At 41.4% G+C, this 102,940-nt stretch overlaps 3 protein-coding genes and 1 pseudogene across 4 annotated transcripts; all 4 read left to right on the top strand.

Moving 5' to 3' along the window:
- The first annotated feature begins 17,534 nt into the window (after positions 1-17,534).
- id3 (inhibitor of DNA binding 3) lies at positions 17,535-19,529 on the top strand. The gene is made up of 3 exons (XM_075448097.1): positions 17,535-17,966; positions 18,279-18,352; positions 18,772-19,529. Exons 1-2 carry the CDS (start codon positions 17,667-17,669, stop codon positions 18,330-18,332), a joined length of 354 nt encoding a protein of 117 aa, XP_075304212.1. The 5' UTR covers positions 17,535-17,666; the 3' UTR covers positions 18,333-18,352; positions 18,772-19,529.
- A 4,943-nt stretch (positions 19,530-24,472) lies between these two features.
- Positions 24,473-38,491, top strand: e2f2 (E2F transcription factor 2). Its single transcript, XM_075447692.1, has 8 exons — positions 24,473-24,652; positions 24,951-25,239; positions 30,688-30,787; positions 31,510-31,729; positions 33,433-33,594; positions 33,716-33,830; positions 33,946-34,144; positions 36,563-38,491. Exons 2-8 carry the CDS (start codon positions 24,964-24,966, stop codon positions 36,823-36,825), a joined length of 1,335 nt encoding a protein of 444 aa, XP_075303807.1. The 5' UTR covers positions 24,473-24,652; positions 24,951-24,963; the 3' UTR covers positions 36,826-38,491.
- A 4,742-nt stretch (positions 38,492-43,233) lies between these two features.
- asap3 (ArfGAP with SH3 domain, ankyrin repeat and PH domain 3) lies at positions 43,234-65,666 on the top strand. Of its 2 annotated transcripts, none has more exons than XM_075488036.1 (26): positions 43,234-43,581; positions 47,451-47,523; positions 49,597-49,742; positions 51,026-51,100; positions 52,170-52,219; positions 52,688-52,811; positions 53,762-53,847; positions 54,186-54,261; positions 55,162-55,248; positions 55,516-55,625; positions 56,398-56,467; positions 56,605-56,692; positions 56,991-57,039; positions 58,806-58,963; positions 59,138-59,271; positions 59,438-59,529; positions 59,624-59,804; positions 60,767-60,852; positions 60,965-61,080; positions 61,172-61,239; positions 61,988-62,095; positions 62,305-62,518; positions 62,667-62,958; positions 63,102-63,306; positions 63,473-63,597; positions 64,017-65,666. In XM_075488036.1, exons 1-26 carry the CDS (start codon positions 43,456-43,458, stop codon positions 64,027-64,029), a joined length of 2,952 nt encoding a protein of 983 aa, XP_075344151.1. In that variant the 5' UTR covers positions 43,234-43,455; the 3' UTR covers positions 64,030-65,666. The 2 variants fall into 2 exon arrangements, with proteins under 2 accessions (XP_075344151.1, XP_075344150.1); XM_075488035.1 differs by having other exon boundaries at positions 63,473-63,601.
- Positions 65,667-66,267: 601 nt separating this feature from the next.
- On the top strand, positions 66,268-100,306 carry LOC142366011 (cilia- and flagella-associated protein 70-like; annotated as a pseudogene).
- Positions 100,307-102,940: the final 2,634 nt, after the last annotated feature.

Below are 102,940 nucleotides of genomic sequence, written 5' to 3'. Positions count from 1 at the left end.
ATGTGCTGCTGCTGACGGCAAAAGTGGTAGAGTAGAAGGGTTAAAGGAAAGTACGAGACATGAGTACTAGCCAGAGTGATAGTGGCAGATTGCATTTGGCAGTAAGAATAGAAAACTGGAAAGGAAAGTGAAACACCAAGAAACTAAGGCTCACGCACCTGTGCAGGGAGACTTCACTAACCCCGAGTCAAACAGAGCGTTTGCCATCATGCTCTGTATCCTGTTTATCATGTCGTTTTTATTATCAAGACACTTCAAAGATGATCTCACATGTTGACATTTAACAGCGGAGGTGCTGATCTAACTGTAAAATTTCCAAAACACCTCTCCCATGTTCATTTCTTATTTTTATCAACTCCGTCCATCTGCTTATTGAGTCATCTCAGTCTCACCTCACACAGCTGTGCAAGTGGTGTAAAGTGTTCTAACATTGCCAACAAGCCCTCGATTGGAGCTCAATGCAGAAAAATGTTGTGCAACATTTGGGCTTTCAAGTAGTGATGTGCCGATGTCTCGCCATTATGAGAAAAGAGGACAAAAACAGGACACGCACACACTGTGTTTGCATTGCAACATGCACAAACTGCTTTCTCTGTATGCGTGCCACAGCCGGCTAATTTCTGCCAACACTGCAAACTGACAGCGCATTTAGCTCTGATAAGAACCAACATGAGATTGTGTTGTGATATAGTCTATTTCTGACTGTGTCAAAGAGAGAAAAGGACATTTTTAATGGAAGAGAATAATTAAATGTTTAGGAAATGAGTAGATAGAGAGAGAGAGAGAGAGCAAAAGAAAAGGGAGGAGAGATGGTGCTTGCTGCACCAGGAGGAAGCTGGGTCTGATGCCTCTCCATGCAGCTGCTCCCAAACACCCACACTCTTCCTGTTGGAGTGTGTCAGTGTGTGTCTGTGAGAGAGATCATTTACTTTTTGTGTGTAGATTTGGTGTTTTACCTCCACATAGGGAAAGACTCAGACGAATGTTCTCCAGATCTGATGACCTAATTCTAATGATCATATGGTGAGTGTCAAACATAAACTTGCCAACTCTATTATGCCAGAAAAAAATCTTGAACCAGAGACCAGTTAATCATATGACACCTTTGAACAATCAACTTGTTACAAGCAGCTTGAAAGAAGAACCTCAGGTATCCTACAGAAGACGCCGCTTTCCCCTGCCCGGCTGAGGCCTTCAGTTTCTTTTCAAACAAATGCTGACCTCAAAAAACATCCGCTGTTTGAAACACTGGCCTGTCAGTCAGTGAATGGAAAAGTTTGAGGTGAGAATGTGCCCACAGTGAGGTGTCAGCAGGGTGTGTGATTGTGTGTGTGATGAATATGTGTGTGTGGCGGTCTTTCTAAGTTTCCAGAACAATGAAATGCAGAAAGCTTCTTTCACCAACCACAAAGCTGCTCTAACCAACTTCTAACTGACGGGCTTGTTGCGCTATTGTTGACGCTGACCTCTGACAAATGTACGCCAAGACAGACCCTGAGATTTTTTTCAGCACTTTTCAGTTTAACACTATGCACCCTGTTGAAGATTTCTGATTGATTTCTGTGGCTTGATATGACTGTGTATTGAATATTCTTTGGTGCAAACCAAAAGGTGTTCTAATGAAAAATACATCAACAATGTGACGAAATCTTAAGCATAGGCATAATAGACTACATTGTAGATTCTTTGTGACATGTCATTCTATCCATGTAATTCAATAATATCGACCAATATGAAATTAAAGCTAAATTGAATGATTTAAAAGTGCCGTTATTTCAAAGTCATAAGACCAGCTGCGGCCTCCCCTGAAAGAGCAGGCTTTGTTTTAGATCGACATAACTCAACTAAACACATGTTAAATTGTCATAAAGACAACATTGTCAGCGCAGCTGCTAACTGTGTATCCAAACATGTGAACCGTAGCCTGCAGGTCATCTGATTAAGTGTTATCCAGTAACTGAGGCGGTGAATTGGACTTTGATAGTGTGATGACTGGGGCCACATCTTTTGCATTTCCATTCATGTGCTGCTGGTACGGGGAACTGAGCATGATAAAGTGCATCTGCTTCACACTACATCATGATGGGGGAACAGCATGTGTGATGGACTGCTACTTTACAGTCATACCACTTGAACTGAATTTCTATTATTAAAGGAAAGAAAGTTTCAGCTTTGATTTTTTTTTTGTTTTGTTTTGTTTTATGTAAAATCACACATTTAATTCATTCCTGAAACTAAAGTAAGCAAGATCTGAAGAAAGGATGCAAAACATATTTTCTATTCATTCATAAAGGGTAGAGGGAAATATTTTTGATTGTTTTCGTGTCGTTGCTGCTTGATGCTGTCAGGGTTGTAAGTTGGATCATGTCAACATAAAGCTGAAAAATAGGTTCTTTCTTTATTTGCCATTAAACTTGTCGTTTTCATAGATAATCATTGTAATTATATATTAATTGTTCCGTTGTGAGAATCTGCTGTTCCATTTGTTGACAGTAAAATTGACATTTTAGGGCATTTTGCTCTTCCTCAGCAGAAGAGGTGGTGTCTATTACATATAATATAATGGCTATCTTTCCCCAAATTTTAGTTGAAATAGAAATATTTCATTTTGTTAGAGGTGTGCCTCAGTACACATACAAATGCAGGTGATGAAAGATGAATGGGGCGATCTGTAACAGCTACCAATCCATTCTAACATATCGGGTATTTTCTGAAATTTCACACACTGCAAAAACGTTTGATGACAAACCCATCTTCCTCCTCCCCGCCCTCTTCTTCATCTCTTCTGCATTTTCTGATCTGCCCTTTGTCTTGCTTATTGGCCTCTCTCTGTCGCACGCTTTCCCCCTTCTTCTCTCGGGGGCTGTGTGAGATGAGTACAAGGCAGAGGATAGTGTGAGCTGTGGTGAGCCACAGACCAAAATAACTGGTACTTTTTTTTTTATAAAAACACATGTGCACCCACCCACACATAAAGTCACACATGCGTGCACTGCCTCACATAGACACAGAGGTCCCTTTTTCATATGGATCCCAGGACAGATGGGGGGGGGGCTGGATATATTCTGGCCTTTCCAGTAGAGATGAGTGCTCTGGAAATGGACCTCAATGAGTGGACACTGTTTAGGAGTCAGGAGTCAAAGTTCTGCCAGCTGTTTGGATGTAAAACTATTTAAATCTGTTGTGGCATTCTTTCAACTGACTGCCGTGTTTTCTGCAAGTTACTACTCTCCATCTGTCTCACTTTCTCTCTCGGTCTCTGTCGCCTTCTCTTGTGACAGATCCTGCAGCCTCCCCGTCAAGCTGGCATAGTGGCATCATTCTAAAACTGGTATTAGGCATTTCCTGCTGCGTCCGTTGGCGGGTGTAAGAGTGTGTGCGTGTCTGTGTGTGTCGGGGTGGAACGCACCTGGTCCGCGCAGCTGTGGGGTTCCTAGCAGGGGGGAGACAGAGAAAGAGAGAGATAGAGGAAGGAGAGAAAAAAAAGAGAGGGATGAGGGGAGACAAAAAGGGGGCCCTGTGTGCTGTACTGGGGACCCAACAAGTTCAAAAGGAAAGAAAGATGTGGGGAGAAATAGAGATTTTAAATCTGTAACAGTGGCTTTTCAAACTTTCATGAACACACTCTAAAATGCGATGCTATATTTATGAGAGCCAGTCTGTTAAAAGGACATTTGTGTGAGAAAGTTTCTGCATCGGCCACACGACTGTGTTGGAAATCAGCGTGCTCTGTTTCTTCTCTCCTGTAAAGGTTTGACAATCGTCTTAAACACTCCACTTAGTCCAATAAGTTATTCCTGTGCATACGTTATACTCTTATAAATATGATTCTCTGAAATATCATTATTTATCTCTCATAAGAACAAAAAAAGAATAACACGTCTGTCTGTCCTGCAGAGCTCTTCACTTTCTGGTTAACTTCTAAATAGTGGCCGTGTAAAACTTATTTGATCATAGCATGCTTGAAATGACACAGATTTTGTTGATCTCCTCACTCTCCCTGGTCTCAAATGTATCATACAGTTCTGCATAGTAAAAGAATGTAGTTCCTCTGGTCCTCTGTAGAGGGGGCAAGGAATCTGGAGGGAAAAGTATGGAAGAGTAGTGATAGTAATAGATTTTACTTTGCAGATTTAGAGCGGGCACAAAAAGGCTGATAATACAGGAGGAAACCACCCACACTATGAGGAAACAAACAACTGTGTTACTTGAGCTTTTTCATTCAAAGTGTGGAGAGCTTCTTCAGGATGTAACAGGAGCACAGATGTGCTCACACTCACAGAGTCCGTTTCACAGCTGGGTGACCAAGGAGCGGTCAGCACTGGAAAGGCCAAATGGCAAAGTCAAAGGTCAAACCACAGAAAGCTGCACGTAAGGAGACTGGAGCAGAAGAGCATCAAGCGCATCGTACGCAGACGTGCACACACACACAGGCGCACACTCTATTCAAGTCATCTCCAACATTTTTGCAACTCCTGACCCTTTGCTCCAGATAAACAAAAGAGGGAGAGAACACACACACACACACACACACACACACACATCCCCTCCATCAGCATGTTGGTTAGAGTTTGATGAGAGGCCAATTAGGACAACATGGGTGAAGATCAAAGCAGCAGCAGACTGCAACAGTCAGCCTTATCTTTCACATCATTCTTTGGAGGTAAGATTGTTAAACGTCAACTTTTGTCATAAAACTTTGGACACGTGGAAAAGAAATTCAACAACACATTCAGAACCACATAAATGTAATATACAGGAATATCCCAAATTGGGCTGGAATAAAACATTGGCTAAATTTAAGTTAATTACAGTTAAGTGATCTCTAATCCTGCAAACCGCAGATTTTTTTTTTAACATGAAAACACAACTTTTAAAATGTAATATTCTGACTTGTGAAATGAATTAAAAAGACACCCTTCTTCATGTCTACAATCTAATGGCTTATTCAGTGTTCAGGAGCTGCATGCTTAACATCCCAAAGTCAGTTTGCTGACTGTGCGACTGCTTCATTTGTACAAATGTCATAATAGCTTAATGTTGTGCTCTTTATATTATGTCGGTATTGTCACTTGTGACCAAGGTGGTCGCTGTTAAAAAATCATTTAACCCCAGGTTACGTAGTGAGGTTTTTTTTCTTTCTTTTTTTCAAAATTCTCATGAAGCAAAAAAATAACAGCCTCTTGATGATATTTGGGGGATGAAGGGTTGCAGGTGTTGAAATAAAATATCTTAATTACATAGAGGTGAGTGGAATAATCCATTCCGAATTGGTGTTGTAGTTAGTGCTCTAATTACAGCAAAGTGGATTTAGCAGCTATTTCCAAACATCCAATCACAACCTAATGTGACCTTTGAATAGTTGGACATTTGTATGTATGTGTTAGTTTAGCTTCTGGTGTTTCTTCATGTGGCTCAAAAGATAATGGGCTGTCTATTCTGAGAAGTAAAACAAATTGAATTACAGAAAAAAGTTGTTGTCTCCTGTATGCGTACAACGTCCAAGACATTAGGCTGGAAAGCAGACAGAGCCATGTTGAGGTCAGTGTGAAATGTTTCATTTGGGTTTTGTTTCCTTCTCAGGAATAAAGAGAAAAATCACTCGCTTGGTCGCTGTTTTGATTCGCTGTGGATATACATGCAGGGTTTGTTTAATGATAAGCTGCATCCAATTTCAAACCCTGTTGCTTATACCAACACCAACGATGGTTAATTGTTGACCTAAATCAAATCAACATGTTTCAGTGATTTTTATTGCAGCAAACTGTGAAAAATGCCTTTGAATGGCTGTTAACGTCTTTTTCCTGTAATCTAAAGCAATCACGCTTGTTGTTGTAGAGCTACCTTCTTTCTCAGTTTGTTATTTTACCTCAAATTACCTGCAACACACACACACACACACACACACACAGAAGTGATCTTATCAGCACATTGAGATATGCTTACTCAGATGCATGGTCAGTGGTGCATGTTGGTGACCCCGAGTGAGTCTCGGCTTGCAGCCTAATTTCACGGCGCGATCCTTGCTGCGACACAGAAAAATCAGCACAATTCTCCTAAACTGTGTGTGTTTACAAGTGATCAGTGTTTTGTTTTTTTAAAGGAAACGGTACAGTACCTAAGTGGAAAACAACAAGTTAAGGAAGAGGATGAGGAGACATGTAGTACGGGACGAGAGGTGAGAAAGGTGACGCTGTATCCACTCTGATGGATGGATGTTCACATACAGAGATGGTATCTTTAGGGGCTAAATGACCTCTGACCCAACCAATAAGGCCCCACGTGAAGAAAACGACTTCAATGGCTGTTTTCAAACTAAGGAAATGGGGTCATGTGACAGAAATATTTGTGCGCGTGTGTGATGGAGGATAGTCTCAACAACAGTAAAATAGATATACAGTCAGTCAGCCCACTGACCTTCCGTGAGTTCCAGCCTTCACTCTTCTTTCTTTTATTACCTTTTTTCTCTTTACGTACGGTGGCTTACAAAGTTCTGTGCTCCTCTGATCAAAGTTTCTGTTTCTCTGAATAGCTGAATGGAAATAATATAATAATATTGTAAAATAATAACAGAATATTTCTATGTTAAGCAAAGTTTGGGGCACCCAGCATGCCCAGTAACAGCTCCTTTAGCAAGTTTTTCATCTTGTTGACAGTCCCTGAGTCTCTCAGTCCTAATTTGGGGGATTTTCATCCCTTCTTCCAGCAAAATGCTTCTAGTTCTGGGAGATTATTGGGCCATCCCACATGTGCTGCTCTTTAGAAATATCACAATAACTTTTCTTATATTACATAATCGATATAGCAGGATTCAAGATGAAATGTGTCAACATTTGCGACTATTGTGACATTAAGACATTCTTATTAAGATGCAAGGAGAGCTGGAGCTGAACGGTTTGAGGCCACTGGAGCCAAAAACCAACAATAAACATAGCAAATAATATTTATAAGCATAAGGAAAGGTTGAAGCATGGGAGCACCCTCTGCCCTCTCTGTCTCCAGCTAGTCTACTTCAACATCTGGAGCTCGCATCAGCTCTCCTCAGAGACTGGCACTGCTGGAGAAGGGAATAAGAGGAGAGAGAGGAAGCAGCTACAATAGCAACTTAATGTAAACAAGAAATAAGAAGGACAGAAAAAAACAAGGACTTTCATTGTGTATGATCAGATTTTGGTTTATTTTATTTTTTTCAAAAGCCACTCAACATTATATATTGGTACTTTCCAAATATAGCTTAAATGCTAAATAGAGTTGAAGAGTAACTGTTGTTTGTGTTCATTCAACAGTGTTTGTGGCAGGTGTGTGTATGCGTGCGTGTGTTGTGGTGCTGATGATTTTTCCAGTGATCATCTTCACTGCAGAGCAAAGAGCACATGAAGGCTGGTTAGCTTCTGTGGCGAAACACTCAGTGTGGCAGGAAACAGAACAACCTGTGATCTCTGCAAAAACACTAATGGAAAACCTCTCTCAGATAGAAGCCGGTGTCGATACATAAAAGCACAATTGTGAGTTAGAATGTGTACGTTTTTCACATGTGTGGAGGATGAGCTTTTTCTAAATAATTGATATTCTCAAAGCCTAGACAGCCCAACCGATGCTCCCAAAACAAGAGTAAATGCGACGTACAGCTGCTTTTGCAGCGAGTAACTTGAGAACCACAGTCTTTCCTTTTCAGATAACAAGTGAGACTTCCCTTAGAAATGTGCAAACAATGCATACTCGATCGCAAGCCTTAAGCTTTGAATAACATGTCATAGCAGCTTTTTTGACTTAACTTTACAACTATATTGATATTTGGTTTGATCCTTGATTTTATGTAAAAAAACTAAACAAGAAAACAACTATTGAAAGCTTCTCTTTAATTAAAATCGAGATCATACTGTGATCTTACTCATCATACAACACTTAAATGATGTTAGGACAATCACAGGAAGTACTCATATCAACAGTAGAACAGGTATTCTGAAAAGGGCTGTTAAAAAAAACAACATTTATTATTATTCACTGTTCTGTCTGAAATGATGAAAGAAAAATGTATTGAAAATGCACTCTGACTCTTGAGTCTAAATCGGGTGCAGCAGAGGTAGAACCCATCGGTTATCTAAATGTAGACACACTCATCTGCTAATACAGATGTTCTTTAGGAACTAAATTAGGTTTAGGAAGTAGAGATGACAGCTCTCTGTGACAATTCTGTCATGCTTTTGAACTGTGATGGCCTTAAATCTCTTCTCTGACAATCAATTCCACTGAGAATTGAGACTAAATGCTCCACTTTCATGTCCTGACTTTGTAATGAGCCTTAACTGACTCAACCTACAGTGGTAATTAAGAAGATTTAACTGGGTCAGCAGTCAAAAAATCATGTCAAACCCAAGTTTATAGATCTACCAATGAGAGAGGGGGGTCGTGTGTGAATTTCTGTGTGTGTGTTTGTGTTTGTGTGTGTGCAGGGGTGGGAGGTCACAGGGATGTTCTTGACTGTGTCATCTCCAGCAGCTGTTTCCCTCAAACCCTGCCTCGCCCGCTCCTCCCCCTCCCCACCCCATCGCTTCACAATGAAACTAATACAAAGGGACAGGAAGTGCCTCCCGTTAACTGGGGCCCAATCAAAGCCATCATTATTCCCGTGTCAGAATTTTTACAGGAAATAGCTTCTCAGAAAATATGCCAGCTGTGCAGGGAGTGCAGGATTATTGTCTTATCAGTCTTGTCTGGTTTTTTTCTTTTTCTTTTTTTTTTTTCATCTATCAGTTACTGCTAACAAAAGGACACATAGACCCGTCACGACCACGTGCGCAACACACTGTCACTGCTGTGTGTTCACTAAGCAAACCAGGCACTGTGTTCTCTGGGGCTGGGTGGTTATTGTGCACTCAGTGAAAAGGGCTTTCCTGCTGTGCCTGCTCCGGCTTCTTTGGTTCCCACCCTTAACTGAACCGAGCAATTGTCTTTTAAAAGTCTACGAACGGGGCTGAGCCCAGAAAGCACACAGATGCAAAAGCACACACACACACTCACAAACACACACACACACTGCAAGCTTTTCCAACCGAAGCAGCATCTGTAAGAGCGCTGCTCAGATTACAGCATAAACGGTGGGTTCAGGTGAAGCCTAACGTTTGCCAGATGCTGCGGTTGAGTCACCGGGAGGTTAGCCTAACACTGAAGTGTTGTTGTTGGTCAGGGAGGGTGGAATCATCTGCCTCCCTAACAAGAAGGGCACACATCTGGCGTGAACAGAAAAGCAGTTTATACGTATTTTCTTAAACGAGTGTGGATGACAGCACTGATGCTTTTGCTTATCAGCGATTATTCAAACAGCAGAATGCTGCTGTAATCATGGGACTGATTTGTGTTGGGGGCCAAAAGAAAGGTAGCTTCTCTGTTTATCTAATCCTCAGTTTGTTTTCTGTAATCCCTCTGTCTCTCTGAGGCCTTGCAGACGTCTGGAGGCCAATAATTAACTCAGTCACTCAACACGTTGACACAGGTGAGCACTACTCCAGTTGTTAAACAGTCATTATAAGGCTGTTGTGATGTGAAGGCACACACACACACACACACACATGCGCGCGCACACGCACACACTGACCTCTAACTTTGCCATAGCTAGTCTTTCACATTAGGCTGAAGCCTATTCAGTAACAAAAAGCTACTATTGACTGTTTTTAACACAGATTAGATAACGGAGATGTCCCATCTGTTGGAAACTTCCACACTTTCATCCTCTGCTATTTAACATAAAGCCACATCGAAGAGAAGATAGCACCCTTTTCCTTTTGGAATTACAATGGAGTATAATGGGTGTACGCGCACCTCTTTTAAACTGGGCTTTGTCAGGACTATCTCTTGTTTTGACCCAAGGAGCTACTCTATGTCCTTCACAGGGAATCTTATCCGTGGTGTTTGAAGTGCTCATCCTTATCTGAAAGCACTGTGTTGAGGTCATGTGCCTGACCCAATAGTTTTAAATGCCTTCACTGAGCATCTGCCCCTTTTTGCATTTAAAATGTGGCTTCATCCAAACTGCACTGTTTTTTAGGAAACACAACACTGAGTTACTTTCCTAATTCGCAGATTATTCACAATGTTTCTGCCTTCATTGTGGCAGAATGACACAGTGTATATAAGGAGACAGTGAATATAGTGCTATGGTAAAGGCATACGACAAAGTTTCCTGTGTCTTTGAATTTGTAATGGCGTAGGTGTTCCCAAACCTAACTAGGAACATTGTAGGTGTTATGTGGTTGTTAAAACTGAAAATAGCACTGCAACTTCAAAAAATGCAGGTAGCTGCTAAAGTGTCGGTGTGTTGCAACAGGCACCCATATGAAACAGGAGCCAGGACAGACCGTTTAAGTAATACCTCCATAAAGTGAGGGCCTACAAGATGTTGAACACTGCACAGCAAGGTCAGAAATAATAAGGAAAAAAAAGGGCAGGATGTTTTGAAGTTAATTTGATCCTCTAATGTGATAATCCAACACAAAAAACATAGTTAGAACTACACATATCAAGAGTGTACTCTTACAGTTGAATGTCCAACACAGTGCATTGAGATAATCCTGGTATGGCAACACATAATTTGGAATTAATTATTTACTGATGCCCTTTATGCAACAGTCAGGTCACCCCAGACTCTTCTCAACCTAATTCAGATTTAGTAAAGGGAAATTTGCTTTGTCCCGCTCACATGTTAATTGAATTTAGAATTAAAAATCAGCCCTATCCACAGCCACTGGTGTGTGTTTATATCACAATCCCTAAGGGTATTTTTTTTTTTTTAAAGTATCAATTAGCCATAGTTGAAACTGTTCCTAAAAAAGAGATTTGTGGTTGCCCTGAGCAGCACAAATGGAATTTCATAAACTACGGTGATTCACTAGGAGGATCCAAGCCTTTAATGAATCTTTTTCTATTTTGTCCAGCTCATAGTTGGTCCAAAAAGCCACAGACAGGAAATCTGTTCAATTATTTCATTGCTGTCTCTGAAATCCAGGGAGTAAGTCAGGAACAATGGTTTTATTTTGCATACCAATCTCAATTTTTGAAAAATGCCAGAACAGCTTTCTACCACCGATAAAAAATTTAGAAATTTTACAAAAAATATCCTCAGAAATGGGTTCGTAGAGTCGTCTCCTGCAGGTTAGACTCTTCTTATGCTCCATATGCAGGATTATCCAAGCGGAGTTCTTACATGCACACAGTATTTTGAACATATTACTCCTTCACAGAAGTCCCTTCATTGGCTCAGAACACAGCATAGAATTGTTATTTTCACGAGCTTCTCTATGTGTAATGAAAAGTGATGTGTAAATAAAATTCCCATTGCCATTTTTTTAAACTGTGTGTGTTAGTATAATTTCCATTGTGTTGCTGTATCAGTGACATACTTGTTCTTTTTTAAGCCTAAGTGCTTCAAGTTTGTGAGAGCTTGCCTCCAAAGGCAGTTTTCCTCTTTTGGCCATTCTGGGGAATTGGAGGAAGCAACATTTTTAGAATCTGGAGTGGCTTTGAGCATCCACTTTGGCCAGACTCCTAACTTACTGGTGCTAGGATATTCTCAGTAATTACAGAGTAACCAGGGAATGTTAGCAGGAAATGTCCATAATACAATACACACAGGCCAGACATAGCTAAACAGATATAGGAATTTCCTGGTAGTGTTACTCTCTTTGGGAGTGACTCATGCTTGTGCTACTTACATTTTTATTCTCAGGAGTAGTAGTTTGTATCGACTTTCAGGGATTTTTTTGGTTTGTAAGCAATTAGACCAGCAGTGACTGGGGTGCAAAGGGTCCCAGAGCGGGAGGATGGTGTCTTAAAGTCTGGGTCGGGGTATAACAGGGTTAGGGTAGAACAGCGAGAAGTTAAAAAATCTCCCACATACTGAACCACTGTCAACTTGGCGACCATGTTTTTGATGGTTTCACACTCAAATGGAGAGCTTACCAAATGGCAGTGGCCATCCTATTATAATGTTCACATCACAGCACCACGATTAAAGTGAGTCTGAAGGAAATTGGCATGGTAATAATTAGGAGGGGTGTGAATATACAGAAAACTCACAATCACCTTCAAGAGAGTATAAGTCATTCTAACTGGAGAAATGCAGGTGCAGACATAGAATGCTAGGATGGTCAACAGTCCAGTAGCTATGCCGGGGTGTGTTTTGTGTTTGACTGGTTATAGAGCTTAGTAGTGTCTCGAAGAGTTTTTAATCAGGTCACTGAGAGCCCAGACCTTTTTGCTCCCACTCTGCCCCCTCTGTCTGGAGGGCTCTGCCAGGGTTGACCAAGAGGGATACCACTGACCCAGATTAGGAGAGGGTTGTATGACTGTGTGTGGAGGAGTGGGGGGGGGTATCAGCTGTGTATCATGTCTCAGTCCGCATCGCTTCAATTCATTAGTAGCACGAGGAGCAGACACGAGAAATGAGGAGGGGTGGCAACCATGTGTGTTGGGGGTGGAGGACAGAGGAAAGAAGAATACAGCATCAGTGACAGACGGAGAAAGTCACTAGATTTCTAGACTTACTTGACCTAGAAACACATGACACACACAGGTGCAAAGATACTCACCAGGGACCACGTTGGCCCTTATGAAGCCTGACCAGCTGAACCTCAGCAGCAGCCACCACTGTGTCAGTCCCGTCTACATCTTTGTTTCCCTCAGTCTAACTCTTTCTTCAACAATCTGAGCATTTCTTTCCACTATCTGTCTCTTCCCCTCAAGTCTGTCACTTAGTCATTTACCACTGAAATTTTCTCTGCTTCTGTTCTCTTCATTGGACAACTCAAAATCAAGAGTAATTTAAAGTAATTTCCTGATTGTATCTTACTCCCACAGTCTCTGTCTCCTTCTCACAGATGCACAGACATGAACTCATGTGAGATACTTTTAGAAAAAAAAGTTGGCCTTGATCACCTCAGCCAGCGTACGCTGGCCAGTCCAAATTCTCAAAAAAATTCTTCATCTAACTTAACAAAGATGTTGGGACTGGATTATTTATGTTTTAGTTGTCTCCTTCCACAGCAACTTGCAAGCTTCTTCTCTGTCTAGGATGTCTTATAAATTCCCAGTTTAGAGGCCAAGGTTTGGAGTATGCTGAACCGGATTTGAATCCCCCTTTGAAAGAGTCTTTATTTACAGGCCACACTGTGTGGGATCTTATGAGACATGGACCCAGACAGGCCTTATCCCTAAATGCAAGGTCATAATTCTAGTTCAAGTGAATTTAAAGTGTTTTTACCACACATGCAACTAAAACAGCAAGAGGAGCAGCAATTACACAAGAGCATTTGTAGAAATAATTGCACGGTCTTCATCTGGTAGTAATCTACAAACTAGTGCATGCATCTTGATTTTGGTTAGAGTCAAGAATGTAGCTCCACAACAGACTGCAGATTCTTCTCTTCCAGTGTGGAGACAGCGAGCCACTTTGTCTCCTTGCTTCTGCAGACACTCGTTTTTTTAGTTTTAGGAAAAGTGGACTTGCTCTGGAGGACAGATTTCTACATGACCCAGTTTGTTGATCCGAAATGACCACACTAAATTTTAATTCAAAACCTGTTCCAAGCCGCCTGGGAGGAATGATGGAAGGTGTTGTGACTAATCAGATCACACTCGCCTACACCAACCGGCCACAGCAACAATCCCCAAGAGTGGCCTTGCTTATGCACAGCCAGATGTTTATCCTCACTGGATGGCTACAGCATAAACCAACTGTTCCAGTCAGGTGATGAAAACGACAAAACAATAGTGTGACCAGCACCTGGCAGCGTCTCTTGGCCTACACTCACTGAACAGTATACTCAGCTTGTTTTGCCCCTATGTGGCGGCCATGGACTTTATGGCCTTCTGTGGGTTGAGTACCACCTGCTATACAGTTTCACAGCTTTAGTCCTGCATGGGGAGAGCAGTAAAATCTTCACATTCAAGGACACGGACAGGGCCACCTGACAACATGATAATATCAACAGCACAGTTCCCACAATGAGCTGGCTGAGGAAGAAATCGTTACCTCGTGACCAACTCCTGCCAGGTGTTACAGCTGCACATTTCTAAAGTGTAAAATGATGCTGCTGTTTCTTGTTTAATGGGTTAGTTATTGGAAATCATGACATTTGGCATTCACTATAACAGACAGTTGTAAGTGGTTCTTATACAGTGGCAAATCAAAGATCTTAAGGCCCTTTTAATGCATTCTGCCCATATTCAGAAAACTAGAATAAAAATATTAGTGTATCCAAAATTAGTGTATTTTTTGTACTCAGACTTTATATTTCAGTATAGCAAGTCTCAGTGTCCCTAACCTAAACAGCAGAGATGAAAATATATCGATTCTCGTTTAGAAAAATTGCCTCTTCGTTGCCACGGAGAGCACATAGCGGGTGAATAAATCAAATATTCACATGCATGTCATTTAATATCCTGACGCATTAGGTGCACTCTCATCTGCAGATCTTGACAGATATTTATGCACAAGCTTCAACGAGAGATTGTTTGATGAATAACAATTGGCCGATACAAAACAACAGGGTGCGTAAAATGTCATGTCACTGCCTAGGTCACGAGGAACAAAAGCTTGGGCTTTCGAGCTCTGTAGGCTGTCAAAGCTGACGAAGAAGACTGAAGCCCCTTTGATGAAGGACAGGGTGAAAACACTGAGCGGAGGAGGAGGAGGAATCCTGCGCATACATACACACACCAAGCATTACAAAGAATTAAGTTTCACTGCTTTTCTTGCAACTCAATTATCCCCTCATGATGGACCTGCACTTGTGGATGAAAAAGATACTCCTCTATGTACAACACTGGCTCTCCACATGACAGTTTGGCTCTCCTCCTGCTCCCTCCCTCTGTCTCCTCTCACAAGATGGCCCTCATTACTCCACACTCTGCCCCGTTGTTACCAGAAATAAAAGGAGACAGTTTGTTTGTCCTGAGAAAAGGTGTTTGAGACATAAAGTTTAGTGGAAGAGTGAAGGCCCCTTCAGCGGCAAGGGAAGCACCTATTTATTAATGAGCTGGGCTGGTGTTCAGGATTACTGTCATAAAATTATATTTTCCTCGTCGGGGGTGGCCATAAATAAAATATCATGGAATCAAATTTAATTGGGAAAAAGAGGGGGAAAGAGGAGGGGGTGCTGCTAATTATGCGTGACGATTGTTGATGGCTTGATTGTCTGCGTCCAGCTGCACGGAGGAGCAGGGAGAGGGAGAGGGAGGGCGGGGTGAGAGGCAGACTCACTGACGCCGGCCTCGGAATTCTCCCATCCATTGAAAGAGAGACCCAATTGTGTCCGGGCCCTTTCCGACAAGCACCTGATCCCTGCCCAGACACACTGGTGCGAGTGTGTGTTCCGCACAGATTACCCACTGAGAAGCCTGGAATCTGCAGGCCCTGTTTTGGCTAGAGGCTGGTGTTTTTTCCCTAGAAATGCTTCCATAATTCCTGAAAAGTACAGAGGATCTGTACACAGAGGTTCTGTGGATCATGAAACGAAATTGGGGATTTCTACATCTTAACGTGGAGGCCTGCGATACCAAATCTGTGCTGACCCCCTGTCCCAGTCAAAGTTTCATCTGTAAAGTCAGCAAATGCAACTCTTTTCCCAACAGATCTGGGAAATCTGAAGCAATATTTGTCCTCCTCTTGACATATTTAAGAAAGCTATTTAAGGTCAAAGTCTTGTTTGGATACCCGGCGCCACTCACATAATATATCTTTAAAGCAGCACTGGATCGAAGTCCTGTCTCACGGTTCAATATTATGGTTTGCTCTAAAGTGAGGTTGTTGAGTGACTTGTCACGCAGGGTCAATGGTTGTGAGGAGGTGAGAGGGGTGACATTGGGAAGGCAGTTGTGGTTCGAACATCTGTTAAACCTCTGTATAACTGGGGTAGCTCCAGCCGTTCGCATTTACACACACTTGTGACCAAACTGAAGATGGTGTTGCTTTAACTTTGTGTCATAGTTAATCCAGTGTTGCTGCATGTGAGGCAATGCACTACTCAACCAGTTGCCAGTTTTGTCATAATTACAATAACATTACACAACAACGGGAATAGTTCACACCCTCTGAGTGGGTGAGACTTTCATTGCGGTTGCAACATCAGGTCTACTATTGTGGCATGATGTGTGCTACTGTATAAAACTTTTCCTTTACTGGACAGTGTAATTTAGCCCGCTATTCATTTGTCTGGCTTTGATAACAGTAGTTTGTTTATTGTGTTAAAGTGTCACATTTCATTAAAAAACTGGAGTGTATTCATCATTTACAAAAAGATCTGAAGTATTCGCAAACTTTTACCAGTTCATTTCACTGAGTGCAACTACATGCTCAAGGAGAGAAGCGTGGAGTAAAGGGGGTGGATAGAGTCCTAAATTCATGAGTGACAGAACCGGTCAGCCAATTGGATCTCCGAGCGCCTGTGTTTCTCTCCCCTCATATGGTTCACGGGGGAGGGCGGGCCGTCTGCCAAAGAGGGGAGTGCGCGTCGGGGTGAATGGATGACGTCGGGAGGCTGGCGCCAGCATGTCTGGGACTGGCGCGTTAGATCAACACAGCTGGGCCGGGATAGGACACACAGCTGGCTCAGGCCTGCATTCCTCCACAAAACAGGATTGTGAGAAAAGGGGAAAATAAGACCCAAATAGGAGCAGAACGGGACGTGCTTTGATGTAAACTAAAAGGGAGCAGCGTTTGGAATTGTTCAAAAGTAACTTTTATGACATTTTCATACAGAGGTGGTTAGATTTTGGCAGTAAGTGATTTGACGGTTTAAGCGCACATTCTCTTAATATTATGGGAGTAAGAGACATATTTAATTACTCCCAACAAAGAGTACAAAGAGGCTGAATAGGTCTGTATACTCCCGTTACATTCATAGTCAGCCTATAGGCTCCCCGATGACTGCTATTGAATTGGTTATTATAGAAATAACCTGGCTTTCAGTTGACCTTTTACCCATATTACACAAGTTTTTGATATGTTCTTTATGTTCTAATATTTTTAAAGCTCAGGGTGTTCTAAACTGTGGAAACCCGTGAAATTTAATGAATGTTTTGCAACAAAGAGATTCATTATGATGGAGTACAGTACTACTTTGATAGACTTAACACAGTCAAACATGCAGCAAGACCACAAAAAGAATAGTTGTTGTACTGATGAGTCAAAGTGGAAAAGAAACAAGTCAAATCAATAAATGAGCAGATGTTCTTCGTGCTGTTACTCTCAGTTAAAAACTATTTAAATTAAAAGTAAGCTTATGTTTCTGAGGGGGGGGGGGGGCCCTTCTACACTTCCAAACTTTATCTGGTTTATATAATTACCACTACCTCAAAAATAGCTGACTTATTGACTGACAATCTCCTTCGGGCATCCCATATTAATTTCCTCATTCTTCCCAGCCTTTCCACAAGGTGACATCAGCCAATGAGATGGCGTTTGTTTTTTTACATTGACCAATCAAAACACGATCCGAGAAAGGGGGCGTCTTCAGGCGCGCAGTGTATAAAAACCAAAACTGTACTCTTCTGTCACAACACTGTAGCTTGTTCAGGACAGTGACTGGCAGACCCGAGAGATAGACAGAGAGAGGGGAACCGAGGTACAGCTTACATCCAAATAGTCCGCGACTTTTGCCATCATTTCCACCATGAAAGCCATCAGTCCCGTCCGCTCGGCGAGGAGCTGCTACAAGGCCGTGTGCTGCATTTCGGAGCAGAGTCTCGCCATCAGCCGGAATAAACACTCGTGTGTGGACGAGCCGGTGAGCGCGCTGTGCGACATGAACGACTGCTATTCCAAGCTAAAGGAGCTGGTTCCGAGCATCCCGCAGAACAAGTCGGTCAGCCAGGTGGAGATCCTGCAGCATGTTATCGACTACATCTTCGACCTGCAGATCGCGCTGGAGGCAGAGGACGCGGCCGCGCCGGAGATGGTTTTGTCAATAAAGGTGAGGGGAGATGTGGGCTGCTGGCTGGACTCGTGCTTGTCCTTTCAACATCCTCAGACACTGACCTTTACTGATTGTTGTTTTCGTGTGATCGTGAGTGTAATCGGATCAGAACTGAAGTCCATTTTCCGTGAATTCGGTAAAGTTCAGTGCGCTTCCCCTCGCAGCATGCATCTCTGCTTACATACTGATATTCTACCTACAACGTTTGCGGTGCAGAAGCAGATAATGATCTCAGATCTAGGCTGTTGTTAAATGAGTTCGAATCGTGCCAGCAGCTAAAACTCTTTGTCTTTCTTGCTCTTCATTCAGACGGCGGACATTACTCGCAATTTCTCCAAAGAAGAAGGGCGGTTGTGCCATTAGGATAAAGATGACACATTGTGGTACGTATTTCTCCTTCAGTCTATTTTAAGATCTTCCTTATCTCATACAGTCTTAAGGCAAATGTCTTCAAACATACTAAGGTCATCTGTCTTGGCAATGCACTCATAGAAACACAGATCATTCAATCAGTCGTTTATAATTTGCTAAATCAGTGTGATTTTAACTAGCCGAGTGAAAATAATTAAAGTAAAACCTCGTGTAAGCATTGATGTGTTTAAGAGGAAAAAAAAAGCTTTTCCTTTGCGCCACATTCACCATGCTTCCAATTAGACAGGCCAGTGATTGTGAGGCGGATCCATTGCTATCTGCCTGGGGTTAATGAAAGTTCCATGCTAGGCGCCAGTCTGTCTGCTCTCCTCTGCAGGGAGGGAGGGAGGGAGAGATCTGACTTCACTTTTCTTCCTTTCTCTCCATGCAGGTGCAGGGAAACACATGTCTCCACTTCACTCCGGGCAAGAGGACAAGAGGGGCAGAGAGGGTGGGATAGGTATTCCGGAGAGAAGGAGAAGACAGAGGAGGAGGGTTTAAAGGAAAAAAAAAGAAAAACGCGGACTGTTTCCTAGATGAGTGGGGATCAACAGCAGTGCATGAGCACAAAAAAAAAAAAGAAAGAAGAAGAAGAAAAAAACAGAGACTCATTCTTTGGCTCCTGGACAGACAAATCAACACACCAAAGCAGAACCCAGGATTGGAAACTGAAAGCAACCAACTCTGTATGTCTTCCTCACAAAGCTGGGATTCCATATAGATAGAAGTAAATATTGGTACACTGCCCTTTTATTTCCATTTATTTTTGTAACGCATTCCAAACAGACTTTTTGTGAGTTGATCTCCTCTCCCATCCTAAACCAATCTACAAGCCTTGTGTCACTTCACATAATTATCACCCCCAAAACAGCGTTTCCTCGTGATCTGGATTCTGTTCATATTTAGGCATGTGTACGTATCTGCTGTGGGTATGTAAGGTGCGAGTCATTTTGGATGTCTGTATTTTTATCATGGGAGTTTTCGTTGCTTTCTTCCAAACTCTATACTAGAGTTAATTATACATGTTTGTAGGGATTGTGTTATTTCTACAGACAAGGTGTTATGGGTTTCATAAACTCTATATAATAAAGTAAGTTTGCTTTGTATGTATGTTATGTAATGAAATAAAAAATAATGATGTGAAGCAGCTTGGCTGGTGTGGAGTATTTAAGGGGAAACGATGAATGAGTTTGAACTGGCGGCTGAAGATTCGGGTGACGCTGACGTGACATTTTGGCTTTGGATGACAACAAAGTGCTGATACAACAGGATGTATTCAGATGAATCTTGAGGTTGAGTGGTTGGAAATCAAACAAAGGGAGTTTCCTGTGACTGTTTCTATTTTTCCAATGAAAGAGTAACAACCAGTTTAAGTAAATCAAAACTTCCTACATGGTGAAGAAGTTGATTAACCTGACATGGCTGTTGATAAGAAAAGTTAGTCGTTATTAACAACTATGACACGGAACGGCACGTGAACTATGTCATCTTAGCTTAGGAATGTTCCAATAATACATGTGCACTCGTTTCAGGAGCTGAACAACTCAATTTACCTTTTGGATTAATCTGGAAATCTGCACTTGTATGTTACATCATCAGTGCATCATCTGGATCACTAGTCACACTGAAGTTTTCTGATTTTACAGCTCATCTTTTGATTTGAACTTTTATCAAACAACAACAGAAAAAAAATCTAATATATAAAACAAAAAACTGAAATTGTGTTCTCCACTTTGTTGAAGACTGAAGACTTGAACATGATGACCCAGATCTAACCCTCACACTGCTCCGAACAGTGAAATAGCAGCTCCATCTAGTGGCTAAAACGAGTAACAGACCAGATCCATTTTCAAGGCAGCGGGAGACCTCAGACATACACTCAGCACACTTTTGGCAGAAAAAGGTCATTTATAATTAAGTAAAAAATAATTTCAAGAACGTGAGAGCTGATTTGCTTTATTTCAAGTTTATTCAAATCTATTCAACCTTTATTTAACCAGGAAATAGACTCCTTTAGGTTAAAAAAAAAAGTAAAATATATAAATCTCTTTTAAAATAGCGTCCTGGTCAAGAAAAGTTGTTGGGGGGGGGGGGGGGGGGTTGTAAGTGTGCAGCGTGGTTGTCAGTGTGATGTTGTTAGTGTGAGTTTAGGTATGTATTGATTTTGGGATTTTAATCGATACAAACTATACACAAAGATATATATACACACAAATATCCTATAAATGAACAATAAAATAGAAATGTAAATAACCAGATATATTTGCCTCCAGAATTTAAATGATTTCACTGAATTAGTTTAGTGAGATCGGCTTCTTAAAATTCAGGTGATTTGCAGCTGAGTCCAAGCAGGGAGAGGAATACATTTATTTTTCCTAAATCAGTCATTTGTTTCTGGTCAGAATTTTCATCAGACTCTGAATTAAAAAGAAACACACTGGTTTCAGTATCTGCAGAAATGGATGCAAACAAACAAATTCTGTCGAATTCAAACAGTTGCAGCTTGTTGATGAATTCAGTTTGAAAAATTACGTGAACTGAATAAACCTTAAAAAAAATCTAACCTTTGCTTCACTGTTCACACAACATTTCTGAAATGACAAATCTGCGAAAGTTACTGGAAATCCTGTAGGCAAACACCAAACAAGACATCTGAGGAGTTTTCACCTGGCTCAGACAGAGAGGCCTGCATTGATGGTTTCACCAAGTATGCTTCCATACAAGGTCACATGGGACGCCAAAAAAACAAAACAAGACAAGCTTTTGTTAAAACTTTGAAAGATAAGTCACAGTCTTGTGGAATAATGTTCTATGAACAAAGGAAATGTGAACAGAACTCTATGGGGAACAGAATGCAGAGCATCAGTTTATTTATAGGTGTTGAAATAAAGCGCGTAGAGAAAATAAGACCCTACCTACACTAAAACATGGTGGAGGTTCTATCATGCTGCACAGCTGCTTTCATGCATCTCGTCCTGGAGGTATTGAACGTTTCAAAGAAGTTGCGAAAACAAAACATTACCACGACATTCTACACAGTTTCCGAAAGCTACTGTAAGAGCATGAACACATCGCAACAGAAGAGTGTCAGAAACTCAAACCAGCTGACAGATGAAAGAAGCCTTTAAGGCTGCCATTACTGTCCAGGGCCCTGCAGCCAAATATCAGCCAAGAAGTGTGTCCACAGTACATTTTCTGTCTGATTTATGTCTTCAGTAGACTTTGGACATTTCCTTGAAATTTTAACAAAGTCGGATCATTTTGCATATATTTCTGAAGAGTTTGAAAGTTCTTGGCCTTTAAATTCAGGAGTGTTGATGAGTCAGGCCCTTCTTGTTTTAAGCTCACCTAGGAAACAGCATTTCGGTATGCCTCGCAGTTGCCTGCAGCTATTTCCACACATCCTGAATTCACTGCATCGCAGAGAAACATGTTATCATGTGTCTAGTGGTCACATACTTTCCACTGTGGGAAACATTTCCACCGTGTGATTGAGAAACGGGGAGAGTATCATAAAAGGAAAAGGGGACACTATCCTTGGAGCAACCGGAAGAGCACGGTGAGACCTAAACAGCGTTAGACATAATATCGTATCTGCTTCATGCAACAACAAACCAAAACCAATGTTTTCGGCCAAAGAGAAGATGACCAGGTGCCAGTTCACACCACAAGATGGGGTCGTTGGATGAGGATGCAGCGACGTGTGCTCCACTGACTTCCACACGAAACACAAGATAAGCTCCTCTTTATAGGTTGAAATTAATTCCTGGAAGTTCAATAAAAAAATAAAAAAATAAAATTATTCTTAATAGTGTTTTGGAAATGAAGAAATACGATCAAACAAACAAAGCTTATCATTGTTAACGTTTAACACTATTTTTCTGTTTGTCGGGCACCAGACTGAGTTTATGTACACATGCTTCCACTTTTTAATCATATGTGGACTTTGTATATGAGGGTGAGGGCTTGTATCTGTTTGGAACACCCAGACTCTGGCCGGAATTCCCTTGCTTCAAAGCACAGAAGTTTCAGTAATTAAAATAAATAAATCCAAACGAATAAAAACATAAAATCAACAGCAATTGCAACCTTTCGGTTAGTTCAGTTTGAAAAACAGAATGAATGCAGAAAACCGTTTTACCTTTGCTTAATTTACAGTGCTCACGTGACCCTGGTTCAACAATGCGTGATGATTTTTACCACATAAAAAGAGTGAGACTTCTTAGTTTCTTTTTATCTGGAGCGAAGACAGTGAAGTAGTTTACGAGCGCCTGAAATAACAATTTAAAAAGGAATTTCATAGGCGACAAGGCATTCACTGGAAAGCTTGAAATCTCTCCTTCAAAGAGAAACTTGACTGGTTTGTACAAGTTACGAAAACTCAGCCAAAAACACAAAACACCAGAGTACACAAAGGGATTGATCATGCACTCTTCTGTGTGCCGTATATGGCATACAGTGTCATATTTACAGTATGCGACAGGCCAGGTTTATAAGTACAGCTTAAATGTATTTTTTTTCCCACATACCAGCATCCTCTCCAAGCCCAAGCTGTCTCAGAACGCGGACAAATAAAATGCATTTCAAACTTTTTATACACAGGGAAAGAAGGCCTCAAGATCAGTTTTAAAGGGAAACTGTGTATAACTACTTCAGATCAATCCTGGTTCATGCAGCCTAAATAAAACATGAATCTGAGATGTCATTATTTTTGCTTGTGCAACATAACTAATGTTAAAAGAGAAAGAAACACAGGGCAGAGGTTATGTAAAATCTAGTCACAGTTCTGGTTGTCTTCCTTGTCTTCACTGTCTCTTCGATGTTGCAATTATATGTGAGAAACTAAGTGAATTTCTTTACTAACTGACAAATGAGAATGAACCTCTTATCCAGTGTAATCGGTAGGAAACTGGGTCAGTCTTTCCCTTCAACCCCAGATCTTCAAATGTTTAAAGTCAGAGCTACAATTCAGAGTGAACAACAAGTACATTTGATTCATCATGACCACAGAAACATTTTAAAATATGACTGATCGCTCTTCAAATGTAGTTCAGATTGAGGCATGACAATTGGGCTTGCTTGGGTTGGGAGTTGACATTGTCTTGGCCAAAGGGGGTCATAGTCATATGGCTTGGGTTTGGTCGCTGCGCTTGGGGGAGGGGGTGTTTTCTTTCAATATCTCTTGAGAGCCAATAGCAAGAGTGGTACTGAGTGAATCCAATTATCATTTACAGACTATCCACAGCAACACCTTGCAGAAGGCCACAGGACACTTCCAGTATAGACATAAAGAAAAAATCGAATCTATAAAGAGGAGATCCTCAAGGATGAAACGTTCTATTTTTACACAAAACCTTTATTTACTAAGATGCATTAAGCAACTAACAGACATTTTTCTCCAACCTTGTTCTCATACATTTCTCCTAAGCTTTCCTAAATGTCCTTCTTTCTTTTTTTTTTTTCATACATAAATGTGCTAACAGCTTTCTCGAAGAGCAATTTCCCAATGAAACGGTTTCACTTCCTCTCTCAGTTAGACCTGGATCCTTATTATGGCCCAATTTTATGTTAAATATGCGACTATGATAAGCTACTACGTATTGAATTGTGGATATTTTGTTAACAGTGTTTCTTAAAGTTTTAAATGTCAGGAGCAGATCCTCCCATCATTACGAGTTGAGAACTAATTGACAGATAAGGAAATGTAGTTTGTATACTGTATCATTCTCAGCATGGTTCTCAGTGTTCTTTGTCGTGACCTGTAATGAAATTAAAAAGGACGTGACGACAACGATATTACAGCTCTATTGTGTATAGTGAACACACAGTCTTCCCTGCTCGTTGTATAAAGTCCAGCCTGGTTAGAAAAAAGAAAAAAAAGCATTATGTTTCAAATGTCTGCTACTGTCCCTTTAAGAGGACCGGTCTGCCCTGTACAACTGTTTTATGCAAATATGACAAGCCGAACGTGCCGTCAGCCAATGAGATTCGAGTTCCAACCGCGGGAGATCTAAATTTCGCGGGATGAAGTTTGGCGCTAAAAAGACTCTTCTTCCCCAGCTCTTGTCCCCTTGTATGGAGAGAGGAGCCCTGAGGTGAACAGACAGCGGTCGCAGACTGGGTCGGTTTCAGCATCAGAGGCGATCACAATAGTTATAAATCTCCAGCTGTAACCCGATCCCACACAGACCTGGAAGGCTTGTAGTATTGGACATTAAAATACTGGATGTTTGAAATTGTTCACTTATTCAGGGAGCATTTCTTTGCAACCGGTAAGGCAGCTTTTTCTTTTCTTCTTTTTTTTTAATCACATTTTTTTTACGGAACAAAAGATAAAAACATCGACTGGTCTGTTGAACGTATTAACGGATGAAACACGCGCACATTGCGTGCGTTTTGAGTTGAATCGGTTCATTTTAACTGTTGCTCTTTTTGTTATTGTGCAGACACAGTCAGCATATTCACAGTAAGCCTGCAGCAGCAGGAGCCTGCTAATATCAGAACCGTTTATCACTGTGCTGAGCTCACAGCACACTTTAACCCTCGCTTGACCAATCCGGTTAAATTTAGTTTACTCAGGAAAATGATGCGGATGCCTAAAGGCGCCTCTCCGGCACCGGCTCGGCCAGCTGTGGGGCTCTCTTGCTCCCAGCAGAAGATGAAGGTTTTGCCCACCGCGGGAGTGAAGACGGACTTCTTTAGCACCGCACTGTCCAGCCCGCCCATGAGCACGGTACCGGCCGGCTATTTCACCCAGATCTGCAACACCACTGCGGCTGAACAAAGAGCCAACAGCCTGTACTCCACCCCCCACGGACCCGAGGCTAAACCCATCAGATCATCCTCCGGCCGACTGCCGGTAAAGAATCAAGCACACTCTACAAATACAATGTTTTACACACTGTTTGATAAGAGATGCGTTGTGTCCACTGAGCTGTGTGCTTGTGGGAGGAATAATTCTCGATTTCCATTGGCATGCGTGTTTTAGCAGGGTGCATTCAAATTATGCTTTGACGTGATAAGCTACAGAGGGGCCACTGTGACTGCAGCCGCTCCGCCTGAATACTGTGTTCTCTTTTTCGGCTAAAGATGTGTGACATCTTCTCCCGCAGTCCAGCTGTAGCCAGAGAGGACCAGACGCCATGTGTGTATTGATGGTTCGGATGAGGGAGACATGGGGGGGGGGGGGGGGGGGGTCTAGTTAGTAGTGTTTGGGGCCCCTCTCTTGTTGAAAAAAGTAGAATGAGTGCCCCCTGGGTGCAGAGAGGATTGCTTTTACACAAGCAGACAATGCAGGGGGCAAGGTCAGGCCGATTGAAGTCACCTCATGGTAACACATTCACTGTAGTTCCTTACCTCATAGACAGCAGCTCCATCTGCACTCCTCGTTCACCATTGCAGGACCTGTATAACCTGTTTATACAACTGTAGGAAGTTGGCCCAGGTCTAAGGTCCTAAGTGAACAGCTGGTGTGTCACCCCGAGTGCTGTTGTGTTGTAGAAACACTCTAACATCAGTCATATGTTAAAGAAAAAAAACAACAACTATTTATGTAGAAACAGAGAGCTTCCTGTTCCTGAAGTGTTTTTTTTGTTTGTAAATATGATCACGCTCCTGGGAGTGTTTTAGATTTAATGTTATGCAGTGGGACTAAAGGGGAGCGATGGTGTGCAGGGTCTCCAAATCTCATGTTAACCCCCTGCCCTCAGAGTCTGCATCCACTAATAGGCCCTTCAAGAGGATTACTAGGACAGTGAGAAATAGGTTACCACCTGGCTTATCATAGGCTAAGGTGAGCGTACCCTTCAAGTCAGTATCTATACTTGGGTTTGTACATGTCACAAGGCTGAATTTTCCCTTTCAATTCACACACGAAACAGGTTTTTCGCCCTCTAATCCAGCATTCAGACCAGGTCACGCGTATACAGTGATGTGGATGCGCAGCGGGCCGATCCCGTCTGTGTTTTGTTTTCACACTGATGTCTGTGTAGTCCATTCATTGTTGCATATGGTGTCATGTGCATATGTTCTCATCAAGATAAGAGCTCAATCTGCCTGGAAACAAGTCATGGTACTCGTTCTATGGAGGTTTCAAAAATTCTTTGACTGTGACAACTTCCCCTGCCTGTTTCTCGAAGTTAGAAACACCCTTAATTATAGAAAAGAAGCACCTTGAAATTAACGAACACATTTTCTCAGAGAGCTCATGCTGTGTAACCTGTTTGTGTTGAAAAGGGGAGCCAAAGCAACAGGCTGGATTATCATAGGTATGAAATCTATTTTGCAATAAAGAACTTAGCTTATAATCTATTGGGTGATGCCTACAATATTCTACGTGCCAAAAATAATAGACGGAAGGATGTTGTTATTTTGATTATGTCTCAAGAAATTTTAAACGGTCAATTAGCTTTCTGTGGCTTACTCAGGACACGTTTGCAGAATGTTTTGGCTGCAGACTACAGTCACTCGTCTTGGAGATAGTGGGGCTTTCTTCATGGGTTTGCTGTCACAGCTGCTTTTTTGTTCAGTAATACGCCTTATGTTTACAGGAAACGTTGCTTTTTTTTACATACAGCTCACTTCCTTTAACTTAAAACAACTAAATAACCACCGCTTTTTCAGCTTTTTGGGCCACAGAACCGGATGCTTGAGCTTGAATTCCTTTTTGGCAAAGACAAACTAGACGTGTCTTTAAAACAGTCATAATTTACAAAATCCACACAAGGCTTACGTTTAAATTTGACTAGCTGTAATTAACCTTAGCTGCAGAGACCTCACGTTTCCTTTATGAATCGTGCTGATTGTAGCTGAAAGGCGGTGCATCACTGATGAGTGTGTGTGGGCTGTTGATAATGTTGGGGCACTCTGACACTGTTTCCTTTGGTGCTTGATAGTGATATAAATGTGTTACTGTATTCAAAGTCCAGGGAAGCCCTTTCTGTGTGTGACGGCCACATTCACGTCAAACCCAATGCTCTAATGGCACAACAGATGAATGAGTTTTCCTGTTTGAGACAAAACTCCCATGTGTACTGCAATCAAAAGGCAGTTTGACCACAAAATGAATATCCATAATGTTGCCCAGAAACAATGTCTCAATTATTCCCTGCTTATAAAAAATGTGTGTCCAAACTTTAATGGCATGTGCACATTTTCTAGACCTGCATGTACACTAATATCAGCTTTCTGAATAGTTGCTGCCGTTCCTTTTGATGGGAATGCATACTGTGAGGTAACCTCTAATTTCTTGTGATGACTTGAATGACTTCCCCAGAGTCCCTGTGGTTAACCCCCTATTCAGACTGATGCTCGGGTGTGACATTTGTCATGTTGCCAGCTGTATGTGTGCACTCTTCCTATCATTGACCTTGTTTTACCACAGCTTTAGGCATTATGTCCTTCGTAGGGTGAGTTTTGCATTTCAAAGCAGCGTGCCCCCCTTCACCCGTCAGCAAATGGACAGATTCACCCTTCTCTTTTACCTCTTGAAGGGCATGTTGACAATCAGCAATGCAGTCATTTTCTTTTTATCTTTCACTATGCAAGGGTGGGGAATTGTGGAGGCTCTGCACAGAGATCAGATATTTGCAGGCATACTGTAACTTGCCCTTGCGTTGGATGGAATCTGAGCCCTGTGCAGCCTGACCGGTGGAGTTTGTTGGTTTGAGTAGAGGCCCGACTGAACAAGCCCTTCACTTGACTGCGACTCCGCGTGTGAACTGTGGACATTTCCCCCGAGTGGCAGAGATGGCGGGAATTAGCAGAAGAATGTTCGGCAAACAGAGGAAGCCATGTGTGGTGCTTGGGTGTAACTAGGCGAGCTGACAGGGTGAGGTTTGGGTGAAGTGATATGCAAGTCTTGAAGATAAAGGGCCAATGAGGGAGGGGATCTGACTCACGTCCTTTTACATTTTCTCTCATATCTGGCCTTAAAAGTAGCTTGTTGCATCTTGGAACTGATTTTGCATTTAGAAGAAAATCTTATGTGTAATATGGTTGACTCACCACAGAAATCCCTCATGCAAAATAGGAGCACCCAAGCCTCCACCCTAACCGGTACAGCTGCAGAGTGAAACTGTCGGTTCCGTTTTCACAGCGTGTCACTGTGCCTGTGGCTCTGACTCAAAATGTAGAGACACGCACTGTTGAAAATGTGAAAATGGTGCAGGTCGGTTTGCGCATTTAGGTCGTGGAAGCTATGAACATCTCTACTTCGAAAAAGCTCTGCCTGAACACCAGGCGCTGGATAGTCGACAGACACGTGATAAATCTTCAGTGTGTCTAAACCACAGCTGTCACTGCCTGTAGGCAGCCCAACCACTACCATCTAATTCCTCTCTGCGACACCTGGTGTGTGACAGCTACTGCCAGGACTCACTACACTTTCAATCCCGCGAGATCTTATCAAATACTGACAGGTTAGCATTCTGTTCTGAAGTAGCCGTTCCCTGTCCAGTTATTTGTCTCCCTCGGAGTCCGGTTGATGTTTCTGTGTGGCTGGCTCGGACCGTATGCTGTAGGGATTAAAATCTACCCGCCAACAGCCCGTACACTTGGAGTGCTGCTCCAGATGTCGCCAGTCAACAGGTGGGCATGTCAGGGAGCACATTTGGACAACGGCAGCGTTCTTTAGTCCCCGCATTCACACAAGCACATCAACACATGGTCAAGTCAGTTCACCACTTTTCTCATCCCTAAAGAAAGACAGTTGCCTAAACCTGTTAGCTGAATCAGCTCACCAGCCTCGTGTATATTGCCGTGAAAAGAGGGCTTTGTTACCAAGTATTTGCGAGGAGGCATGAAGAAGAAGGGGAGGGTGCGAGAATGTACAGATAGGTGAGGAATTGAGCTGAAATCAATCATCTTTTGTTGTGTTTTTGTGAGGCTCAACAAAAAGGAGGAGATTCGTGACCGATTGACAGATTTGTTGATTTTGTTGGTTAATTGTCTGGCAGGGGCTCAGTGGTGTCGCCGGTTTGCACAACATTTGGTTGTTTAAACCAAGTGGGCACTTCCGTTCTTGTGACTTTCACTTTTCATATATGGGTCATAGTAAAACTGAACGGCCATTTTATGATGTTTAGTTTATGATGAGGTCCAAAGGTGGTGTGAGTGATTTGGATGGAAGCTGCGTGCTTTGAAGTTTATGGCAAATTACAGTTATTGACAGGTAATCGTGTGTCTATGTGGAGGGCCCGTGTGTTAAGGCTGATTCATACTCGGCGCAACCTCGCTCTTACTAGCTGGTCGCAAATGGCGCAAACGGTCACGTGTCCCAAAATTCCGCCACGCCCCCCGTCGCAAGCTAGAAAATCCTCGGGCGGCGCAAGGGCGCGCACACAACTTTTTTTCTGACTTCGCGCGCCCTCAACCGGAAACAGCTGACCAAGAAAAAGAAAAAATGAACACTACAGAGACCGTGGTGACCGAGAGGATGCGCCTCTACAAACATCTGTACGACACGTCTATGAAGTTACACTGGGACAACGTTTGACAAAGTTCGTCTTGTTGCAAAGGACGAACATTCCACCTTCTCTTCTGTTTTTACCGCAGCTGCTTAGCTCTGAGATACATATACAGTTCTACACCCAGAGTAAATTCATTCCGCATCAGATGTGCCAGCCTCTGCTGACGTGACACCACAGGTGGCATTGTGTATGCTTTCTTCGTGTGCTTTTCAGCTTGTTTCCTCAACAGCGATGCTCGCTGGTCTGGGGAGAACTGCAAATGTGACGCATACTCGGCGCAAACTGCGCTTATGAGCTGAAGGAACTGTGAAGGGGCTGGCGCTTTCGATGACATCATTAATGGTTCTCGAGCCAGAACAGTTGCGCGTTTGCGCCGAGTATGAATCAGCCTTAAAGGCTGGGGAGGAAAGGTCATTGAGTGATTCCAGGGACTTCCTGGCGCTTGGCAGGCAGTGGGTTGAGAACCAATCAGCGCCCCACCCCCCATCCCCTCCACCCCTATTTGCCCACACACAATTAGCCCCTCTTGAAGTGCTTGGGAAAGTGTGAGGGGGGCGCTTTGTTCCTGCACTTGAGGATTGCTGGCACATTTACGACACAGGGCTTTGTAACAAACCCCTATTTAGTCCCTTTTGCTTGCATGCGTCTCAGGGTCTTGACTTGCCCTGCACAATGCATTTGGAACAAGAAAAATGGATGGGCTGAATAGTTTGGATCAGACACTGCTATCAGTAGATGCTGGGATGAAAAAAAAATACTACAACCATAAGACATACCCTGTTTGTTCTCACTGTTTGCATTTCTTTTTTTTCTGATGTGCACAAACCTTTATTCCCCAGGCTAAAAGGAAGCTGGATCTAGAAGACCCTCTTTACCTGCCAGAGTTCCGCACACCTAAAGGCAAAGGCAGCATTGCAGCAAGGATACCGAGCCCACGGAGTGAGTAGGCTTCATGGGTCACATGTGGGAAGGGAGGTTTAATGTTTCACCAGTCGGGTTGTATTAAGACCAACTTTATCAGAAAGGCAAAAAGGAAAAGGCAGATATGTACAAGAAGATAATCCCCGTGAAGTGGTACTTAAAAATAATCTGAGTCGCATGTCAGGCAGGAGGGTATTAAAACAGGGGCATGTTGAAGAATTGCACAGTGGATATCTGCCCAGGAGGGACCTTGGGTGTCTTTAAATATGGACAATGCCTGGCCCAGTATCCTCTACTTTTGGGCAAATTCTTTGGAGCTGAAGAATGCTGAAGACCAAAACATATTAAACAGTACATGTTTTGGTCCTGACTGCAACGCCTGCCCATGTTGGGCTGTGTTTTGTTTCAAACGCCCTGAGGAATATTTTAAATATTTGGCCTTGAGATCTCAACAATGTCACTGTTTGGATGATCAATAAGAATTTCTGTTTGATGTTTAACACACAGGGTTAGTCACAGTCGGGCACAAATAAAAACTGATGACTATATAGTAGTTTGTTTTCATGTTACACTCGTGTTAAGAGCCTGAAGGACTAAATTGGCACGTGCTTGAATTTGTACTTCGCCTCAGGAGTTTTGGCAGGATATAAATGATCGTGTAAAAAAATTTGAATCGTGTACCTGTCTGTATGGTTTGCAATCTTACTCGTGTGCTTTTTCTGGATTATCTCTGCACTCAGCTCCAAAGTCTCCGGGTGAGCGGACGCGATACGACACCTCGCTGGGCCTGCTGACCAAGAAGTTCGTGGGACTAATCGCCGAGTCCCCTGATGGAGTTCTTGATCTGAACTGGGCCACCGAAGTTCTTGAGGTCCAGAAGAGACGCATCTATGACATCACCAACGTTCTAGAGGGAGTCCAGCTCATCCGAAAGAAGTCCAAGAACAACATCCAGTGGCTGTAAGTCCAGAGACAGAACAGTGGATTAAATGTTAGGAATTAGAATAACTCTGGGAGTTGTTCCTCTTGATTTCAGATTGTGAGACCCTCCTCGGACGTCAAACGCAGTACACTCAAAATTAGACCCCGCACCCAGGTGCAATGCTAATTGCAGCCCATAGATACTACTACAGAGTCATTTGATAGAGTGCTGTATGCAGATCTTTCATGGCACTTAAAAGCTGGGTGTTAGCAGGTTTTTTGATCAGCGGAAAAAGGGTGCAAGTTTTCTTGTGTCTCAGTCAAGAGTTTTTATTCTACATATTAGATATTGAACACTACAGTTATAGAATTATCTTATTCAGTAGTGTGCAAAGTCATACAGACATATGTATAATAAAAAGAGGTATATTATGTGACTCCTGTGTAATATGATGTAAATCTAATCTAGTAATGACATTATTTCGTGACGCCGTTGCCATGCGTCTGATTCTTCAAAGCTGGCGTGCTATTTGAAGGCACACATTGGAAAAGTGTTGTGTTTTGTTTGTGTGAATGAGCGACCACAGCATTACAAAGGGTGTCTCCTTTGTGGTGTGCCAACATTATGTCTGTGTGAATAGGTTGAAAATGTAAAGATCAGAACGACTACAAGCCCAAAAGTCCAAACTTAGAATTTACTGATGATCACATCAGTAAAAATCCTGCAATCACTGACTGAAAATAAAAAATGACCTGTGAATAACTTTCTCGTTATTCAAGAAAGGTAATGAACAGGTAACTTTCTGCATGCCTGCATCGTGGAGCCGCATAAAAATGACTGACCAGAAGAACTGTAAAAAGAAGGAAAACGATTAAAGAAATCGGTGAAACAACAGAGTGTCAGGAGTAAAGATGAATCATCGCGACACTGATCAGATCAGATCACACCAAGAACTGTGCACTACTTGCACAATTTCCCTGTGACAGACAGGAAAATGCCTTAGAACGGACACAGAGGTTATTGGAAACCAGCGTTTATGACACGGCTCAGTCATCGCACAGTGCGTTTCATAATGCCAACCGCCATGCATGGCTTCCCAGAATAAAGATCTTTGCTTGCTCTTTGACACAGAACCACAAAAGACGTTGCTTAAAGAAACATTATTTGCAAACCTCATTTGAAAAAACGTAATTGGTTCAGAAGAGGTCAGGATTTGTATAATTTCCCTTTGGGATAAAGTATTTTTTCATCTCATGTCATACATTTGGTTGCTTCAACTGAGCTCCACTATCTGGTCAGGGCTATTATAGTGAATGCACAGTTTCAACTTTGAAGAATAACCAATAACCAATCAATTTGCAGCTCTGTTAGCATAAATATTTGAATCAGGGCAATGAAAGGTTTACTCGCTATTGCCACATATACTTCCCACTCTGGGGTGTCTTTTTCATTGTTGGAACTTTAAACAATTAGTTTCCGAAGAACTGAAGTCTTACAATTAATGCAAAGAGACAATTTGCCATGCAAGTGATTTTGCACAGGGTTACACACCTGCAAACTCAGTGAATTTATTCAAAATTCAAACTTACATGTGCTCACCTGCCCCCTAGTGGAAAAGAGAAGACTTTCTGTTGTGTGCAGTCAACAGTGAACACCCTGCTTTGCAATACTAACTGCGTGAGTGCTAAAAACAGCTTTGAACGAGCCACGGTCATTTATTCTTGTGTGCGTGTTTTTCTAGAGTTGGAGATGTATTTGAAGGTGGGGCCGTGGGAGGAGAGAAGGCCTGTGCCTTGAGGAAAGAGCTGGGAGACCTGGAGAGGGCAGAGAGATCTCTGGATGAGCTGATTCAGTCCAGCACCGCTCAGCTCAAACAAGTCACCGAGTACAAAGACAGCCAGAGATATCCTTTATGCACAGCGTTGCGGCTAGCTACATTATTCTGTGATTGCCCCTTTGTCTTCAGTGGCACACGCACACACAAGCTATTTCTGCTGTTGTAAAACCTTGACCGCACACCGTACGCTGGGCTACGTGACGTACCAGGACATTCGCTCCATCGGCAGCCTCCGAGAGCAGACAGTCATCGCTGTAAAAGCCCCTTCAGAGACCAAGCTGGAGGTGCCAGACACTGCGGGGGTAAGTGTTGGAATCTTTTCTGTTCCCACCTTTTATGCCTCTTCTAGTCTACACTATCGATCTCATTATTTTGGCAAGTAACTGATGTGGTCTCTGTTTTCTTGTCTCCTTACAGCAGGGCTCATTACAAATCTATTTGAAAAGTAGAAATGGCCCCATAGAAGTCTACCTCTGTCCCGAGGAGGGGCTTGAAGATGCTAGCCCTGTCAAGAGCGTTGTCAGTCCTAAAAAGGAGTGCCCTCATAACCTGAACCCACCAGCTGCAACCCCAGTGGCACAACAAAGTTACTGCATCAAAGAGGAGCCCGTTGAATGTAAGCCGGCATTCAGACTTTCTTTTATTTACACAGATATACTCAGTTTAATTGTTCCTGCACACTAATTTTGGAATGCAGTTTACAAACCATCTTTGTTGAGGAATATATTTCTGAACATAAACAAACATTATACAGTAGCTAATAACAAGCAATCAGAAATTAAAGGTTGTAATAAAGAAAGTTATAGTAGATTGATAAATCATTACCACTTGAATATCATCTGAACGAGCAGGAGCCAGGAGGAAATTAGCCCAGACTCAAATGAAAACTGGGGACAGGGGTTAATCATTAATCCAGCCTCTGTGCAAAGGTTATGTGCTTAACACCACCACGAAAGCACAAATGTCCACATGGCTCTGGTTTTATGGTGTGTCATGCTGTAGCAATGATAAATCAAGTGTTGTGCTATAAAAACTGTTGGAGTATACACCTCCTACATACACATCCTTCTCCTATCAACCCACTTGGTCTCCTCACGTTCAGGTGCAGGAGTGTTCAGCAGCGTATCTTAGCTGTTGTTAGATTGCATTCGTCTGCACAGAGACTTCAGATGTTGTACCCAGAATCTGCTGGAGCCACTCGTCCAGTCAGAGAATAGCAGCCCTTAATCCGCCCGTCAGCTCTGGGACCGTGTTGGATTTCGCCGTCCACATCTGTTCTGGTTGTCCTCAGACCTGGTACTACTGAGTAGTTTCATGCTCCTTCTTCCTGTTAATGCCAGCTGGGTTGCCACGTCTATCCCCAACTGTCATCTTCAGTTCCTTACCTACAGCCAATCTAGTGTACCTTATCCCAGCTACTATCTTAGACTCTGCTGCTGTTTAGTCTCAGGGGCCTGTCTGCTGTGGTTGGCCCCCTGCCTATTATTGTTCCAGTGTTTAGGGCCTCCTCTTGTGCTGTGATGATCAGCACTTCTGTTCTGTCCTTCAGGCCAGCCTTTTCTAACTGTTAGTTGGATTTGTTTATTACAGCAACTTCCTCTGTCTGCTGATGATACACCCCATGGAAGGGCTTCGTCTGCCATAATGCTTCCTCTTTCTTCTCCCCACTCTGTTTTTAAGCTGCTTCTCTTCAGTTCATCGTTGGGGGCAGCGTCCTTATCTATTTCCAGATGTCACTTGTTTCATTCTGCATAGTGGGTCTTAAAAATCCTTCAGTGGCAAGCTTACTATTCCAGCAGGGTATCTGTTGACTGAAATTGAGCTGGCCTCTCAGCACTTTTCTTACCATCCGGAGGTATTTGGTTGCGGCATATCTTATCGCATCCTCATCGTGACTCTTATTTGTCTGTGGGATATCCAAGTACGGGTAGCAGTCCTGCGCGGTTGCAAGCCCCCCCTTGCGTGCTTGCGTGTGTCACCTCAATTTTCTAAACTTCGCGCAAGACGTAAGACACAAGACGCGAGCGCAAGCCACTATCTACATCACATCCGGCGGCGTGTTCATCTTCCGGTTTCATCCGCTTATAAAAGACCTCTGTTTTCAAACGCCAAGGTAGAAAGCGAAGAAGAAGAAGAAGAAGAAGAAGAAGCGTGAATCCACTCGAAGAGAGACTTGCTGAAGAGGTCCTGGCGGTGAATTTCCTTTCATCGTAGTAGGCTTGTCATTGAAAAAACCCGCTGCTCCACCTACTGTCCTGGCGGTGAATCGCCACGCAGCACACGCAACCGCCGACAAAGCAAAATGAAGCATAAACATCTCGAGCCATTAACGCAAGCGCAAGATGCAAGCGCAAGGGCAGTTAAAAGAAGTATAACTCAGCCTTTAGTCCCGATCCTCAAGATATGAAGGAAAATGATCTGCAAAATGAAGCCAATACACAAGCACCTCAAACCTGCATCCTTTCTAATGGCCAACATGGCGTAACTGTCTTGTTTCAAAAAGTCTGACTACCAATTTAGGAGGGAAAAGAGACTACTTCTCACTTCATTCATTACCTCAGAAAACACTGTCTTGAGTTCATGGTCATTTTCAACAGAACTTGATCTTTATTTTGCAACTTAATTATTATTTTTTGTCACAATGTCACAACCCAAGTGAAATCGACAGTAAAACAGGGTTTGCTTAGTATAAGGTTTCCTTGTATTTGATCATTCGTTACTGTATGCATTTTGTCCCTTTTTCAACCTCAGTCATCATGATTTATGAAAAAAAAATAACTTAATGTGACTAAAGGTTCACAACAGTTGTCTATGGAAGTATTCAGAGGAATCAAAAATGGAGAATTTAATATTATTGAAAGACTCGCCCCTCAGGGATGCTGTTAGCAGGGTATCATATCGAGTATGGAGAAGCATATATCATTTAAAGTTAGTCTCACTGCTGGTTTTGTTGAGATGTGTCTGTCAGGAGGAAAACATAACACAAAGTCAAGATTCTGACCTCAATCCTGTTTTCTTGTTTCCTTAAACACAGCCAACATATCTACAGCAGCCCCGGCTGCCACCTCCGGTTCCTCCCTGCTTGACGTTGAGGGTCTGCTGGGTTTGCACCCCAGCCTGCTGCAGATCACTGAGGACCAGCTTCCTGGCACCTCCTTCACCTCAGACCCCAACACCCCCTTTGTCAGTTTCTCTCCACCTTTGGATCACGACGATTACCTCTGGAGCTTGGAGGACGGCGAGGGGGTGTCAGATTTCTTTGACACTTACGATCTGGGAGATTTATTGAAGAGCTGAGATACGGAAGAAGAAGATTTAGGGGAGAAAAGCGGAATTATTTAAATCAATGCCTTTTTGGGGGCGAGGGATATCACACTAGGAAGCCATGACTTGTTTTGCCATGCTTGAAGGATTCACCTCCTTTGTTAATGTCGGAAATGTATAAATCAATTGTACATATTGTAAAGATGATTTAGTATTTGGAATGGTGCTGACATGGAGTCTGAGATGTGTCTTCTCAAAAGCTAGGAAACACTGTTTAAAAAGCAGTTACGTTTGGATGTACTGAAAAGATTGAAAAAAAGAATAATAATTAATTGAATAGTAAATAGGATTTAGTATGTATACCATGTCATCAATAGAAAATGATTGCATAAGGGTATAAGGCTGTGTTTAGAGTGAACAACTCAGGAATTTTTTCTTCTTCCTCTATTTGCAAAGTCTAAAATTACTGTGCCTCTCTTTGGCCTGTAGGGGGCAGCCTTGTACTACGTCAGCTTTATCTGCCATGCAGTTTAAAAGGATTCAATCGCTGGATGAGAGTGAGCTAAAGCCATTAAGAACCATACACAGGGTGGGTTTACACGATTCATGTGTTCTGACCAAATGAAGCTGTGAATGGCCTCTTTTAATTCCAGCATTTTTTCACAGCCTCGGTGCACAATAGTGTGTGAAATCTGTGCACGGATATTGAACATGCCGTATAACTGATTCTGAAGGTGCTCAAGCTGCTTCTGTCTGAACAAGTTTACTCTCATCTGCTTTTAGCCTTTAACAGGCCTTGTACCTGTTCGGTGCTGCACTGTATGCCAAAAATGTGCCAGTTGAGTTAACGATGGGTAAAGGTTACTTTATGAACCGTCTTTGACTGAGCGAGGGGGGTCACTCTCTCTTGTTGGTTTGGCAGCTTTTTAAATCCAGATGCTCCCCAGGTGATTTGAGGTTTATTTTAACGGGGGACTTTTGATTTAGTAGTGTAAGACTGCTATTGTATTTCTTAGGAAGTAACGCAGAGTGAATTAAATTGCTGCATCTGCGCTGCAGGTGAGTTTAATTAGAGAAGCAATTACTTTTTCCACTTGTTTTTTGTAATTTGTTGTTTAGGAGAAATGCAAAGAATGAGGAATTTCTGTCTGTACTGTTTCAGGTTTTAGGCCCATGGTTGCTTTCTTACATGTTGTAGGGCATTACCTTTAAACGTTGAAAAAGGCCAAAGTCAGAGCAGCTGTTATTTAACAAAAAAAAAATCCAAAATCTGTTTGACTTTTTTTTTTATTTAAAGCGTTGTAGAAACTTGACGATTTGATTTTCATGATAAAGTTGGTTTTTTTTGGCTTTCCCTCTACACCGCAGAGATAAGCTAATTGTCCTGTCCTAACAAAACTTGAAAATGTGTGTGTGTGTGTATATTTGACAGCTTTGCAGATGGGTGTCATTGTGTGTGTGTGTGTGTGTGTGTGTGTGTGCATGTGTGTTTTTAACATGTAGAGTAGGGAATGTGAATTTAGAATTTGTACATGTAGGTTATTTTTTTTTTTAAATGAGCATTATTTTTTGGTATTTGTACATAAATTGTTTTGTATTTATACCTATTTTTTCAGATTTCTTTTTTTGGACTGTTCGTGTATTCCTTGCAGCACTTAATATTTTGTAATATTGTGTGATCTGTTTGAAGTTGTTAAATAAATACTGAAGCCATTGTTTTACACTGGAGTACTTCATCACTTCTCACGTTTGCTGACAAATATGACATTCCCTGAGGAGAAACAATAAGCTGATAGACAGAGTGACCATAAAAGTGACTGATTTATAGATAAACAACAAACTATTGAATAGCCCGATGTGAATTACACAGCATTCTTTTTGTGAGCTGGTTGTCAAGCAACCAGCTCACAAAAAGGAAGTGGGCAACAGGTCAGAGGTTCAGAGGGTAATGATGAAAGTTTAATGCCTGGGGGGGGTGGACATCATTGCAAGAATACACTATATATATCACCTACTTAATAGTCTACAAGACTGTGCAAAACTCTTTAGCTGCCCCTCATTTCTTTATACATTGCCTGGGAAATGTGAAAGAAAAACTCAGGGATTTCTTGAAATGAGCAAACACGTGGAAAAGACACATTTAAAGCAAAAACGGAGCTTATACAATTCTGTTGAGAATGAAAATCAATGTTTGGTATTAGCACCTTTATCTCAAAGCTCTTCTTCTTATATATTGGCTGTCGAGATGATCCAGTGCTGTGGTTTGGACTCACTGTAAGGTAACATTCATCTGCTGTAGAAAGTCCTTTTCGAGTTCCCACGTCTGTTGTCCGGTTTCCTGCAGTCTTTGAAGGACACACTACAGACCGTGCTAAGATAATGCCAATTCTTTGGGTTAGCAGCTCTTTGGGAATCACCCTAGTAACAAAGTGCCTACAAAGTGCAAAGTTTTTATGTGCGGATACTGTACTGGGGTGCCCCTTGAGTTAGGTGCCTCGTTATTCATATGTCAGTGTTAAGTGACTTAACAAAGTTTTTTTTTAAAACGCCACGTTGCTCACATTGGGCTGGATGGGAAATTAGTGAAAGAGCAGCCAATGCTCAAAAGATGGCTTAGAAAGACCCTCAGAAAGCCTGGAGAGCTATTGCTGAAGACCACTTTCAAAGATTACAAGATTGTTTGGCTCACTGGAAGTCAAATAAAAAGAAATAAGGGATAACTCAAGACCTTTGGACAACACTGTATCTGTGTACATGTTCATGTTCTAATAAACGTTCTGAATGTTCTGCAAGCTCAACAAGCCTGTGCATTTCTTCCGCAGCCAAAAAAAAAATGACCCCGACACTTTTCAAGGTTGTGCATGCAGGAATAATAAATTCTGCCTCTGTATACACACATTCAACTGCATCAGTTCTCTGGTGTCTGTGATTTTCAGCAGATATCTGTTGTGTCTGTTAACAGATGCTGTACACAGCACCTTTTATGTTTAACAAGACGTCATAAAATGAAATGTTAGTCATCACATACACACACACACTCTCGACTGTGTGGTTTAAATGATATTCACAGAGCAGGCCAGCTCACTTCTGTAACAGAACACCTTGTTGAAAACTACTGCGTCAAGGAACAGAAGTAAATATTGTTCGCTGATCATGTAAATGAGGTGATGGTGCTGCCCAAACATTACATGTCACCAAGCAGGATTAGGTTAATGAGCTATTAGAGTAATTTAGTGACTGTGGACCGTGCAAAGGGCCTTGAACTAACTACAACAAAGTGTGATTACAAACTGAGTGAACAAGTTGTGTTTGTATGGACATCCATCCATCCGTCCATTTTCTAAATCACGCTCCAGTCCATCCTAGGGATGTTTGCATGGCCAATTTTCTGCCAATCTAGGTCTGCTAATCTAATCTGCTATCAGTTTAACAAGCACTACATGAGGGGAAATTAAGTCACAGAGAAACTGAATTTACTTAACTGTAGAACTGAAATCAAACGTCACTGTAACATTGTGAAATATTTCCTTTGAAAGATTTGTATGAATCACAAAACAAGTCTGAAAACCTGTTCCCACTTTGTAATCTTTCTTGCGATACTAACTGTATGCTGGAGTTTCTTAGTGTCTGTTTGAGGGCGAGGTTGATGGGCAGGTACGGTACGTTGCCAGCTGAGAGACCACGTCACAGACAACATGTGTGGCAGTGGACTAAAGGAATACTGCTCAATCAAAAAGTCAGGGAGGATGTACTTTACATGGGGCTATTAAGTATCAGAGATCCTATAACTTGCATTTGAACAGGTTTCTGAAGCAGATTGCTTTTAATATACAGGCTCTGCTCACTACACACCATATGCTTCTTTCAGTGGAAAACTGAATTACGATAAATTTAACCCCCTCTTTCTCTTTGCAGTACTCCCATTTTCGGTCATCTGTGTTGACCAAAAGAGGGAGTATTTTACGGTAAGCCTGGGCCTCCTGCTTTGACATGGGTAGTAAATTGATAGCAGGAGAAGTGGAGCTGAGTCAACAAGCAGAGCGATGCAGGAGAGTGAGATTTTTTTTTAGGGGGGGGGTTGTTGGAGGTTGTTGGAGGACCCTGTGCTAATACTCTGGGCTGCTGGCTGCTGAAAAGCAGCAAGGAAATCCTGGAGGCTGTAATCTTTACTGGAAGATGGTGCTATGACCTCTGCTGTGTGCGTCACAGAGAAAGAGGGAAGCTGTATTTGGTGTCCTTCACCTCCTTGCAGCCAAAAGCCTAGCTGCTCGCAGGCTTTGAGAAGACTTAACATTGCAAAGAGAGAATTTATAGCCATCAGTAAAAAGGGTAAAGTAAGGATATCATAAACAGTGGCAGGAGAGTTTGTTGATATGAGAAATGACAGCGTAGGTCGAGTGTTAAGAATGGAAACGGGTGGAGACAAGAAGGGAAAACATTAAATGACTCACTATAGTTTGTGTTCACAGGCAACGGAGCTTGTCTCTCACTCTCTTTTCCTCTTAGTCCACCTTTGTCTTCCTCAATGCGTAATGCATTTCCCCCCACCCCGCTCCCTCCGTCACTGAAAAAAAAAGAAAAAAAAAGAAAATCTCCACTTTCAATTCTCCATTTCTTCTCTTCCCCCTCCCAGTCCTTGGATTTGTGTTCCTCTCTATATGTTTGTTCGACGCCTGAGCAGACCGGTTTGCTCAATTTCACAATGGGAGCCAGGCTCAAAGGTTGGCGGAAGCACAAAGGCTCTGCTTCTTTACTAGGGGGCCGCAAAGAAACTGAAGGAGGGTATTGTTGGGAGACAGCAAGCCCCTGCATTGCATCAGCCCAGACATGCATGCGAAAAATGTGTGCCTGCAAAATGAGCGTGCAGACACACATATGTTGCACAAAAGAAAAGAAAATGCATCCATTCAAGTTGTTTGTTTGTACCCGTTTGTCAGTTTCTCTTTAAATAACCCAGTGTTGATCTCATACATACAAGAATTCAACAGACATACTGAGTGAATGAGAGTCCAGTAAACTGGGTCACCAAGCCTATTTGTGTGGATCTATTTCTTACATGCTTTACTTCCTTATAGAAGGGGATGTTTTTCCAATAATGATTAATAGATTAAAAAGAGAGCTCTGCACCGTTTCCTAAGGACACTTTAGACATGTGTTGAAATGTGCACTGCCGGAATCTGTGGAAACATGCAAGATGTTTGTTTGGATTCCCATGGAATATCCACTTTGTGTTTCCAGAGGAACACGTTTAAAGAACCGCTTCTGTAAACTTCCAGTTAAAAGGCTGTGTACATGAGCATGTGCAACACCACCACGATGTATATAATGCTGTGCCTCTGCACTTTGCTGCACTTATTTGCTAAAAGACCCATGCAACACAAAATGTGTTTGTCCCTCTTTGTGAGAGTAAACACAGCTACACTGTGAGTGCAAACAGCTAGGACACAACATCCATTCTGCGCTACTCACTGAGTTGCAGTTTGAGTAGAAACAGAGAACAAATAAAAAAGCCTTTCACTGCAAAGTGAGTCTAGTTTTCCGCCGATGAATACGATCAAGATAACCTCAAGCCGCCATCAGAGCTGCTTTCCTTTTCATAGTGCAGCTAATGTAGGCAAATATGTGGTTTTGTGGTGAAGGAAGCCAATGTATTTGATGTAGCTTCCTAAAATCACCCATCTGCACTTCATAGTGTATTATATCACTGCTCAACCTGAGGCAAGGTTCAATGATACACCTCTTTTCTTTGAGATGACAGGCTTGACAATGCCAGGCATGCAGGACTTAGGTTGTATATAACTCTTGCAGTTTTTTTTCTTTCCCACCCCTCTGATGCACTGAGTCTTTCACTTTGTCCGATGATTTCAGGAAATGTCAGTGCTGGGGAGGGACTTCAGACATTCTTCCTCAAAAAAGAAAAAGAAAAGAAAAAGTCTCTTTGTGAGATGAAAAGGAAAAAGGAAAAAGCAGAGGCTTTCGGGCTACAGCCAAGAGGTTTAAGGTGCGACGACCCACATGTCCAAACATAAAACTTTTTATTTTGTGCCTCATTTGTGAGGGATTCATTGCATTCTACGTTCAATAAACTTCTATTATGTGTAAAAGCTTAGAGCCTAAGATGAAAACTCCATTTTCATGTATCACACACTTTTAGATAAACTGTTTGGCTACATCTCTACCTCACTGCAACCTTCACTTCATGCATTGAAATTCCTCTCCTTCAGTTTAGGCCATGAATGAGGCATTCTGCATATCCATGGTGACCGCACCGCAGACTCTGTCGAGTTTGCATAGAAATGAGAAGTATTAATGAAAGAGTCGTACAAGGACCCGCATACACTTTTCTCTCCATATAGTGTGCCAAAAAGCACAAACATTCCCACGTGACAGCAGAGTTTGATCCCTCCCTCGTCGGACTCACAATACCGCGCTGGTGCACCTCCACGCGCGCGCATTCGCTGAGTCCACGGTTCAAGCTCACTTTTGGTTTTTGGTAACTCTCCGTCTTAGAAGACGTTGTGTTACAGAACCCACTCTCTTCTTTTTTTCCACTCAAGGAAAGAAGAAATATACTGCCTCTTCCTCAAATGGGAATTATATGCGCGCGTGAAACTTCGGTTCACTTTTCTGCTTTGTGAACGTCGGACCCGTTTCGCTGGAAACATGCCGGAGAGAATAAGCATTTCAGACTTTGTGGTGCTGACAAACGAGGATCTGTCTTCGCCTGGGACTTCCAGTTTTCAGTCCAAAATGAGTGACTGTCGAAACACAGTTTCAACCGTGGAAGAGGTGAGAGAAGTGGCGCGGGGGGTGGGGGTTATGTGAAACTCTCACCTTTTGTGTCTGTTTACCTGTTCACATAGGTTAGCAGTCTATAGGTTTGGCAGGAGACGGGCTTCAAGCACCTGGATAGTAGCCGTTTTTTAAGCTTAGGCAGGATATCAACTTTTTATTCCCTTTCAACAGCAATTTGAAGGTTTATACTCAGTTTTATATTCCGATAATTATTTTTTTCGTTATTTTTGGTGAGAGCTGTTTAGGGTAAACTTGACATCTTTGGCCCTTACGCAGGTGCAAAACCAAATTCTGTGACCCATATCATTTAGTGACCTGAAAGGGAGTCTCAGCAACAACAAATTCTTTTTATTTTTTTGAGGATAATAACGACAATGATAATAATTGTCATTGTTTTTGTATCATCTCTTTCACAGCCTTATACAAACATGGTGGCACAAATGGTCACACATTTTAAGACGTGTAATTTGTGGATTTTGTGGCTCCTCAGATTGTTTGGCTCTACAAAATATCATGAAACACTGCCCATCAAATTCTGGTGAGAGTTTTGTTGCTGGACTAACAGATCTAGCCTATATTCTAAAGTTTTATAACTAACAAAATGCGTGACCTTCTCTGAAAGGATTTGTGTAGCCTAACAGCCTTTAAAGTTTATGGTAATTTCTAAACACCACGGATTTTGGTAACACCTTTCAGGAACAAGTAGTATAGCGAAGATTATGTAATAGCATTTGAAATGTCTGTCTGGGTCACAGTGTACATCTGTAATTTTATTCCCAAAAAGTGTAGTAGCACAAAGAGATGCTGCCAAGTGTTTTATCAGCAAAAAACAAAAGGAAAGCTGGGAGTTCAACATGAAAAGCCTGTGATGTGCTGATTTGGAAAGTCCTCCTGTTAGAACATGTGATTTACAATTATGGTTCTGAGCTGTTTGGTTTGACAGTTAATTACAGTTTTTCACAATTCCAATCAGGCATCTGCATGACCTTGTATCCCGCACATATGTTTGTTTTCTGTGTGAAGTGCAGACTGAATGCACTTGCACAGTGTTTAGGAAATTTAGGCCGGTTAAAAGCGCTCATTCTGATTCATCGTAGACTAGTCTGATTCAGCAGTGGAGGTTACTCAAGGTAATGTAGCATTTGGGGAGTTTACCTGGCGTTGTCCTCAGTCTCGTGGGAGTCGGACTTAGATGGGACACAAACAGAAAACATTCACAGCATTCATGCCAGAAAGAAGCGTGACCTTTTGACAGAACAAAGTAGTGTGTTTGGGATTCTAAGCGTGCACTCGCATGTTTATCGATGTTTGTAAGCTCGCCTCTGAAGGCCAGTTTGTGTTTTTTTTTTTTTTTTTTTTTTTTTTGTTTGAACAGGTTCTTTGGCTCAAGGCTTATTTGAGCTCTGTGTGTGCATTTGTGTTTGTTTGAAATGTCTCCTCCCAAAGCTACTCAGACGAAGGGAAGAAACGAAGGGAGGCTGCCATGAACTGTGCCATAAAACAAATAATAAAAGTCGCACACAAGTCTATCGTTCCTTATCTGTCTGCCTTGTGATGAAACGTTGTGGTTAAGTGTTCTGCTTTAGCCTAAGATGGATTTATGTTGTTGGTTGGTGTCGCATCGGTTCGAATCACCAAGGATTTTTCAACTCAAATTGAGAACCTTGCATAATTCTGCCGAATTCAGGTACACCTTGTCGAAGAGTGTCTCCTCATGTAATGGTTGTTTGATGGCAATATGTCAAGGGGAACACTAAGGATATCTTGGTTTGGATATGCTGATATTGTATCGATATTGAACAGTGGAATCCATATTCCCCACAGTGCAAGGACCGGTAGAAATGGAAGACATTCAACTAAACTGAGACGCAGACTGTGAAATCCAGGCTTTATAAAGACAACACTTTGAGGCAGCTGTCTGATGCATTTATCTTTGGCTTATGTCCTTTTTTTTATGGACACGACACACTGGAAAATGCATAGTTGAAATAGCTATCCGGGGAGCGTCATTATGGAATCCTACACATGTGCACACAGACAAACAGATGTAAGTGCAGCAAACTCTTTATAGATAGATACGGTTATTATGTTTAGTCTGCTCAGCCAGCACTTGCTTGATTAATGGCTAGGGTAATGTGTGGGCATGTGTGTGGTTTAGGGCAGCAAACAAGGACACAGAGACACCATTTAACCCCCACATACACTGAGCTGCTTGTTGCTTATTTGACCTGATTAGAGGCAACGATACAGGAAGATGGAGAGTAATTAGGAAAGATTTTAGGTTCCTATGTAGCTAGAATGGGCTTTAAAAAAAGATTTAACACATTGACATGAAATACTGATGTTTTTCTGTTTTGAAAGCTTGCCATCATCATGCCATGTTAAAAAAAAAGTAAATATTGATCATATTTTCCAGTAAGTAAAAAGATTCTAAAGTATGCTACCAGCATCAGTTTGAGCCAGACACACCCTTGCAGCAGGTATACACAACCCAGCATGTGGGCAGAATTAAGGCCAATTTATACTTTTTGATGCTGACGGTTGCAGAGGCTCTGCAACCGTCAGATCTGCTCTGTGCGCGACCACGCCCCCCCGCGCAGAAGCTCTGCAACCGTCGTCGCGCACCTCAAAAAAATCCTGACAACGCGTCAGACGGTTGCAGACCCGCGCAGACCACCAACGGAAGTGCGCAGACAAAAGCGGCTGTGATTAGTCCTCGGTGTGCCTTTCCGGTTGTCTGTGTGGCTTCCACCTTTGCATTTTCGCCAACTCCAAAAAAAAAAGCTGTTCTTCTTCGATGTCGAGCAACTCCAAATCCATATCTTGCATACACTTTTTCTTTTTTGTAAAAACAAACACTTCCGCCAGCGCCGCCGAAGTTCTCGTCACCGCCCACCGAAATTCTCGCGAGGGGAAACTGCTGTGCGTCCCGAGAAATTCCAGACTGAGGTTGCAGAACCATAACATGAAAAGTTGTTCGCGACCAGAGCAAAGCAACACGTCAAGACGATAGACGCAGAAGTATAATCCGCCCTTTAGTCGGCGAAAAAAAAGGCAGCTTCCCCAATATAAGCACACTTATAGGCGGAGCTTCGATTCTATGGACTGGATTGTTCTTTGACAGCTTGTCATGACAAATGGGCGGGTTGTCTGGATGTCTCTGTTCCCCAGTGCCCAGATTTATTTAAGAGGTTCGACAAATGCAACTTGTGTCATTGACAGCCAAAATAACAGGCAGAAAAACAATGGTGCTGCTACTCCTGTGTCCAGTAAATCACTTTCCATTCACTGACTTTAGTGTCCCAGAGCGCAGGATCCATCCTGCCTGTTGGTTAATGAAGTAAGTTTCAGGGAGGGGACCTGACTGGGAAAGACCTGGGTGTGGAAACATAGTCTCCGTTAAGTCAAATCACTGGCTTATTAAAGTTATTTCTGGTGCCACATTGGTGGAGTGCCACAAGCATACTTAACTGCAACTAGTGGCTCATGTGAGGGGAAAAAAACAGGACGTAGTCAGATTGTTCATATTCAGTTAAGCTACTTGACTGCATTATATCCTTTTGTTTGTTGTATCTCCTCAGCTTAAAAACCCTGTCGCAATCTGAAATGCTACAGACGACAGTCATCACTGACATAATTTTAGGGTTTTCATGACAGTGCAAGACAGACAATTGTCCTCTGGGCAAAACCTGTTTGTCTTAGTCGTATGCTGTGGGAAGATTAAGCAGACACAGTTTCTCAATTGTGTTTCTTATGTTACAGTATTCTGCTTGTTATTTTGCCAACACAGTCAAAAATGGAATTTCCAATTTTTCTTAATATATATTTCACTTGCCTGTCTTTGTATCTATGTGTCATTGCAGTGTCTAGAAATGGATAACACAACTCTTCAGAGGATGAAGAAGATGATCAAATCCATACACTCTTCTGGACTCTGTAAGTGTCAATATGTCACTAATTTTAAGCTTGAAAGTCTCTCCAAAGCAGACCCCATGAAAGAATGCCTCAAATTTGAACTGTTTTCCCAAACTGCAGTTTATGAATGTACTTTTTACATTTACAGATATTGCACTTATGCATTAATAGATTATGTGTTAATTACATATTAAGTGTATTGATGTAATACTTCAGTACATTAGAACGTCTTCAGTAAGAGAACAGTGCATACTTGGTTGCTTGTTTTCAGATAAAGGTCAATTTTTATTATGACAGGATATGTTGTTCAGAGCACGAGGCAGCCTCAGCATAATTCACTGTGCGAGCCTCATCCAGATGACATCATCAAGCTGGACTAGGCAGTGGTGTTCATTAAAGAGGCCCCTTGTTATGGGACAACGGTGCGTGGGATGAATGATTGTGTTTATGTAAAACACAGAGAGCATGGTTTTGTGGTGTCTGCGTTAAGGTAAATGGCATGTGTGGTTTCGGCAACAAGAGTGTGTTCAGTGACCTAGCAGTCCTCTAGGTCAGATTGCTCTCTGAGTTGGTGTGCGTCAAGCAGATCTGTGTAACCGTGTCTTGCCATTAGTCTATCGGATGTGAGCGTTTGCCCAAAAAATGTGCTGGAGAATAGCAGAACCGCATATCATATCCTGAAGTTGTTTTTCTGAACTTGGTTGTGAGCCTGCTTCCCATTTTGAGGATTCAACTCATAGTTTTTAGTAAAAAGTGAGTCACTGAGCCAGCTGCACAGAATAAGGCAACCAGATACAGTCAGCAGCACTACAGCATCTGCAGAGAAGTGCTCCATCATTACTACCATTCTGCTTTCCTCCCTTTTTTCTTCCACTGGATGTAAGTAGAATCATATGGGTAACTTCCAGTAATGTGGCAATGGGAGGCCCATTCCTCACTCACTCATTATGTTTGCAGGACCCCTTAATCAATCCCGATGTTAATCCCTGATGGGCAGTCTGACTCATGACATAAATAGACAGTGGTATAGGCAAGCCTCTCCATGCTGGTCCAATATTCTGATTACTGTGTCCCACATTCACAAACACACACACACACACACACACACACACACACACACACACACACGTGGTGAGATATTCTCTGCTTTCATTTTCTGTTCCCATAAACGCTAAGTACAAGCTTTCTGCCAAGATGCTGTGGCTTGTGAGTCTGTGTGTGTTCTGGCACAGCAGTCAAAGAGTAGAGTTTCTTTGGTGGCATCTGGCAGCTAAAGGTCAGCAGTTAAATCATCCTCAGTGACTCAGCTGTTGGTTGTTTGTGAGTCTTGGGCATTTTGTTGGTTCTAACTCTTTTTTTTTTTTAAATGAATGTGCAGCTACAAGGGTTCACTTTTCCTTCCGCCCCTGGATTTCTTTCCTCTATGCTATACTGTGGGTCTGCAGTTCTTGATTAATTTACACTTTTGCCGTCGTACAGGATGACCTGTTTTTGCTTTTGGACCACTTATCACAACTGTGTCAGTCTATCATCCCTCTATCGTCTGGTTACTGTTTTTTATATTTGTCTTTGAGTGGAAACTGGAGCAGAAGCTTTTTATGCTTATATCGGGTTTTGTGGGTTTAGTCTACAACTGACATACTTTTCATTATTTTCCATTGTTACTGCAAAGAATGCACATAATTATTGACTGAAAATCACAATTTCCTTTTCTTCATTTAAGCCACACGTGGAGCAAAACATTGTTTTGTGCAATCTTGGCCAAAGCGATGCTTATCCTTTTTTTCCATCAGCCTCTTTCCATATGAATTCAATGCACTTGAAACCCACTAAGGTCATGACCTTTGGTAAAGGGACTTATAAGCCAAAGAGAAACATGGGTCTCTATGTGCTTGCCTGTCTCCTGTGTCAAGAGGGGTGTAAACCAGTACTAATTTATCCCACATGTTTGTCTGGTTGAAATATTCCCAAGGCAGCAGGACAAGTCTGTCTGTCTTCTTCAGATTTTCTCCAACTTCTAATTTAAGTGAGTTATTTTTTTGTAGGTCTGCATCAATACTTACAGTCTAATTGTCTAATTGCGTTGCCTTTCAGCCCATGTGGAGAACAAGGAGCTGTATATTGAAGTGTTGGAGAACCTGGGGAATAGCCACCTGACCCAGGACAACAATGAAATCTCCACAGGCTTCCTCAACTTGGCTGTGTTCACCAGAGAGGTCACAGCCCTCTTCAAAAATCTGGTGAGGGCAAAGAAGTGAAGATGAAAATGGGAGGCGAAAGGAGAGAGTTCCTCAAATGAGCTGTCTTTACTAGACGACTCAACCGCATACATGAGGGAATTGGGGGATTTATGATATTCACAATGCAAATCCAAATCATGGTATAATCGGTAAATGCACAATGTGTTGAGGAAAGGGATTTTCAGCAGCTGCATGTTTTGGCCTTTGGCTGGGGCAGTCCGGAAACCCCCCATTGATAGCCGCTCGCTATGCCGATGATAATTCATCCCAGACCTCCATGTGTGAGTCAGCACACGCACACATTCGTCGTACGTCTCACACACTCCCTCTCATGCATCAATCAGGGCCTCGCAACAGAGACCAGGCCTTACAGATGGGAGAAGTAGTCCCAAAACACTAAAAGAAGGGTGATTTAAGGTAGTATATTACAAAATCTGCCTTGTTCTGTTCAACGTGCATATGAGCAAACATGTATTGACAGATTCTGTTATGTGTTGACACTGGGAGTTTCTCGGTTTCAGAACACCATGTATTATCTATTAGTTACCTCAATTTTTGGATGCCAACCAAAACAATCCCGCTGGTCTCCGGCCCACTGTGTCAATATCGGAAGGTTAGCTCTCCTGCCAGATCATGGAAGTGGTTAGACATTATTTATGGAAGGAGCAGAGAGCAGCTTGGTTTTAATTCACCAGAAACCATGGAAAGACAGCTGAAACTTTAACAAGTAGATTTAGTAAATTTGTAAAATGGTCAGCTGGAGACGCATGGAAAGGATTAACCCTGTATGCAGCAGGGCTGCGTGCCAAAATAATCATGCAATTTACTTACATGGGGGGAAATCGGTGGTATTAATGTATTACTGTAAAGTACAACCTGTTGGTTGTTTTGTGATTCATTCTTCCAACATCCACTAATGAGTTAACGTCATCTCCATTTAAATCTGGAATTGATCTCGGCTCAGTAACTGTAGAAAAACAATTCATTACCGTGATTGCATCATGAGGCCACATGGTGTCCAAGAATGGTAGTGGTGCAATTTATGACTCACACGTAAAAAAAAATTACTGCATCACCATGTTTTTGGGTTGTTCATTCCAATTCCCAGAAATGCAAGTCTACTGTGAGATACCGTAAGCGTGCAGAACCGTGTATTTGTATGTATGTATGTGTGTGTGTATGTGCGTTTAAATGCTCATTCTTAAGTTGATGAGGACCATCTGTGATGTTATGTGGGATGTTTTGTATTTTTTCACTCATCGCTGTTTTCCTTCATGCTCTAGGTGCAAAACCTCAACAACATCATGGCATTTCCTCTGGAAAATGTACTGAAGCCTGAACTCCGAGACAGCAGATTAGTGAGTCGGGATTTTATCACAAATTGATTATTTACTGATGAGACTACTGCTCGCTGAACTGGTGTTTCATTATGAATCACTTGTTTGATTGTAGAAAATATCTGCCTTTGAGGGAAAATCCATCCTATTTGACATTTGAAAATAATCTCTGAGATACTGTTCAGTTGTTTAAAGTTATATCTGTTCATGGACTGATTGGCCTAAGGGCCCAGAGAGTAAGGGATCACCAGATCTTTGCCTGCAGTCTATTCCAGAAAGAAACACTAAAACAGTGTAAAGACACAGAGAGGTTGTAAATAAATGTAAAGTAAACTGTAAAGATATGCAGACAATAATGAAACATATGGAAGCTTCAGAATTGGAGACAGTGAATGGAGACACTTCACATGATATGGCCTTGTGGTCTGTGGTTGCTGTTGTTTCTTACTCCCTGATTATCATGCTTCTTTTTGAGGGCCTTTTTCACTTCTGCACCAAGGAGACAATTATTTCACAATCTTTCCCTGAGCTCAGCTGAGTTTGAATATTTAATTCACGAAGAGAGATGTACTGTGATTATTATTTTTTTAATATTGACAGTTGATATTGAAAAACATACTCAACATACTTATTATACTACCCACAATGATTGAAATACAACAATCTAGAGTCTGTTTTATGGGGGGGGGGTTCCTTTTTAGGAAGTTAACGCTGTCTGTGAGTGTTGTAGTCACTGCTTAACTTCTGAATATATTGGATAATGTGAGGTTATTTATGCAGATTAGGTAAGATTGAGTAAGACCCAGTTATGCTCCAGTACTGAACTTATCTGTCTCGCTCAGTACTTGGTCTTTTGATTTGAGTAATAACAGGCTAATGCTTTTGTAAACTCTTGTCGCTGCCCTGTCTTGAAACAGCTGACTCCACATCTGAATATTACTTCATTATAACTGTGAGGGATGGTGAAGTGCCTCTGAAATCTTATTAAGCCAGATACTTCACGAGTTAACATAACACAAGTAATTATGTCTCTTCTCTTCTCTTCTCTTCTCTTCTCTTCTCTTCTCTTCTCTTCTCTTCTCTTTCGCAGGAGCTCAAGAAACACATGGAGAAGAGTTGGAAGGATTACGACATAAAATTGTAATTAAACATTGCTCTCTACATACAGCTGCTTATTATGAGGTTGTAGCAGTGTTTTGCACCTTTAAGTCTCAAAATGGGATAAAACAGGTGTAATTGCTTTCAGAGAAGCAGTTTTTCTAACTGTGTGTGTGAGTCACAGAAGCTGGTCTAGCAGCAAAAGTTGAGAGGATAATACTTCATCTCTCGTGGCCATTCTCCATTAGACTGCTGTGAAATATAGCTGAGGCACTTGCACTCTACAGCTATCATTTGATCTTCTGACTATGGTTTAAAGTGTTCTGTAATGTTGTAAACAGATTACTGCGCTCCCTTATTAACTTTCATTGAACTTCTGAGATCTAAAAATGCTATGATAGAAAGCTCACTGCAAAGACGGATAATTGTGACACACACTATGCATGTAAATGGATTAGAATAGCCTTCTTGTTGTCCTTGTTTATTGACTTTCTTGTGCCCACCCATCAGGGGGAAGCAGGAGAAGGAGAGGAAGGAAAAGACCAAGCAGCTGGGCCTGATCAGGTTAGAGGGACCAGATGGAGGGGAAGACATGGAGAGAGAGCGAAGGATCTTCCAGCTGCAAATGTGTGAGGTGGGGGATTAGTGCCAGTCATAATACCAAATCCCAGACACTTTTTGCATACTTGCAGTCAGCTTTATTTAGTTCACATGGGTGGTCTGCCTTGTGGATACCATATTCCATCTATGCTTGACTGGATGCCCATCGCCATTTTCTTTTGTGGCTCTCCAGAAATTATGTCAAAAAGTAAAATATGAATTTAATTGAATAAATCTTGGAAGAATTCCAGTAGAGATTAATCATAGCCATTCGAAAATTTTACATTTTATAGCTGAAAAAATGTTTTAAGATCTGTAGTTTCCTTCCAACCAAGTTTTGGGAAACTGCAGAGAAATGCACCGAAGGTGATGTTACATACAGGTGGTGTATGTCACAGCAGAGTAATTTGGTGCACGTCTAGCTGGAGAAAACCCTGAGGAAAAAAAAGTGTTCCAATCCTGACCGAGACCAGCTGTTGAGACCAAAGGGAGAAGCAGAGAAAATGGAGTTTCCACTTGTTGCAAGCCATCCCAAACCATTAGTCTCTGTCGCTGTTTCTTTCTCCCCCACATGCATACAAATGCTCAGTAAAACACACAGAACCTTGCATGAATATGCACAGAAGAAAAACACTTTGCTGAGCTGTTTCAGCTGCAGACAGACAGATGGATTCAGACTGTGTTTAATGGTGCAAAGAAATGTAGTCACTCCTTCCACACAGAGCTTAAATTTGTGGGTTTTTTGTTCTGTTTGTGTGATGCCTCTTTCCACTCTCAACGTTCAAAGTTCAACCAGAGCGTTGAAATAACACAAAATATGCTACAAAGTATGCAGCCACACACTAAAAACATGCTCAGAATAGAATATTAAAAGTGTATGATGAATTTAACATTTTGAATCTCATTTTCATTCAGGTTTAATGTTTTTGTGCCTCAGTCTGCAAGTCTGAAGCCGTTCTGAATCATTTGTGTTTATGCTTTTAGTATCTATTGAAGATCCAGGAGCTGAAGGTGCGTCAGGGTCCTGATCTGCTCCAGAGCCTCATCAAATATTTCCAGGCCCAACTCAGGTCAGTCTCAGCCAACAGTACCTTCTATGTCACAAAGCCATTTTGTGCTCTGTGTGAAAAAGAAGAAGAAGAAGAAAAGTTCTTCCTGGCATAAAAAACATGTGGATTTGATATCCACCTTTGGTTCCTGTCTTGTTTTCTCTTTGGTTAATGCTTTTCACAATCTCTTATTGTTGTTGTTAACCATTTACCCATTTTATTCATGTTAAGATTTTTTTTTTATGTGGGAACAGAGCTGCTTATACAGCTTCAGCATGTGATGTTTTTGTTGGTGAGGACAGGGATGTTTGAACGAACCTACCATCATGACTCAGCATTTGTCCTTTTTCCGATCTCAGTTTCTTTCAGGACGGACTGAAAGCTGCAGAGAATCTCACTCCCTTCATTGAGAAACTTGCTTGTTCGATTCACACGGTAAACGTCAACCGCAAAAGGTTTTTCCTAGTCATGATTAAGAGGTCAGAACAGTGTTTTCTCTGTACATTGTCCTGATTATCTCCAACTGATGCTATCACAGGATGCCTACACATGCTCATTCCATAAATATTTATGTTATCTTAGTCCCAATCCACCCAGCCCACACATACACACATCCACTTTTTCTGCTCCCAGTTCCTATGATTGTCATATCTTGCTTAGTCTGAAATATACAACAATACTCTTTCTTCCTTCATGTCACTACAACCCAAACCTCAGGCCTTTTCCCCAACTGTAATAACCCCAAGGTGTGAACCCACAGGCAGAAAGGGTTCTTACAGTTTTTCCCCCTAAATGCCTCCCCTTGTTTCCAAAAGACGGAGCTGAAAGATTCCTTCATTTTCATACTTTCCTTAGTGCAAACCTAATTCTCCAACCACTAGTCTCCAGTCTTGTTTCCACTCAGCACAACATTTGCCTTATTCCCTTCTCTGGGTAGAGCACTGGAGAACGACTGTTAAGTGTGATACAGTTAGAGGTTTTTCAGGTTCTTCATGGGCAGAACACAAACCCGCTCAGACATGCCAGAACTCAGCCTCAAGAAGGAAATTAAGGTCAAGTCTGTGTTATGATTCCCAGTAAAATTGCTAAAATATTTCAGTTAAACCAGCTGATGCTGCATGTGAGAATGGTCACTCTTAACTTAAAAAACTAGACTTCTTAAGACTAAACACCCAAAGTTGAGCTCTAGTTTGCATTGTTTTATTTCCACACCAAGAACAGATAAAAACATTGTATATGACCTAATGAACATTGGAGAGCATATAACACGTTAACCCTAGTCCATGCAACTAATTTGATGTTTTATTTTACAACTTTTTATGGTGCTTGTTGTAGATGCGTCTTGAGCAGGACGAGGAGGTTAAACAACTCACTCAGTTGAGGGACTCACTCAGATTACTCCTGCAGGTTGAGGGGAAAGAGGTATGTGTATTTCTAATATCTCAAAATTCCGGCCTTGACATATACCAAAGGCACGTTGAGTTTGTGCTTCTTCAATGCATAAGCAAAGTTCTGTAAAACGTCCAGTGACAGATGGTTTTGTTTTCAAGTTGATCTAACTACTCTGACCAGCCACAGTTGTTCCGTGTTGTTTAAAAAAAAAAGTCAGAATCTGCAGAGGCGCTTTGATGCTTTTGAAGTAATGTGCCAACTTTATTCCCTAAATATTTATCCCTGTTTGTATCCCAGGAGTACCTGAACAGAAAAAACTCAGGCAACGGGTATAACATCCACCAGCCACAGGGAAACAAAAAGTATGGAACAGAAAAATCTGGCTTCCTGCTCAAGAAGAGTGATGGGTGAGTAAAAGCGTCAGCTTATAAGAAGCAGTTGCAACAAGATCTGTCTTTTTTTTTTCTGTGCTGTTTGATTGTTGAGGGTGATGGCAAAATACATGGAAGCAGTAAAATGGGAAGAGGTTTGTCAAAGAAAGCTTTCTTTTTTTAACTACCTACCTATGTATTTTAACATTTCAAACTGATAAACAAGTTATAAGAGACAGAGGTGATCATAACCAGCTGCTGAAGAATAAGCAAGCACAGCATGAAAAGGGTAGGGCAAACTCAGACTTTGTCTGCCCCAGCTGCTCCTCATTATTGTGAGATGAAGATTCAAGCAGGGGCCCCTCCTTTGGAACTTTCTAACAGATGGGTTAACTGAGCGAATCCAACTTTTGCATCATCCACTCACACAAAAACACACACACTAAACTAGATTACTGTATGATAAGAGTGGGGGATGTGCTTCTGTTGGGCGAATGGGAGACAGGAGGAGAGTGAACTCTCCTTAGGCAATTGACGGAAAACAGGACACATTGTCAGCCATTTTACTTGATTCTGTCAAGATGATGAATACAGCAGTAAAGTACTGCAAAAAGTAATCAAATGGGAGAGCACTGTTTTATTTAGCACTTGGATTACCATTACTCAAGCCAAGGGTACATTGTAACAATTGTTTCAGTTCACAGTGGTCTGTAAACAAATCACCCAGGGAGATGTGTTCCATAAGTATTATAATTTCTGCTTTTTCTCAATAATAAGATACCTCTTTTTATTGACATTGATCTTGCAGCCTAAGAAAGGTTTGGCAGAAGAGGAAGTGTGGCGTCAAATTTGGATGCCTGACCATTTCCCACAGTACGGTGAGGACTTGTGATTATTATTTGCTTCGTGGTTTACACTTTGTCCATGCAAATAATAACATAGAAGTGAATCTGTATTGCTCAAATTCTGTCCAAATCCCGTGATACACGGTGATAAAGATCACATTTGTTTTCAGATCAATCGGCCGCCAGCCAAGTTGAACCTCCTGACCTGTCAGGTGCGGCCGAACCCAGAGGACAAGAGGACCTTTGACCTGATCACTCGTAGGTTCACCTTTAACCTTTTTATCCTTAAACTTTGCCCGAGACAAATTACAATTAATGACTTACGACGGTCATCTTCAGAGCAGCTTTATGGAAGCTTACTCATTTGGTCTCCACAATAACCAGCATTCTTTATGGTTAATATATAGTTTTCTTTTATTGTTCTTTTATTGTTGGATTGTTGTTATTTCTGCCATCCTGCTATCTTTTAAACTTTCGACACTCCATCTTTAACTTGTGTTTTCTTTTTTCCAAGATTTGCCAACAATATGTAATCACCATTTTCCCTTCTTTATAGATAATCGGACGTATCATTTCCAGGCTGAAGACGAACAGGAATGTGTGAGGTAAACACTGATATTTCCGTGGGCTGCATTTTGGCTTTAACCCATTGGCACCTAAAGCACCTGCAAAAAAGGCTGCTCAATGCCTAAGCCAGTTTTTAGAAAAGGTCCCCAATGCCTGAGGGTTTTTTTTTTAACTAAAAACAATTATTATTATTAGTAGTAGTAGTTGTAGGCACAACTTCAGCTACATTACTGGCCATGATAGAGACGTCATTGCAAAATAATAATATCAGCAATAATAATGAATGATAAAAAAAAAACCCTGCAATATATCTTGCATTGTGCAGTTATACTACTGTATACTTCAGTGACACGACTTCTAAAACATCATAGTTATCATAGTTGTCATACTGCAGTAATTCGCACCGGACTCTTTTTTTTTTTTTACATAAAGGCAACGCCACTCAAATAAGAATGAGAAGTCGTCAGAATGAAGCGCAAGAATAAATAATTACCTCCAGATCATGTCGAAACGATCTCGTGCCATCACTCGGGCTACATTTGTCTGATACAGCCACTTGCTCTGCCTCCAGTAATCCCGGCGAGTTGGTAGTTTGATTATTCCAAAAGTTAGGCAGAGACCGATGAAAGATTTCATCTCCTGCTTTGACACGGGGCTCCACTTCGAGTTGAGTGGTGTGTGGCCACGCGCCTGATCCGCATATAAGTTTGTCTGTGTCACCAACATATCCTAAACTTCATCAGTGAAAATATGCGAGAACACATCTAAAGGACTTGCATCTTCAGATATTGGCACCTTCAGCCCCGGTGTACGAGTAAACTTTTGTTGACGTCGGGGGCGAAATCCAGCGGACTGCCAGTCTACTTGAAAGCCAAAAAATTCCTCGTCCTCGTCCTCATCCTCTCCAAACAAATACCAATTATTGTGCATTACATGCGTCTTGAAAATAATAATAAATGAACAATGTTGCGCTACGCAACAACCGGCGTTAGGGACAATGTTGCGCTACGCAACAACCGGCGTTAGGGACAATGTTGCGCTTCGCAACATCCGGCGTCAATGGGTTAATGACTTATCAACTCACATTTTTTACTGTAAAGCAAGTTGTGACAAGTCCTTGCAATTTCATATGTAAGCTGTAGCCTGTTTAGGATGAAAAAAGCCTTGCAGGGTTCACAACGACACAGCCGAGACTGCAATAAAAAAAATTAGATTGGATCAGTTTTTATCAAGTAGGAAAATGTTGTACTTTGTAGTCCAGAGCAAGCAAAGCTAACAATGTACAGAAAAAGGAGAGAAATTGAAGAATGCAGAAAGAAAAATCTGTCCTCTCTGACCTCCTGGCCCATCTCGTTCGGGGTGGGACTTTCTCACCACAGACGGTAAGCAAAGGGATCTTTATATGTGTTGTGATGTGGTTTCAGATGGGGGTGCATCTGTCCCCTGCCCTTCCCTTGTGAGTGGGCCTCCAGGGGGATTCTTTGATGTGATATGTTCTGTGAGTTTAGGGGCAAAGAAAGATGAAAATGGTTTGTAAGGAAAAGTACTGAACCATCAAAAATGACAGATGTATGACTCAGTATGAGTCTTAGAATGAGTGAAGCTGTGAAAAAGGGAGAGTGATGGTGACCTATCATTAAACACAGAAAACACATGCGCGGCACATGTTTCAAAACATTTGAGCCTTTGGAGAAAGAATCATTTGCTTCTTTATGGTGTCACTCATCGTATGAGCTATTACAAAATGTGGCAGATGGCTAACATGTGGAGACTATTTTTCATGTATGTGTAACTGTACTTTCAGTTGGGTGTCAGTGCTGCAGAATAGTAAGGAGGAGGCCCTAAACACAGCATTGGGAGGAGATCAACAGGATAGCGGGCTTCAGGAGCTTTCCCAATCCATTATTGCTGAACTTCGACACATGCCGGGCAATGAGGCGTGTGCGGACTGTGGGGCTCCAGGTCAGCCAGTCATTGCTGATGATGATTTTAAAACTATATGTGAAAATACATCAGAACATTAAAAACGTTGATTCAAGTCTCCTTATTTGTTCTTCATAAACGTCAGCATTTATCAGATCAGGCTGTGGTTTTTAAAAGATCGGTTTTGTTCTTTTTCTGTCATGGTTATTTCAGACCCAACGTGGCTGTCCACCAACCTGGGCATCCTGACATGTATAGAATGCTCTGGGATCCACAGAGATCTGGGTGTCCATTACTCCAGGATTCAGTCACTCACTCTTGACCTTCTGAGCACCTCCGAACTACTGGTACTAAATAAAGACATGGAAACACACATTGCAAACAAAAACAGACACAGTCCGTGTGGAATTTCTGTTGTAGGGATCTCTTAATTGGAGACATTACGTAACTGTCTGCCTTTCATTGACATACCTTCATGTCACATCTTTGTGGCTGCTTTGTGTGTCACTCCAGTTGGCTGTCAGCATTGGCAACACCAGATTCAATGACATCATGGAGGCAGGCCTTCCAAACGACTCAATCAAACCCTTGCCACAAAGTGACATGTGAGTTCCTGATTTCTTTTGAATCAGTCTAATTGTTTGAAATGCATACTTTGAATAAATGTTTTATTTATCTGAATGTTTCCTGAACGACCAGGAATGCCAGGAAGGAGTACATAGTGGCAAAGTACGCCGAACGTCGATACGTGCTTCGTAGAGAAGAAGCAAATCCGGGTCGGCTGTACGATGCCGTGAGGAGCCGCGACCTTACTTCGCTGCTGCAGCTCTATGCTGAGGGAGCAGACCTGGCCAAGCCACTCACACTCCCTGAGGGACAGGTAAAGATGATTTACAGCCACAAGTGCATTTGAGAAACTACATTTCTGCCTGAGAAGTGGCCTGGTTTTGGATTTGGGGTTGTAATGAACCCATTATATCCTGTGACAAATTTAAACTCCAACACTCCCACAGATGTCTTGGATTTAGCGTGAATGACAGCAACATCCTGACAGGGCCACCCCCTCCAGTTTGTTTGAAGCTCCACATGCTTTTGCGAGATCTTTCAAAAGTTTGTGAAGTGTTCCTTTTACTTTCAAGCTGCGGCAGAGGTTGCCAAAAATAAAGTAAAAAAACTCATTCAACTGTTAGAAAATGTCATACAGGACTGCAGGACTTGTGTGGACAGTTACAGTATGTGATGTTTTATATGTGTTCATCATTCACGTGGGCGGTTAGTTGGAGGCACTCCCATCTCTTTTTGCCTCTAATCTACCTTTTTCCTCCCCCTTTTCTTTCCTCATCCTCTCATCTTGTTCTCCCCTCCCGCTCGTCCCTTTCTAACCCGTCATCTTCTTGTCTTTAATCACACTCTAACCTCCTGTCAGGCACTTCCTGGTCAGCTTTAACAGTGTATGTAGTGTGCTTTTCTCCACTTTGTGTGTGTGATTATTTGTTTGTGTTGGTTGGCTTTCATTTATTTTTTCAGCTTTTAGGTCAGAGCTCATGTCTCCAGAGAGCAAATGAGACGGGCTTATTGAATTACACCAGCACCTCTGCCCCTCCTTTTGCATTTCACATAAACAGATCATCCTCGAAGCTTAAGGAATGTTTTCGCTTTTTAACGTATAGAAAAAGGGTTACACAGTAAGATCCCAAATAGAAATCATTTTCAGTCAACGACAGTACTGACAGTTAATTTGCTGTAACTCCAAAAAAATTTATGTTTTTTACACTTTCTTTTTAGTTTCTCTTTAAGGGTTAATAATTTGCCCTCATTTGTCTTCTTTTCTTCCTCTTTAAGGGGATCAAAGAGACCGCTCTCCATTTTGCTGTGCGTCTGGAGGAGAGAAGCTCTCTGGCGCTGGTGGATTTCCTTTGTCAGAACAGGTCAGACAAGTGGCATGATTCGTTAACTTCTTTTTGCAAACACTGTTGGGTTGCTTGGCCCACTTCTGTAAAATTTAACACCATCTGTCTTTGCCATATGTTCATTGTGCAGCAACTGCCTGGAGAAGAGAACAGCAGAAGGGAACACAGCTCTTCACTACAGTGTCCTGTATCACAAACCTGAATCTCTCAAGTTGCTGCTCAAAGCAAAGGCAACCCTTCACACAGGTAACTTTCACTCTGTTAATTGTAATTCTTTATTCAACAATGGTAAGTAAAAAAAAAAAAAAATATTCATCTTTTTTTCTTTGCTCTGTAGTGAATTCAAGTGGAGAAACGGCTTTAGATATCGCCAAGAGGCTTCAGCACACACACTGCATCGAACTGGTGAGACTTTGTGTTCCCCTCAACTTTTATAAGCTTTTATTCAAATACTCAAGAACACACACTGTCAGGAAGCTTGTTCAATTGAGGAAATGAGTTGCAATAAAGAAATACCTCCCAGAATGCCACTCCAGAAACAAAACAACACATCTTCCTCTGTTGGAAATCCTACCTTGAAATAATTCCCTGTGCAGTCCAGCCCAGCAAAGGACTCACCCCCAGGACAAGACATCCTATCCTTATCAGGCCCCAATGTGTATCATTTATCAGCTGGTTTTATTTTCTTACCGGCCATCTGTCCGGCTAAATCAGACCTGCCTTATGCAATATCCTGTTTGATTGAGAACAACCTCATTTTACATGATGTTGAGTATAAATAAAATAAAAAGGAAAGGGTAGAAAAAGAATGCACAACTGCTACAAAAATTCCCCTATTTTTCTTTTCTTTTTTTTATGTCATTTTTGGATTGTTTATCTTAGACTTGCCAGTAGTTAGTTCTAATCTGTAACAAAAAACTGCTATCCAGCTGAAGCTTAGAAGCAGAAATAGGAGAGGAACTGCAATCAAAGTAGCATAGCAGTAGAAATAAATAAGATTTGATGGAGTCAAGTGGGGCTTAGTTTTATAACTACAAACTACAGATTTGGATGGCTGATTCCAGTCATTACAGGCACATGTGTATTAGTGGAAAAAGATCATGTGCATGCTGAAGATTGTGCCCACCTGTCTGTGTGTGTGTGTGTGTTTTAGTTGGAGTTGGCCCAGAGTGGGAAGTTTAACTCTCAGATCCATGTGGAGTTTATGTGGGAGACACATTCTCAGGAGTTCTATGACAGTGAGGATGACCTGGATGAAAGGGTATATAACACACACACACACACACACACACACACACACACACACACACACACACACACATCACTCTCTTTACTGACTTTGTCTTTCAGCCAAAGAGGCCTGTTGGAACTTTGTAAAAGTATGTTAGTGGGGTTTTAATCAATGTGGAAGAACAGATCAAAGTGAAAACTGTAGAAATGAGCATTAAGATCATTTTCACTTGTCTTCAGGGGAGCCCATTGCCCAAAAACCGTTCTCCATTATCGAATGGAAGCGGGAGTTCTTCTTTTGTCCGCTGGAGTGGGAGTGTTGGAAGTAATTCAGGTGGCAGGCCTTGCCAGACTTACGAGAATCTAGACTTTCTGTATGGAAATCCTCCAGCTAATAGTGCCCCCTCTGGATCATCAATGCCGCCACCACTGCCGGCTAAATCCATCCAAAAAGGTAAGCTACTGTTTTTAGCGTTAATTAGCCTTAATGCTAGCTCAGACAACAACTATGAATTGTTTATTTTAGCTCTGAGCAGCTTGATTCATGTTTTTTGTAATTGCTTACACATTGTTGCTCTTGGTCTTTGTGTTTACCTTCACAGGTCGCTCAGACCCCCAAATATCAGTCTCAACATCGGAAGGAAACCTCCCTTCACGACGCTGCTCTAACCCCATCTCCCACTCATCCAGTCCTCAGACACAATCGAAATCCAGTGCTTCTTCACCCAATACAGAGAACCAAGGCCAGAGCATGAGACCCCCTAGGTCCCCACATGGAGCAGGGGGTCTCCACAGGTCACAGAGGCAGACCTGGGACGGCCAGCCTAGTACTAGTTATGGATCTCAAAGTAGTTTTACACCAGCATCCTCTCAGAATCACATAGGACCAGTCAGGTGAGGAAAAGCTTAACATATATGTTGCTTTAATGCTGCACAAATGAAAGTTATCATTAACTTCACTCGAGTGAATGTATTCACAAATAATTCCACATTATAAATCGGGGCAGTTTAAAGTTTCTTTCTGTGTCGCTTTCCAGTTCAGAAAAGACTACGTCTTACCGTCGCACCAGCAGTGGAGGGGGCAGCCAGGGAAAGTGTGGTGCTTTGTCTGCGAGCTGTGTGGGCAGCCAGGAGGAATTGTACTGCAGTTTAGTGGGGAATAGTCCGATCCCAGCTCCTGCTCCAGCCCCTTCATCCTCACCTACAGTGACTTGTGTTCCACGACCCCGCAGGAACGCCATGGTACAAACTCATAGAAACCTTTGGGTTGTATTCAGCCTGCAGTGCTCAGTCTTCAGTCTAAGGCCTAGTGGACAAAAAGGAGAAAAAAAAGGAGTCTTGAGAGATTTCACAGTCAGTATGAATTTGCTACTGGCACACTGTGAATTATATGACTTGTCTCCTCCAGGTTTCTGGCAGCAGGCCACAGAAGCGTGTCAAGGCTTTGGTGGACTGCAGAGCAGTCAGCTCCGAGCAGCTCGCTTTTTTCAAAGATGAAGTCATTGTGGTCACGGCCACTAATGACCCCCACTGGTGGGTGAGTGTAACTACAATTTGTTTTCCCTTTTCTTTTCATAACAGCCCCTTTTCCACAGAGTAGCAATTTCCATTTGTACTCCTAAAGTCAATTATATCATTGATTGTATTCAATATCGGCCCCTTGTTTAATTACTTGTACTCTGTGGTGAACTGTGATTAGAGATGTCAGACACTAATCGCTGTTAATGACAGCTCATGAGGCAGCTGTTTTGTTGGCATTGCTGTCTGCTGAGAACAGTGTTCATGTCGTAGACATTACTAGTTTGGTTCCACTGTAGAATTTTGTAAATTAAGAAATGACAGGAAGTCACAGTAGCACACAGTATTGTACACAGGGAGTGATTTCACACATATCCATTGACTTTCCTTATGTGCTCACATTATAAACATCGCATTTCACCTTCTCTTAACAGGTTGGCCACATAGAGGGGGAACCATCCCGAAGTGGAACATTTCCTGTTAACTATGTACACAAGCTAACAGACTGAGAGGGGACCGCACCTCGGAATCGTGGAAATTTATCAACAGGAGAGGACTGTTTTATTCCTGGATGTAACTCAAACTAGTGGGTTTGAGTAAACTGAGAATATTTCCCCGTGATTTTCTACAAGTCTAAGAGACACCTGAAGATGTAAATGGCCTGCTTAGGGGTTTACTTCTTTTAAACATTTACTCAGCAACAGTGAAACTGAAAGCTTTCATCTGTTGTTGTAAACCTTGGACCACAATCCAAAGGGTACAAAGGTAAAGCATCGTGGGCGCCATATAATCAGCTCTAATGTCCATTTAACCATAATCCCATATTAACGTAGCAGATATTTAATTTTCCGATATCAATCAAGGACTTTAACGTAGAGGGGTCAAAAAAAAAACCTTTTAGGCACTTTAAACTCTAGAAGAATCTTCTAAAGAGTCAGCAGAGCTGTAAATGTTTTCTTAGCCAGCTGCTGAACTGGGATGTAGCTGGTTGTTAGTCAGAATGGAAAATATCTGGTCTTTGAGATTGCAGTATACTGAGACTTATAGAGTTCAAACCTGCCAGTGTCTGCTGCCACCTGCCCTGGGACGTGCCTGCCAGTCTGCCTCCTTACAGAACGCCAGGCGTCTGTGCAACCCAAGGAGAGAGCGGAAACTTTGGCTCAGTCTTCATAGTCTGAGCATAGCTCACCGGCTGCAGAGAGAGTGGAGGATCCAGTTTTTTCTGGCTCCAGGCATCAGTCTCCGAAGAACCTGGAATAACAACGGTATGAGGGGGAAAAAAAGACTCTATTCTACCAGGAAATGGCACTTAAAGAGGGCTTCTTAGTAACAGCTTCCCACCACAGTAATTTGTACAGTGAACACAAGCTTAGTCACTGTAGGCCTGCATGTTTTATTTCAGATATACACAAGTACACTTAGTGTATTCAGGGGCCTTTTGTGAGAGAAAGTATGTGTTTTCCCCCACTTTGATATCAGAACCAAATACTCAAATATAACACATTTCACTGTTGTTACACTCAGTTTGTTGTACATAGCTGTTTCAATAATTTTTCAACGTCAGTATAAAAGACAGTGTTACTTTTTGTTTACAATTTCATGTCCTTTGATTTGATATCACATGTTCTCTACTTTATGTTGTCGAAATGGTTGTTTAAGACGTTACAGAAGGGAACGAACAGAGTTTGTGTTCAAAGGATCCCGTCTCACTCAACAGAAGAAACAAAAACGTGCATAACAGTGAAGAGCAGGTTTACTTCCTTGCAGTCATGTGATAAGTTTAAACAAACCGGTAAGTTGTCAGTTTGGCCGTTGCTGTTTTCTGTTAACATTTTCTGGTTATTGTGTTGATGATTAAACAAGGAAATCATGGGACAGGCGGGTTAGCAGATGTGCGAGGCAGCAGACGACTGTGTCAGACTACAACTGCGAGTAGGAACTCTGTGGACTGTAAATAAATCGACTCATTTTAGCGAGTGTATTTGTAACATACACATTAAACGGTTTTTAATAAAGTGCTAAGCTGTAAATGAAGTAAGATATTTGTAGAACTGGCATGAAAGTAAAATGTATACAAACCAAAAGAGATTCAGTCCTTGACACTCGTTTCAGAATGTGCTACATATATGTCAAACTTGTGATTTCTGCACATCTGTAATGCATAGTGTATTAAACATAAAAGTGGTCAAATGTAACCTTTGGACGTTTATCAAATGGATTAAAATGTAAAAACCATAATGTAAAATGCTGTAATGATTTTAATTGTGAGGTATATGCTATTATGGTACATCCCATAATACATCATCTAAAAACCTCGACTCATTTATGATGTTAACATACTGTCAGTCTGGTATCAGACCAAGAAAAAATGGATCAAAAAAGGGTCAGAAAAATTTTGCACTTGTACAATGATGTTCACATGTGTAACAAAGTTTTGAAGTTGTAAAAATAGTTTCTGTATGTGTAAAACTAAATCCGACGGACACAAATTCCCCACCTTCAAGTGCGAACCTGAAGTTACAAATTTACAAAACTCAAGTTACAAGTACCGGTACGAATTTTGACCCTGTTTGAGTGAATAGCCAATCAGCACGTTGCTTACCGACTTGCCAATCAACCAACCATCCATCCAATCAAGGAGCAGCAATTTCTGCCGGCCGGGATCTTTATGCTGAACTCCAACGACACTCAGCGGGCACACGTTAGTAATGATGGAGGAAAAACAGGATGGAGTCAAACGCTCGTGCTCAGGTAAGTAAATTTAAGATATCGGAAATTTGACGATCTAGCGAAATCAAAAGTTTCTCGTTGTCATATAAGCGGAATGTGAAATGACAGGTGTTGTGCCAAAAGTTGATTGCTGCCAGAAATTGATTTCTGGTACGCGGGAGCGCGCACAGTCTGTTCAGTTTGAAAAGCGTAGCTCAGTGTTTCTCAATTCCGGTCATCGGGACCCACTGCCCTGCATGTTTTCGATGTTTCCCTCCTCAAACGATCAGCTCGTCATCAGGCTCTGTAGTGGCCTGTTAAGGAGCTTTTCATATTATTAAAAATAATAGTCATTATTAAAGTAGCCGGTGTAGGTACCAGATCACTCGGAAGTGTCAGTCATTTGTAATATCTCTAGCTTTACCTTTTCTGTAGATACCATTTGTAGCCACAAGAGGGCAGAAACGCCCTGCTCACAGTATAAAGACTGAATCTGTAGACTGCAGCCGGTTGCCTTCATCATATTACAAAATGATGTTGTAACAGATTTCACCACATTTCAGACACAAGGGGACAATACTTTCAGTAAAACATTCAAACTGACAAAGTACAACAATCTTTACGAGAAGTTTCATCCTTAAAGGTTTTTACCAGTTTCTGTGCAGGTTTGAAACTGGTCCTACTTTACATCTTTTCATTGTAGTAAGCTCGGTTCCGTCTGACAGAAAGCCCATACTCTGATCTATCTATCTATCTATCTATCTATCTATCTATCAGCTGTGGTAAAACTAGAGCATTCATAATATTAACTAAATATGACAGTGTTGTTAAAATATTAATATGATGGCTCTCTTCCATCATAAAACCTCATTTGATAAAGATTTCCAACATTTCAATGTTCATACTGAATTGCAGAGGGTAGTTACAGCTTATGGCCACCAGAGGGACGTATAGAGAAAGATGAAAAGAGGTTGTCAAGCTAGCAGATACGCAATTAGATATCATTTCCGGTGAGGACATAAAAATAAAAGCTTCCCAAATAATTGTAAGCTCTTTTTTTATGGAAATAATAACGTACTTTTCTTAAGAAATTTACATTTTTTTGTATGTAAGATATTCCCAGTTCACTTATTTGATGTTGGTTGTTTTGTTTTTACTTGGAGTCTTCATTTAGAAGACATGAAACTTGAATCTAGTTTGTGCTGAGTCTGACTTCCAACAAGCTAATGCTAAATCTCTCAGTTCATAATCAGGGCTTTCGTTGTAGCCGGTGTAGGCACAGATTCTATAATACTACAGCCATTATAACTAACAGCCTTGCCACTCACTATTAAGCCCCATTGTACCGGCTTTTTGGCTGCAGTTCCACCAGAATTCCACTGGGCGCGTTGGTGGGGACCAGAATGAATGGGACCCAATAGAGCTAGATGCTACAAATGGTATTTTGAAAAACGAAGACCTTTCCCTTCGTTTGTGCCTTTCGTTTATACACAAACGGAGTTTTTTCCTCCGAAAACGAAGCTAAAAAAAAACTCCGGCAAAAGTGGAGATTTTTTAAAAACTCCGTTAAGGGTTTGTGTGTAAACTGGTTGAAAGAGACAAAAACGGAGTTTTCAGAATGGAATGCGGAGTTGTCGTCATAATACAGAGCCCCGCCCCTATCCGCCATATTGGCAGGATGCTAGCGTGATAACGCCATTCATTGTTTATCTGGCAAGCATGGAGGTAGGCTACTAGCAGCATTTCTGTTGTTGAGAGCTATACTCGCTTGTGTGATTTTGAAAATTACAGTCATACAATGTATTGAACAATAAAGACATTTTTCACGGCTTTAGCAGTTTTATAGTCCAGCGCAACGTGTAAAAGTAGCTCAGTCTCGCTATCAGTCCACACACATGAGCCTGGCGCCATATTTTCTTCTTGAAAAGGATCCGGAAGTTCTTCCTGTCAGCGGTTCTCTATTAGGCTTCTGATTGGCTTGTGTGGAATTCTCATTGTTCTAACACTGCCACCGTCAGGCTTGGCGTAATTTAACAGCTCCTGATAGCGTATTTAAGCGGATCAATGTAGACGTGTTTTTTTTAAAAACGGGGCTGTGTGCACCAAGTTTTTTTTTTTAAAACGAAGGTTAGAAAATATGCGTTTATCAAAGAGCGCTCAGATTTGAATGTAGTTTCTGAGAGCTTGTAGTAATCCTGTGGGTTTACCATAAATCCCCTAGGGGGCGCTGTAGGATTAACTATGGGTTTAAAAGGCTGTAACATTCATGACCTAAAGAGAGATGTATCACCGGGGATGTGCTGTGAGATGTGTTCTGGATTATTCTGAGATAAACTATCGAAATGGACCCATGTTGTGCGTGTCAGTTAATGTAGTCAGGATACTACATATTGGCGACGAGAACTCCACGCAGAAAGACAATTCTGGACACCTTGGTGAGAGATCCTTTTAATTTTCATTCCCTGAAATTACGAGGGAGGGAATAGCTATGGCAGCGACCATTGGAACACTGGTGGCATTCGACCACAACACGCAAAGTTGGGAGGAATATATAGAAATCATACAGTATTTCTTTGCGGCAAACGGCATTGATGGTGCAAACAAACAGAAGTCCGTTCTCATTAGCGCAGTGGGCGCTGAAACATACAGCCTGATGCGAAATTTAGTAAGCCCAGCTAAACCAGGAGATCGCTCATTTGATGAGCTAGTGATGTTGCTGAAAGATCATTATAACCCCCGACCCAGCGAGATTGTGCAGCGTTTCAGATTCAACTCCCGTGTGAGGCAGCCGGACGAGTCTGTGTCCGAGTTTGTTGCTCAACTTAGGAAGCTGGCACAGGACTGTAATTATGGGGTGTCACTGTCACAGATGCTGTGGGACCGACTAGTGTGTGGAATAAACGATGAGCCCATACAGAGACGTTATGGAGTCTGCACACAAACATACGCAGGATCTACAAGGAAAAACAGCGTGCAATAGCATAAGAGAAGGGGGAAATCCCAGCGTTGCGTTCAGGCCAGCTGCGAGAACAGGAGGGGAAGGGAAAACGTGTTACAGATGCAATGGCAGTCACGATTCCTCAACCTGCCGTTTCAAGCAGGAAAAATGCTATTCATGTGGAAAAATAGGCCACATTGGGCGAGTATGTCGGAATTCAAGAAAACAAAGTGATCAAAAGGAAAATAAAAGGGAAAGGGGCCGCAGCAGCAGTAATTGGGCGCCCAGTGGGAGTAATCACTCACACCATGTCAGAGTACATGATGAAGATGAACCAACAGATGAGACAGAGCAAGCTATTTCAATGTACAGTCTACAGGACAGACATTCAAAAGTAAAACCAATTACCGTGGAGATGGAGGTACATGGAGAAAAGGTGGAATTTGAAGTTGACACTGGATGTAGTATTACACTAGTGAACGAAGTAGAATTCCATGCAAAGTGGGAAAATGAGAAAAAGCCCAAAGTGGGGCCAACTAGTCTGAAACTAAAAACATACACAGGGGAAGACATAAAGGTGCTGGGAGTAGCCGAGGTTAAAGTGAGTTATCAAAACCAATGGAAGAACTTGCCTCTCTATGTAGTGAGTGGCACTGGACCCAGTCTGCTGGGCCGAAGCTGGCTCGAACTGTTAAAGTTGAACTGGGCAGAAATTCACAACGTGAGTGTAGCAGGGGGAGAAAGGCTGACCGTGGAGCAGGTGCTGGCACATCATGAAGATGTATTTAAGGATGAGTTGGGGACGTTAAAGGGAGTTAAAGCAACCATTAACATTGTGCCAGGCGCTGTACCCAGATACTTCAGGCCCAGGCAGATTCCTTCCATTTTGTGACGTGCGAAAACAGTGACGTCACAAAGATTCCCTGACGACACTAAGGCGTGACGTCACAGTCGCTGAAGTTAATAAAGGCAGTTTTATTCATCAACTTAACAGTTCAATTTCTTTTAGGACCTGAAAGCATAGAAGACGACATGTCAGGAAACAGTAATCAGTTTACTGAGGAGGCTTCTGTCGAGTCAGAGCACACCAGAGAAGAGGAGATGGAGCGGCTGATGGAAACAGAGAGAGACAAGCTGGCCCAACTTAAAATGGATATGCAGGAGACAGCGCATTCTTTGAGAGAGCAGAACCTGAAGGACAGAGCTGGACTGAGTCTTCTTGGAAAGGAGCTGGAAACAATAAAGGCATACAACAAACATTTGAAAGAAGAAGTTGAGGCTCGGTATCAAAATGAGGACGTTTTGAAGGAGAAAATCCAGATTCTCACCGAAGAGCTGGCCCAGAATAATGAAAATATTAAACATTTGATGACTGATAAGGAAAATCTTCAGGACCTAGTGGAGCAAGCCCAAAAAGAAATTCAGGGTAAAGACGAGCTGATAACCAAACAGAGCAAGGAGTTGAACAATTTAAGACAAGCAGACCAAGATCAGATGCCCCAGACTTCTTCTGATGCCTCAACAGGTAAACCTCAGACCAGAGGTTGGTGCAAATGCATGTCTAAAGTAGCTAAATATGCCGTTGTCACCGGCATTTCATATTTGATAGCAAAACAGTTTTTTTAGCTGGCTGCCAGACAATTTCCATGGACATGGAGAATTAATATTCTAAAGACAATAGATTTTGTAAACTCCAAAGACAGGACTGTCGCTTTGGATAAAAGCATCTGCTGAATGCATAAACATAAACATAAAGATTGTCAGGCCCAAGAGTGGAGGACGCAGGAGTTGATGTATCCAAAAGCTTTTATTTGAGGCGCAGAAGTTCTCAAGTCTCTCCAGAGAGAAACAAAACAGGCTATGGAAGTCATTCATATTTTATATATATATATATATATATACACATATATACACATATATACACACACACACACTTCTCCCAAAATGAGAGAAGTATATCTATGAAAATTTATCAAAATCACTCCACTATAAGGAGGAACAAACAAAAGGACTATCAAAATTTAACTTTATCTAAATATCACTCCAACTGGGAGGGAAAACAAGAATGCTATGAAAAACTTAAACTGATACTTTAGCACGACTATTTTATCAAAGTTAAAAAGAACAAAATAATCTCTCTTGGCGAGGATACAACAACAAGGTAATCTTGGAACTTGGCTAGAAACAGGCTTGGAAAAGGCGAGAGTGATGCACGTGAGACCAACTGATACAACACAGTGGCACAAGACAAGGGGAGACGCAGACTCTCATGCACACAGGGATAATAGGGAACAGGTGGAATCATTCACACGACAATCAGACGGGAGAACATGAGAGGAAGGGCAAGTGACCTGAAACGAGAGGGAGAGTTCATATTTCAAAATAATACAGGAAATGACGAGACGTGTCATGGAGACGAGACAAAAAACCCACTCGACCTCACTGCGGTGTGACAAATATAAACATAAACATAAGACCGAACGATGACCACATAATGAATAATCCATTGACATAGTTTCTTGTTATTTTCTTTCATCAAAGGGAACCAGTTGAAAATACAAATTGAATGTAATATCAATGTGTATTAAACTGGATATTACATTCAACTTTCATTTTAACTGGCATTTCAAACATAATTATTCTTTCCTCCACTTCAGGCAAAATTTAGATGGAAAAGATATAAAAATTAAATAAAATTTGATTTATAAATTAAAAAGCTCAATGACTGGACATTATTTTTACAAAAATGTTATTTAGACATTTTGTGTTTGTATCTATGCTTGAAATGTTTACTGTAAGAATTTATGTGAAGCATTATTCATTTATTCAGCAGTTCAAATTAAATTCTGCAATAGAAATAAATAAATGAAGCGACTCTTATGTTATTTTTCCTGCCGTATTGTTGTCATTAAACGCAAATAGGAAAGCTATGCTACATGTGGCAGGTTGGGGGTTTTCCATCCTCCTTCCAGCCGCCAAGGTATGGGCACCATAGACATTAGACAGACTGAAAAGCTTTCGTGTTGCATTGTGTGCATGGTGGCTGAACAGCATATCTTATCACAGAAAAGCTGAGTCTGTCAGGTGTTATGTCAGACCTTGCATGTTCTTTGGTTGAGAAAATGGAGACAAAGTACATCAATGCAAAGGTGCTGTGTGAAGGAATCACTTTATAAAGTGTTTACTTGAACTTCTGTTAAAAATGTTAAAGTTTGAGTTTTTTGGGGAGTGTTTTTATGGCTAAAATTTGTTCTCCTGGGGTCCTGTTCTGAGCAGCTTAGCTCCCGATCAGAATTCCTCCGATATTCTCCAAACTGAGAGTGATCCGACTGCTTTCTACTGTAGGTATACGTAGAAGTACTTTACACAACCATACTGAAAAAAAATCCCTTTAAAAAGAGAAGCTACACTTGAAGTTTGTGTTCCATTTGATTTAATAGTTATACAGTGCATTGGTAATTAAGATACTTTACGAGAATAAGTAATTTATTTGCTTTTTTGTAGTTGTTAGTTTACTTTTACATCTTTAGACAGTAACAGTAGGTGTTTAAAGTGTTAAAAGCGAAAGAAGCTTTGCAATTTAGCTGTGTCATGTCATGTCATGTCACTAAATACTGAACTGGGTGAATGAGTGCAGCTGGGCACAATGAATACAGGTGACGTGAGTGAAAAGCAATGGCAAAAACTAAACATGGACTTAAAAACTAAGACATGACTATGCATGATAAAAACACAAAACCAAAAACATGGGAAAAAAACCCATGAACGTGACAGTAACAAGTTATGAGATTTTAAGAAATAACAGATTTCTTCACCCAGTCACTGCCAAGCTGTCTCCTTGGATTTACATGTTTTAAACTCAAGCAAAGTGCATCCACTCAGTCCAAAAACCCAGCGTGCAAGGATCTGAATGGAGGGTCAGTGTCCAATTAAGAAGATAATTGGTTACAATAAGCTGCCCAGTCCCCCAGGCATCAGTGATTTATTAATGAATCATCATTGCCTTCTCAGTAGAATGGAGGTTCCTGTCATTAAGAAGGTGATTTTTGGTTCAAATATGTTTCTGTGGCCAAACAACTTCGTTTTGATTTTGTTTGTCCAGACAAAATTATTCCAAAGAGGCTGAAAGTTCAATCTTAAATCAGAAATCAGATTTGTTGGTCATGCATACATGCATACACACGAAATTTGTGGAGCATGGCTCTGACATGCTCACTGTGTTTTAGATACAGTGAAGACCGGTATGTGCTGCTTGTATGAGCCGATTTTCGTACATGTGTGTTTCAATGGCGTAGCCACGGGTGTGCCAGGGTGTGCCGGTGCCACCCAAGTTTTACTGTTGGATTTGTTTTGCCGTTTTGCAATGCGTTTGCACGTGTCGGTCATCGTAGTAACACTCGAATACCCAACAGATCTGTTGAAAATAAATTTGGCACACCCAGAATTTGCTGGTGCACACCAAATATCTTTTTTTCTGGCTACGCCAGTGCCAGGAGCTGAAGAATCCAGAACCATTTTCAACTTTATTCTTTATGACTTTACAGGAAGTGACATTACTCCCGGTTTTTCCTCTTCCATTGAGTGAGGCGACACACTTTGCTTATTTATGACGATATCTATTTGAAACAGCCTTATGTTGTTCATTTTGAGGCAGGTTGAAAAACAGCCTACATTTAAGAGAAAAAAAAACATTTTACAACTGGACTGACTTCTGATAAAACCACATCTCACCTCTGCAAACACAGAATGCAGTGGCATATTCTTTTAATAAATGATGCCACGTAACCATAGGCATCGCACCAGCAAGATGATTTCACCTTTTTGAATTTTCAATGACCAAATAAAGTTTTAACGAATCATAAAATGTGTTTTAAAGACTCTGTACCCTCTTTAGAATAATTCCATCCAGATTTGAGCAGTGTAACTATTGTAGTTTCCATACAGGATCTAGTTCAGGGCGATCAAAATGCAGTAAAATGGCCCTGTTCTGCATTTTTACAAATCAGAAAAAGGTTTCACAAATCCCAAACAAGGTTTTAATGAATCTATAGCCTCTTTAAAATAATTCCATCCAGATTTGAGCAGTGTAACTATTGTAGTTTCCATACAGGATCTAGTTTAGGGCGATCAAAATGCAAAAAAAAAATGCAGTGAAATGGCCCTTTATGCCCATCCATTTAAATCGCGAATCGGATGCCAACTTCAGCGTCGTGTCTATGGGCTTGATGTGGCGCTCATGTAACACCCCCACATTTAAAATCACTGCTCCACCCTTGCTCAAAGTGAGCGGTGAGTGCGTCCACGTCTTCAAACTGCAAAAAAACACAATTAGAGTCAACGTTGAAGCAAAGCTACTAGGGCTGGGCAACGATTAAAATGTTTAATCTAATTAATCACATGATTTCCCTGATTAATCACATTTGTGCGCAGAATCTAAAAATGAATCCAAAAGTAGTGTATTGCCTTTAGCATTTAGTTTTACTTTAAATGTGCTGCCATATGAATGAAAGTGCCATAACATTTGTTGTCCAAACACACTTTTAACATCAGCATCTTTCTGTAGTTTTTATGTAGAAGCCTCGCTCCACTGTCTGTTTCCTTGAATGACTTGCTGCTATCAGTTGTGTGTTTTGCCTTTAAGTAATATTTTAGACTGGAACTACTACGCTGAGAAGACAATTCAACTTGGCAGTGTTTACAGATGACTTTGGTTCTGTCGACTCCGCCGTCTGGAAGAACTTTAAAATGAAAATGGCCGAGTAAAAGTTCCGTACCCTTCTCCATGTTTGGTGGATCCGCCAATTACTTTCTTTTCCTGTTCCACAGCAGACAGCAGCAGACTTTTACAAAATAAAAGCCTGTGAGCAACAGACTTTTACAAAATAAAAGCCTGTGAGCAACAGACTTTTACAAAATAAAAGCCTACGAGAAACAGTCTTTTACAAAATAAAAGCCTACGAGAAACAGACTTTTACAAAATAAAAGCCTGTGAGCAACAGACTTTTACAATAATAAAATAAATTAAATCTATAGGAGGAGTTTGATCAAATGCGAGTTGTGGAAAAAAAAGACGTTTCCGACCACCAGCAGGTGGCGGTGTAGGTGGATGTCACTATGTTTTATATGCGCATTCAGGCTGGGTCCAGCAATCACCGTATGAAGTTTGGGACAGATTGGATAATGTAAGTGGGAGTTATAAGCAACTTAATTTTTTATGGCGAGTCATAAATTTGAGGCGTCGCCACGGCCACGGCGTTTGATGTTTGAAAAAGTTTCTCCATGATTTTATCCCCCCATGTCTTAAGAGTAACCTGGCCAAGTTTGAAGGTTTTTGCATTAAATATGTAGGAGGAGTTTTATCAAATGCTAGGTGTGGAAAAAAAGAGACGTTTACAACCACCATTAGGTGGCGCTGTAGGTGGATATCACAATATTATAAGTGCACGTTCAGGCTGTTTCCAGCATTCACCGCATGAAGTTTGGGACAGATTGGATAATGTATGTGGGAGTTATAAGCGACTTAATTTTTTGTGGCTAGTGACAGTGAGTCATCAAACTTTGAGGCGTCGCCACGCCAACGCTCTTTAAGTTTTGAAAAAGATGCCCAATGAATTGCAGGCTGCCTTATTTTGTGTAGGGACAGATAACAATGAAAAGAACGGGAAATATTGCAGGCTTCTTTGTAAAGAAGCACAAGTCAGACCCCAGCTCAGGGCAATTATTTCTTTTCGAGAGTTTTCAATCAGGCCATGAAGTGCAGAGATTTTTTTTCAGGAACTTCGTAGCCTACAGTAAATCCACGGTGATAACTCCGTAATAGTGATTAAATGTTACATTTTGTGATTAAAAACGTGTATATTATGATACCGTACCTCTATTGTGAGGCTTTACCTTTTTATATACAGTCTGTGGACTCCATGTGGTGCTCATGTGCCACCCCTGGAACACCCCCTGCTCCAGCCCTGGAACACCCCCACATTTAAAACCACTGCTCCACCCCTAGAACACCCCCACATATAAAATCACAGCTCCACCCCTGGAACACCCCCACATATAAAACCACTGCTCCACCCCTGTATGGAGAGCTTTTGTCTCAGCCTATTTCATTAGTTCCATTCACAGCAAGAGGACAGAACACCCCAAATAGTGGCTTTCTTTCCACAGTGGACATATGTGTCTTTAAATCTCTGCAATGAAACTTGCTTTACTGTAAAACTAATTGACTTAAATGCTTTGAACGATATATACAATTTACGTAGAAGAAGTACAGCAATATCAGTAATGTCTGCAAAATCGGATGTCTGAACTGTATGGTGTTTGTTTGTAGTTTAAGAACAGAATAAAAGAGCTGATAACGTCATATTAATATGATTTATGAACAAACAATTAGTATCCCAAATTGGGATTAATAAATTATTTATCTATCTATCTATCTATCTATCTATCTAGAGGGAACAAGTTCAGTCTTGACACTGACCCCACCCTCATTGCATCACAAAACCATTAAACCATTCCTAGATAAGTTAACTAACAAGCTAGCTCAGAATTTTTTTCTTTTTCTTTCAGGCCCTTTGTTGTACATAAGAGTGGATCATACCATTAAATGATTGGATTGTAATAATTTCAAAGAGAAAATTGAAGCCTACAATAATGCTGCATTCAAGTAATGTCCGCAAATACAGGGTACAAAAACACCTGCTCCAAGGTGATTATCAAAAGTGCTTGTATTCAGTTAGTTAATGAAAAATCTATTTATTTATTTTTTTACTTTTTTCTTCTTGGTCTTTCGTTTTATGACTGAATTTATCTGGTGCGCTGAATTAAAACTGTTAATTGATAGGTTAGAGAGACTTATCTTATTTCCGACGCTCATTGAATATACCACCAAGTGGGACACCATTGCCATGGAAACAAGCCGCAGCGTTACAAACTGAAACTGTTAACTGAACTCGAGTAACAGCGTAATTTAGCTAACTTTTTTTCATCATATTGCTCTGCAATGGAGATGTCTAAAAACACAGAAGAACCAGAAACAAACTGGGACATTGAAATTTGCGTAATCTGCGCATATAACCTGGTAAGTTGGTTGGACGTTAGGTATAAAAGTAAACCAGTAAAGTTAGCTAACATTATCTTAAATTACATAACTAACAGAGGCAGCAACATAAGTGTACTTACATAGTGTTTAATTTAACTTGAGGTTAATGTAACCAGACGAAACAAATTAGGAGTTGTCGTCAACCGTAGATGGACAATATTTCCGACTTCTGTCGAACAATTATAATGCAACAGTTTATTACATAAAGACTGCTTTTACAAAAGACGAATAGCTCCACCAGCTTTGGTTCATTATCATCATCAAAAACTACCACGTTTGAGCTATGTTGTTTGACATGTAGTTTCCCGCAAGTATTATTTGTTTATGTATGAGCTCATATTGTACTGGATAGTATGCGTTTTTAGGCATGATTAGTGATTCATTATTATCCCATGAAACTCATTACATTTAATACCATCAATACTTAATGGATTTCAGCTCCAGATGTGTATGAACAAGAAACTTGTTCAAATAAATGTAAAAGTAAATTCTAAAATATTTTGCTAACTCACAAGTTATGCACCAGTCTCAAAATTACTGTTAGAATGATTGAATATTATCATCAATGATCCATGTCTTTGGATAAATGAGATAGCACGATGAGTTGTATGCTTGCCTCATACATCTTTTTATAAAAGCTGCATTCTGTCAGAGTCTATGAGTTTTTGTGGTTTCTTAGGTTTCTTCTTCGTTGTTGTAAATCAAGCTGGAGTTGAAAAGGTGTGTGGATGATGTGACACTTCTAATGTAACATGTTCTGGCTCTTTTCAGCAAGGAAAAAAGGCAGACAGTTTGCAGAGTTTTGTGCAGGTTGCAGTGGATGAAACGCCCCTGGGAGAGTCGGACAAAAAGCAAGTTGACCCAGTGGAGCAGCGAGTTGACTACGACTTTACCTGCAGCTTCCATCCAACAAATAATGTGCAGGCTTTAAGTGACATAGCTCAAAAACCAATCATATGTGAGTTTAGTGCATCTAATCTAACTGTTGAGTCATCTGACACTGATGTTGTCAATCATTTAGTTTAATTTGATTTCTTCTTTTAACTTCTGTCAGTTCTTGTTGTGAGTGGGATTGACCCACACATTGGCAGCCAAACCTCTCCTTGATAGTCACAGTCAGCTGTTTTTTTGTGAGGCGGACATCCTAAAACAATAGTGAACAGCCTTGTGAACGGCAAGGTGGCTTGGTGAACTGGGAGCTTTATTGTTGAAACATAGAAACATATTACATGGCAGCATACACAGAAGTTCCAACGGCAACAGTTTGTGAGAGCCTCTTATACTTCCTGATAACATTCTGTGTGTTCGTGGCCAAAACCCAATCTCTGTCCAGCACCAATGTATCTGAGATTGCCACCACATCTTCTGTTATCACCTTGGCAGAAAACATTCTGACCCTAAATAATATGTGGTGTGCTCCCTCCCACACGTTCACATGCTATTGCTGAAGAATTTACACGATTGTCATCTTGTGGTCTTAACGTATAAAATGTTTGATTTTAAAATGAAATATTTTATTGCATAAAAGGTTTTGGATTGTTGGCTTGCTTCAACCATCGGTTTGTAATTTCAAATTAGAAATTGTTCTATTTTTGCAACTCTGAGGAGTTTTTCTGTAAATTCAAACAAGTCTTATTTAGCATGTTTTATCCCTTCAACTTAATTTTCTTTTTCGATTGAGTTTTATTTGTTGTAAACAGTTTTATCTGTTCTAAACTGTACAATGTATCTGTAATTACTATAATAACATAAAGGCATAAAGTTTTGATGCATGTCTGTATTCTTCATTGTCCAGATCACCGTTTAATGTAAATGTCTTTTCTGGTCAGTCACAGTGATGGAGTTCCTGCCTGAAGAGAAGAGGGCTGATGCAAAAATGGCAATGCTGGGCCAAGCTGTGGTCGACTTGCTGCCACTTCTGCAAGGTACAACTGCATCTAATTTTTTTATATGGTTTTTGTAAGACAGACCCGTGTACCTCCTCAAAAAACAGTGTCTCTCTGTGATGAAAAGAAGAGCAGAAGCTGATTTGAAAGAGATTTCTTAGCCAAGCAGGACTTTTAATATAGGAATAATTTTCTTTTTGTCTTCAGGTCAGCGCAGTTTCTCGTCCACAGTTCCAGTCAATCCAGTGATCAGTTCCTCAGGCAAAGAGTCCCGCCAAGGCTCCAGCCATAAGGTTGGTTAATCAATGACTCTGCAGTTAATCAATCCATAATAATATCATTCAATTACTTTGAGCAGCAGGAACAGAGGTTCCAATCACAATCTGCAGTTTGCAAAAGCCACACATTTCTTGCCTCGCATTTCCCTTCATGTTCAAGCTTTAAAGTATTTTACAAATGAGATTTTACCAGCTTTTATATCGTACCACTTTCAAGGAGTTGAAATTCCAATCTTGGAAGTTGTTCTCTTTTGAATTTATATATTAAATCATATACATTGAATCAATGAAATAATAATTTTCAGTAATTTAACATAAATGCTGGGCAGCATATCAATATTTTGATTAACGCAGACTTTTTTTTTTAAACCTTTTCACATATCGTGTGATTAAGTTAAAGTCAGACCATAAATGGACACACACTTATGATTATTTGAATGCTATCAAGACTCCAGGATATTTACCACTTTCTGTAAAAAAAAACCAAAAAAACAGAAACACTGTCATAATGAATGGGAAAGAAAAAAGAAAAATGTTTAAAATAATTTTGTTTTTTATATCTTGCATGTAAGATATAAGATTGTATCCATGTTACCAACACTTCACCCACAGATCTATTGCCGAGCTGAGACAGAAGAAAAACTTCTGTGCCTGTCAGTAGACGGGCACAAATAAAGTAACCTGACCAGATTCTAAACCTGAAGAGGAATATAAACCAGTTCCATAACTCTTAGTAAAGGTTGTAAATTCGAAGGCAGCTAACTTGCACGAGATAACGATATGTTTTTGATTATGGGCATTTATTCGCCGATCAGCCATAACATTGTGACCACAGGCCTAGTAATGAGTGTGCTCTCCTCATCCTGCCAAAAGAGCTCTGACCAGGCGAGGCGTGATCAAAGAACATCTGAAGGTGTCCTGGAGAGACATGTACCAGGACCTTAGCAAAGGATCCTTTGGGTCTTGTGGGTTGTTGGGAGGGTCTTTGTGTATTGGGCTTGCTTCCCACGAATGCCAACTTATCCCATCAGATTAGTGTCGGAAGAGTTTAGAGGGCAGAAATGTTTAGGGACATCCATCCATCCATCCATCCATTTTCTATACCCGCTGAATCCGTCGGTTGGGGGGCTGGAGCCTATCCCAGCGGTCAATGGGCGAGAGGCGAGGTGCACCCTGGACAGTTCGCCAGTCCATTGTTTAGGTACATGTCAAAGTGAAATCCATGTGAATCCCTGTATGCAGGCTTTCCCAGCAGAACATTGCATTGGATCAAGATTAGAAGTGTTGCTCACTTTATCTGTCAGTGGTCATAATGTTATGGCTGATCGGGGTATGTACACAGTATGTCAGCTCTGTGAAAAGTATTGACAACGTCAGCCGTTAATATTTTACAGCCTTCAACTTATATCATCAGCATCCAATTTAATGAAACCGTTTGAATATGACCTGAATATGAATGTGTCTCACCATTTGACCCATTTAGCAGCCTACCCTGGATGTCTGTGTCAGTGTCTCGGATTTACTGCTGTCTGAGGCTGAGCGTTCCGCCTCCAACCTCCTGATGGTAACTTTGGAGACAGCTTACTCTGTCCCTGAGCCGTGGACCCCACCGTCGGGCCCTGCCCCCAGTCCCTTCACATACGCTGCTGCTCTGGAGGTCCCTCTTACTGCTGAGGTGATTTTTATGCTCTACTGAAGGCTGTTTTATTAAGCAAGACCAATGACAGTCACAAAATGTTTCTCATGTAGCCCTCAAAGAAAACGTTAAGATTACCTAAATCCAAAGCTCTTTGGGGTGAGGCATTTAACATTAGGAATGTACTATTCATCTGTCTCTCAGCAAGATCAGGTGCTGGTATTCAGCGAAGGACACCTGAAAGCAGGGGGGCAAAGGGAAGTCAAGGGCCGTCAAAGGAAGAGGCCGCATCAGGCCACATTGGCGCCTGGGAACCACTTCCTGTCAGGAACCTTGTTCCAGGCTGAGTCCTTTGAACAAGAGAACGGGGAGCTCACTGGCTTAGAGGTAACCACTACTGCAGCTTACAAATGCAGCCAAATGAGTTAGCTTGAAATAAATTATTTTCATTTCCCAAAAATGGCCAAACTTTAAGCTGAAATACTTTTTTTTCAATAGCACATCAAGCAATTGTAGAAACAGGCTCAGTTAGAGCTTAATGATATGAGAAATATATCTACCACTATAGAAGATTAGAACAGTTACGTGGTGTGGTCCGGTTTTTACAGGACCGGATATTTCGTAATGAGGCAGAGACCAGAAAGAACAGGGTGAGCTGGGACATCGAGATGCGCTGCTTTCTGCATGCAGGAGGAATTTCCAGGTCAGTTGCACTAAACTCACTCCTCCTCCAACCAACATGCAATTGTTTTGCCATGGATTTTAGCCCTTTTATGACCTCACTGAGAAAAAAAAAGCAATGGAGATATGTTTTTTTGCCATTTTTTATTTCCATGGGTTAATAATAGGAATCAGTGTTTTTAAACAAATGGTAAAGATGTCATGGTAAAAGCATGAACATTTGAAAAGTAACGGCATGAAATATTCTCACATTTAGCGTTGCATACCTAAACCAAGTGGCGGAAATGGCTCAGGCAGGTGCACTTCCACAAATTAGTATAGTCACTGAGAAATGTGCTCCAACAAACAATGCAGGACATTAAAGGACACGGCATGTACCATTATTTGGCAAGTTAGTATTCTGACTTGATCATTGTTTCAATGGATATGTACCAACGCCAAAACATATCAACTTCAAAACTTATTACTTTGAACTATTTCAGGTGTATTTGAACGGAAGCCCAGAGTGGTACGTATAAACTTTTTTTTGATCGTTTTCACAAGATAACGAGTTAATTTACCGATGGTTTTCGAGGCCACTTTTTCTCCCCAGTCCGCCCCTGTTTAAATGTGTTTATATGTATTTCTGGCAAAGGTGTACCCATTTTTACCCCCCTTTCATTGAAAACATATGAATGAATCAATGAAACCTATGAAACCTATGAATCAAACATGGAATGTGGAGCGTTTGGTAACAATTCTGCTTGTGAAAATGCACAAAGCAAATCCCGCTGGTGTGACAAGCATTTGAAGAATGGAATCAGGTTTAACACACACCAATCATGCCGTTATTGTTTTCTCGAGATAACGAGTTATTTATCTTGAGAAAACGATAACGGCACCTCTCGTGCATCATTCGGTAACCATGGAGACGGCCTGGTCACTGATGAAATTGACATCAGCCGCTTTCGGACAGAGTAGTTATCAGAACTGTCCTACTCAAATTTCGTTCTGATAACTGTCCTTCCCCAGCGGAACTGTTTCAGTCTGCATTCGCACATGAGTCGGGAACAGGTCGGGACTTTGCGCCGCGCGCAGCCGTCTGCGTCAGTGACGTGTTACGTTAGTCGTTTAGCGCCACATTCAACAACAAAACAAAACAAAACAAAACAAAACCGGTAAACGTAAAAAACACCACAAAGAAGCTAATATGAAGAGCGGGGAGGCCACCGTGTTTATGGTCTGCATGATGCTGATATTAATCATGGACGATCACATCAGGCGTCTAATATCGAGGCTGGAAGAGCTCACAGAGAGAGTCAGGAGACGATACTTTTTCATTTCATGAAGGAAGAAAGGAGAGCAGAGCAATGCAGACAAAGGAGACAACGTGTAAGTTTAACTTATTAAACACCCTCAGGTTGTGTCCGTGTCCTATGAGGAAACATTAGCCCCTTTCACACTGCGACCCGCTACCTTAGCGGGTCCAAATTGCACCTTCGACCCGCGTCGAGCAATGTGAACACTCGGCGTGTCAGGGTGACCCGTGTCGCCTGAAGCCGAGTTCCGGGGGCGTTGCCTATCGCAGAGCGTCACACGAAACACATAAAATGCTGGGCGTGTACAATGACGTAGGCACAAGCCATGCGTCGGAGGTAGGGTAAATACACCTGTCTGCATCAAATTTTTCAAACAAACGATGGCGGGACACCTTGAGAACTCGTTTATGCAATTGTATATGCAGTTCATGGAGATGTTACTTTACGGTGCGTCTTGCTGCGTGGGAAACCGCGCTCTCCCATCTTTCTCGCCAGCCCTTCCAACAGAGGTCCATCCTTCACCGTCCCCGACATGTGGCGGAAAATAACGTCCTCTGCTCGGGGGCTGAGGAGCTCGCGGACCTCCTTGTCTCCCCAGTTGGCCATATTAAAAAATGTCTCCAACTTAATGTAGGCTAAAACAGAGTAAAACTTGTCCTCACCTGTTGCTGTTATTCTGAATCAGCTGTCCATTCTGTCTTTTAAACTCCTCACGTCACGCCCACGTCCGACCCGCGTCGATTGTGTTCACATCAAACTCGGCTCGGCAAAAAGACTAGGGTCCGACGCGGGTCGAAAGGCGAGTCGAGTTGACGCGGCAGCCCGGGTCGGCAGTGTGAACACAACAGCGGACACGCTAAATTCGCGAATTAAACGCGGGTTATTTGGCAGTGTGAAAGGGGCTAGCCGTGATAGCATGACATGGGGCGTAGCTACCGACCACCACACACCTCCGTCAGATGCGTTCTATAGAACTATGAAAAGACCCGACCTCGGAGAAGGAGCTGAAATGGTTATAGGAACTAAGGGAGATAGCCCCGAGTTCCTGTATGTCCGAACACGGGAGAAAACGGCCCCGCGGATTAAAAGGTTATTAGAACTGCCAAAGGTTCCTACAGTCCGAAAGCGGCTATTATCAGCAGGATCACTTAGGTGTAAACGCCTATTGAGCTGCAGTCGAGCCAGCCGTCTCCTTAAATGACGCGGGCTGATATGAAAGTTATCTCTACGAGACAAACAAATTGCAATTTCAGCCTAAATCTGATGCGTTGATCTATGTCGGTTTCTCCAAAATCTGACATTTTCAGCTTGAGTCCGTTCTTGGAAAGGCTTTAAGAACACTGAGAAACTCATCATGAGCATTCAAGAAAAGATAGTCATCTTGTGATCTCGAAAACCATCGGTAAATTAACTCGTTATTTTAAAAACGATGATCGTTTTCTCGAAATAACGACATAATTATCTCATTATCTCGAGAAAACCATCAAAAAAAAGTTTTACGTACCACGTCCGCTCTGGGCTTCCATATATTTGTGCTAAGAGGGAAGATGTGATATTAACAAACATGGTAATTACAGCAGCAAATATTTGCAAATGTGGAAGTACTAATTTATCACATTAAGTGGAAAGAACCCTAGTAGGAAAAAATATCTATGGAGATACAGCAGAAGATATTTCGATTTGTCACAATGTATTCTGTGATCTAAGGCTGAAGGAGAGGATCATCAAGAGCAGACTGTGGCCAGTGGAGATCATGAGGTCGATGGTGCCGCTGGAAAAGGTTATTCATATTTTACGGTCTCTTGTCAGTACTTTGTGGACCCTGCGGAATTAGTTGAATAGCCTAAACAGACTGACTGAATTTAAGTAAACCAAAGCTAATGAAGGTCTTGATTAGACAATCTAATGGGTAAACATTTTAAGAACATGTACTGTGCTTAATGCTCTAAAAACCTGAAGCCATGACAAATGACTAAACCACACATTCATCTTGTCAGTGGCAGAAATTATTCTGTGCGTTTGTGCTTGTATTTGTGTGTGTAGCTGGGTGAAGAGAACTCTGAGATCCCCTTCCACGGCATGGCCTTTGTGGACATGACACGGCTGTTGTATCCTGGAGTCAGTCGCATCAGAGGAGCATATACCATTCAACCTTTCTGCGAGGCTGAGATGCAGAATAAGGTCACACAATGATAGACAGGGCGAATTTTTTATTTTTTTTCTATAACTTTTAGTTATTGAACTGTAATACTTCATTTATGATAGTTTTTCAAATATCCCCAATACAGAGTGACTGGTGTTTTTGCTGTTAAGCTTCTATTAAAGTGAGTTTGTCATTACTCTTACTCCCGAAGGCTAAGCGGAATGCTAGTGTGTTAAAGAAGCAGGCTAAGGTTGCAGCTTTTCAGGCCAAAGCTCGTGCCAGCTCTGCAGTTGGAACTCACAAAAAAGGAGGGAAGACCATTGACGGAAACAACAAGGGAGCTAAGGACCAAGCCAAAAAGGTTAGAAAAGATTTACTTAAAAAAAATCACAGTAGATCAGTAACTCATATGAAGTCAATCAAAACAAGCTAAATCTGTTTGCAGCCTTTTACTTCACACATATCTAACCAAGATTTCAGCAATGAAAACTATTTTGTTATACATGTTGGACCCTAAAATGACCTTTTTTTTTAAAATGCCAGCAAACGGTCAATCAGAGCAGAAAAGCTGCAGCGGACGCCACTGCCGAAAGCCTGTCTGAAACTGAGCCAAAAGTCAATGCAGAAGGAAATGTAAGCTCCCACTATACAGCAACATATTGCTGTGCACCTTTAGTGTTGCAGACATGAACATAATAAGTATAATTTACTGTGAACTGTTCGATAAAGACTTTGGAAATGCTATAAACCTATAACCAGTTAAAGGTTTTCTGTTAGGAAATTATTTTGACAGCTCACTTCTGTTAATGGCAGATGTACGTGGAGGCCAGGAGCTACGTTATTATTGAGATGGCCTTGGAGAAACCATTAGTACCTGAAACATCTCCAGAGGAGCTGGCCAGAAGGTAATGTGTTACATAAATCATGTGGTGACCACTGTTTAGTATTGTTACGTTTATATATGACTTCTTACATTCTATGATTAGGGTTTACATAAAAAAGTTTCCATTAAAGTGTTGCCTACTGAGAAAACTGACTCTTTGGAGTACTCTTCCGTTACTTAGAATGCGCCCCCTTGGAGCTCTCTGTGACATTGTCCACAGCTTTGAAGCTGACTGTATATCTACCTTTGAATGTATCATTTTTGCCACCACATAACGAGCAATAAGCTCTTTATTTTCTCTTTGAGTGGCAGCTTTAGCACCAGCACCCCCTAATCAGTCAGTCTCACCATGAGTGTTGTAGACCTGTGCTTAGCTTACAAGTGCTTCTTCACATTTGAAAGAGTTATTTTCACATTATTATCCAGATATCATTTATATTTCACTGTGCTGATGTTCATGTTGTATTCAACCACAAAGTAAAAAATAATGTGAATACTTCACATGCATACTAACATAGCGCCATAATTTGACACCAACACAAAAATACAATTTCAATGGTAAAAATTGACTTTAAAAGCAAAATTTGGTTGGTTTACTGTTGGTTTAGAGTGTGGTTTTGAGCTACCAAAACATGTGGGTTTGAGCACAAGTTGTCCTCTCAAGTCATTAACATGAACTCTTACTCATTTGTGGCAATCTAGTCATGACAGATTTACATGAAGTTGCTACTCTTGTCTGTTACATTTATCAGTTGCCTTTTGGGTTTCAGACTGACTGTGTGTGTTGAGATGCAGTTTTTATTTTCTGCAGGGTGAAGGCACTGATCCCCCCAAGACCTCCACCTCGAGCGGGCCCCAGCAGAGCAGAAAGAGTAAAAACAAATACAAACAAAGGATTAATTGCACAGCAGAGGTGAGCTGCTTACTCAATGAATTCTATTGACTGGTGTGTGCGTCTGCAGGCAGTGCTGAACTTCCACAAGCAGGTAGGCAACACCGTGGCTGTTGTTTCGGAGCAGTATGAGGAACTGTTTGGAGCAAGTTGCAAGATGCCACAAGACCACAGCCGAGAGCAAATGCTGAGTCAGCTGATGGGAGCCCTCAATGTCTCTGGGGGATATTTTAGCATTAAGGAGCAGATAAAGGTCAGAGCAAAATACCTGAAATGATCTGTTCCTGAAAATCAGTAACCAATTAAGGGTTGTGACTCTTTTCCCAAGCTCACCACTTGCTTGTGCATGTGTATTTTTCGCATGTAGCATGCAGTGGTGAGGATTGTACGTGATAAGATACAGACTGAACCATTGAGTGACCCTGAAGAAATAAAGGAATTTGTCAGCAAGCTTTATGTCTACCTGGTGGATGAGATGCACGTTGCCCTAGACAAGGTAACAATCCCAGACACTTATCAGGTCATCTGTTTCCTTAACTTCCTAACTTTTTATTGATTTTGATCCTCCCCTCTTTACTAGATTTACTCCAATGATATTGATGAGGACCCCACAAATGAAATCCACTTATGTTCTTCCCAGCTCGGGCATTTTGCCAGAGAAGCAAAGCTCACTGGGAATTATCAGCAAGCTTCTCAGTACTATCTAGAGGTATAAAAATAGGAAAATATCTTATTGAAAATATTTTTTTAGCCACAGTTGTGATGAATATTTATATCAGTTGAATTTTATAATGAATGTATGTATGATTCTAAATGTCCAACTATAACTTCTTTTTCATGTATTTTCTCGGAGCATATAAGCAATGTGTATGTGACTTTGACACAAGTGAGGTAGCAGCAGTGATTAATGAAATTCTCTCTGCAGATAATCACCGTGGCTGATCAAATAACTGAAGTGGCTACTGAAATGTGTAATTGTTTGCTTGCAGCTGATGGTGAGGCATCCCAATGAGCCCTCCCATATGTTTGAGTGGGGGACCCTGCACATGTTGACCGAGGATTACATGAAGGCAAAAGAGTGTTTCCATGATGCTGTGTCCAGCCAGCAAGTGCATCAGCCCAGGTGAGAAATGCTTTACCTACACTGCAAACATAAAACATAAAAAAAACAACGTCACAGTTTACCTCAAGCTAATCATTGATCTACACATGAGAAAAACAAGGGACTCCTGTTTTGAGAGGTAGTGTCGTAAGGCAAGGCAAGGCAAGGCAATTTTATTTATAGAGCACAATTCATACACAGGGCAATTCAAAGTGCTTTACAGCTACATAAAATCACAAGAAGGCAATAAAACCATTAAAAAAGAATAAAAAAAAATAAAAGAAAGAAATTAAAAAAGAAAGAAATTTAAAACCCATTAAAATAATCATTAAGTAATTAAAAAGTGAAGAGTGCAGATAAAATACTTTCAGGTGTCATATGCACAGCTAAATAGAACTGTTTTCAGCCTGGATTTAAACATTGTCAGAGCTGAGGCCTGTCTCACATCTTCTGGAAGACTGTTCCAGATTTTAGGGGCATAAAACTGAAACGCAGCCTCACCTTGTTTAGTCCTGACTCTGGGCACCAGCAGGAGACCCCTCCCTGAGGTTCTCAGAGCCCGAGTTGGTTCATATGGCTCTAACATGTCAGAGATGTACTTTGGCGCTTGACCGTGAAGAGACTTGTACACAAGCAGAGCTGTTTTAAAGTCTATTCTCTGAGCGACAGGAAGCCAGTGCAGAGACCTGAGCACTGGACTAATATGGTTGTATTTCCTGGTTCTAGTCAGGACTCGAGCAGCAGCGTTCTGGATGTACTGCAGCTGTCTTATAGCCCGTTTAGAGAGCCCAGTGAGCAGGCCGTTAAAGTAGTCTAACCTGCTGGAGACAAACGCATGGATCAGTCTCTCTAAGTCTGGTTTAGACACTATTCCTTTGATTCTGGCAATGTTTCTTAGATGGTAAAAAGCTGCTGATGTTACAGATTTAATGTGGCTGTTAAAGTTCAGGTCTGAGTCCAATATTACCCCGAGATTTCTAACTTGATAGTTAGGTTTTAGAGAGAGAGTCTCAAGGTGACTGATAACCCTTTCTCTTTGTTTCTGTGGGCCACAGACAATGATTTCAGTTTTGTCTGAGTTTAGCTGGAGGAAATTGTTTTGCATCCACACACTGATCTGTTCGATGCATCGACACAGTGTATCTACAGGCCCGTGTTCTCCTGCCGTCAGTGACACGTAGATCTGAGTGTCATCTGCATAATTGTGGTAGGACACATTATAGCTGCGTATTAGCTGGCCTAGTGGAAGCATGTACAAATTGAACAATACGGGTCCCAGGATTGACCCCTGGGGAACCCCACAGGTCATAGCCATTTGGTCTGAGACACAGTTACCAATTTCAACAAAATATTTCCTGTCCTCCAGATAGGACTTGAACCAGTTTAAAGCACGACCAGAGATTCCCACCCAGTCTTCTAACCTCTGTAATAAGATCGCATGGTCAACTGTGTCAAAGGCAGCACTCAGGTCCTCAGGTCACTCAGGTAAAGGGGAGCTATGAGTTCAACGCCAGTGTATCACTAAAATATCATAATTTATTCACCATTGTGTGTTACAAATTTTTTTCCTTGTCACTTCACCAACACACCAGAACTCTTTAACTTTACTTCCTTTGCAGTGATATTCACCTTCAACTTATCCCATACTTCTGTAATTGATTATGTCAAATGACTCTGTGAGACTCTAAACATTTGCATCATAATTAACACATCCTCCAACCGTTTCTTACTGTAAAGTGACTCAGTTGTTTGTTACTGTGTCTTCTCTTTTCTCCAGTCTGATGATGTGTGGGGTCTTGGCAGTGATATTTGAGCAATACACAGAAGCACAGACCTTCCTGGAGCGAGCCACCAGCATTGACCCGTCAAGTGTGGTGGCCTGGACGCTGCTAGGTGAGATGAAAATCAGGATTTCTTCTCTGTGCTGTTTACCCTGATGGCCGCTGCTGCTGTACTAACACTCATGTAAAGACTACATATTAGGCAGTCGTTGTTGTTAACTCCAGTTGGAAGGATGTAACAGCAACGGAAGACATTTTGTTTGATAAGTATGTTGTATGATTGTTCTATAAAAAGGTTTAATCCATTTATTTTTGTGTGCTAAATTCAAAGACATCAGTGAGTAAATCCATCTTTAAAGGTGCAAATCTTTAAATGTATTTGTTTTATTTCAGCACAGTGTTGAAGTCTTTAAGAATGTTGCTGAAATATGAAAAGGAAATACTTTATATTGTACAAACAGAAGCAATACTTATTCTAATTTTCTACTGCCAACATTATAAATCAGTAATACCAACATGCCCAGAGGAGTAAAGCAGGGTGATGCATGTTTGGAAATGTACAACATAGTTTCATTTTACATTTCTGGGTGGGCTGTCAAGGTTTGCTCCACGAGATCCAGAATGAATCCATCCTGGCTGAGAGGGCTTTTCTGGAGGCTAGAAAGCTGCTGAGGGAATATGAAGCAAAGGAGAAAACACACACAGAAGGGGAGGAGAAAGACGTGGAGTTAGAAAATGAGGAGCAAGTCTACCAGGAAAAGGAAAAGACAGCCTCACCTCCACCGTCTGCCACTGTTGAGCAAGGTTAGGTGCACGTGTTAACAAGTGTTTACATACAACACAGTCTTACATGATATCAGAAGTTAATGTCATGGTTTTGGTATATTTTGTTGACAAGAACCACCTGACAATTAAACTTGATTTTTTCTTACTCTATGTTGTAGTGCATGTAGCCTGGAGCCTGTGTTACATGACAGTGTTGACATATGTCTCTTCCAGACCCAAAGTTTCTTGACCAGGACACAGAGGAACACAAAGAGCCTCCAGCACAGGATGACAGCTCTATATCACCTCCAACCAAAGTCACCTCAACCATTTACACACAGACGGTCCAGTTCCTGCTGCAGAACAATGCCCTGCAGGTAAACACATGGAGTACTGGTGGTTTTTCAAGCAGATATCCACATACTCGTCAAGTATCAGTCAAAAATACTCACAGTGTACAGGACTGTTGTGTCATTTTGTGACTATCGGTTTATTATGTTACAGATTATGTTGTGATTTAGCCGTGATGGTGTGATAGTTTGAAAACAAATTCAACAACGATTACATTCAGTGTCTACAACTAAAATTTCAAACTCTCAGCAGAAAATTATTACATAAATATTATGAAAAAGAAAAGTATTGCAAAACAGTTTCAGAGGTCACTGTGTTCTCTTGTCAGATGGCAGAGCACGCTTTGTCCCAGGAGCTGCTGTGCTCTGAAGGTGGTCGCAGTGTCTCCTACCTCCTTCATCTGGCCCAGTGGCAGCTGCTCAAAGGTGACTACCCCAGTGCTGCTGCCAGCCTCAAAGAAGTACTACTTCACAAATATCAGGTACTCTGCCGTCCATGGTTTGGATAGAGAATAACATGTAGTTTGTCCTTTTCATTTCCACAGTGTATGATTTAGCACATTTAAACTGCAGTAAAAAAGGCATTATCTTGTTTTTGACGGGATGGGATATGCATCCTGGCTCTTGTCCAACTGTCCAGCCACTTCAACTCTTGGCAGGGTAAAGGAGGTGCAGCTAATTAATATAAGGATGCTACATTTTTTTACGTTTGGAAAGGATATTCCAAGTTTCTGGAATTAGTTATAGTTAAATACACAACAAACATTCTAAATTGCCTGTCTCCACTTTATCAATATTAAGGGGGAGATTCTCCTTTGGTAGATTAAATTATATTTAAGAAGAAAGCTGGTGAAACTGCTCCACCAAGCGTACTCTCCCCAGCTTTAAAGCTGCAGTCTGCAGGATTTGTTGTTGTCATACGTAAAGTCCTACTTTTTGGCATTTTAAGAGTTTACATGATCTATCAGAACACTTGAAGTTGAAAACGGTGACCTCCGTAGTCGCAAAATGCAAGAAATGCTTATTTTTTAACCGAAAAATAAAAAGTTATTCAACTTCCTGTCCCGCCCCATCAAAACACATGAGAACTCGTGCACGTAGACGTGCACGCCAGATGCGCTTACACGACTCCTCATTCATCAACTCACCTGTCATTTGCGATCATGGAAGACACAGTAAGTAGACTAGCCCGTAATGAAGTTCAATAGTCCAGATAAATAAGCGTGGGGACGAGCCTACCTTGTATCGCACGTGCACAAACGGTGATTGACAGGCAGCAGAGCCCAGCTCGTAAACCTGATTGGTTACCTTTTACCGGTCCGGTCTGCAATTTTGTAAACAAACCTGCTGGCTTTGGAGGGACCTAGCGGGACATATAGGGGACCTAGAGAACTCATTTTTTTTGTATTGGGGTATTTAATGCACTACTTTCAGAATCCCCGGACAGTTCCAGGCATTATGCTTGAAAAAGAGTTGCAGACTGCAGCTTTAAAATGTCCTCTGCAAACACCCTGTAGTTTTCAGGGTAATTCAGCTGTGGAACAGAGTAATGTTGTGGCCCCTGCATAGTAATTTTACAAATTTCCTCCTGACAAATCCTCTTTGTACTGTCGTTTTGTTTCTGGAAGGGTTGGACAGAATGTGTTGAAACCACTTGTACTATTAACAAAATGTGTTTGTGCAAGTCTTATTCTTATTCTGCCTCTTTTTGAAACAGAAAAATAATCTTCATGATTTATTTCTAAATCAGTTCCTTTATTGGATATTTGAAACCAGTTTATTTAGATCAGCTTTTTTGTGTGTTGTTTATTGTAAATAATGTGACCACATAACAGTGGCCAAGTTATCCTTAAGCCTGCTTAAGCAAGCACTTCTTCTGCCCATTAACATGTTCATGCTACGAGCAGGACACGGACGCCTGGTCTTTGAATGGTCACTGCCACTTCCTGCAAGGTGCACTACCTGAAGCCCAGGAGAGCTACGAGTGGAGCCTCAACCTCCTGGGGCAGCCCTCAGACTCTCACATTGTCTTCCTCCGCCTGGGATCCATCTATCTAACGCAGAAAAAGGTCGGGATTTTAGAAAGAATCACTGGTGTCTCATTGGACAGTTTACCCATGTTAAGTATCTGCCAAATGCATAAACATTAACATAAATATTAAACGAATCTGCTAATGAGTCACCAGTTCCGATGAACCAAAACACCTAATTACAGAACATTTCATTCATCCCATTCATAACCTTTTTCTTTCAACCATCACGCCACCTATTGGCGTCCTTCTCCTCCATCCTTCAGGTAGCCCTTGTCCCCCAAGCCGTTAGTGCCCCCTTTGGGAACACCCCCTTTGGGAACACCCCCTTTGGGAACACCCCCTTTGGGATCTCCTCAGCCCCCACTCACGATGGCCATCGCTTGGCAACCGAAGCTTTTTCCCACATTCACACAAGTCGTCATAGTGTCCCAAAAAAGAGTATGGACAGGGTATTTTCTCCCCGTCCAGGCCTCATGTGGGACAACCTGAAAACATTCATATATAGGTCATATATTATATATCATATAAAATAGTAGGTTAAATAATGCATAATATAATGCATAACATAATGCATAATATGGAATTGCTTTAGCCAAAGTTAAGTCTGTGTCTGCATAGATTTTGTTTTGGCTCACCAAGCTGCACTCTGCTCACTGTTTTTAAATGCGTCATAAAAACAAACCTTGACTTTTCTTGTTATGGCTCAGTCTTTGCTGCAGCTGTCCTATTGTATTCTCTCCTAATGGATTTAAATCTATTTGCCTTTTTGTTAAGGGAGCATATTAATTGTTTCATAGATCTGCTGCAGTTAAGTAGTTAAATGATTTAGTTAAATAGTCAAATGTTTTAGTTTGAATCTAAATATTGGTGATAACTATTGACTATTGAATTGGTGACCTGAGGCTAAGGAAATTTAGAGCGGCTAAAATTTTAAAGTCAAGTTAATATCTCCTATAAAGAATAAAGGCTACGTTTTAACAACTTTAAGATGACATCAAATTGTTTGACATTGACTGTCTGGCCGTGATATTAAATCCTAAATCCTGGTTGTTTAATTTATGTCATATGGTCTGACTGCCTGATCTCAGTCCTGCTTCAGGTGAAATCAAAAAGTTTCAATTTGTAGAACATTTTTTCAGATGTTTTTTTCATTAAAGGAGCAAATCTCCTAAACACTCTGCTTGTGTATTTGACTTTAGCTCTTTAAGAGAGCTATTCAATCTTATTTCAGCAACAATTTTTATGAATGTCTCAAACACTGTTCTTCCTGGATTTTATTGTTTCTTATCTCATCACTGCGATTTTTGCATTGTAAAGCTGTTTTCAGTTTATCTACATACTTTGGTGTCTTTCCTAATCATATGCATGTTAAAATAGATGGATGAATCAATACTATTTGCACTAGTACAAAACTAAACCCCTAATATACTCATTATAAACTCAGGCCAATGATCACTCAGAGTATGTTTGGATAGTTCTCACTCTCAGGCCTGAATGAGAGAAAAAAAAAAGCATGGTTGAGAAAAGACAATCTTAGGGTGTGCGCATTTATGACAAAGAGAACAACTATAAAATTAAATTGGGAATATTATGGCTCAAAAAGCGTTTGAGGCTTTTCATTATTCATGTAATGCTGCTGCACAGCTAATCTTTAGTTAGTAACTTCAGGCCTCAGGTCAAGCCTCCAAATCTGTTAACTTTTTCCTTATAGGTCTCTTATTAGTGCGTTGATGCTGAAAAAAAATTATGAACTTTTGTCCATAAACTTTGGGATCAAATATATCATATATCAACTTTTCCTTATGTATCATGCATGTGCTTGTTTCTTAGTCTCTCGTTTGTTTTGAAAACATTTTGAACACACACACTCAGCCTAAGGGTCAGCACACTCTTTTTTCTGCATTTCTCCAGTCCAATTTATCTGTCCCTCGTTTTTCTTCACACCTCGGGACCATTTTCTTCCATCTTTCATTCAATTTTTTTGTGACATTTACACACCATTAAAATACTGTTTTCCCCGAACAAAGCGACCCGTATAGCATGCGCAGCCACTTGTTCTCCCCCCTTTTTATCTATACCAACCCCAATATTGAACAGAAACCACTCGAGATCTGCTGGCGCAGTCAAATTTCTTCGAGCGGTGAACCCCACCCCATAGTTGCAAGAAAATTTAAAAAATCTGACCCTTAGTGTCCTTCAAGTATAAATTTATTCAGTACATCCGACTCAGTTTCGGGAAAACTGCCACACAACACGCAAGTCTTCAATCCTTCGTCCTAACAATCGTTAGGGGAGAAGACCTCTCGTCTCGGAATTCATCTAATTATTCTAGTCGACCACCTCAGGTTATGGAATTACAAACTACTTCGTTAAACAATAGCTATTGCTCACGGAAACCTCAATATTGACGACAAGTTGCCCGCATGGGACATTCATTTATAAAATGAATTGATCTTGTCACTTTGTTCGAATTCACTTGTCAGGACACTTATTTACTTTCCCTGTGTGAGGCTATGTGTCTTTATACTGGACGTGTTACCATTCAATGCAAATAGACAGTACATTAACACTCGAATTTTACCATGACCAGAGGACAACTTAATTCAGACAACTTCATTTAGGTTATTCAATATGCATAAATTTCACATTTATTCATTAAGTGGTGTTCTGCTCACCTTTTTCCTGGCACCTGATTGTCTGAACAAAGCTGTCCCTCCTATCACCTTGAGGCGTCCTCCCTCGCACGGGGGTCGGTCACACGGCACGGTGGTCCTTTAGCCTTCGAACCTCGTGTCACGGCACCATTTGTTAGATACGGTTCTTTTAGTAGGAGGCTCAAGAACGGACCGAAGTAATTCAAGTGAAAATGAAGTGTTTATTGGTAGTCACACATCAAAGCATATCAGCGCTGGGCTCAGTGGAACAGAGCTCCCGCAGGAAGTCTGTCAGACTGGCCATGATTTCCGGTTATCATGTTTATTTATAGTCTCATAGGTTGGACTCACATTCGACCGAGTATGATTGGACATGAGTAGGTTCAACATGCTTCGTCATATTCTCTGGATCAGCCCAAAACAATGTGTGTGTGTGAATCTGCCCTTGCTTTCCCAGGCTTTCCTAATTGTTTTGTCTTTCTACTCCTGGATCACTTTAGGTCATAATGGAAAAGTACTGAGACTTATTTAATTCATAATGTCTAAGAACAAAGCCAATTTTAACAATCTCGTCTAAGAAAAACTAAAAATATGACCCACTATTCATCAGTGTCGAAGGAATTTTTACATTTGCATTGTATTTCTGATAACATTGCTATTGACTGTGAGTATCTCATAAAGAACATTGTGCTGTGGGAAACTGTCATTCTTATTTAATTTAGAGTATTATTTGAAGCCACTAACAGGTCTATTTATTTTACTTTTACCCTCAGTTTGAACGGGCCAAAGTTGTGTACCTGCAGGCTTGTGAGAAGTCTCCGTCATGTCTGACCTGGCTGGGTCTGGGCAAAGCCTGCTACAGGGTAAAAGTGCAACACTGGAATCCTTCAGTGTAGTTCTTTAAGGACTCTTTATATTCAGAGTGTGAGGTTAAATTCTGCTTGAATGCATTTGTGAACACAGTCTAAGTTACTCATGGAGCTTCAGCAGACTTTCATCTCGCTACCAAACAGGGGTTGTTGGGAATCCGATGTTTTTTTCTAGCAGTGGAAGGAATTTAACCTTGTGCGGTTTTTTTGTATAGTTGGAGGAGCTGTGTGTAGCCGAGGAAGCTTTGACCGAGGCAAACCATTTGAACACAGAGAATGCAGAGGTGTGGGCTTATCTGTCTCTAATCTGCCTTCGGGTGAGTGATTACAGTGCTCTGAAAACACACTGACAGTTGCCCCAGTTCAGGTTCTGCCTCCCCAGTTCAGGTTTTCATTCAGGACAGAATATGTTCAAGTGGGCAGATACTTTACGCCTTATAAACAATACAAAAGAAAATTAGCCTTTCCAAAGCCAAACGTGAGGGCACAGCTAGTGTATTTTTGGTAAATATTTAAAGGGATAGTTCGCCTCTTTTGACATGAAGCAGTATGACATCCCATATTAGCAATATCATTTATGAACATTGACTTCCCCCCCGCTGCGTCCTGTGAGCCGAGTTCCAGCCTCGTTTTGGCGTTGACAAAGGTAATCCGGCTAGTTGGCTGGGGTCGCGAAAATAAAGCGTTTTGCTTCTCAAAACAATATGCGTTCAAAAGAGTAATACATTTGCATCACAAAATCGTTCTCCAGAAAAAGTAAGACCTCACAATCGCTTGGCGCTATTTTTGCCTCCCTTCATACCAATGCGTACAGCTACCTGCCGACAGCTGCACCTGTTACGGTGTTTACTGCTCGGAAGCAGGGGACTGCTCGGTCGGCACTTCGGTCTGCACAGTTTACACAGCCCGTAGTGATACAAAGGGAGAGAGAAATAGCGCTAATGTGCTTAGTGTCATACAATGCGTGCTCATTGATCACATAGCCTCATTGTGTTCTTCACTGAAACCTGATCACTTTTCTATCAGTTCAGTTTGGACTGAAAACTACTTTAGCCTAGTCCTGAGGTGTCACGTAAGGACGCATGTTAGGCCAACAGTGTATCTCTTGATGATACAGCCCATGAACCTGAACACAGTTAAACACACATTTACTTTTACTTTGTCTGAAACTGAAAGAACCATCTGATAAATCTTTTGTTTTCAGTCTGGCCGACAGGAGGAATCTGAGCTGTTCTGTAAATATGCAATAAGGGTGAGTTGGTCTGATGTTTTTTCAGTCATGGATATTTTATAGTAAAGATGAGACGGTCATTAAGTTATTGTTCATTACTGAAAATGCCATAAAATGAGTATTTAATGGTCTAAATCAGGGGTCCCCAACTACCGGGTCCAAACCGGGCCGTGAGATTGGGGAAAAAAAAGACATGGAAATCGGGAATTCTTTCATTTCACTCGCTAGATTCTATACTTGGAAACTGCATAGATTGCATTATAGGAGGCCGATTGTGCACGTTAGATGTAATGTCTGTTGAACGTAAAGTACAAAAAAAAGTGAACTCCAAACCCCCCCCCCCCCCCCCCCCCCGACCGGGCCACAGGAACAAATTGCAGAACCAAACCGGTCCTTGGTGCTGAAAAGGTTGGGGACCCCTGGTCTAAATTTAACAATCCCAATTTATTTTCCATGGAAAAGAGGAAAAGAAACATCTAATGATTGAACAGTTTGTTGTGCCTCCGAACTGACCTCACAGTGGCAGTGTAGTAATTTTTGGCCGCATGGGCCTCATTGTCCTAATTTTCTTAACTGGCTGCATCTGTGAAGGTGTAGATAAAAGACATGCCTGGTGAGGTGCACATGTTCATGTTTGTGTAAAAGCCCCAGGATTTTTACTTAAGTTACTGTTTTACCCAAACAAACCTTTTTTTGCGGGCTCTGTGTTCTCTCCCGTTTCTCTGTTCCTGCCCACAAGCCCAGTCCTAACTATTAAACAGTACTCAGATGTCATTTTCCCACATAAACACAGGAATTTCTGGAAATTGTGCAGAGAATTTGGCCATTTGTCAGTTGTTTACAGTGAGAGCCTCTGCTGTAATACCACCGAGGGGCATCTGGCTAGAGGGCGCAGGAAATGATGCATCCACTGGGAAAAAGGCTGCGTTTAATTTGCAGCACATCATAAATGGCAACAGTGCTGAATCGTGACTCCCAAAATCTTTATCACACATGCTTCCTTTTCAGAGGAAAAAAAAAACTTAGCTACTGTCCTCTGATGCTGTTGTCTGATAACAAACATCGTGCAACAATACAGTGAAACTACAAACTCTCATGATTAGTAGTCACACCAGCACACCAGCTGTAGGCTGCACGTACACTCAGGTTCATTATCGTCCGAACACATGGCACACAACACCAAATCAATTACATGAGAGCATGCCCACAAGCCTAGCTTCAGAGACCAGTTTCCAGTAGTAAGCACAAATGAGATCGCTAAAAGAAAACTGAGGCTATACTGGAGCAAGGACCTATTAAATGCATGACACATTGTGTTTGCAAAGACAGTACTTTTGTAGATTTAGGGTAAAAGTACGATATGAATGGAAACTTGGTAAATTAAACATTATTTATGCATTCTGCAAAACAACTTTTCCCCAATAAACTCTAATATAGGCTGTACAAGGACCAGAAGAATAAGAGCAACTGGCATGGTGACCCTTTTTTTCTGAATTAACATTGTATTAATACAACTATGAGGAATTGGAAGTAGCTGGATTATTATAAATTGAATTGGACTGCATTTAACTGAAGTTGTATTGACCTTGGTTTATTTTTCTTTAAAGTGCAGAGAGAAGACTTTTTTTGGCGCTATAAACTGAAATGAAAATTTTTTACTTAAAATATAAGTTTGACAACATAATTCTGTATCATCAAATACCTTTCTGAAAGCCATAACTGATAACAGTTTTAATTTCACATAAACTTCTGACATTTTCGTTTACAGTTCAACCTGCAGGAAGAGTCGCTCCTCAAGGAGATCAGACCCGAAGGATCAGCTTCGTTTCAGTCATCTGACGTCATGCTTCAAAACAAGTGCTGAAGCAGAGGTTTACCTCGAATGTGTCATGGTTTTAAGATGTTATTTGACCCAAACGCAAGGATTCTCTCAGGAGGTATGAGATGGTAAATAAAGATGATATACAAGATGGTATGAAGAGTCTCTTTGTCCGGGGCTGCTGGTGATGAGGTTGGAGTTATTTGGGTTCTGCAGTGGGAAGTGAAAAGGTGAGTTCCAGAATGTTTAGCCAGGAAGATTTTGTGAATGGATGACTTACAGGTGGTGAAATGGAAGTCCGCCAGGGAGAGGTGAGTGGAAGCTAGGGGCTTGAGTCCAAGGGAGGTTTCAGGTGAGTTCCAGAGAGAGTTTGTAGTGGATGTGAGTTGGACGGACAGGGTACGCATGTTTGGTTCACAGGGAGGAGCAGGTTACGCCAGCCGTGGAGATGGGTCCAAGAATCCAGTGGAAGTAATACTAATAAAAATAATTATACATTTAATTTTTAAAAAAGCACCTTTCTCAACGCTCAAGGACACTTTACAACACATTAAAAACAGAATAAATAAAATAACACAAGTTAAAAAGACACTAGAGGGAGAAAGCAGCTTGAAACAGATGGGTTTTGATTTGAAGAGGGGTAAAGAGTCAATGTTGCGGATGTCTGGTGGGAGTGAGTTCCAGAGTTGGGGAGCAGAGCGACTGAAAGCTCTGCTCCCCATGGTGCTGAGACGGGCAGAGGGCACAGAGAGGTGGAGGGAGGAGGATGACCTGAGGGAGCAAGATGGGATCACAATGGAGAGAAGATCAGACAGATATGGGGGGGCGAGGTTGTGGATGGCCTTGAATGTGTAAAGTAGGGTTTTGAAAGTAATTCTGAATTTGACCGGGAGCCAGTGAAGCTGCTGGAGGATAAAGGAGGGGGTACCGGTGATGATGCGGGCTGCAGAGTTTTGGACCAGCTGAAGCTTATGAAGGGATTTGTGAGGGACACCGAAAAGGAGTGAGTTGCAATAATCTATGCGGGAGGTGACAAAGCTGTGGCCCAGGATAGCAGCGGTGTGAGGAGTGAGAGAGGGGCGGAGACGATTAATGTTACGTAGATGAAAATATGCAGACCGGGCAATGTTATTGATGTGGGAGTGGAAAGAAAGTGTGCTGTCGAGGATGACACCCAGACTCTTAACCTGAGGGGAGGGGGACACGGTGGAGCTGTCTATGGTGAGGGAGAAACTGTCCACTATGGAAAGGGTGGATTTGGTGCCAACAAGGAGGAGTTCCGTTTTATCACTGTTGAGTTTAAGGAAGTTTGCAGTGAACATAAGAAGTAGAGCTGTTAAATGTATATATATACATTTACTCACTAACTTCTTCTATGTTAACTTCTTCCATGGCAGTTTTGGAGACACTGATGTTACCCTGTAGTGTTCAGAAAAATGTCGGAGAGTGTCTGAACCTGTAATTTCTAGTTCTTCGGAAATGAGTGTACCATCATCTGACAGTGAGTAGCCCCTGACTGCAGACCACAGACCGGGGTGGAGCTCAACGTTGAGGCACGCCCATTTGCCCCCACATTGAACCGCAGAAGAAGAATGTGTGGAGGAGAAAAAGAAGCAGATTGGTGTAGATTGGTGAAGAAGAATATTGCAGTTTGCAAAATGGAAGTAAGCAAGGTTTTTCTTTTGTTTTAATGTGCTATTTTGTACGGAAGCCCTAAACGGCCATAGATACATACATTTTATTCCATCCGTTTTCCCGTGATAACGAGATAATTTTCCTCCGTTTTCTCATGATAGAGATAATCCCTCCATTTTCTCGTGATAACGAGATAATTTTCCTCCGTTTTCCCGTGATAACCAGATAATTAATGCGAGATCTCGAGAAAACGATCATTGTTTTCTCGAGTTAATTTAGTTTTCGATGAAAGGGGGGTAAAAATGGGTACACCTTTGCCAGAAATACATATAAACACATATAAACAGGGGCGGACTGGGGAGAAAAAGTGGCCTCGAAAACCATCGGTAAATTAACTCGTTATCTCGAGAAAGATAACAACATAATTATCTCGTTATCTCGAGAAAACCATCAGAAAAAAGTTTATACGTACCACGTCCGCTCTGGGCTTCCGTACAAAACAAATGAGGACTGTCAATTTTTTATTTAAAAAAAAAAAGAGATGTGTCTCATAAAACAAGTTTAGTACTATGCTCCTACACTTGTTTTTTTTTTTGTTTTTTTTAATAAATATTAGCATTTTAGCACAATAGCTTCCAGGTCATGTGACATATTGGGTATAAATGAGCATAAATCAAAATTGGACAGTCCTCCTCATGTTAGCAGACAGTTACCTGTTCTTCATCCATGCTCTTCAGCATCAGTGACATGACATGAATCAAAATTTGTTTTTGAATTAAAAAAAGGGAAAATTATTAAATACTTCTGGTCTTGTGGATTTCTGATTATTACTTTTATGTGTATTCTTTCCCCCTCTGATGCGTAGAGACACATCAGTATATAGATGGTCACAGACCAATGGTGACGAAATGCACCAACAGTGGACTATTTCACTGTCCCTTCTGCAGATACAAGGCTGCAAAACCAATGATGGACAACCACATAAAAGACCATTCCTCAGTAAAATGTAGAGGTGCATCACACATATTACACATTTTAATTATCAGTATTTTTTCACAGGTATGAATCTTTTTTGTTTTATTACTGTCATGTCCAGGGAATCCAGTCATGTTTAGTTTTTGTTTTGTGTATGTTGTCTTGTGGATTCCTATTTTATTTTGAAATTTATCTCTCCTCTTGTTTCAGGTGACTTGCCCCTTCCTCTTGTGTTCCTACTGGTCTAATTGTCTCCCCTGCCCTGATTGTTTCCATTTGTTCCCCACCTCCTTAAACGCATATATGTATTCTGCATTCCCCTTTGTTTTGTGCCAGTTTGTCTTCTCCAGAGAAAGCAGGCATGTCCAAACTGTTCCACAAAGGGCCATGTGGCTGCAGCTAGTGATGTTACCTCCCAACACCGAAGCACGCTTTAAACTCGCTGGAGAAATTCTCAAAAAAAACAAAAACGTTTGAGCCCTTCTACTGTGCAAAAACTACTTTTCTTGAATAAAAACACCTGAAGTAACACAAGCACCCTCTTTATTACATCGAGCACAATGTCCAAAAACACTCACACTCACAGAAAATATGAATGACAAACCAAAAATTTTCACATTGTTTTTAAATTAATATTGTTTCATGTGTAAATTACTCAGAATCTTTAATGAGGTACTAAAAACCTACCTGATCACCTACCTC

Source organism: Odontesthes bonariensis, chromosome 17 (genome assembly GCF_027942865.1).
Source record: "Odontesthes bonariensis isolate fOdoBon6 chromosome 17, fOdoBon6.hap1, whole genome shotgun sequence".
Lineage (NCBI taxonomy): Eukaryota > Metazoa > Chordata > Actinopteri > Atheriniformes > Atherinopsidae > Odontesthes > Odontesthes bonariensis.
Note: the sequence above shows the minus strand (reverse complement) of the source record. Positions and strands in the feature narration are given on the sequence as shown.

Coding starts and splice junctions, on each gene's coding strand:
- id3 (XM_075448097.1), top strand. CDS start 17,667: ATGAAAGCCATCAGTCCCGTCCGCTCGGCGAGGAGCTGCTACAAGGCC. Junction 17,967..18,278: donor AGATGGTTTTGTCAATAAAG/GTGAGGGGAGAT, acceptor CTCTTCATTCAG/ACGGCGGACATTACTCGCAA.
- e2f2 (XM_075447692.1), top strand. CDS start 24,964: ATGATGCGGATGCCTAAAGGCGCCTCTCCGGCACCGGCTCGGCCAGCT. Junction 25,240..30,687: donor CATCCTCCGGCCGACTGCCG/GTAAAGAATCAA, acceptor TTTATTCCCCAG/GCTAAAAGGAAGCTGGATCT. Junction 33,595..33,715: donor GAGTACAAAGACAGCCAGAG/ATATCCTTTATG, acceptor CGCACACCGTAC/GCTGGGCTACGTGACGTACC.
- asap3 (XM_075488035.1), top strand. CDS start 43,456: ATGCCGGAGAGAATAAGCATTTCAGACTTTGTGGTGCTGACAAACGAG. Junction 52,812..53,761: donor TCCAGCTGCAAATGTGTGAG/GTGGGGGATTAG, acceptor TTATGCTTTTAG/TATCTATTGAAGATCCAGGA. Junction 58,964..59,137: donor TGCGGACTGTGGGGCTCCAG/GTCAGCCAGTCA, acceptor TGGTTATTTCAG/ACCCAACGTGGCTGTCCACC.